At 39.9% G+C, this 144,179-nt stretch overlaps 1 long non-coding RNA gene across 1 annotated transcript; it reads right to left on the reverse strand.

Annotated features, from left to right (window-relative positions):
- Positions 1 to 84,501: 84,501 nt before the first annotated feature.
- LOC129654069 (uncharacterized) lies at positions 84,502 to 86,495 on the reverse strand. The gene is made up of 2 exons (XR_008715373.1): positions 86,368 to 86,495; positions 84,502 to 84,747 (listed from the first exon to the last, which is right to left on the reverse strand). It is a non-coding gene; the product is annotated as an uncharacterized LOC129654069 (long non-coding RNA).
- Between the last annotated feature and the right edge of the window lie 57,684 nt (positions 86,496 to 144,179).

Genomic DNA, 144,179 nt, shown 5'->3' on the forward strand with positions numbered 1-144,179 from the left:
GAGCCACTGAGGAAATATGCTCAAAATACGCTTGGGAGGGCAGGGTGAGGTGGAAGGGGTGAGAAGTGAAGCCGGCAGCAAGGATCACTGATGACTTACTGCTTTGGTTCTTCATGCATTTTGAGATTTTGAGCATCTACATTACGGCACACTCTGTGCTGGGTCTGATGTTCTGCAGAACAGATGTGACCCTGCTCTTGTTGGGCTTACACAGTGCTATGCTGCTGCTGCTGCTGCTAAGTCACTTCAGTCGTGTCCGACTCTGTGCGACCTGAGACGGCAGCCCATCAGGCTCTCCCGTCCCTGGGATTCTCCAGGCAAGAACACTGGAGTGGGTTGCCATTTCCTTCTCCAATGCATGAAAGTGAAAAGTGAAAGTGAAGTTGCTCAGTCGTGTCCAACTCTTAGCGACCCCACAGACAGCAACCTAACCAGGCTCCTCTGTCCATGGGATTTTCCAGGCAAGAGTACCGGAGTGGCGTGCCATTGCCTTCTCCGACACAGTGCTATGGGAGGCAGGTAATTGCACTTTTACAGAAATAGGAAGTAGGAGCACCTAATTTCAACTTAGGGGACAAGAATTTAGGAAAGGCTTCTTAAAGAACAGGGCCCTTAAGAGAATTGCTACAGAATGAATAATATTATTCATGGAAAAGGGAATGAAGAAGAAGAACATTCCAGGCAAGAGGACCAAACTTTGTGCCAAGGCTTGGAAGGAAGAGGAAGCCTGGAAAGGGAGACCGGAAAAAGTTCATTGTGGCTGAAGCGAGGCAAGGTACCAGGCGAAACTTGAGATAGTGAAGGCAGGTCTTGCTGGCCACAAAAGGGAGTTTCATGTCATCCCATGGGCAATGGAAACCATGAAGAACAGGGGTGATATGAGCAGACTTACATTTCAGAAAGGTAATTCTCATTGAGGTGTACAGAGTAGATTGGAAGAGGCCAAGACTGGGTGAAGAAAGACTGGTTAAGAGGATATGGTAATAATGAGGGATGAGGGGTGGTGATGGCCTGGACTAGGGCAAAAGCAGTGAAGTATTATTGGGAGAAATGTTGTTCCATAGAATTAATTTGTCTGTGATTGTCATCAACCAAAAAAAAAAAAAAATTAAGCAAGCATGTATAGAGAAAGCATCACCAATTCAATAGCCATGAGTTTGAGCAAACTCCTGGAGACAGTGAAGGACAGGAAAGCCTGGGATGCTCCAGTCCACTGGGTCACAGAGTTGGACACAACTTACTGACTGAACAACAACATGGAGATACATATGCATATATATGTATATATGTACATACATAACTCTTTACAATATTTACTATTTTAATACCTTATTGTATGTGTATATTTTAACAAGATCTTAAAATAAATACTGTAGTAAATTATATACACAAAAATATTAGGGTGATGATGATAATAGCTACCATTTATTAAAAATCTTCAATGTACTAGACACTAAGCTAGTTACTTTACACTATTTAAAACACTTGGCTTCTCTGGTGGCTCAGAGAGTAAAGAATCCTCCTATAGTACAGGAGACCCGGGTTCGGTCCTTGGGGCAGGAAGGTCCCCTGGAAAAGGGGATGGCAACCCACTCTAGTATTCTTGCCTGGAGAATTCCACAGACAAAAGAGCCTGGTGGGCTACAGTCCATGGGATTGCAGAGTCGGACATGACTGAGCAACTAAAACACACACATTAATAATAATTACAAAACCAGGTAGAGCAAGTAATACCATCTGTCTTTAGTTTAAAGTAGAAGAAACAGATATAGGGAAATTGTGATTAATGCAAGTTTATCAAAGTAGCTGGTGGAACTGGGCTCCAAACAGAGAGCTGTAGGAACCCAAAACCTGTTCTATTTCCACAGATTCCTATTTTAAACACAAAGCCAAAGAGATGCCTATTTTTAAGCTGATAATCTGAAAAAACTTTCTTGCTGAAAGAGAGAAACACAGTGGACATTTTTTAAACATCTTTTTAAAAGCACTGCTGTTGTGGAAAGGAAGTAAAGAATGCTCAGAGGCTAAAAAAATTCGGCGAAAGGGGAACTGAAAAGGCAAGCAGAGCACTGATTCTGGTTTCACTCCAAGGGCAACAGCTGAACCCCAATGAACTTGAGCTCGAGTTTTGATGGCCCTGTGCATGCTAAGTAGCTTCACACATGTCCAACTCTTTGTAACCCTGTGGACTGTGGCCCACTAGGCTCCTCTGTCCATGGGATTCTCCAGGCAAGAATACTGCAGAGGGTTGCCATTGCCCTCTCCAGGGGATCTTCCCGACCCAGGGATGGAACCTGTGTCTCCTGCATTGGCAGGTAGTTTCTTTACCACCAGCGCCCTGTGTATGAGGCAAAAGAGACCAAGCCTGAGGGTAACCCAAGATAGGGAGTCAAATAGGGACCCGCCATAAAAGTGGGATATCAATGAGATTCACCTTCATTGTGAGGCAGAACTAGAAACGAACCCATGGACTGAAGGGTCTTTCAAGGTAACATACTTATCCTTATCAGTGCCCAGTCAAGAGGGAAATCCACCCCCCCCAAGAATTCAGAGACACAAAGACACCATACAAATTCATACTATCTATGAGATTTAAAAGAAAAGAAAAATAATAAAGCTTTGAGCTGAGAATTAACTTTAAAGTAGTCCTGAGTTGATAGCCCTAATGAATAAGCAGAAGCAAACAAAAATCTTATTTGCTTCTAAGGACCTGCAACTCAAACCTTAAAATATTCCTCTAGATCAAGTTTTAGAAAATGTGAGCTCACTGTCAAAGCCAAAACATACAAGGTAACATGGTGCCATGCAGGACACAACAAAATCAATACTAAACAATCAATCAACAAAATCAACATTAAACAAAATAGTCAAGTATTGGAATGATGAGAAGAGAATATCAAATAGCTACCAACATTATGGTTTAAAGAAGTAAAAAGCAGATTGATAATATCACCAAGGGATTGAAACATACCTAAGTAAATTTTCAAAAAGAATTTCTGGAAATAAAAACTTTGATAACTGAAATTAAAACTTAAAATTCAGATTAATAGATCTGAAAAACACATTAACTGGAAAGATAAATCAGAAGAAGATATTCAACACAACAAAAAATGAGAGGAGATTACAAGTGAAAGAAAAGGTAAGAGGCATAGAGAATATAATGGAAAAGTCCAACATTTTTCTAAGGGGAGATGAGTAATTCAGAAGATGCAATTCATAAGGAGACGACTAATGATGTCCTACAAATTCACAGTTCAGATATGAAAGAAATCTGAGAGTCTTCCCAAATACAACATCACTCCCTGCAAGGACAGCACATTGTCCATAACAAGTTAGGGAACAGAAAGCAAATTTTCTAAACTAGCAGTAATAAAAACAACTTTTGGTTGAATGTTCTTAGATAAAAGATTAACTATCTTTCTATTCTCCATGAAAAATTAAATTACATAGCTGTTATAAAAAGAGACTTTCAAAAATATGTAGTTAAAAATGTAGGAAAACATTACTAGACATATGTATCAGATAGTCAATAATAATAAGTAATGTTATTAGTCCAGGTTTTGTGTTAAGTGGAGAAGACTCTTGAGAGTCCCTTGGACTGCAAGGAGATCCAACCAGTCCATTCTGAAGGAGATCAGCCCTGGGATTTCTTTGGAAGGAATGATGCTAAAGCTGAAACTCCAGTACTTTAGGCACCTCATGTGAAGAGTTGACTCATTGGAAAAGACTCTGATGTTGGGAGGGATTGGGGGCAGGAGGAGAAGGGGACGACAGAGGATGAGATGGCTGGATGGCATCACTGACTCGATGGACGTGAGTCTGGGTGAACTCTGGGAGTTGGTGATGGACAGGGAGGCCTGGCGTGCTGCGATTCATGGGGTCACAAAGAGTCAGTCACGACTGAGCGACTGAACTGAACTGAACTGTGTTAAGTATGATTTTTCAGTTGTTATGATTTCTCATTCTAAATAAATATTTGCTTTTATACCTAACTTTATATTAATAATATTAATGCTGTTATTTTTTAAAGTAGGCTTCTCAAAATTAGAAAATTTGGTCTTCACAAAACCTAAATTCATCATGTGCTCAACTAATAGTTATTTTTCACAGAATAATGCATTATAAAGCTAAATATACATTTTGCGTGATACAGCCACAGACATTTGCAATGAATGTGCCAGCAAAAGTGTTACTTATAAATAATTTTAGGCAGCTAATTTGTAATTGGAGATAATTGTGAGATGAAATTGCAAGTGTTAAATCTGCTATTTATTTCTAAATGTTTGGCAGATATAAAAGAGTAAAGAAATATTTTCCTACAGAGAACCCCCTCCCAACAGTATCAGTTCAGTTCAGTTGCTCAGTGGTATCCAGCTCTTTGCAACCCCATGGACTGCAGCACACCAGGCTTCCCTGTCCATCACCAACTCCCAGAGCCTACTCAAACTCATGTACATTAAGTTGGTGATGCCATCCATCCAACTCATCCTGTCATCCCCTTCTCCTCCCACTTTCAATCTTTCCCCAGCATCAGGGTCTTTTCTAATGAGTCAGTTCTTTGCATTAGGTGGCCAAAGTACTGGAGTTTCAGCTTCAGCATCAGTCCTTCCAATGAATATTCAGGACTGAATTCCTTTAGGATGGACTGGTTGGATCTCCTTGTAGTCCAAGGGACTCTCAAGTCTTGTCAAAAAAAAAAAGAGTCTTCTCCAACACCACAGTTCAAAGCATCAATTCTTTGGCACTCAGCTTTCTTTATAGTCCAACTATCACATCCATACATGACTACTGGAAAAATAACAGACATCAAATTAGCTCCATCTTTTTCTACTTGTAAGAAACCAGGGCAATCGGCCAATAAAATAGGCCAATAAAACTGTATATAGACAGATACAGTCTTGGCAAAAGAAGAATTTAGATGAAGAAGACATCAAATGTTCTAAAGATAGGTATGTGACAGAGAAGAGACAAAGCCAAATCTATATTTTGTGGATCCTATAAAGTCCATGTTTAATTTTAGGTTGGTTTCTCCCCTCTATCCCAAATTTTGTGGGTCAGACCTTTCTCCGCTTTCAACTGATATATGTTCAGGGCATACAAACCAATTTCAAGACCTAAGGGGAAAATATTTAAGAACATTAGCAAGAATAATTTATTTAACATAGTTCAGTGCAAAATATAAATTATTCTGAACTCAGTGGAATCATCTACATCTCCAAGGACAGAATAAAGGAGAATGGCAAGTTGTACACGTGTGTGTTTGCATCTCAAAAGTCAAAATATTCCTTAGTATAGCCATAAACTGGATAATCTGAAATTCTAAATACTACACTATAATAAATGCATGCAGATGAAATAGACTCATGTATCATTTACCAAAAAATATATATCTTCTAGTATTAATATTTATCAGCAGAACAAGCACTCTAGCTCCCATTAAAATTTAACACAATATTTATAACAGCAAAATATTAAAATTTATCAAAATATAGCATGACTAAAAGTGTAACACTAGACTTTCTGTGTTTCTCCCTCCTTCTACTAATATTACCTACCACCTACTTTTTACCAGGCCCAGGTTAACTGATCACCACCTCATAGAATGCTCTGAACCATAATTTCAAAAATTAAGAAAGAGAGAATTCTCCCATTTCAATAATATGAGAAAGCAGACACTATCAGTTCAGTTCAGTCGCTCAGTCATGTCCGACTCTTTGCGACCCCATGAATCACAGCACGCCAGGCCTCCCTGTCCATCCCCAACTCCTGGAGTTCACTCAGACTCACGTCCATCGAGTCAGTGATGCCATCCAGCCATCTCATCCTCTGTCGTCCCGTTTTCCTCCTACCCCCAATCCCTCCCAGCATCAGAATCTTTTCCAATGAGTCAGCTCTTCGCATGAGGTGGCCAAAGTACTGGAGTTTCAGCTTTAGCATCATTCCTTCCAAAGAAATCCCAGGACTGATCTCCTTCAGAATGGACTGGTTGGATCTCCTTGCAGTCCAAGGGACTCTCAAGAGTCTTCTCCAACACCACTATAAAATGGGCAAATAAAAACTAACTGGGTATTCTACTAGACCACTGGGAATGGCATAGTGATCAAAGGAGATAAAATCATTATTCTCATGGTTTCTATAGTCTGCTGAAGGAAGCATTTCTGTATCAGTTTGAAATGATCCTTCTATTCACTTCTCAATTCTCCACTGATATGAGAGTAACAAATATCAAGAGTGTGATTTTTGAGAGCCAAATACTAAATAATGTGGGATTTATTTATTTGTCCAGCTGAAATTTACTGAGATTTTGCCCATATCCCCCGGTACACACTGCTTTCATAAGGCTAAAGGTGGCTCAGCAGTAAAGAATCCGCCTGTCAATGCTGGAAAGATAGGAGATGCCGGTTTTATCCCTGGGTCAGGAAGATCCATTAGAGGAGGAAATGATAACCTACTCCAGTATTCTTGCCTGGAGAATCCCACGGACAGAGGGGCCTGGAGGGGTCACAAAGAGTCAGGTACAACCGAGCAACTGAGCATACACACAAAGGTGTCTAACTGCAAGCACCTGTAACTCTTCACCTGAGTGCATCTTTAGGGTCAGCTGGGATGGCCTGAAGTGCTAGGGAGTCCACACCTTTAGAGGTAACCTTCAACCCCACTTGAGAATTAGAAAATGGTCCCTCTGCTCCCTCACTCCTTGAGTGAGACCATTCTGAGTTCCATATGCACACCATCTCCCAGAGATGCCCACAGGGATAAGGTGCCAGTTGCCCAAGGAGTTAACTGCTTATAAATGCACTCTGAATCAGCACTGGGCTTCCCAGGTGATGCAGTGGTAAAGAATCTGCCTGCCAATGCAGGAGACGCAAGAGACACGGGTTCAGTCCCCACAGGAAGATCCCCTGGAGTAGGTAATGGCAACCTGCTCCAGTATTCTTGCCTGGAGGATTCCATGGCCAGAGGAGCCTGGCGGGCTACAGTCCATGGGGTCACGAGAGTCAAACATGGCTGAGCAACAGAGCTTGAATCAGCATCTTTTCTTTTTTCTCCCTATTGTATATGGTTCAAGCACCTCCATCTAACTTTCTCAGGAGGGGGCCTTTAGGATATTCTCTTCACAAAGACAGTTACTGTTGTCATTTGAAAAGGCTAGTAGCATCTTTGAAAAGTTCTGCTCTGGATATCTTCTGTAATTTGGGAGTGACAGTGGGGGTGGGAGGATTTGGATTCTTTATAGAAATGGGGAGGGTAGGATCCTGGGATGCAGAGGCAAAATGGCAGCACTTGACTGACTGAGGCAAGATGGACATAATTACTGCAATGAATAGCAAAGCTGGAATGTCAACCAAAGTGTTTTGACTTACTGAGTTCTAAAGATGACGTGGTTAATGGATAATGATATTCTTTTTTTAATTTATTTTTATTTATTACACTAATTTTAAATATAACTTTCCATTTATAGTTATTACAAAATATTGGCTATATTTGCCAAGTTGTACAATCCATCCTTGAGCCTATCTTACCTCCAATAGTTTGTACTCCCCGATATCAACCGTCCACTGGTAACCATTCATTTGTTCTATATCTGTGACTCTGCTTTTTTGTTGTATTATTCTTTAGATTCTACATATAAGTGATATTATACAGCATTTCTATTTGTCTGGCTAATTTCATTTAGCATAATGTCTTCCAAGTCCATCCATGCTGCTGCAAAGGGAAGATTTTCACTCTTTTTTAATGTTCCAAGTAGTAGTTCATCATATAAATATGCCATATCTTCTTTATCCATTCAGCTACTGATGGACACTTAGGTTGCTTTCATATCTTGACAACTGTAAATAATGCTGCTACGAACACAGGGGTACATGTACCTTTCCAAATTAGTCTTTTTGTTTTCTACATAAATATACCCAGGATCAGAATTTCCGGGTCATGTGGTACTTCTATTTTCAGTTTTGAGAAATCTCCACACTGTTTTTCACAGTGGCCGTACCAATATACATTCCCACCAACAATGTTCAAGGGTTCCCGTTTCTCCTCATCTGCACCAACATTTGTTATTTGTGTTCTTTTGATGACAGTCAATCTGACAGGTGTGAGGTGATATCTCATCATAGTATTAATTTGCATTTCGTGATGATGAGCATTTTTTATGTACCTGTTGGCCATCTGCTTTTCCTCTTTTTTTATAATTTATTTATTTTTGGCCGCACTGGGTCTTTGTTACTGCACACAGGCTTTTTCTAGTTACAGAGAATAGGGGCTGCTCTTTGATGTTGTGGTGGTGTCTCTTGTTGCGGAACACAGGCTCTAGGTGCGTGGGCTTCAGTAGTTGCAGCACAGGGGCTCATTAATTGTGACTTGTGGGCCCGAGAGCATGCACATTTCAGTAGCTGTCACATGAGGGCTCAATAGTTATGGCTCATGGGCTCTAGAGTGCTGGCTCAGTAGTTGTGGTGCGTGGGCCCAGTTGCTCCATGGCATGTGGAATCCTCCTGGACTAGGGATTGAACATGTATCCCCTGCACTGGCAGTTGGACTCCCATCCACTGTACCACCAGGGATGTTCCTGCATTTCCTCTTGGGAAAAATGTCTATTAAGTACTGCCCTATTTTTTAATTGGGTTGTTTGTTTTCTTGGTGTTGAGCTGCATGAGCTATTATTAATCCCTTATTCACCATATCACTGGCAAATGAGCTATTATTGATCCCTTATTCACCATATCACTGGCAAATGAGCTATTATTAATCCCTTATTCACCATATCACTGGCCAATGAGCTATTATTAGTCCCTTATTCACCATATCACTGGCCAATGAGCTATTATTAATCCCTTATTCACCATATCACTGGCCAATGAGCTATTATTAATCCCTTATTCACCATATCACTGGCCAATGAGCTATTATTAATCCCTTATTCACCATATCACTGGCCAATGAGCTATTATTAATCCCTTATTCACCATATCACTGGCCAATGAGCTATTATTAATCCCTTATTCACCATAGCACTGGCCAATGAGCTATTATTAGTCCCTTATTCACCATATCACTGGCCAATGAGGTATTATTAGTCCCTTATTCACCATATCACTGGCAAATACTTTCCCCCATTCAGTAGGCTGTCATTTTGTTTTGTCAATGGTCTCCTTTGCTGTGCAAAGGCTTTTAAGTTTAATTAGGCCCCATTTGCTTATTTTTGCTTTTATTTCCTTTCCTTTAGGAGATGTATCCAAAAAAATATTGTTATGACTGACATCAAAGACTGTTTGTCCACTATTTACAATAGCCAGGACATGGAAGCAACCTGGATGTCCATCAACAGATGAATGGATAAAGAAGATGTGGTAGATACATATAATGGAATATTACTCAACCATAAAAATGAACGAAATTGGGTCATCTGTAGTGATGTGGATGAAGTCAGAGACTGTCATACAGAGTGAAGTAAGTCAGAAAGAGAAAAACAAGTATCATATATTAACACAAAAATATGGAATCTAGAAAAATGGTACTGTTAAGCTTATTTGCAGGGCAGGAATAGAGAGACAGACATAGAGAAGAGACTTGTAGACAAAGAGGTGGAGGGAGGATAGGGTGGGACAAGCTGAGAAAGCAGTCCTGGCATATATAAATGACCATGTGTAGAACAGATAGCTAGTGGGAAGCTGCTGTGTCCTACAGGGAGCTGAGCTCAGTGCTCTGTGATGACCTAGAGGGGTGGGAGTGGGAGGGAGTATGAGAGGGAGGGATATATGTATACTTACAGCTGATTCGTGCAGTTGTACAGCAGAATCTAACACAACACTGTAAAGCAATTATACTCCAACTTAAAAAAATACATTTAAAAAAAGTGTTCTCTGTTTTCCTCCAGGAGTTTTATGATATATGTTCTTACATTTAAGTCTTCAATCCATTTTGAGTTTATTTTTGTATATGGTGTGAGAGAATGTTCTAATTTCATGTTTTGCATGTAGCTATCCAGTTTTTCCAGCACTACTTATTAAAGAGACTGCCTTTTATGCATTGTATGGCCTTGCCTCCTTTGTTGTAGATTAATTGATCATAAGTGTGTGGGCTTATATCTGGGCTATCTATCCTGCTGTACTGACCTGTGTCTGTTTTGCACAATCACTGTACTGTTCTGATTAATGCAGTTTTGTAGTATAGTCCAAAGTCAAACAGCATGATTTCTCCAGCTCTGTTCTTTTTTCTCAAGATTTTTTTGGCTATTCAGGGACTTTTGTGTTTCCATACAAATTTTAAAATTATTTGTTATATTTCTGCAAAAAATTTCATTGCTATTTTGACAGGGATTGTATTGAATCTGTAGATTGTCTTGGGTAGTATGGTCATCGTAACAATACTAATTCCTCCAATCCAAGAATACAGAATATCTTTCCATCTGTTTGTGCTGTCTTCAATTTCTTTCATCAGTGTTTTATAGTTTTCAGAGGGAGTATAGGTGTTTTGACCCTTTAGGTAGATTTTTCCAAGGTTTTTTTTTTTTATGCAATGGTAAGTGGGATTATTTAATATCTCTTCCTGCTGCTTCATTGTCAGTGAATGCAACATATTTCTGTATATTAATTTTGAAATATGCAAATTTAGAATAAATGTACTTAACATTAAATTGATTATGTAGAGCATTCTATCTGAAAGCAATAGAATACACATTCTTTTCAAGTGCACGTGGAACATTCTCCAGGATAGATCACATGCTAGACTACAAAACAAACCTTGGCAAATTTAAGAGAAATAAAACCATATCAAGCATCTTTTCTGACTGCAGTGTTAAGAGATTAGAAAACAACTACAAGGAAAAAAACTGCAAAAAAAAAAAAAACCACAAACACGTAGAGGCTAAATAACATGCTATTGATTGGATCCCTGAAGAAATAAAAGAGGAAATAAAAAAATCCCTACAGACAAATGAAAATGAAAACACAATGATCCAAAATCTACAGTTCACAACAAAAGCACTTCTAAGAAGGAAGCTTACTTCAAAAACCAATAAAAATCTCAAATAAAAAAAAAAACTAATATTACACCTAAAACAACTAGAGAAAGAAGAACACACCCAAAGTTAATAGAAGGAAAGAAATTAAAAAGATCAGATCAGAAATAAATAAAATAAAGACTAAAAAAAGATCAATGAAACTATAAGTTAGTTCCTTGAAAAGGTAAACAAAATTGATAAAACTGTAGCAAGACTCATCAAGAAAAAAAAAAAAAAGGAGAGTGTCCAGATCAATAGAATTAGAAATGAAAAAAAAGTTACAACTAAAACCGCAGAAATACAAAGGATCATAAGAGACTACTAGGAGCAACTATCGGAGAAGGCAATGGCACCCCACTCCAGTACTCTTGCCTGGAAAATCCCATGGACAGAGGAGCCTGGTAGGCTGCAGTCCATGGGGTCGCTAAGACTCAGACACGACTGAGAGACTTCACTTTCACTTTTCACTTTCATGCATTGGAGAAGGAAATGGCAACCCACTCCAGTGTTCTTGCCTGGAGAATCCCAGGGAAGGGGGAGCCTGGTGAGCTGCCGTCTATGGGGTCGCACAGAGTCAGACACGACTGAAGCAACTTAGCAGCAGCAGCAGCAGGAGCAACTATAGACCAGTAAAACGGATAACCTAGAAGAATGGACAAATTCTTAGAAAGGAACAATCTCCCAAGACTGAACAAGGAAGAAATAGAAAATATAAATAGACCAATGACAGTAGTGAAATTGAATCAGTAATTTTAAAACTCCCAACAAACAAAAGTCTAGAACCAGATGGCTTCATAGGTTGATTCTACCAAACATTTCAAGAAGAGTTAATTCCTCGCCTTTTCAAATTATTACAGAACATTGCAGAGGAAGGAGCACTTCCAAAGTCATTCTGAAGACCAGAGTCACCCTGATACCAAAACCAAAGATATCACAAATGAACATAGATGCAAAAATTCTCAGCAAATCAAATACCAGCAAATCAAATCCAACAATATGTTTAAAAGATCATACACCATGATCAAGTGGACTTATCTCAGGGATGCAAGAGTTTTTCAATATACACAAATCAACGTGATGTACCACATCAATAAATTGAAGAATAAAAACCATATGGTTATCTCAATAGATACAGAAAAAGTTTTTGACAAAGTTCAACATAATTTATGATTAAAATCTCTAGAAAGTGGGCACAGAGGGAACATACCTCAACATAATAAAGGCCTTATATGCAAAGCTACAGCTAACATCATAAAAAATGTTGAAAACCTGCCCATACCATCCCTCCCAACTTCCTTGCAACCATTAATATACTTTTTATCTCTATGGATATTCTGGGCATTTCATATAAATGGAATCATAAAACATGTGACCTTTGTGACTGACTGCTTTCTCTTGGCATAATTATTTTAAAGTGTCATCTGTGTTATAGAATAAGCCAGTGCTTGACTTTTTTTTTTTAATCCATTGTATGGCTATTTTGTTTATCCATTTAAACATTTTGTTTACCCACTTATCAGAGGTATCTTCCATAGTGGCTGCACCATTTTAAAGTTCCTGCAGCAATGTAACAGTGTTCCAAACTCTTCACAACCTCGTCAATACTTATTATGCCTTTCTCTTTATTTTGGTTGTCCTAGAAGGAAATGGTAACCCGCTCCAGTATTCTTGCCTAGGAAATCCCACAGACAGAGGAGCCTGGCGGGCTAACAGTCTATGGGGTCGCAAAAGAGTCAGACATGACTTAGTGACTAAACAACAACAATAGGAAGTGTGAAATAGTATATAATTGTGGCTTTAATTTGTATTTCTTAATGGTTAATGATGTAGACCATCTTTCCATGTGCTTGTAAATCATTCATGTATTTTTTTAGAGATATTTCTATTTGAATCTTTTGCCCACTTTGTTGAGTTTTAAGAGTTCTCTATATCAAATATACGATTCACAAACTTCTATGAACTATCTTTTTCACTTTCTTGATGGTGTTACTGTAACACAATCTTTTACTTTGATAAATTGCAATTTATCTATTTTTTTCTTTTGTTGCTTATGCTTTTGGAATCATATCTAAAGAAGTCACTGCCTAATACAAGATCCTGAAGATTTACTCCTATGTTTTCCTTGAAGAGTTTTAGTTTTAACCCTTTCACTTCGGTCTATTATACATTTTGAGTTATTAATTTTTGAATACAATATGAGTTAGAAGTCCAACTACATTCTTCTAAATGAGTACCTATAGATTTTCCAGAATCATTTTCTGAAAATACTATTCTTTCCTTCATTGAATTGTTTTGCTGTTGTTGTTAATCAGCTGCTAAGTCGTGTTCAACTTTCTGAGACCCCATGGACTGCAAATGCCAGGCTTCCCTGTCCTTCACTATCTCTGGAATTTCCTCAAACTCATGTCCATTGAGTCAGTGATGCCATCCAACCATCTCATCCTCTGTCACCCCTTTCTCCTCCTGCCTTCAATCTTTCCCAGCATCAGGGTCTTTTCCAATAAGTCAGCTCTTTGCATAAGGTGACAAAGTACTGAAGCTTTAGCTTTAGAATCAATCCTTCCAATGAATATTCAAGGTTGATTTCTTTTAGGATTGACTGGTTGGATCTCCTTGCAGTCCAAGGGACTCTCAAGAGTTTTCTTCAGTACCACAATTTGAAGGCATCAATTATTCGGTGCTCAGTCTTCATGGTCCAACTCTTACATCTGTACATGACTACCAGAAAAATAATAGCTTTGACTATATGCCAGACCTTTGCTGGCAAGATGATGCCTTTGTTGTTTAATACCCTGTCTAGGTTTGTCATAGCTTTTCATATTTTGCCATAGCTTGTCTTGGGACCCTTGTAAAGGAAAAGCAAACAAGTTTTTATTTACATAACCAAAATATCATGAGCTAGCAAAAAAAGGTCTGAAATCAGCCACCACATTTAGTGCTCACCATCACTCTGCAAGGTTATGCAACTGTTGTTATCCTTAGTTTACATATTAAGAAGGACAAGCTGAAGCTTTTTAAATGATTTGCTGAAAATTGCACAATGATTAATGAAAAAATTAGAATTCAAATCGTTGGACTCTAGACTTGGTTCTCTGACTAAGCTCAGTTAAAGATTTAATGATAAAACCTTTTCTAATCTTCCAACCACACATGATAATGTCCTCAGTTCAGCTCAATTCAGTCACTCAGTCATGTCCGACTCTTTGCCACCCCATGAATCGCAGCGTGCCAGGCCTCCCTGTCCATCACCAACTCCTGGAGTTCACTCAGATTCACGTCCATCGAGGCGGTGATGCCATCCAGCCATCTCATCCTCTGTCGTCCCCTTCTCCTCCTGCCCCTAATCCCTCCCAGCATCAGAGTCTTTTCCAATGAGTGAACTCTTTGCATGAGGTGGCCAAAGTACTGGAGTTTCAGCTTTAGCATCATTCTTTCCAAAGAACACCCAGGACAGATCTCCTTTAGGATGGACTGGCTGGATCTCCTTGCAGTCCAAGAGACTCTCAAGAGTCTTCTCCAACACCACAGTTCAAAAGCATCAATTCTTCAGTGCTCAGCTTTCTTCACAGTCCAACTCTCACATCCATACATGACCACTGGAAAAAGCATAACCTTGATTAGACGGACATTTGTTGGCAAAGTAATGTCTCTGCTTTTGAATATGCTATCTAGGTTGGTCATAACTTTCCTTCCAAGGAGTAAGTGTCTTTTAATTTCATGGCTGCAATCACCATCTGCAGTGATTTTGAAGCCCAGAAAAATAAAGTCTGACACTGTTTCCCCATCTATTTCCCATGAAGTGATGGGACCAGATGCCATGATCTTCATTTTCTGAATGTTGAGCTTTAAGCCAACTTTTTCACTCTCCTCTTTCACTTTCATCAAGAGGCTTTTGAGTTCCTCTTCACTTTCTGCCATAAGGGTGGTATCATCTGCATATCTGAGGTTATTGATATTTCTCCTGGCAATCTTGATTCCAGCTTGTGCTTCTTCCAGTCCAGCGTTTCTCATACTCTGCATATAAGTTAAATAAGCAGGGTGACAATATACAGCCTTGACGTACTCCTTTTCCTATTTGGAACCAGTCTGTTGTTCCATGGCCAGTTCTAACTGTTGTTTCCTGACCTGCATACAGGTTTCTCAAGAGGCAGGTCAGGTGGTCTGGTATTCCCATCTCTTGAAGAATTTTCCACAGTTGATTGTGATCCACACAGTCAAAGGCTTTGGCATAGTCAATAAAGCAGAAATAGATGTTTTTCTGGAACAATCTTGCTTTTTTGATGATCCAGCAGATGTTGGCAATTTGATCTCTGGTTCCTCTGCCTTTTCTAAAACCAGCTTGAACATCTGGAAGTTCATGGTTCATGTATTGCTGAAGCCTGGCTTGGAGAATTTTGAGCATTACTTTGCTAGCGTGTGAGATGAGTGCAATTGTGCAGTAGTTTGAGCATTCTTTGGCATTGCCTTTCTTTGAGATTGGAATGAAAACTGACCTTTTCCAGTCCTGTGGCCACTGCTGAGTTTTCCAAATTTGCTGGCATATTAAGTGCAGCACTTTCACAGCATCATCTTTCAGGATTTGAAATAGCTCAACTGGAATTCCATCACCTCCACTAGCTTTGTTCATAGTGATGCTTTCTAAGGCCGACTTGACTTCACATTCCATGATGTCTGACTCTAGGTGAGTGATCACACCATCATGATTATCTTGGTCGTGAAGATTTCATGTACATTAAAAAAAAAAAATACCAAACATGTTCTTGGCACATGGTATGCATTTATTTGACATTATATCCCCTTACATTTAGTCTCTGAAGTTCCATAGTTTTTCATGTTACATTCTTTTGACAATTACCTTAGGCTATAGTTTTAATACTGTCTTATTTCCTCTGCTATATTTATAAGTACTTGAAAGCAGACTTGAGATCCCCTGATTTCTTCAGCAATTGATATACTTCAGTCTGATGGATCACTGAACCCCTCTCCCTGGAACTTCTCCCCAAAGGTGGTATTTGCCTTACCATTATCTGTGGTCATTATCTGTGATCTTTATTTTCCCAGTCATCTATAAGTCATGGCTAGTGGAATCCTGAGATTACTATTTCTTACCTACTTATTATCTCTTGAGTGACTTTCAGCCACCAAACAATTATCTTTTCAGATCTAGGAACAGCACTATCCTCCTTCTCAGACCAGACCCAGACTCCACCACTATCGTAACCTTCACTCATACATTTGTCCTCTATTATCACCATCCTAATGTCTAACAATATCCTTCATGCCCCTAGCAGAAAAGGGCACTCCTTGCCAAAGTACACATGAACTTATTTATAAACTGGTGTGGTCTTGTGATCCTGTTTCTCAAAGTTCCAACAGACCAGCTGCTCCTGTATACCAACCAATCGAACATTAAGGATCTGTGAAACACCAACTATTTGGATCACATATGCCAGTCACTATGAGAAACACTTAGTATCTATATGCCAACTAACGCTGCAACTTATTGTTTTGTTCCTTTCTAATTCCATTAAAGTCATGATTCCTTATTCTGAAGTTATACACTGCAGATTTATGACAGGATTACTCAAAAGTTTGATAGCAATATTGCACCATCTGGTTAAAAGCCTTATTATTTTTCTGTGGGTTGTTACTGCTATTCAACACAACAGAAGGGTATCAAGGATATCATACTATTCGGGCTACACATCATATATTTTGAACCAGCAAGATGAATGCAACTGATATAATTGGTTAATCCAGAGTATGAGCTCCCCTATTAAGTAGCGAACTCCTGAAAGTCAATTACCAAGTCTTATTTATTTGCGCCTCCTGTATATAAATAGTTTGCTGAATCAATTAGGGAACAATATAAGATTAAAGTGCTAAAATGAGTAGTATAGAGCAAACTCTTATGAAACTTGGGGAGGGAATATATTCTAATTTCCAGAACTGATCATGTGAAATGCACTATTTTCACCTTGCCATCAACATATGGTAATATGGAGAAAGGACTCCAAAATAAATAAGAATAACTTCAAAAACAACACATGAAACTTCTATTGAAAATTTTATAGTTACTCTATGTCCCTTAGAGTCATTAACATTGATTTAGCTTCAGTATTTCTCATTGCTCCCCAAACTAATATTTTGCCCATTTTGAAAAATATTTCATAAAGGTATACTCTTCAGAAATTACTTGTCTTTCTTTCATTTATTAACATGGACTTTGTCCAGATGGCTCTATTCTGAGTAATTTAGCAGTATTATTTGAAATACATGAATGTTTTATTCTCTTTTCCACCTGACATTCCAGTTATTCAGCTTACCCCAGATTCCATTGCCTTTCAAAAAAATTATGATCAGTGTGTTTTGAAAAATAATGAATATTTCTTTAATGGGTAGGAATCTAGACCTTCACTGCCTCTTACATCTTCTTCAGTTCAGTTCCTTTAATACTTTCTGAATGACTAAGTGGAAAATTAATTTTAAAAAATTAGATTTCTATTAAAAAGAGTATTATGCAAGTATATTCATAATATCTTTTCCTTCCAAAAGGGATTAAAAATGCTTTACAAAAAAATAAGAAAGAAGCATAAAATAAATTAATATAATAGAAATGGAAGTGGAAAACTATCACTGAGGAGAGTAGGGAAGTAGAGAGTCAATAGAGTAAGTGAACTTAGTTGTAATTTTCCTGACACCCCAAACTAAAAGGGATATCTAATATGTTATACAATGTGCAACATCAGTGAGGAGGAAAGAAATTCTCCAAAGCATAAAAAGAGTGATTAGTCCAAAAAGTGTAATAATTTTCCAAAATACCTTAAGGTAGAAGTAATACCTTGCCATTCCTTTATTATATTAAGAAGAAATATTAAGCATGTAATTCAAGGACTCACACTAAGCATTGTACTGAATATCAAGATGCAAAAAACACTAGCCCTTATGTATAGAATATGCATAATCCAGCTGGGCAAACAAGAGGTGTGTTTATAAAAGCAAATGACAGGAAGGCCTATGTATTTTAAAAGTGAAATGAGTTCTGCAGCCATTAAGAGTTGGAGAAACTGAGAGGAAAGAGAGACCGCTGTTTCAGGCTTAATAAGATAACCACATGACAAGCAATGTTAAGAAAATTAGTCCTAGGATTTGGGCATGCAGAGCAGAATGTTATTGGGCATCCTGTGGGCAGAGATGAGGGTCAGAATCCAGGGTATGAGGGCAAGCCTAAAGATGCGAACAAATTTTAGTATCTAAGAAAAGTGACTAAGTTTGACTTTCTGAGATCCAAGCCCAGCAGAAAGACACAGCAGAAGTAAAATCCAAAAATACATCCACACTCAGGTTTCAGTCCTCAAGCCAGCTATCTGGTAACAAGTGAAGAATGAGGTTTCATCCAAAAGACTTGAAGCCCTGTCTGTTTTCAGACTCCTTGGAGGGAGTGGGTAAGAAAGAGACAGAGTAGGTGCTTCTCGAGTGAGGCAATGGTCTCCAGAGGCTGCTGCCTGCTCAGAAAAACAACTCTGGGAGCCACCTTTTGGGACCCAACAACCCTCAAATCAGTTCCAGGTTTGCTCAGTTCAGTTCAGTTCAGTCACTCAGTCATGTCCAACTCTTTGTGACCCCATGAATCACAGCACACCAGGCCTCCCTGTCCATCACCAACTCCTGGAGTTCACTCAGACTCACATCCATCGAGTCAGTGATGCCATCCAGCCATCTCATCCTCTGTCGGCCCCTTCTCCTCCTGCCCACAATCCCTCCCAGCATCAGAGTCTTTTCTAATGAGTCAACTCTTCGCATGAGGTGGCCAAAGTACTGGAGTTTCAGCTTTAGCATCATTCCTTCCAAAGAACACCCAGGGCTGATCTCCTTCAGAATGGACTGGTTGGCTCTCCTTGCAGTCCAAGGGACTCTCAAGAGTCTTCTCCAACACCACAGTTCAAAAGCATCAGTTCTTTGGCACTCAGCCTTCTTCACAGTCCAACTCTCATATCCATAGCAAATGAGATAACAAAGGGTCTGGAAGTGACTGCAAGTGAGGACTTTTTAAAGAATTGATCATGTTTGTGTTAAAGGTAAGGAGATTAAGAGGAGTATAATAGTTATCTTCAGATATTTTAAAGGGTTGCCATGTTTATCTGTGCGTGCATGCATGCTTAGTGGGTCTGACTCTTGGCGACCCCATGGACTGTAACCTGCCAGGCTCCTCTGTCCATGGGATTCTCCAGGCAAGAATTCTGGAGTGGGTTGCCATTTCCTACTCCAGGGGATCTTCCTGACCCAGGGATCGAACCTGCATCTCCTGCATTGGCAGGCGGATTCTTTACCACTGCACCACCTGAGAAGCCCTACATATATCTATAAATGCAAATCATTATATTCTCCATCTGTGCATTATTTCTTAGTTTTAAAGCATTAAATATATAATCTCAGTTCAAATTTTTCTTAATGGAATGAATTGTCTTTTTAAAAAACAAATGAGTTTTCCATCCGAAGAGCTGGAAGTTAGATGACCCTGTTAGAAATGCTATAGATGATATTCTGCCACTGAATCACTTTCAGGTATCTGTGCTCTATCTTCTGGTAAGCTTCATAGTTTCAACACTACCTTACTTTCAACCAAGGAATATCTTTATCCCTCTTAAACATACCAGCTTTTCATAATAGATCTGACAATAGTTTACACTTGGTCAGGGAAAGAATGTTTCATAGCACATTCCTGATCCTCCTGACTTGAAGCCCTCCTAATCATTGAAAACAAAGGCTAAAAGAGGTCTGATAACTCATGTGAAGTCTCAAGGTTAGTTAATGGAGGAGCTGCAATATCAACACTCCAAAGTCTTAGTGATTCTCTTTCCACTCAACCACTCTTCCTCTCTTGCAGGAGGAGGAACCCATGAGAGAGGCGCATTGCAAGGCAAGTGCAAGGGGCAGAAAGCATATCCATGTTGAATGAGAATCCAGGCAGGGCACAAACCAGTCACCTTTTCAAAGTGGTATTTCCTTACAGAATGCTGAGCTATCTCATTTCCTATTTGCTTTGTCCACACACAGACAAGTAGTCATCTTCAAAACTGGAAGCATATACCCTAAGTGAAAGTGTTAGTCACTCAGTTGTGTCCAACTCCTTGAGGCTCCATGGACTGTAGCCCACTAGGCTTCTCTATCCATGAGATTCTCCAAGCAAGAATACTGGAGTGGGTAGCCATTCCTTTCTCTAGGGGACCTTCCCAACCCAGGGATTGAACTCAGGTTTCCCTCACTGCAGGCAGATTCTTTACCATTTATTCCACCAGGGAAGTCCCAAGAATACTGGAGTAGACGCTAAGCAACACACAAAACAACAATGGGAAAAGAATACAGCAAAAATTCTATTTATATTAATTTTAATATAACCCATCTGTACTATCTGCACTCATCTCACATGCTAGTAAAGTAATGCTCAAAATTCTCCAAGCCAGGCTTCAGCAATATGTGAACCGTGAACTTCCTGATGTTCAAGCTGGTTTTAGAAAAGGCAGAGGAACCAGAGATCAAATGGCCAACATCCGCTGGATCATGGAAAAAGCAAGAGAGTTCCAGAAAAACATCTATTTCTGCTTTATTGACTATGCCAAAGCCTTTGACTGTGTGGATCACAATAAACTGTGGAAAATTCTGAAAGAGATAGGAATACCAGACCACCTGACCTGCCTCTTGAGAAATCTGTATGCAGGTCAGGAAGCAGCAGTTAGAACTGGACATGGAACAACAGACTGGTTCCAAATAGGAAAAGGAGTACATCAAGGCTGTATATTGTAAACCCTGTTTATTTGACTTAGATGCAGAGTACATCATGAGAAATGCTGGACTGGAAGAAACACAAGCTGGAATCAAGATTGCCAGGAGAAATATCAATAACCTCAGATATGCAGATGACACCACCCTTATGGCAGAAAGTGAAGAGGAACTCAAAAGCCTCTTGATGAAAGTGAAAGTGGAGAGTGAAAAAGTTGGCTCAAAGCTCAACATTCAGAAAACGAAGATCATGGCATCCGGTCCCACCACTTCATGGGAAATAGATGGGGAAACAGTGGAAACAGTGTCAGACTTTATTTTTCTGGGCTCCAAAATCACTACAGATGGTGACTGCAGCCATGAATTTAAAAGACGCTTACTCCTTGGAAGGAAAGTTATGACCAACCTAGATAGCATATTCAAAAGCAGAGACATTACTTTGCCAACAAATGTCCATCTAGTCAAGGCTATGGTTTTTCCTGTGGTCATGTATGGATGTGAGAGTTGGACTGTGAAGAAGGCTGAGCGCCAAAGAATTGATGCTTTTGAACTGTGGTGTTGGAGAAGACTCTTGAGAGTCCCTTGGACTGCAAGGAGATCCAACCAGTCCATTCTGAAGGAAATCAGCCCTGGGATTTCTTTGGAAGGAATGATGCTAAAGCTGAAACTCCAGTACTTTGGCCACCTCATGCGAAGAGTTGACTCATTGGAAAAGACCCTGATGCTGGGAGGGATTGTGGGCAGGAGGAGAAGGGGACGACAGAGGATGAGATGGCTGGATAGCATCACTGACTCGATGGACGTGAGTCTGAGTGAACTCCAGGAGTTGGTGATGGACAGGGAGGCCTGGCGTGCTGCGATTCATGGGGTCGCAAAGAGTCGGACATGACTGAGTGACTGATCTGATCTGATCTGATCTGTACTATTGTTATATATTTATATGTATACATATAATGCATTGTTAGAGATGCATGTGTATATAGTTTATACATTAATATACACATATTGAAGATATGCTGAAGAAGCAATCAGAAAAGTTTAGAGACCACTGTTGTTTTTTTTTAAAGATATTTTGATGCAGCCTGTGTTTTTAAATCTTTATTGAATTTGTTACAACATTGCTTCTGCTTTATGTTTTGGTTTTTGGACCCCAAGGCACGTAGGATCTTAGCTCCCCGACCAGGGATCAAACCCATACCCCTCCACTGGAGAGCAAAGTCTTAACCACTGGACCTTCAGAGAAGTCCCTAGAGGCCACTGGTTTTAAAATAAACTATGCATGAGATGCATCTGTAATGTTCACTGCATTCCTGAATTGCTGCCTTCAAATACTTTTTCCCTTGGTTACACAGAACAAAAGAAAATATATACCCTTTATAATTAGCTCTAACTGGTTACCTCCAAAAAGTCCCAAGGTGCAAAATACATCAGAGATTTACCTCAAGGCTCAGAATTGCACAGCAAAAGTGGACATCACCAGCAATGGCTTGATTTCTACAGCAGAGACAAAGTCCTGATGTCAAGGTTGAGCAATGGATAAAACAAAATAATCAGGCTGTTTGTTTCTCCTCAGGGCACAAGCAACAGACTGGATTTACATCTGTTTTGAGATCAAAGGGCCATATTCACCTCTTGAACTGCATCTACGAAAGGAGCAAGAACCTGTTGGTAAGTCAGTATTTTATCACTCCTCACAAAGTATACAGAATGTGTCTGAGAAAAAAAAAATGAGATGAAATACATGTAGAAAAAAATTTTCTCATAAAAATTCATGGAAAAGGATAACCTTACTCAGCCACGGCATCCACTGCATTTTGCTGGAAGAATTCTAATATGAGGAATTGCTGAGGGTCACTAGTTCTTCGAAGTGATGTTGCCCCCAAGTGGGGAGGACACAAGTCACTTGGAACCCTCCAGGTCTGACACCAAACCCAGTCTGATCCACACTTCATGTGCCCTGCTTAGGACTACTAAAATGCTTTCTCAGAAGGCAGCTTTTAGCTTCTTGCATCAAAACTCCAAAATCAACTAAAAGAACCTTTTCCTCATGTGAAGTAAAGCCAGTCACAAGCCAGTAAGGCAACAGTGATCAACAAAATCAAAGTTCAAACTAGATGTCAGAAATAATGGGAACAACATGGATGAGAAGAGATGTTATGCTTGCTCTCTAATGAATGAATTAATAAGGTCTGCTGGAGACTTCCCTGGTGGTCCAGTGGTTGAAAGTCTACCTGCCAATGCAGGGGACACGGGTTCGATACCTGGTCCAGGAAGATCCTGGACATGTTGCAGGGCAACTAAGCCCGTGAACCACAACTACTGAAGCCCACGTGCCCAAGAGCCCGTGCTCCTCAACAAGAGAAGCCACTGCAATGAGAAGCCCACTCACCACAACAAAGAACAATGCCTGCTGGCCAAAACTAGAGAGAGCTTGTGTGCAGCAACAAGGACTCAGTGCAGTCAAAAATAAAAATAAATAAATACATAATAAACACAACCTTCTTTAAAAAGGAAAAAAAAAAGAAGATCTGCAAACAGAACCAACTCTGACTCCTTTACAAAAACACAACTCCTAAATGAGAGTGGCAGGGAGTCTCAGAAAGCCAGGCTTAGAGGCTATGCTACTGGCACAATGCCCCAATTATACCATAGATTTTCCCTGGTGAAGATGCCACTGTTTTCCACACCTGGGCAAGGGACCCCACAGTTTCCCCCTCTGATGCCGTCACTGGACTTCCATCCTGCTGTCTCTTCTTCCGCCCTCACCAGGTTGGATGCTCCACAACACCTGCTGCTTAAGGCCATTAGTTTCTGAGCTGAAGCCTCTCATGAGTGAGTCTGATTGCGAGGGGCTTACGTCACACACCTGAGATACAACTGCAAGGGAAAGGCCAATAACTGACTTCTACCTTGAGGACGGAGTTATCATAAGCGGGGAAGTTTCCAAACATCAAAAGGTGTTCACAGTTGCCAGGGGCCACTATTTTAAACAGGTATTACATTGCAAACAAGCTATACCACCCTACTACCAGGCACTGCCTGACGTCTGGGGTGGGATCCAGCGAGACAGCCTCCCATTTGGCCAGATCAAGCTCTTCTCAGTGGGGTCGAAGGATATGCCTGCACCTTTTAATACAACTGGCATGAGGCAACAGTGTGCAAACAGAGAAGTTCTTGTGCAGTATCAAATTATTAGCCTTTAGCTGTGGAAAACACTAGGTCAAGAGTTTAAGCCAAAGCATAGGATCAGCGCACAGTTAATATAATTTTGAAGAAATGGATAGATTCAGATAAGCAGCTATTTTGATTTAATAAAGTTGCAGTTTAAACCCTCAAGTTGAGGCAAGTTTCAGTTCAGTTCAGTTCAGTTCAGTCGCTCAGTCGTGTCTGTCTCTTTGCGACCCCCATGAATCGCAGCACGCCAGGCCTCCCTGTCCATCACCAACTCCAGGAGTTCACTCAGACTCACGTCCATCGAGTCAGTGATGCCATCCAGCCATCTTATCCTCTGTCATCCCCTTCTCCTCCTGCCCCCAATCCCTCCCAGCATCAGTCTTTTCCAATGAGTCAACTCTTCGCATGAGGTGGCCAAAGTACTGGAGTTTCAGCTTTAGCATCAGTCCTTCCAAAGAAATCCCAGGGCTGATCTCCTTCAGAATGGACTGGTTGGATCTCCTTGCAGTCCAAGGGACTCGCAAGAGTCTTCTCCAACACCACAGTTCAAAAGCATCAATTCTTTGGCGCTCAGCCTTCTTCACAGTCCAACTCTCACATCCATACATGACCACAGGAAAAACCATAGCCTTGACTAGATGGACATTTGTTGGCAAAGTAATGTCTCTGCTTTTGAATATGCTATCTAGGTTGGTCATAACTTTCCTTCCAAGGAGTAAGCGTCTTTTAAATTCATGGCTGCAGTCACCATCTGCAGTGATTTTGAAGCCCCAAAAAATAAAGTCTGACACTGTTTCCACTGTTTCCCCATCTATTTCCCATAAAGTGATGGGACCAGATGCCATGATTTTCGTTTTCTTAATGTTGAGCTTTAAGCCAACTACGGTGCTACAATTTTTCCTCATTGTGTAAATAAATATCAGGCTACACATATGTGATTATGAAGAGAAAGTCACAAGTATAGAGTCATGGGCTATGGGCTCAGTCTGATATTTATTGGGTGAAGAACTGTATTATGGCTTTAAGATATATTCCAAGAATTTCTTTCATGGCAAAATAGATATTTCTGTCCATTTCTATACTCATAAATTATCCAAAAATGGCAGAAAGTGTTAAGAATCAAAACTACAAACTTCATCCTTGGTAAAAAGAGAAGACAGCTAAACCACAATAAATGAAAACTGAAAGCAAGTGAGAGAAGTGGCAAAAACAAAGCAGAGCACAACATGTTGGTGCCCAGAGATTTGCAACATGAATGATGAATAATGCTCTTTACTCCCAGAAAGCCTCACAAGAAAGGCTTGAGACTCACAGCATGAAGCTTATAACACAAAGGGATGTGAAGAGTTGTGGTAAAAAAACTCAGAAAATGGATGAGGATTATATAAGCAACAGTTGAAATGTCTCCTTTCCTTAATCCACCATGCGTAGAAAAAGAACAATCAGAAAATAAGGAAAAAATAAATAATGCACTAAAATAGAAAATACAGCCAAGAAGCACAACAGAATGGAGTGAGAGACTAAATGCTGGACAAAAACAGAAAAACCAGGAAATGAGAAGATGACTTCAAGAGGCCCGGTATTCCACTAACGGAATTTCCAGAGTGAAACAATAAAACAGTTGGGAGGAATTTATCAAAGAAAGACTACTAAAACTTTTCACTTAACTGAACACAGAAGCTTCCAGATTGAAAGCACCCACTAGATACAAAGCTCATTGAATAAAAACAGGCCCATACCAAGGCAAATAATTTTGAAAAGTGAAACAATGAAATCATAAACACTTCCAGAGAGGACAAATTGAACCACATACAAAGGATGAAAAAGAATGACACTTGACAAGTAATCAACAACATTTAAAGTTAGAAACAATGGAACAATTCCTTCAAGGAGGAAGGAAGATCATTTTGAATTCTAAATCCTACTCCAAATCAAATTATAAATTAGATGTGAAGGTGTAATAAACACATTTTCACACACACAATGCCTCAGAAATTTATTTTCCACATACTTTTCTCAAAAACCACCTAAGGGCTACAATGAGATAAGTGGGGGAAAAAATCAAAAAAGAAAAAGACACAGGGTATAGGAAGCAAGGAACAGGAAGACACTCAAAGGTAAATCCCAGTATAAACCCCAGGATGCCAAGAAGGCTAGAGAATACCATTTGGATTAAAACAAGAAGCTGAAAAACTCCTTCAAGGGAAAATAAGAATCTGATTGATGACCTCATTCCATTCAAATATGGAAAACTGTATTGAAAAGCCATGGAAGGAAAAGCCATGGAAGGTAATGAAAATGTAATGGGTACAAATAAAACTCAAACGAAGAAAGGAGGCAATGATTAACTCCAGGAAAAAAAATTTTTTCAAGAAAAGAAATTTTAATATGTTACTGTCTCAGCAGTGAACAGTTTTGTGTATAACAGTCATAAGAATGTAAACTCTAAGTTTTGATTATCCCAAGTTGTCCTATAACTGTATTGGAAAGATGGGTGTAAGGACTCAGAGTGTATGTAGGAAGTGAGATGATTGTCAACAAGTCTACGTATATGAGAGCTAATTCTTAATCATCCTTAGTCAAAAATTGAGACAAAGTCTAAAATTGGTTCACCATGAAATAGTATAAACAACATTTAGAAATAAGATAAATACAGAAGGAAGCTACTAAAATACTGTGAATAATTTACCTCTGGAGAGTAGATCAGATGCTAGGAATTAGGGGGGGAGATGACCATTTTCATAAGCCTTTAGCACTCTCAATATTTGCTTCTTCTTTGTACATTTTTATTAAAATTTAAATTACTTTTAGAAAGATATTCTCAGAGCTAGAGTTACATAGTCTTACAACCCATTGGAAAAGCAGTTTAAAGAGCAACAAGGCATTTTACAAGAGCTGGCAGGGTCAAGTCTGGGCTAAATCCCCCCCAGGGCTCAAAGTTCTTTCCCAGCCTACCTTCTCCCCTACCCTTGGTACTCCTATGGAACCACATGCGGCTCGGCCTCCTGCAGACTTCCTTCACAGACCCTGCGTCCAGCCTGGGCTCTCACCCTGAGCTACGGACTCAACGTGGTTCACTGTCACATGCTTCCTCCACCAGGACACCAGGCCTGTGTCCTGCAGTTTCCAGGTGACTGTGTCAAACCACCAGCTGAATCTGTGTGGCAGAGAAGGATACACAGCCCAGGATTGAAAAGGCGGGAAACAGTCTTCTGAGAAGTCCACCCAAAATGCCCAGCAGCATATTTCTTGCTGAAAGCTTTTTAGTAATCACTGAAATTTTGTGCACTAACTCCTGCTTTCTAATGGTTTAAAGGCTCCTCCTGGGGTCTTCATTAAGTATCTGATCCTGCCTATTAGCTCAATAAATCTCAAATAACATTAAATTACATGCAAGGAAGAATGTTCTGATCTACGTGATGAAAAGCAACTAGCAATATTTGCCTATCTTATGCACATTAAAGTCAGAAGTTTAGGGGATCTGTGTTTATTCATAAACTTAATATCATTGGAAAAGACCCTGAGATGCTGGGAAAGACTGAAGGACGGAGGAGAAGGGGACAACAGAGAACAAGACGGTTGGGTGGCATCACCGACTCAATGGACATGAGTTTGATCAAACTCTGGGAGATGGTGAAGGACAGGGAGGCCTAGCGTGCTGCAGTCTACACGGTCATAGAAAGTCAGACACGACTGAGCGAATGAACAAGAAGAAGAAGGAATAAATAGCCTAGCAATATTCTTCCTGGCTTCCCTGATAGCTCAGTTGGTAAAGAATCCACCTGCAATGCAGGAGACCCTGGGTTGATTCCTGGGTCAGGAAGATCCACTGGACAAGGGATAGGCTACCCACTCCAGTATTCTTGGTCTTCCCTGATGGCTCAGCTGGTAAAGATTCCACCTGTAATGCAGGAGATCTGAGTTTGATCCCTGGGTTGGGAAGATCCCCAGGAGAAGGGAAAGGCTTCCCACTCAGTACTCTGGCCTAGAGAATTTCATGGACTGTACAGTCCATGCGGTCGCAAAGAGTCAGACACGACTGGGGGACTTTCACTTTCATTCTTCCAAGATTTGCTAGGGACAGGAGTGGTAGCAGACATGAGGGTGGCCCTGTGATCTGCTGCCTTCTCTCAGAGTGGAAGACATCAAGAAGGGCACAAAAGAGCCTGAGAAAGAAGCCCCCGCTATTGGTTAGTGAGGCCCTGACACTACAGAAGTAGAGAAGCACCCGCTCTTTTCTGATAAGATGAAGGCTGGTATAAAATGATAATATAATGTGGCAGTGTGTACAATACAATATTGGCTCTAGTCTCATATACTGTATCAGCGTTTGTTTGTGGAGTGAGCATAAATCTCACTCCTGATATGAGCAGAGGTCCAGAGCCCAGATCTCAAGGTTACACTCACACGATGCACTGAGCCATGGCAGAATTCATAACTATCAAGAAAGTACCCTTCTCCTTTGTTTCCCTGGTCCCAGATCTCACATAGAGATCTAAGTCTTGCAGTTGACTCAGACTGATCACTTTAAGCTCTGGCCCGTAGCTGATATCCACAGAGCTTTGCTGCCGCACAACTCTTCTCTGAGAAGCCTTTGCAGAGGCATCAGCATTAGATTTGTTTACCCTTCTCATTTAGTAGTTTAATGTATTCATTCCACAAATGTTTGAGTACTTTAAATGTGAGTACACAGATGAAAATAAGGTTAACTGCCTTCGATGGGTTCTCAGACTAGTAAAGGAGACAGACTTCAAACAACAGCATATGTAAGTGTGCTAATACAACTACGCTTGGGATCATCAGGGTCAGAGGAGGGGCAAGAACCTCAAGAAGAGGGGTGAGGGGAAAATTGCTGAACTACTGAAGGGTTCAATACTAAGAAATTCTAAAGCATTCTAGAGAGAAGAAATAGAATACAAAAAGGGCAAAAAAGAAAGGGAGGTTATGGCCAGTTTGAAGACCTGAGAGTAAATTGGGTTGTCTAGAGCACAAGGCACCATGCTGAGAGATAAAAGATTTAGAGCACTGAACAGTCTGTATACCATGCTAAGAATTCGGGCTTTTTAGCCTATTACAGATGGGAAGTCAGGAGCTAAAGAAATTCAGAATTATATTTTAGAATGATTCCTGTAGCATTAAAGTGAAAGATAAACTTTAGGGAGGGACAGAAGAGATTGAAAGTGCAAGTGGGGAGCTGAATTAGAAGGTAAAATGGAAAACCAAACAAACAAAAAACAAACTCTAAGATGATGACTATGTGGGTAGAGATGACAGACTTCAGATTTATCCACAGCAGGGCTGCTTCTCACTCCTCCACCGCTGCAGCAGCACATGAAACTGACCTGCTTGAACTGGTTTTGCCTCCTTACACAGACTGTTCATTGTAATCCAACTGAAACAGCACACAACTTCCTTAAAAGGTTGACTGATTAATCAAACCCTGAGTTATTTTACAGACAGCAATGCACACGTGCAAGATGGGAAATCAGATCTCCAAGATGATCCTAGAACCAAGAATCTGGGGAGCTCAAAGAATAACAACATTGCTACCCATCCCTTTACAAAGCAAGATCCCCATCAATAGGGACTGTGAGATTTCCAGCAGCAAGAGTACCGTCTATGGACTGAACAGAAACTAGCCAATCAGCTTCCAGTTTGTATTCCCCTAACCCTTAAATTTTGCCCCAACCCTGGATGGAATAGACAGATTTGACTCCTCCCTCCTCTCCTTGCTGGTTGACCTCACAATAAAGCCCTTTCCCCCCCCCCCCCCCCAAAAGCCATAGTATTAGATTCTGTGCATGTTGGGCCCTTGCTGGTAACACTGCCACACTGGGGCAGGCCATTATCTCTTGACTGGATTTTCACAAAAGCCTCCCAGCTGGTCTCCCCATTTTCCTCCTCATTTTGCCTTCACCCATTCTCACTCAGCAACCAAAATGATTCTGCTGAAACTTAGATCTGATTATGTAACTCCCCTGATTAAAATCCTCCAATGGCCTGGCATCATACTGCGAATACAAACCAAAGCTCTTTAAATGAGCCTCAAAGTCATACAGCTTTGTCCCCTCTCATCTCACCGACCTCTTCTCCCATTATGCATCCCCAAACACACCAGGTACACTACTGACTTAGAGATTTTTCCCTTTTACTGGAATGACTTCCCCTAAATATTTCTTCCCTCTCCTCCTTCAAATCTGCCCAAATGCCACCTTCTCCATGAGAGTTTCCTCATGGAAGAGGGAATTTTCTAGAAGATTACCATCCTTAACTTTCCCTATTCCCTTTCCCCTGTTTAATTTTGTCTATGGCTCTTTTATCTCCCAATATACTGTATAATATTTTACTTTATTTTTCATTTATGCTCTTCATTTCATCCTGGACTATAAGTTCCATGTGGGTAGTTTTGGTCATGGCTATGTATCTGCAGTGCCTAGAAAGATGCCTGGTACATAGCAGGTACTCAAGAGATATTTATTAAATGAATAAACATCTAGGAAGTGAAATCAGTCAGACTTGTTGACTGATAAAATGGAAGGGTTAGGAGAAGGAAAGAGTTTCAGTTGCTTTACAGGCTTTCCATTTGTCTGACTGGGAAGATAAGTGATACCATTTAGTAAAACAAGAATCAGCAGATACTGTAATTAGCTCTACTTTTGACAGATTGCCTTGGAGGTAACAAGGGAACCATTTGTGCCAGGTATCAATTATTGTCTCTGAGCCCCTAAATCCACCCTTCCTTGCTTTGTGTACTAAAGCAACCCCTGTAGACAAATTTCCTTTACGAGCTGACTCGGTGTTAGGGTTTATCAGCAGACAGCACTGGAGGGACCCTTTGAGACCAAAGCAGCAGAAGTGAATCAGCATGTAGAAGGCCCAGGGCACTCACCTCAGAACCCCTCTCAGATCAGCTCCCATACCCTCTGGCAAGTTTTTCTCTTTCCTCTGACAGCCAAGATCTCCAAAGGGGCCTGAGTCAGCCCTGGGAGGGAGGAAGGTAGATTTTTAAATTCTGAATTTCTTACATGTTTGCTCTTCCACAGCCCTAGAGGTAGTAGTTGCTTTCTGCATTTAATAATCTTCTACTTTTAGAGACTTACGTTTCCTTTTGCTTCCCTAGTGGCCCAGATGGTAGAGAATCTGCCTGTAATGCAGAAGACCCAGGTTTGATCCCTGGGTCGGGAAGTTCCCTTGGAAAGAAGGGCATGGCAACCTACTCCAGTATTCTTGCCTGGAGAATTCCATGGACAGAGGAGCCTGGTAGGCTACAGTCAGTTTTTTCTATTAAATAACCTCTTATTTAAATTGCTGGTATATTTTCTATCTCCTAACTGGACCCTAACCAACACAACATCCAAGTGGAGATGCCTCTTAATGAGCTGTAGATGAAGCTTTAAAGAGACATTTAGATAGGAGATTTGTATGTGGAAGTCTCCAGAATACTGCTGGAATTTAAACCAAAGAGTAGATGATTAATCTGGAGAGGATAAACAGCAAAGATATCATGGGCTAAAGAGGGAGCCCCGGGTCACCATCGCTGGGGCTTAGGGGAGAGGGAGAGTTAGGAAAAGTGTAAAACTGGACAGTCAGGGAAAGGGGGAATTGGGAAAGTCAAGTGGAGAATAAGAAAAAGCCGAGAAACTGTTTGTCTCAGAAAATCAAGAGAAGCCAGAGGCAGAGAGGGTTTCAAACAGAGCTTGATCAATAATGCAAATACTACAGGAAACTCAATTAAGTTAACTGGAAACATAAAATGAAGTTAGGACTAATCTTTTCAAGAACAATTTTAGTACAGTGGTTTGAGAAGTCAATAAAAAGAGAGGAAGCAGGCATGACAGATGTAAACCACTCTTTTACTAAACTTGAAAGATTAGGCTGCTAGAAGGGTTCAGTTCAGTTCAGTCGCTCAGTCGTGTCTGACTCTTTGCGACCCCATGAATCGCAGCACACCGGGCCTCCCTGTCCATCACCAACTCCCGGAGTCCATTCAAACTCATGTCCATCGAGTCGGTGACGCCATCCAGCCATCTCATCCTCTGTCATCCCCTTCTCCTCCTGCCCCCAATCCCTCCCAGCATCAGGGTCTTATCCAACGAGTCAACTCTTCGCATGAGGTGGCCAAAGTACTGAAGTTTTAGCTTTAGCATCAGTCCTTCCAATGAACACCCAGGACTAATCTCCTTTAGAATGGACTGGTTGGATTTCCTTGCAGTCCAAGGGATTCTCAAGAGTCTTCTCCAGCACCACAGTTCAAAAGCATAGATTCTTCAGCACTCTGCTTTTTTCACAGTCCAACTCTCACATCCGTAAACGACCACTGGAAAAACCGTAGCCTTGACTAGATGGACCTTTGTTGGCAAAGCAATGTCTCTGCTTTTGAATATGCTATCTAGGTTGGTCATAACTTTCCTTCCAAAGAGTAAGCGTCTTTTAATTTCATGGCTACAATCACCATCTGCAGTGATTTTGGAGCCCAAAAAAATAAAGTCGGACACTGTTTCCACTGTTTCCACATCTATTTCCCGTGAAGTGATGTGACCAGATGCCATGATCTTCGTTTTCTGAATGTTGAGCTTTAAGTCAACTTTTTCACTCTCCTCTTTCACTTTCATCAAAAGGCTTTTTAGTTCCTCTTCCCTTTCTGCCATAAGGGTGGTGTTATCTGCATATCTGAGGTTATTGACATTTCTCCCAGCAATCCTGATTCCAGCTTGTGCTTCTTCCAGCCTAGCGCTTCTCATGATGTACTCTGCATATAAGTTAAATAACCAGGGTGACAGAAGGGTAGCTGCTGCAAAAGCACCAGGGTCTCATAGCCCTCCTGGCTTTCTGCTTCCCTCCTCTGTCATCACCCAGAGTTGCCTGACCTTTAACATCTTAACTCTCCATTTGCTTTCTGTCCACAGCCTCTTACACTTCCAGGTTTTTCTCTCCCTTACTGTGTTTACAAGTGCACACTCGCTCTCTCCCAGCACCAAAGCCCTTGCACTAGAAGGGAGTGGTCCTGTAGCAAGTGAGACTTGAAGCAGCCATTCTGTAAGGGTCTGAGTGCGGGCTTTGGCTGCCAAGGCCTCATGTAGAGTTCTGCACCCCCTCTGATGTGCTGCCTCCATGCAAGCTCTCCATCCCAGAAACCCTCACCCTATTCAGATGCATTCCAGGTCCAAGTCCAGCTCATACCCTTCATAACTAACCACTCCCCTCAGCTGCTGCAGACCCTGGCAGAGGATGGAGCTGGGCCATGCAGCAAGCAGGGCTGCAGCGGGCACCTGGCTCAGGCTGGGGCATACGCCAGGGTGGTTGTGGGAAACTGGTCCGAGTTCACTGCATGTTCAATCTGCTTTCTCCACTTTGTTTCAATATGGTCTATAAAGGAAAAGAATCTTTAAAAAGAGGTGGATATATGTATATGTACAACTGATTCACTTTTCTGTATTCCTGAAATTAACACAACATTGTAAATCAACTACATTCCAATGAAATTTTTTAGAAAATAGTAAACAAGTGGGTGCATACTTTTTACAAGTAGGGTCTAGATTTCTCATAGCCCTCCAGTTAGTTCTACTGGTTTTCTAACTAGCTAAGGGGACTCATCTTCCCAATGATGGAACCCAGGACTGGCATGCCAAATATGTGGCTTGAACCTCTCACTCCCAGGGCAGGTCTCCACCTGAGTCACCTGCCTCCTCTTTTGTACCGTCCCAGGGGCACAGGTTTCAACCTGATCGCTCCTCTTCTCTTCCCCTCCCACCCAATTCCATGTGGATCTTTCTTAGCCTTGGCTGTACAAGAGCCTTTCTGCTAGTCTCCAGTTACTATCCCAAAAGAATTGCTCCACATGTAGATTTACATTCAATGTACTTGTGGGTGGAGGTTGAGTTCCATGTCCTCCCACTTGGGCATCTTGATCTGAATCCTTTGCACTGGTCATTTAAATCATCATTAGAGAGTAAACAGTAAAAAAAGAAAAGTATGCAAAGTTAAGGACAAATTTTTATTTTATTAGCTTCTCTAGGAGATAACACTAGCTAAACTTAATTGTTTTACATCAAACCACCTCCAAAACTTTTGGGTTTAATATAAAACATAGTCAGGTGCATCGAAATCAAGTTCAAAATTCAGACTTACCCTGGAGGCACCAGTATGTCATTTAAGGATTTTAATCAAAGAAATGGGAATGGACTTGACTGACCTGTGACAACAGTTCACAGAGTCAGCAAGCTTATTCTGTGAAGGACCAGATGGGAAATATTTTAGGCTTTGCGGATCATAAGTTCTCTGCACAACTATTCAACTGTGCCATCATGGAATGAAAGCAGCTGTGAACAATACGGAAGTGACTGAGCGTGAATGTGCTCCCAAAAACCTATTCATAAAAACAGGTAGAGGGCCGGACTTAGTCCTTGGGCCATAGTTTGCTAACCCCTGATACAGACGTAATAAAACCAAAAGGGGGAAAAATTAAGGATAAACTTCTAAATGCGCTTGCTGCAACTCAGTTAACTTTGAAGACAGAAGGCTTCTTAAATTTTTTACTGATATGAAAAGACTAGCATCAGAAAGGTTGGGACTGTGTTTGTAATTCTTCTCTATTTCTTATGCTGATAGATTTCAAACTGGGGAAATCCTGCATTCTGTATCTTAGCCTCATGATCTCCTGTTACCTGAGTTAACACCTCTATTCTCTGCTGCCAAAATGGCTGTTCTTGTTACTGTGTCAGACCCATTCTTTCCTGAGGGTTTGTATTCACCTACACTTCAAATATACAGCTTTGAGGGAGAAGAGATAACAATGCCTGGCACTCATGGTACTCCAAACACCCACTACACAAGCAACACATCAGTCTGCTCAATTAAAGAGCCCAGGACTACAAAGCAACTGTGTATCATGGGTATTACCACTCTGCCACAGACACTATTCAAATATCTGATTTTGAGAGCCCTTGGCTGCTTAGCCAGGTATTTTATCCTATCTCTGTAATTAAAAAAGCATCAACAATAGTCTTAAAATTTTTCCCATGCTCACTTATAACACTAATTTATAGCAAAAAAAATTTGAAATAACTTCTTTTTCTCTCTCACTCTCAAGTTGCATTTCCAAATTACCAAGGAGACCTTTGAGTGTTAGAATGACAGTCAGATCTGGAGGAAACTGGCAAAGTTAGTTGTAGAGACTGCCTCTTAAAACTCTCTAGGCTCTCCTAATTCTTTTAGAAAGAATCAAAATGACTATACAAATGCTAATAATAGTAGCAATAATAGTTAACATTTATTGAAGGCTTCCTCAGAACTTTTCTTAAAATTCTGTATTTAATTCTCACAAGCCTATCAGGGGGTTACTATTAAAATCTCTGTTTTATATGGAAGGAAAACGAGGAGTTGGAGAGCCAGGCTTCGGTCCTCAGGTCACCAACTCCGAAACACACTGTGCGCTCTTGACAGCGTCACCTCACTTCCCGACACCCCAGGCTCTCCTCGCTGTCATGGCTCACCTACCAGGGAGCCTTTATTGTTGATGGGGTAATCAGACAATAATCACAGAAGTGAAACTTGGTTCCTTTATCAGACTTTCCAGAGTCAGGCACGTTGGCGCATTCAACCAGATGTGGCAGGTTAAAGTAGAAGTAAAAAGATACTGAAAAGAAAACCATTATTTTCAAAGATGAGAAAAACAAGTGTTCATGGCCCCACAGACTGAAACCAGCAGAGCTGGGGCCTGAATCCAGGCTTTCTAATGCCAAGTCCTTTCCAGGGACCGCTGCTCCTAACACGGACTTCCTCGGGAGTTCTCTTTCTCCAGGTTATTTAATGCCCTCCCATGATTAAATAAATGATTTCAGAGAGCCCTTGAGAGTGAGTCTAAAGATAGGCCTGTGACACATCCCTGGAGTAGGTATTTTAGATGATGGAAACCTTCTGCTCTCCAGGTCACAGGGTCTCTTAAATGAAGAGCTGACTCTAGTTGGGAACTAAATTTAATATACTATCTAAATAATCTAAAAGAAAGATCTGGAAGTATTTTTATATACTGACTTTATCTATTAAATATATATTTATTTATGTCAAGTCTGCCTAAGATTTCTTTCTGGAACTCTTAGAAAATTATGCCACGACTCTAAGAGAAATAGACAAATCAAAACCATCTAAATTATATATATAGTTATTATCATATTAGGTGGGGCTGTGATATTTATGTAGCAAGCCTGTTGGGGTTATCTCACAGAAAGGATGGCCCTACCACCCCAAATATGGTTTGCATGTTGAGACTGATCATGCCACACATGAGAGGGTATGAAAAGGCTTATCACTCACACTGTTCTGGGAGACCAGTGTATCCTCCTGACCAAGTCCTAAGAAAGCAGAGAGGGGCAACTGGCATAGGATTATATGATGCTTAGGAGGAACAGGACTGGATGAAGGCTTCCTCTCAGAGATGGGCCTGGCATTGTTTGAACTCCCTGCCAGCACTAACTGAGGGAGCACCCAACTTTATTATTAGAAAGTTTACTGCTCAGATGTGGGACAAGGGAAGAAGGAAGAGTTGTGGGGTGTGAATACTGTCCATGGTCAAACATTAAAAGCGGAGTCAGACTCCTTAATAGAAAGCCCCCTCTAGATCCTGCTTGTTGCCTTTATATGATAGTCAGAATTTGCCACTATGCACTGCTTCATTGCTTGTTATATCTCTCTCCTGTCAACTGTGAACTCCAAGGACCATTACTTCCTCAGTTTCCTTCATTAGTAGATACCCAGAGCTTATCATAACTTCTGGCACAAAAGAGATGATCAAATATAGTCACTGGAAGCCAACAGGTACATGAATGATGCTCAACATCACTAATCATCAGGAAATGCAAATTAAAACCACAATGACATATCAATTCACAACTGTTAAGATGGCTACTGTTACAAAAACAAGAGACAAGTACTGAGCAAGGATATGGAGAAAGGCGAACCTCTGTGCACTGTTGGTGGGCATGTAAATTGGTGCAGACACTATGGAAAACAATATGGAGGTTTCTCAAAAGATTAAAAACAGAACTACAGTATGATCCAATAAATCCACTTCTGGGTATATAGCCAAAGGAAATGAAAACAGGATATCAAAGAGACATATACACCCCTATGTTCATTGCAGCACCATCCACAACAGCCAAGATATAGAAATGACCTAAATGTATATCAACCGATGAAGGGGTAAAGAAGATGTACATATACACAATGGAATATTATTCAATCATGAAAAAGAGAGGAATCCTGACATTTATAACAAGATGGATGTATTTTTAGCGTAAACTGCTAAGTGAAATAAACCAGACAAAGACAAGAACTACATGATCTCAATTATATGTGGAATCTTCAAAAAAAAAGAAAAAGGTCAAACTCAAAAGAATAGAAAGGTAGGTACCATGGCCTGGGAGGTAAGGGAGATAAGAAGAAGCTGGAAAGGGTACAAACTTTTAGCTACAAGATGAATAGGGTCTGAGGATCAAATATAAAACATGGTGATTGTTATTAACACTTACACAAGTGTTATTAATAACACTTATACAAGATATTTGTATAACTGAAATTTACTAAGGAGTAAAACTTAAATGCTCTCACTGAAAAGAAAAAGTTAAATATGTGACATAATGAATGTGTTAATTGACTAGAAGGAATCCTTTCACAATGTACACATACATCAAATCACCACAAAGTAAACTTTAAATATCTTATAAGTTTATATCTCCACTACACCTCATGTCTGAAATAGAAAGCAAAAAATTAAAAATATTTTTAAGCAATAATAAAACAAAGATGCATCTGTAGGCTTCATTTAGCTATTCTATGTGTATCTATTAACAACATCCTTAATAACTCACCATTTACTTCATGCATCACTCCCCTACACTTAGTGCAGGAGTGCTGCAGTGTATACTGAATAAATCCTGGGGACTGGTGAGACTTTGTTATAACTGCTGCTTAAATTGGTAAAACATTCTTTTTAGTATGAGTTTGATGGTGAAGTATACAGAATGGTTTCAATTATAATCCATGTTCACATGTTCATAACTTGATGAAAAAAAATGTCTTTGAGGCTGAAACTTTCCATTTCATGTTCAAGCTCCACCCAAATATAGTTATTTTTTTCCTCTCTGGAAAATTTGAGAAAATGTATGATCACTTATGAATGTGGAAAAAATGCAATCTTTCAAATGTTTAATTATATAAAAGGATCAACAATGAGAAAATCTTTAATATAAACCTACCATGCACATTTGTAAAAACCAAAATATAAATATAGCAGGCTTCAGAAAAGAGGTCACTTTTTTTTATCCATTTAGAGAAAAACCTTAATTTTGAATGACTGCTGACTTGAAGCTTAGAAAAAGCTGTATTATGCAAGCACAATAGAAACTTTCATGTTAAGTGTGATCATTTAATATGCCTTTATTATATATTTACTTTATTAATTTTTGCTAAATGATAAACCATGGGCCAAGGAATAGAACTGAGGATAAAGACTGTTTTCTGGTTTTCAATGCTCTGTATATAGTGTGTACTCAGAAATATTTACTTATCAAACAAAATATATACAATATGGCAAGTAAATTTTTTAGTGCTTAAAGCTAATTTAACTTTCAGAAGTGATTTTTTACCAAATCTTCATAACAACTTACTTTGAAAATGTTTGAAAATTCCATTGTTTTTAATTCAGAATATTGCCTAGTTAATGCTTGGTTTGGGTGAAAGTCATCAGTCAGAGCTCCATAATCATTATTCAAAAGTTTAATTTCTTTAATAGCTTGGACCCAAGTACACACCCTACCCAAAGACAAAATGACCTGGAGACTGATTTAAAATAATAGAATGCTTTTCATGTCTTTTTAATATTCAGTACAAATATAGTATTACAATGGTGCTCAGTCATGCAGTTGTTTCTGACTCTTTGCAACCCAGCAGACCACAGCTTGCCAAGGCTCCTCTGTCCACGGGATTCTTCAGGCAAGAATACTGGAATGGGTTGCCATTTCCTTCTCCAGGGGATCCTCCTGACCCAAAGATCAAACCAGCAGCTCTTAGCTCTCCTGCTTTGGCTGGCAGATTCTTTACCACTAGCGCCACCTGAGAAACCCCAACAGTATTATAATCACTTCAGTCACTCAGTCATGTCCAACTCTTTGCAACCCCATGAACCACAGCACGCCAGGCCTCCCTGTCCATCACCAACTCCCGGAGTTTACCCAAACTCATGTCCATTGTGTCAGTGATGCCATCCAACCATCTCATCCTCTGTCGTCCCTTTCTCCTCCTGCCCTCAATCTTCCCAGCATTAGGGTGTTTTCAAATGAGTCAGCTCTTCACATCAGGTGGCCAAAGTATTGGCGTTTCAGCTTCAACATCAGTCCTTCCAATGAACACGCAGGACTGATCTCCTTTAGGATGGACTGGTTACTGCTTTTTAACATCTTACAGTGGAACAGGCATTATGCCTAGCACTTTGCACAAATTATCTTCACAACAATTCATGAAGTATGTATCATTTCCATTTTACAAATGGGGAAAATGAGGTTTACATTGTTACACACCTATTAAGAATCACAGATAAAACTGCTCTGCCTCCAGAGTACTATGGCCCTCTTACCCACAGTATACAGCTCTAGAATCTCTGATATGAAATGCTAAAACCCCAATGGTACTGAACAATGGACTTTTAGGTTTCTTCCATGTCTTGGCTATTGTAAATACTGCTGTGGTGAACATCTTTCCAAGTTTGATTTAGCAACTTCTGAAATAATTAAAAGACGCTTACTCCTTGGAAGGAAAGTTATGACCAACCCAGATAGCATATTCAAAAGCAGAGACATTACTTTGCCAACAAAGGTCTGTCTAGTCAAGGCTATGGTTTTTCCAGTGGTCATGTATGGATGCAAGAGTTGGACTGTGAAGAAGGCTGAGCACCGAAGAATTGATGTTTTTGAACTGTGGTGTTGGAGAAGACTCTTGAGAGTCCTTTGGACTGCAAGGAGATCCAACCAGTCCATTCTAGAGGAGATCAGTCCTGAGTGTTCAATAGAAGGACTGATGCTAAAGCTGAAACTCCAGTACTTTGGCCACCTGATGCGAAGAGTTGACTCATTGGAAAAGATCCTGATGCTGGGAGGGGTTGGGGGCAGAAGGAGAAGGGGACAACAGAGGATGAGATGGCTGGATGGCATCACCGACTCGATGGACATGAGTTTGAGTGAACTCCGGGAGTTGGTGATGGACAGGGAGGCCTGGCGTGCTGCAGTTCATGGGATCGCAAAGAGCTGGACATGACTGAGCAACTGAACTGAATTGAACTGAAATAATTTTAAAAGATTAACATTTGCATATACAGGTCCATAATCTCTCCTCTGAAGTCTTTGCAGTCAAGTGTGTTTCAAATTCTATGTGTTTCTGATTTTAGGGAAGTATTACTTGGTATACAGTATATACCACATAGTGTCTCCAATGGCATCTGAAAGCCCAACTTGTAGTCAAATGCATTCTTATATCTGCAACAAACACTAATAAAGATTCTAAGGAGCATCAGTTTAGGTCGGATTGGTTATTGGATTAAAAAAAAGTGATGCATATATAAATGGAATACTAATTAGCCATGAAAAATGATACAGATGAACTTATATGCAAAGCAGAGGCACAGACATAGAGAACAAATACATTGATACCAAGGGGAAAGGAGGGATGAATTGGGAGATTGAGACAGATATGCTGCTAAGTTGCTTCAGTCGTGTCCGACTCTGTGCGACCCCATAGACGGCAGCCCACCAGGCTCCCCCGTCCCTGGGATTCTCCAGGCAAGAACACTGGAGTGGGTTGCCATTTCCTTCTCCAATGCATGAAAGTGAAAAGTGAAAGTGAAGTCACTCAGTCGTGTCCGACTCTTAGGGACCCCATGGACTGCAGCCTACCAGGCTCTTCCGTCCATGGGATTTTCCAGGCACGAGTACTGGAGTGGGGTGCCATTGCCTTCTCCATGAGACAGATATACTATTATGTATATTCATAAAACAGACAACTAATAAGAACCTACTGTATAGCACAGGGAACTCTATGCAATGCTCTCTGGTGACCTAAATGGGAAGGAAATCCAAAAAAGAGGAGACAGATGTAAACACACAGCTGATTCACTTTGCCATACAGCAAAAACTAACATAACATTGTAAACAACTATACTCCAATAAAAACTTAAACATGAAATAATGCCATTTGCAGCACCATGGATGAACCTAGAGATTATTTTACTAGTGATAGTGAAGTAAGTCAAAGAAACATATCATATGATAACATTTACATGTGAAATCTTAAAAAAAATGATACAAATGACCTTATTATTTATAAAACGAGAATATACTCACAGACTTCAAAAACAAACTTCTGGTTACCAAAGGGGAAAGGTGAGGGAAGGAATAAATTAGGAGACAGGCGCAGAGCGCGGGCGGCTGAGACAGCGCACAGAGCGCAGCCGAGAGGAGCTACCCCACGTCCGTGGTCAGGGGCAGAAGCCAGGAGGACCCCCTGCCTGAGGGGCGGTGGCTGGGAGGAGCAACCCCACATCCAAGGAGCGGTGGCTGCGTGGGCGCCGGAGGGCCTAGAGGACCTATTCCACATTCAAGGTCGGGAGGGGTGGCTGTTAGGCGATACCCCTCGTCCAAGGTAAGGAGCAGCAGCTGCGCTTTGCTGGAGCAGCCGTGAAGAGATACCCCACGTCCAAGGTAATAGAAACCCAAGTTAAGACGGTACGTGTTGCAGGAGGGCATCAGAGGGCAGATACACTGAAACCATAATCACAGAAAACTAGTCAATCTAATCACACTGGGACCACAGCCTTGTCTAACCCAATGAAACTAAGCCATGCCATGTGGGGCCACCCAAGACAGGCGGGCATGGTGGAGAGGTCTGACACAATGTGGTCCACTGGAGAAGGGAATGACAAACCACTTCAGTATTCTTGCCTTGAGAACCCCATGAACAATATGAAAAGGCAAAATGATAGGATACTGAAAGAGGAACTCCCCAGGTCCGTAGGGGCCCAATATGCTACTGGAGATCAGTGTAGAAATAACTCCAGAAAGAATGAAGGGATGGAGCCAAAGCAAAAACAATACCCAGTTGTGGACATGACTGGTGATAGAAGCAAGGTCCGATGCTGTAAAGAGCAATACTGCATAGGAACCTGGAATGTCAGGTCCATGAATCAAGGCAAATTCGAAGTGGTCAAACAGGAGATGGCAAGAGTGAACATCGACATTCTAGGAATCAGTGAACAAAAATGGACTGGAATGGGTGAATTTAACTCAGATGACCATTATATCTACTACTGCAGGCAGGAATCCCTTAGAAGAAATGGAGTAGCCATCATCGTCAACAAGAGTCTGAAATGCAGCACTTGGATGCAATCTCAAAAACGACAGAATGATCTCTATTCATTTCCAAGGCAAACCATTCAATATCACAGTAATCCAAGTCTATGCCCCAACCAGTAATGCTGAAGAAGCTGAAGTTGAATGGTTCTATGAAGACCTACAAGGCCTTTTAGAACTAACACCCAAAAAAGATATCCTTTTCATTATAGGGGACTGAAATGCAAAAGTAGGAAGTCAAGAAACACCTGGAGTAACAGGCAAATTTGGCCTTGGAATACGGAATGAAGCAGGGCAAAGGCTAATAGAGTTTTGCCAAGAAAATGCACTGGTCATAGCAAACACCCTCTTCCAACAACACAAGAGAATACTCTACACATGGACATCACCAGATGGTCAACACCGAAATCAGATTGATTACATTCTTTGCAGCCAAAGATGGAGAAGCTCTATACAGTCAACAAAAACAAGACCAGGAGCTGACTGTGGCTCAGATCATGAACTCCTTATTGTCAAATTCAGACTGAAATTGAAGCAAGTAGGGAAAACAACTAGAGCATTCAGGTATGACCTAAATCAAATCCCTTACGATTATACAGTGGAAGTGAGAAATAGATTTAAGGGACTAGATCTGATAGATAGAGTGCCTGATGAACTATGGACGGAGGTTCGTGACATTGTACAGGAGACAGGGATCAAGACCATCCCCATGGAAAAGAAATGCAATATACACATTACTACATACGAAATAGGGGCTTTGCAGGTGGCTCCGGCTGCAAGACAGGAGATGCATGTTCCATCCCTGGGTCAGGAAGATATCCCTGGAGGAGGAAATGGCAACCCACTCCAGTATTCTTGCCTGGAGATCCCATGGACAGAGGAGGCTGGCAGGCTACAGTCCCTGGGGTCACAAAGAGTCAGACACGACTGAGTGACTGAGCATGCATGCATGCATATATAAAATAAATAATCAACAAAGACCTACTGCACAGGGATTTCCACTCAATATTATAAAATAACCTTATGAGAAAAAAATCTGAAAAAGAATTGTGCGTGTTGTACGCTCAGTTGTGTCTGATGCTTTGCAGCCCCGGGGACTGTAGCCTGAAAGCCTCTTCTACCCATGACATTTTCAGGCAAGAATACTGGAGCAAGTTGCCATTTCCTACTCCAGGGGATCTTCCCAATCCAGGGATCAAACTCTCTTTGCACCTCCTGCATGGGTAGGTGAATTCTTTACCACTAGCACCACCTGGGAACCCTGAAAAAGAATGGATATATGTATATTTAATAACTGAATCGCTTTATATTTAATAACTGAAACTAATAACAGTATTGTAAATCAACTATACCCCGATATAAAATAAAAATTAAATAAAAAAAAAGTTTGGAAGACAAATATGTATAAAGAAAATAAGAAAGACTGGGCAAAATCTATAGTGACCTAAGTAATATAGCTAGGAATATACCTTTTAAAGTGGAAAGAACTTTTATCAAATGTTAGGTTTTCAATTATCTGTATTATAGGAAGCTAGAATTGTGAATGTGCAAAAAAAAAAAAAAAAGATTTCTTTTAAAAATGTGCTTGTTATTTGAGCTGTGTTGGTGGGAATGCAAACTAGTACAGCCACTATGGAGAACAGTGTGGAGATTCCTTAAAAAACTGGAAATAGAACTGCCTTATGATCCAGCAATCCCACTGCTGGGCATACACACTGAGGAAACCAGAAGGGAAAGAGACATGTGTACCCCAATGTTCATCGCAGCACTGTTTATAATAGCCAGGACATGGAAGCAACCTAGATGTCCCTCAGCAGATGAATGGATAAGAAAGCTGTGGTACATATACACAATGGAGTATTACTCAGCCACTAAAAAGAATACATTTGAATCAGTTCTAATGAGGTGGATGAAACTGGAGCCTATTATACAGAGTGAAGTAAGCCAGAAAGAAAAACACCAATACAGTATACTAATGCATATATATGGAATTTTGAAAGATGGTAACAATAACCCTGTGTACGAGACAGCAAAAGAGACACTGATGTATAGAACAGTCTTATGGACTCTGTGGGAGAGGGAGAGGGTGGGAAGATTTGGGAGAATGGCATTGAAACATGTAAAATATCATGTATGAAACGAGTTGCCAGACCAGGTTCGATGCACAATACTGGATGCTTGGGGCTGGTGCACTGGGACGACCCAGAGGGATGGAATGGGGAGGGAGGAGGGAGGAGGGTTCAGGATGGGGAACACATGTATACCTGTGGCAAATTCATTTTGATATTTGGCAAAACTAATACAATTTTGTAAAGTTTAAAAATAAAATTAAATTAAAAAAATAAAAATAAAAAATAAACGGGGAAAATCTTTGCAAATATATTTACCTCCTACTTGTGAACTTTTAAAAAGTGAAAATTTGTCTTTTCACAAAGTTCAAATGAGACAGAACAAGCGATTATGACCTTCTTCTGGTGTGGATGTGACATGCTGATTTTGCTTAAGCCAGGAAGTGTTTGTGTTTTTAATTAACCAATAAAACAAAGAAAGCTAAAAATAAATGTGGAGCTACAGCACATTAAATCAATTATACAAGTGTTTTTCCTAGTAAACAGACTTAGATATTATTGCCCTTCCTACATTTTTTTTTTTTTACAAAAAGTACTAACACATGAAAAGCAAACAGTGTAATTCTGTGGCATAAAATGACACTTTCATGTAAATTGCTTGGTGGTATTAAGCTGGCCCTGTGTATTTCCCACATTCATTTGTCATATACTGATGCTGGCATTACCACTGGGCTCCTGTGAACTCAAGTGAACTTTTTTTAAAAAATTTTATTATAAAAGAGTTTAAATAGATACCAGGTAGAGAGAACAGCACAATAAACCACAGTTCATCCAGCACCTAGATTCAATGACTGCCAGTATTTTCCCATATTTTATCTCTCTCCCTCTCTCATGTTTTCTCACTCTTTCTTGCTTTTTCACCTACTCAGTTATTGAAAAGCAAATCCAAGATACCATGACATTTAACTCCAAAGTACTTCAGGGTGAATTTTTTAAAATAAGAACATTTCTTTGCATAACAACAATACATTAAAAAACTTAACACAGCTATGATCCTTTAATTTCATCTAGTACCCAGTCATATTCTAATTTCATTCATACCTATATAGTCAAGTCAAGTGAAAATTGCATCCTCCCTGGGCTTCTCTGGTGATAAAGAAGCCACCTGCCAATGCAGGAGACATAAGAGACACAGGTGCAATCCCTGAGTCGGGAAGATCCCTTGGAGAAGGAATTGGCAACCCACTCCAATATTCTTGCTTGGGAAATCCCAAGGACAGAGAAGTCTGGTAGGCTACAGTCCATGGGGTCTCAAAGAGCTGGATTTCGTGACTAAGCAATAATAACAATAGGCTAGTACAGTGTTGGGACACAAAGGGGATGCGAAGTAAATTCAAGTACCTTTAGGCAACACATGCCTGTGCCTGAGTTCTTACTTATTTTCTTTTCTTTTCTGGTAGATTTCCATATTCCACTTTCTGATCTTGGCTTCTAATATTTACTAGTTGTGTGATGACTTAAGAGAATGTTGCATAATCACTCTAGTCATCAGTTTTCACATCTGCAAAATGGATCTGATAAAACTTGCATCAGGGGATAGTTGTGAAGATTCAGTGAAACAACACCTTTAAGCACTCAATGATGGTGCAAGTGCTCCTTAAATGTCCACCTCTTGTCCACTTTGATTAAATTAAGATTGCTCCATTTATTATGAAAGTAACATCCTACATCACTTCATGGGAAATAGATGGGGAAACAGTGGAAACAGTGTCAGACTTTATTTTTGGGGGCTCCAAAATCACTGCAGATGGTGACTGCAGCCATGAAATTAAAAGATGCTTACTCCTTGGAAGAAAAGTTATGACCAACCTAGATAGCATATTCAAAAGCAGAGACATTACTTTGCCAACAAAGGATCATCTAGTCAAGGCTATGGTTTTTCCAGTGGTCATGTATGGATGTGAGAGTTGGACTATGAAGAAAGCTGAGCACCAAAGAATTGATTCTTTTGAACAGTGGTGTTGGAGAAGACTCTTGAGTCCCTTGGATTGCAAGGAGATCCAACCACTCCATTCTAAAGGAGATCAGCCCTGGGATTTCTTTGGAAGGAATGATGCTAAAGCTGAAACTCCAGTACTTTGGCCACCTCATGCAAAGAGTTGACTCATTGGAAAAGACTCTGATGCTGGGAGGGATTGGGGGCAGGAGGAAAAGGGGATGACAGAGGATGAGATGGCTGGATGGCATCACCAACTCGATGGATGTGAGTTTGTGTGGACTCCGGGAGATGGTGATGGACAGGGAGGCCTGGAGTGCTGTGATTCATGGGGTTGCAGAGTCTGACACGACTGAGCAACTGAACTGAACATCCTACAACCTTGCAAGTTGTTCTTGATCTCCCACTCTGTCCCAGACACATTCTTTCCTCTCCTACCATCTTTCTCCCTGCTTTTTACTTTTCTCTCCACTGACATTGCCTGTACCTTGGGCTGCGGAAGATAAGGTATTAATATGACTTCCATTCTTACAACATCTAAAACTATAATCACCGTTACCAAAAACAATAACAGCAACAATAACTGCTTATATTTAATATTTCAAATAGTTTTCACATGCCATATTTGATGCTGTTCACAACCCTATCAACAGGATATTACTATCTCCCTCTTTATAGTTAAGGTAGCCAAAGAGCGAAGATTTGTTTGTGGGTTCAGGGAAAAAAAAATGTTGTTACCAGTATTCTTACCAATTATCAGCCACTCTTCAACTAACAAAATAGACTGATGAATTTTCATTTGTTCTTTCTACTTTGAAGCTGATTTTGAGGATTGGGGAGGCACCAGTTGGAAAGACTGTGGCTCCAGGTTAGAGTTTCTTTTTAAGTGTTGGTTAAAATAACTTAACTTTGAAGAATGTTGTATCCTTTAGGAAACTGGTTCTGATTTAAATAAATTCTGCCACTCCATATTCTGTCTCGGAAGCAGATTTTATAAGAAACTGTAGCTGAAGGAACTGGAGCATTTCTACTTTAGTTTATACAAGCCCTGCTAAGGCAATAGAAAGTTAAGGGCCAAAGCAAAAATAATCAAAGTTTGTATGTGATAATCTCTCTGTTTCTGTAACAGAAAGGTCAGAGAAAGAACAGGAACTGTGGAAAGCAAATGAAATTCCTAGCCTTGATATTAATGCTTAGTGTTGTGGTCTATGCACAGGCTGGAAAAGAATTTCCAGACATGAGACAGAATGAGAGGAGAATAAAGTGTACTAGCGTGGGAGAAGCTGTTAGAACAGCAGACCAGATTAAGGGAGAGTCGACCCCTTTCATGGGCTAGTAGCCCATTTTTTATAGCATTAAGACAGAGAAAATTCCTATTGAAAGGGTGGCATTAGGTGACTGGTTAGGATGCTATGGGGTGGGCAATAGCGTGGGTATTTTGCCCAATATGGGGTCAGGGAATTGGCAGGTTTAGATCTGGAGGCTCATAGCAACAGCTGCTATGGGGATTGGTCAGTTCCAGAGATTTTTGTCCTGTGACCTTGGTACGGGGCTACACACCTGTGACCTTGCTATTGGGCTCCACAGTAAGGAGCCATCCAAGGATTCACCATAACTGCAGGGGGATTCAGTTGAGAAAAGCTGCCCACAGGGGGTTCACTATGGCAACTCTGAATCTACAGCACTCCTCTAGAGTGGACTTCTTGACTGTTAAGTAATAAAAGTAAGGTAAACTCCCCCCCCAAATAACAATAGTAAAATTATACTTGTAAAAATTTCAATAACTCATTAGAGACTAATGTAAAATACACTAGTATAAGATGATGAGAAAGATAGTTAATTAGGATAATTGGCTTTATATACTACACTCTTTAATTGCCACACCATAATTATCCTTAGAAGAATCCTGTTAAATTGTATGAAAGTGAAAGTCTCTCAGTCATGTCTGACTCTTTGCAAGCCCATGGAATAGTCCATGGAATTCTCCAGGTCAGAATACTGGAGACGGTATCCGTTTCCTCCTCCAGGGGATCTTCCCAACCCAGGGATCGAACCCAGGTCTTCCCACATTGCAGGCAGATTCTTTACCAGCTGAGCCAGCAGAGAAGGTTTAAATTGTATAAATCCCTAAAATAATACCTACTCTAGTTGCCCCTTTATTAAAAAAAAAAAAATCCCCAGTGGAAATTGTGAATAAAAGTTGTTGTAGAAACTGGCCAAATATTTGTGAGGTTAATATATATTGAATATCAAACTCAGAACTTTTTTTCCATTCTTTTCCCAAGGATAAGGTAGTTCAGGGCACTGTAAATGATCCTGGAGGATAATAACATTTGTAATGGCAAAAACTCAGATGGTGCCATATTTAAAAAAAGAAAAAACAGACTGAGGAAAATATCCAGAGGAAAAGGATATGAGAAAGGAAACAATCAAAACCCCAGCCAGAAAGAGCAGCTGTGGGATAAGCATGGAAGTGGGAGCAAGATTTCAGAAGAAAGCAAATACCATTTTCATTACTCTTTCATAAGTATTCATTTGTTAGAAATATCAGAGTGTTCTAGAATTCATAGAACCAGACAAAATTATTGCCCAGGAGAAAAAAATCAAAGACCTACCAGTGTCAATGTGTAGACCCCATGGACTGTAGCCTACCAGGCTCCTCCATCCATGGGATTCTCCAGGCAAGAATAGTGGAGTGGGTTGCCATTTCCTACTCCAGGGGATCTTCCTGACCCAGGGATCGAACCTCGGTCTCCTGCATTGTAGGCAAATTGTTTACCAGCTGAGCCACCAGGGAAGCCCTAGAAACTCATTACCTGGACTCTATTCTTTTATCAAATAGGAGTAACTGGGGCACTGTGGTTTGTTTTTATCCTACATATTATAACCACTGCTGTGATTTAATGGTGATTTGTATCTTAGCTAATCTTGCTGCTACAGTTTGAATGTCTGCGTGACTCCCAAGACGTGTGTTGAAGTTCTAATGCCCCATGCTTGCTCGGTTCCCCGTTTTCTCTCTGAACTAACAGAGTCACAGTCCAGTGGCTCTCGATGTAAAAATATGGTGGGCATCTTGATTTTTCCCTTTCCTTGCATGTATATCATACTGCTCAACAACAACAAAAATCAATTAACTTTACTTTCCAAATGTCTCTCAAGTCTACTTTCCTTCTTGATCCTCCCACAAGACCCAGATTTTTATTTCTTTTTATTTCTCACTTGTGTTTTAACAGTCTCAAACTGGCTTCTAAGACACACATTTTCCCTGTGTGTCTCTCAGTAGAAAGGTAAACTTGAAAAATTCAGACAATATTGCTAAATAAATAATAAAAATCAGAGGTTTCTGATCAACTGGGAGTAAACACAGCCTTTTCTGCAGGACACCCAGATAACCCATGGGCAGGTTCTAGTGTCTCCCCTCAAATTCATTTTTCATCCACACTCCTACACTCCTCTCAGCTGAAGTTCCTTCTGTCCCTAAAATACATGAAACTTGCATTCCTTACATATGCTGCTCTTTCTTCCTAGAGTGCATCCCTCTTTTATTCAAGGCAAAGCTCTGTTCACTGATGTAGTATCATCTCTCCTGAAAAAAATTTTCCAACACCATATTCTCATAACATAGCGGTCATATTTGAGCGTTAATCATATGCTGACCCCTCCATGGGTTCTGGCTTCCTGAGAGCCAAGACTGCTATACCACTGGCCTTCAATACAAGTTCTTTTTTTAATTTAATGTAAATTTATTTATTTCAATTGGAGGCTAATTACTTTACAATATTGTATTGGGTTTGCCATACATTGACATGAATCCACCATGGGTGTACACGTGTTCCCCATCCTGAACCCTCCACCCTCCTCCCTCCCCATACCATCCCTCTGGGTCATCCCAGTGCACCAGCTCCAAGCATCCTGTATCATGCATCGAACCTGGACTGGTGATTCGTTTCACATATGATATTATACATGTTTCAATGCCATTCTCCCAAATCATCCCACCCTCACCCTCTCCCACAGAGTCCTATACATCTGTGTCTATACATCTATATATCTGTGTCTCTTTTGCTGTCTTGCACACAGGGTTATCATTCTATACATCTGTGTCTCTTTTGCTGTCTTGCATACAGGGTTGTCATTACCATCTTTCTAAATTCCATATATATGCATTAGTATACTGTATTGGTGTTTTTCTTTCTGGCTTACTTCACTCTGTATAATAGGCTCCAGTTTCATCCACCTCATTAGAACTGATTCAAATGTATTCTTTTTATTGGTTGAGTAATACTCCATTGTGTATATGTACCACAGCTTTCTTATCCATTTGTCTGCTGATGGACATTTAGGTTGCTTCCATGCCCTGGCTATTATAAACAGTGCTGCAATGCCTAAATAAAAGAATAAATTCATCAACAGAAAAATAAATACAGTGTTAGAACTTCTAAATACCTTGAGGGATAAAATTTCTCAAGCAATCTTAAGCACTGTTTACAGGAATACTAACTATAAACTTTCAGTCAATAAATCTTAAGTAGATCACTCCAATAACTTAAGAGTGTTGGGGTTATGGTATTCGTGTAGTGTTAGTCACTTAGTCGTGTCCTAGTCTTGGCAACTGCATGGACTGCAGGGCTCCAGGCTCCTCTGTCCATGCTGTTCTCCAAGCAAGAATACTGGGGTGGGTTGCCATTCCCTTCTCCATGGGATCTTCCTGATCCAGGGGTCGAACACAAGTCTCCTGCATTGTAGGCGGATGGATACCTTACCATGAAGGAAGTCTGATGGCTTTTAATTACTTGGCTTTTGATCACTTTAAAGTTATTTTAAGTAATTAAAAATTATGTTATTTAACTTTTAATTACTTAAAAGTTATTATTCCCCAAATTCATGCTAAGTTAGACTGCCCTTCCTCTTGCGTTCTATAACTTTATTTATTCACTTAAGAAATATCTTCCTTGTGAGACTTTAAAGTCCATCAGAAAGTATACCATGGTTGTTTTGTACAACACTCAATTTGCAATACCTACTCACAATATCTGGCCCAAAGTAGGCTGTCAAACAATATGTAGAGAATGAATGAACAGATGGATCGATGCTTGTCAACTGCTAAAGACCCTGACAGATGAAGACTTAAATATGGTTTAAAACAAGTGGACTGGGCCTTAAATTGTATCGTTAATTCTCTGAAGAAAACAAACCAGTGTAGCGGCTCCCTGACAGAAAAGAGTCTATCTTTTCAAGAGCAATTAAGACATAAGAAGCTAAACTAAAAAGAGGCAAGGAGCTCATTACCACTCTGGTTGATTATAAAATTTTACACTGATTATTTTTCATAGAGTCACTGAAGTTTCTAGTTCTTCCTGAGAAAAAGATGTGTTGGTCTTTTAGAAACCTGCCAATCAATGTTCTCATCCTAAACCACTCCCTAATCACAAAAAATAAATATGAGTGTTGCCATTTTAAAAGACTAAATTAGAAGGACTGTCTTTACATGTTTAGATGATTGATGAAAAGACTCCCCATAAGATTCCTTTGAGTAAGAACCTCCTTTAGCTCTTTTCAAATAATTCTTGATTTATAACAGTTTAAAACATATAAGTCATTAGACAAGTGGTATTACATTACAGAACATTGAAGTCAAACAGGCCTAGTTTGAATCTACCAAGTTAGTGAAACTTACTAAACTTCAGTTTCCTTATCTGCAACATGCAAACAATAATTCATACATCTTAAAACATGTAAGGCTCTTATCTCAGTGACATGCAAGTACAAAGTGCTCAACAAATAGTTGCTTTAAGAAAAAAAAGTATTTAGACTCTTCAGCCAAACATCTGACCCCAAGTTATAGGAAAATTTTACAAACTAGGTTGTATGATTTCTATTAATGTTGAAAAACATATACATCTTTCTTTCACAAACAAAGCCTCTGATGGAAATTCATTCCTGGAACACATATTTGGCTGACACCCATGAGTCAATTTAGCCTATACCGGAATGAGGCTGCAAGTTTCTGGAACTGACGGTTCACCTGTTTTCACTAACAAAGAGGAAAAAATACGTTTGATGTAGACATATTTTAATATTGTATTTATAAAATCTTATATTTATGTGGCTTAGAATCAATGTTATCCTTCTCTTATTTTATCAAAAAGAATTATTAAATGAGATTAACTATTATCAAGTGAAAAACAGTTATTAAACAGAAGGGGTTAATCTGTGTTAGGATAGAAAGTTCACAATAAGCAATATTACCCCCAAAATTCTCCATGGATCTTCTATGAGACAGTGATGGGTTTTGTGCTTTTTACTGGTGATTATACTTATAAATCAAAGATGTAAATCAAAAAATTAAGTTGTTCATTGGGTAGATCAATACTTACTATCCAAAACAAACTTCCTTTATCTTCAGAAATGGTGTTTCCCATCTGAATCGCTTAACTCACAGATTTAACTTGCATTTTGCACAAGAAATTCCACTTATAACACAGAGTTAGAAATCACTGACCTGCAGAACCTCACATGCATGTGTGTGCCGTGCTGTGTTTGTGTCCGACATAAGCTGTGTACATGCTAAGTCATGTCCAACTCTTTGTAACCCATGGATTTTAACCTTCCAAGCTCCTCTGTACACAGGATCTTCTAGGCAAGAAAACTGAAGTGGGCTGCCATTCCTCCTCCAGGGGATCTTCCCAAACCAGGAATCAAACCTGTGTCTCCTGCAGCTCTTGCATTGGCAGCTGGATTCTTTATCCTGAGCCGCCTGGGAAGTCTCCCATACGCATGACCGTGGCTAATATCAAAGTGAACTACACAAATATCCTCACCTGAATTGACAGGTGAGGACAGTCAATCTATCCAATCCAGAAAAGTTCCCTCCCTCTGAGAAAGAAAAATAAAGTATAATAAAAAGAAGTGTATAGACAACTCTATGGTGATAATCATTTTGCAAATATAAATGTATCAAATGAAATCTTAAGCTTATACAATGTTACATGTGGTTTGTTTAGTCACTAAGTCATGTCTGACTCCTTGTGACCCCATAGACTGTAGCCTGCCAGGCTCCTATGCTCATGGGATCTCCCAAGCAAGCATACTTGAATGGGTTACCATGTTCTTCTCTAGCTATATATGGTCGTATCTCAATAAAGCTAGAGAAAAAAGTGTGTGCAGCAAATGAAGAGCAGGGGCAGCCTCTGGAGTAAGGGTCTGGGAAGCTGACAGACAGGGTGGACAGAATAAGCATTCCTTAAATGGTATATCATTGGGTACTTAGATTTTATGCAACTACACAAATAACCTATTCAAAAACAAATGGATAATTGTTTTATTAGGTTAGTGCAAAAGTAATTGTGGTTTCAGACCATGAATTTTAAATCATTATAACTAGGCTCAAACACATCTTTATTAATCAAAATAGGAACCATTACAATCTACACATTTTTGCCAATGAGAAATAAGTTTGTTCATTCCTGTGACATAAAAATCCATGCTTTGGGATTCAACAAACTCTTGGAAAGCGTTTTCTGCTTCCTGCTGGCTGTGGGAGCATTTTCCCTGGAAAAAGGTGCTGAGGTGCTTGAAGAAGTGGTAGTCAGTTGGCTAGAGGTCAGGTAGATGAGGCAGAATTTCATAGCCCAATTTGTTCAACTTTTGAAGCATTGGTCGTGTGGTGTACGACTGGGTGTTGTTAAGAACTGGGCCGATTCTGTTGACCAATGGCAGCTGCAAGCATTGCAGTTTTGGGTGCATCTCATCGATTTACTGAGCATACTTCTCAGATGTAATGGTTTTGTCAGGATTCAGAAAGCTGTAGTGGATCAGACGGGCAGCAGATCACCAAATAGTGAACAGAACCTTTTCTTGGTGCAAGTTTGGCTTTGGGAAGTGTTTGGAGCTTCTTCTTGGTCCAACCACTGAGCTGGTCATCGCCAGTTGTCATATAAAATCCACTTTTCATTGCATGTCACGATCTGATTGAGAAATGGTTCCCTGTTGTTGTGTTCAATAAGTGAAGATAACACTTCAAAAAGATTTTTAGATTTGTGGTCAGCTCACAAGGCACCCACTTACTGAGCTTTTTCACCTTTCCAATTTGCTTCAAATGCTAAATGGCCACAGAATGGTCGACACTGAGTTCTTTGACAACCTCTCATGTAGTTGTAAGAGGATGAGCTTCGATGATGGCTCTCAACTGGCTGTTGTCAACTTGCGATGACTGGCCACTGTGATCATCATCTTCAAGGCTCTCGTCTTTGACCTCTCAACCTCAAAATAGGTGCCTGAGTTAAAACTCTGTCTCTGCACTTATCAGTTGTGCATCTTTCAGCAAGTTAGTTACCTTCCTCGTGTCTTGATTACCTATTCCAAACTAAGGTGAGCACAACTGTTGCTGCCTCAATAAGGTATGAAGATGAAATGAATTACTACAAGCAAAGATAACAGATCATGACACACAAAATGTGTGCCGGGTGAGCTATCACTATTAAGGCAATCGCTACTGTTTCCTGTTGTTATCATCACTACTTTATGTCACACAGGAGGCCTTATGTTTTACAACAGGATCAACAAACTTTTTCTTAAAGGGCCAGATAATAAATATGTTAGACTCTGGGCCCAGAAGCAAAATCAAGGCTATTATATAGGTATATACAAAAACATTTAAAATGCAACCATGAAAATAATCAGAATGAAACTGGAAAAAAATGTAAAAAAAAAAAACAATTTTTGTTGTTGTTAATAGACATCAAAAAACAGGTGGCTGGTCAGATTTGACCTACATGCCTGAGTTTGTCAACTCCTGTTCTAGAATCACACTGTTCAAGAGAAATATAAGGTGAGCCACAAATGTGAATCACACAAGTAATTTAAAATTTTTCAGTAGTCATATATTTAAAAAAGCAAAAACAAATAGGCAAAATTAAATTTTAATCTATTTTATTTAGTCTTATCATTATAAAAACATAATCATATAAAATTACTAATGAGAGAGGACTAAGCCTTTGAAATCCAGTGTATATTTTATACTTGCAAAACATCTGAGTACAAAAGAGCCACATTTCAAGTGTTTAAAGGACAACTTGATCAGTGCAATCTAGAAGTATAGAAAGAGTTGGACTAAGTAGCATATAAAACTATATATAAAATATATGATATAAATAATATATAAATTCAAAATAATACATAAAAGTTTCCTTTTGCTCTAAAAACATCAATTCTGAAGTTAATCATTTTCTAAAATCCCACCAATATGTATTTATTTATCTCTGAAACTGAGTGTCCTGTATGTAACAGGCACTGTACTGAGCCTGAACAAAAGACAGACGACTTAAGAATGGTATTCCTATTCTACAGAAGCTCAGTATCTAACATGGGAAGAACAATTTCTAAGACTATCAAAAATGTAACATGGTAAGAAAGTCACACAAAAATGATATTGAAGGAGGGTGTAGCACAAGGAGGACATGGCCATTCCCCCTGAGTACCGAGAAGAGGGCCAGAGTAGCATCACAGAAGTGGTGATGTTTGACTGGAGTTTGCAGAGTGGTAAAGGGTTTCGAGTCCAGGACAGGAGGCAACATGATGAAAGGGAGGCAGGGAGGTATGAAATAGCCAGGCTCCATTAGAGACCTGAAGGTCTCCTTCTGACTGACTAGACTTAAAGATGCCAGAAGGAAGAGTCCTAGCCAGAGATCACAATGAAGAGCCACATGCTGGCTCTTATTATTTAGAGGTGAAGGCTCAGAAGTTTGGACTGTACCCTGCAGGGATTGAGGAGAAATCAAATAATTGGGAGGCCGGAGTTGGTGATGATCAGGTCTGCATTTTGAAAACACCATTTGCCTGAAGTTTGGAGCCTGGATTAGAGGGGGATGGGGAGACAGGTTGGGAGATCACGCTAGTAATCTAGACTCGTGATGGTGAAAGGCTGAACCAAGAAAGAAATAGAGGAGGACACAGACACGGGAAACAGTAAAGGTAGGTGTTAGAGGAGGGAAAGGAAATGGGGAAAAGATGCAGAGGCTCAGATTTCTGGCCTAGATAACTGGAAATGCAACTGGGCTTCTCTTCACCACCACAGGAAAAACAGAGGGAGGCTCTCCAGAGACAGAAATTCCTTTATAGAAGCTTCCAGAGAGACCCATCTTACATGTAATTCTTCTCTGTAGCAAGTCTGTCTTGGTCAAGTTCAGTATCAGGGACTTGATTTGTTTGCCCTTTCATAAAAAGCTCAGTGGAAGAAACAGATTTCTTTGAAATGCTGTGTGTGCGTTTCCAGCCCCACACTGGAACAATGATGCCAGTGTATTGTCCGATGCTTGTTTTCTGACAGAACGTCTTAAGTTCATGATCTAATGTTCCTGAATCAACCGCAAACTCCCTGCAGGAAACTAAATTTGCCTGAACTGCAAGTACAATGCTTTTTCTTCACTATTCCGGAACAGAAATATATCAAGCTTCTCTTCACCTCAAGCAGTCAGTAGTTGCTATTGGTCAGTCTTTCTGACCACACTTTTCAGTCTCTTATTACCACAGATTTCCCCACCATGATTGTCAAGTCTTTCAGTGCAGCTTCAACCATTAAAACCACCCTTAACTTTGGTCAGGGCAGGCGGGAAGGGGCAAGATTTCTCATCTCAAAGGCTCTTATATAAAGGAGCAAAATTCTTCCCAGGAAGTCTCTTTACCATCAGTCTTCCCTTTATGCCTCACTGAATGGAACTGGGACACAGTTTCATTTCTAAACCACTGCCAACAAAGGCCAATAGGCTTACCACGCCTTGGCTTAGATCAAATACGTTCCATTTTATAGCACTGAGGGGCAGGAGTCGTCTTTCCTTTCCATGTGCTATCAAAATATTAACAGTCATCAGTGTATCCATTTCCTATGGCTGCTGAAATAACTACCACAATGGCATCCCACTCCAGTACTCTTGCCTGGAAAAATCCCATGGACGGAGGAGCCTGGTAGGCTGCAGACCATGGGGTCACTAAGAGTCGGACACGACTGAGTGACTTCACTTTCACTTTTCACTTCCATGCATTGGAGAAGGAAATGGCAACCCACTCCAGTGTTCTTGCCTGGAGAATCCCAGGGACAGGGGAGCCTGGTGGGCTGCCGTCTATGGGGTCGCACAGAGTTAGACACGACTGAAGTGACTTAGCTTAGCTTAGCTTAGCTTAGCTTAGGGGCTTAAAGCAACACAAATCTATTATCATACTGTTTGGGAATCAGAAGCTCAAAATGGGTGTCACTGGGCTGAAATCAGGAGAAGGCAATGGCACCCCACTCCAGTATTCTTGCCTGGAGAATCCCAGGGACAGGGAAGCCTGGTGGGCTGCCGTCTATGGGGTCACACAGAGTCGGACATGACTGAAGTGACTTAGCAGCAGCAGGGCTTAAATCAAAATATAGGCAGGGCTGTGCACCCTCGGGAGGTTCTAGGAAAAAAATTTGTTTCCTTATTTCTTTTTTCCCCGCTTCTAGAGGTCACCAGCATTCCTTGCCTGACAGCCCCATTTTTCCATCTTCAAAGACAGCAGTATAACACCTTTCTATCTCAGTTAAAAAAAAAAAAAAAAAAAAGGAGTCTATCATTTTGGAGTATCATTCTTACTATGTTGGAATTATATTGAATTACATTAGTATTTCACCTAATCTGTATTTCATCACAGGTGCATACAGGACTAATACATTTCAGTACATAGCTCAGGGACTGGAAGAATTTAAATAGAAGGCCAGATTTAGCATGTGTGCTGGAGATTTTCCACTATAACATGAATGTGTTTTAATTCATGTTTTAATTCACTTTCTAGTATCAGTCAATACAGTGTTATTCCATTGTCCTTCTCAATATAGATACTTTCCTTAAAAGTTAATAACAATTTAATTTCAATTTATTTCTGAGGACTTAGTCCTATAGGAATAATCAACCCCTACCCACTATTTCCATTTCCTGTCTATGCCTTTCAAGGTCACAAAAGTAAAGGTTTTTTAGAAAAATAATTGTTTTAAAATAATGTTAGCAATAATATCTACTGGGTTTATTGTTTTATTTCCTTTTTGTTTTAAAATCCCAAGGCAATTACAGTTGCATTTAGATAACTCTAACAAGCAGTCTGGAGAAGGCAATGGCACCCCACTCCAGTACTCTTGCCTGGAAAATCCCATGGACGGAGGAGCCTGGTAGGCTGCAGTCCATGGGGTCGCGACTGAGCGACTTCCCTTTCACTTTTCACTTTCATGCATTGGAGAAGGAAATGGCAACCCACTCCAGTGTTCTTGCCTGGAGAATCCCAGGGATGGGGGAGCCTGGTGGGCTGCCATCTATGGGGTTGCACAAGGTTGGACACGACTGAAGTGACTTAGCAACAAGTAGTCTCCCCGGGAAGATTGCCCTTATCTATTCAAAAGTAGACATACAATAAAATATAAAAATAGCATTTGTGGTAAACAAAGTGTTAAAAATGAGTTTATAGCTTTGAAAACTGGCAACACTGACACCTGGATTTTAACACATATAATGATAAATAGCTATGCTAGCGTATTAGTAGACAAAGACATTTTCTTAAACTGCTGCTGCTGCTGCTGCTGCTAAGTCGCTTCAGTCGTGTCCGACTCTGTGCGACCCCATAGACAGCAGCCCACCAGGCTCCCCTGTCCCTGGGATTCTCAAGGCAAGAACACTGGAGTGGGTTGCCATTTCCTTCTCCAATGCATAAGTGTGAAAAGTGAAAGTGAAGTCGCTCAGTCATGTCCGACTCTCAGCGACCCCATGGACTGTAGCCCACCAGGCTCCTCCATCCATGGGATTTTCCAGGCAAGAGTACTGGAGTGGGGTGCCATTGCCTTCTCCATTTCTTAAACTAATAACACCCATTTGCAGAAAGGCAAAAAGGTGATGAGATAGCGAGATAATTCTTAACTTTTACACATTATGAATTCCTAAGAAGACACATGAACACCAAATATAGAAAAGTTGAACAATGGCCTTACATATTACAAGGGGAAGATCTATTCCAAAAAAAAAAAAGCTAAAAGACGAAGGAAAATCCCTAATTACACCATGCCATTTAGACCATCTTCAACAACATATTCCCAACATGTCCTTTATTTTTTCCCCTTCCTTTACAATTGAACATCACTGGCAACTCAGGTCTGATAAGCCTCGATTGAAGCTATAAATTAAACACTCCGGGGGTTGGGGGGTGGGGAACAATCTTCACCTCAATAGTTTCATCACTAATGTCAACAATTCGGTTTCCCTGTTTTCCACACGTTTAAATATTAAGGATTATATGCAATAAAAAATTTATTTAAATAATTACAGAAACAAACACTGCTATACAGACAACACTGAACTACTGGTTGGCGAGCAACAGTGACAGCCAGTTAGACATCATGCCAAACTCAGCATAATAAGAAAGGCATTTTGAGTGTACTATTGCATAGTTTATGAAAAAGAATAAAGATATCAGACAGAAGAGAAGGAAGACCTGTAGTCCTATTCGCAAGTGTGACTCTCGTAACCTCTCACCTGGGACACACGACGGTTTCCTGTGTGGAACAGGGCAGGGTGTCTGGAAGGCAGAGGTTCTATCTTTCTTCTCTTTTTGGCTTTTTGTCTGGATCTCAGACAATTTCTTTCCATTCAAATGCTTCCAGAACAACGCAGGCCCAACAATCTAGGACCCTCTTCAATGTCCCAGGAAGTCCTTGTCTCTCCTTTCTCCCTCCAGAGTCAGAACTCGGGACCCAGCCAACTTCAGGTGCCTGGGACATGTGGTAGCTAGGATACACCTCACCGGCAGCTGTCAACACTCCTGTTTCCGCACCCATTCACTGCGGGCCAGTGTTGCTGCTGCAAATTTGGAAGTTTACAAGTGAGTCATGAAGTAAAAATGACTAGGAAGCTCTGGCCTAAGCCATTGCCTCAAAGCTGAAATCTGAACCATTGACTTATTTCTCCCTTCAAAGTATTGATGAAGAGGACAGCCTTACCACCAAAGCCACATTCAGTATTGGGCAGAGACTCATGGAGAGTTTTCTCAGGCCCTTGGGAATGTCAGAAGGTTCTTATTAAAATGAACACTGAGTAGTAAACGTTAATAGTCTCCAGAGGTACATAACGGCAGAGAATGATACATTTTTAAAAATGCTGATTTAATAAGAATACTTATAAACTCCTCATAAATCACTTATTGGAAAGGATAATTTTGGATTACCTAAAAGACACTAAAACTATGATCAATTGTAACTCGCGCTGAACTAAGCCTTATGTCTCCAAGTCAAACAAATACATAAATTAATGTCCTTAATTAGCAGCTGATGAGGAAAAATCATGCATAGCTTTAAAAGAACTCTATAACGTCTGTGAAATTTCCAAGTCTGATGCTAAAATAAGCTTTTCCCTTTCACGAGTTTTTTTTTCCTGGATCTCCCTGCAAGATGTCAACTCAATACATTATGCACACTTCTGAGGCTGCCCATCTCAGGAAATTGCTGTCTGACAAAGCTATTTCCAATCTGTAATGATTACTGTATCTGTCAAGCAGGTAGTTAAAGTAATATAATAAAAGCAAGAAAATCCGACGCTTCCCCAAACGTCTGGGCAACCAGTCTTCTCTCACACATGCACTTCACAGATGCACTGTGTTTGTCAGCAGAATACAAAATAAAACGTAACAAAGCCCATTTTCTCCAATTTGCATAAGCAGCATCAGTGGAAGGGGGAGCGGGAATGAAAGAGTCTGGATTTCTTTCACTTGTATCTTCCAGTTGTCAAAATCTGAAAAGGTATAATCACCCTGACAAGAAAGGAGTCAGTGGTTTCCATGGCAATGCTGAGAAGGGAATGCCAAAGAATGGCCAGAGGAGGTAAGAAAGGGGTCAAGTTTATTACTACAGTCTCCTTCTGAATCTTATTTTTGACATTCTGACTGAAAAAAAAATCCAATTTTAAGTGACTTTTCTTGATGTTTCATGGGTAAGTGTCAAACTCCAAGATACAGAAAAGAACGTCTGAGTGGGAGTGAAGGGGAGGGAGATTCTCATAATGAGATCGAACTGCTGAGACCTAGGTTGACAGACGAGTTCCAGGAGTTTTACTAACCACTCCAAAGGCAGGCTGACCTCACACCTTAAATCAGGGCTTTCCAGAGAAAGTGAGTGGGAGGGGCGATGGAGCTCATTAAGTATCCTTTATCATGCATTTTTTCAAGGGTGGGCAAGATAGAGTGGCAAGTCCCTGAATGTCATCCCAGAGAATTTCATTTCCTTCTATTTAGCTTGTTATGGAGTTACAGAATTTGGAACAGTTTTTAACACATGGACAACCTGTGACCTAAGACTTCTTTATTATAAGAATGGCTACCTGAGGCAAGTACTTCATTTTGGGGCTCCAGTTTCCTTCTATTCAACAATGGGCATTAAAAATGCTTATTTCCTCTCTGATTGCTGCCAAATCTAACAAAAGAATTGAGCAAAGGTGAGTGGGACAGAGTATGCTGAGAAGAGCCGCCTCTAAACTGAACTTGGCTTTTGAGGAACCAGAGTCTGGGTACACTGGGGGTGGAGGGGTACCCAGGTGCCAAGGCAATATGCAGGGTACAGACAGAGTGAAGTCAAGAGTAAGTATCAATGGGCTTCCCTGGTGGCTCCGTGGTAAAGAATCTGCCTGCCATTCCAGGAGACATGGGTTCAATCCCCGGTCTGGGAAGATCCCACATGCCCTGTAACAACTAAGCCTGTGCTCCATAACTATTGAGCTTGTGGTCTAAAGCCCGGGGAACTGCAACTATTGTGCCCACACACTGCAACCACTGAAGCCCATGCACCCAGAGCCTATGCTTTGCAGCAAGAGAAGCTGCCACAATGAGAAGCCCACACACTGCCACTCAAGTGTAGGCCCCACTTGCTAAAGTCCACGCAAAGCAACAAAGACCCAGGAGAGCCATAAATAAATAAAATTATTTTTAAAAAGAAAAAAGTGAGAATCAAAGTAGAACAGCACAGAGAAATAAGATCTCCCAACAACTACCACTGACTGTATTAGAGAAGAATCCAGGGATATGCCTGGTGTCAACCCATTTTTGCAGGCTAATTCAGTTCAGTCATGACAGACTCTTTGCAACCCCATGGACTATAGCTCGCCAGGCTCCTCTATCCATGGGATTCACCAGGCAAGAACTCTGAAGTGGACTGCCATTTCCTCCTCTTGGGAAACTTCCTGACCCAGGGATTGATCCCACATCTCTTATGTCTTCTGCATTGGCAGGAGAGTTCTTTACCACTAGCACCATTTTTATTAAGCACTTATTATGTGCCAGGCACTGCCAGGTGCCAGAAATGGTGAACCAACTAGAAAATGACTCTTCCCTGAGGAACTCTTGTGTCCAGAAGGGACAAAAGTTGTGAGAGAGAAAGTCATATCTGCCTCAGGAGGATCTAGCAAGAATGCCTCATCTGGGCAGAGAGGACAGGAGAGAAATCCTGGGAGCAGTACCCCTTTGGGCAGCCTGAAGCATGAACAGGAGGTGGCCAGATGAAGTGGGGGAGAAACAGTATCCCAAACCCAGAGGCATCCTATGGTTTTAAGGGAAAGAAGAGTCCATGGGGCCTGAAGGACTGAAAGATCACAGCCAGAATTTAGAATATGCCAACTGGGGGAGAAGGGGAAGCAATACAAAAGGAGTGAAAGATAAGGGCAACTTCCTAAGGTTTTGTGAGTCAGTGAAGACTTACCTAAGTGTCAGGACAAGTTACTAAGGAATGTAAGCAGAGGAGAAAGGCGATCTGATCTACATTTTTTCACATCACTGGCTTTGGTGTCAAAGATGTATTTGATTAAACCTTAACGCAAGACTTCAAGACTTTGGGATGCTACTAAAGTAGTCCAGGCAGGGAAACTGGTGATATGTAGACTAGGGTGACAGTGGAGGTAGACAGAAGTAGAAGAATCAAGCTCCATATTAGGAAGTAGGTGTAAGGCATCACAGTGGCTGATTAACTGGGTGTGGAGGAAAGGAAAGAAAGAGCTAAGGATGAAGTCTGGGTTTGTACTTCAGTTGCAAGGTGGGGAGAGTGGGTGTTTGAAGAGCCAAACAGTCATCACACGTTCACCCTGTCTGCAAGTAAGAGGACCCAGAAAGTCAGAAAAAGAAATCCAGATATAGAAAAATCCAGGTGCTGGCCAGGCTCCTCTGTCCATGGGATTCCCCAGGCAAGAATACTGTAATGGGTTGCCACGCCCTCCTCCAGGGGATCATACCAACCCAGGGATTGAACCTGTGTCTCATTATGTCTTCTGCATTGGCAGACAGGTTCCATACCACTAGTGCCACAGATAGCTAAGTCATCATCAAAAACTTTCTGAGATGAGCCAACAAAAGATCGGGAAACCAGATGTTCCTTCTGGTCACTCATTCACTCATTTGTTCCTTCTCTTAATATTCACTGAGTCATTCAACCAGTATTTTAAAAGCTCCTTTCAATGTTCTCCACTTCGCTAGGCACTGGGGAAAGAGCTGTGAACAAGACAAGCTGTCCACCCTCACAGTGTATACATCCTTGTAGGGCAGACACTAAATAAGCAAAGAAGTATTTGTTTGGGAAAATGTTCTAAAGAAAATAAATGGGGTAATGATCACAGAGTCCCTGGGGGTGGCTATCTTATCAGGAGTGGTCAGGGAAGGCTTGAATTTCTGAGAATGAAACCAGTCATGCAAAGAGCTGGAGAAAGAGTGTTCTAGGCAGATGGAACAACATGGATAAAGGCTGGGAGTAGGAAGGGCTTTGAATGTTGAGGAAGAGGAGGGCTGTCCAGGAATGTCATGAATAAGTAGGCAAGTGTTTTAGACTGAAGGTAGAGAGGTGGGTATAATGCCTGTGAGTTCAAGGCCTCATAAGCCATGATCTAAAAAATGTTGGGGTTTACTCTAAGTGGAAAGAAAATCATTGGATGTCACAAGCAGATATAAAAGCTGGTGTATTAGTTATAAGATCACTCTGGACATAATGTGGAAACAAACTGGAACAGAAGCAAGAGATTATTGTCAAGAGGTTGCTGCAGGAGTCCTGATCAGAAATGGAAAAGTGAAAAAGTGCTCAACAGTCAACAACACTAGTCATTGTGGAAACGCAAATCCACGATGAGACCGCAGCTTAGACCTGTTGGAATGGCTGTCATCAGAAAGAGAAGAGATATGCGGAGAAAAGGGGTTCTTTGTGCACTGCTAGCAAGGATGTAAACTGACACAGCCACTATGGAGAACAGTATGGAGAGTCCTCAAAACATTAAAAATAGAACTACCATGTAATTCAGCAATCCCACTTCTCGGTACATATCTGAAGGAAACAAAACCTCTATCTCCAAGAGGTACCTGAACAACCATGTTCACTGCAGCATTATTTACAACAGTCAACACATGGAAACAACCTAAAGTGTCCATTAGAGATGAACGGACAGAGAAGACGGCATCATGGAATATTTTTCAGCCATAAAAAGGAATGAAAGCCTGCCATTCGCAACAACACAGACAGACCTTGACAGCATTATGCTAAGTGAAGTAAATCAGAGAAAGACAAATACTAAAAAAACAGACATGTAAACAGAGAACATATTGGTGGTTGCCAGTGTCAGGGTGGGAGGTGAGGGAAAGGAGTGAAGGTGGTTAAAAGGTACAAGATTCCAGTTATAAGATGAATAAGTTCTACAGGACTAATGTAGAGCAATGGTGACCACAGTTAACAAATATTCTTATATTTAAAAGTTTCTAAGAGAGTAGAAATTAAAATTACAAATAAAATAGAAATTAGAAGTAATGTTGACATTACTTTGCCAACAAAAGTCTGTCTAGTCAAGGCTATGGTTTTTCCAGTGGTCATGTATGGATGTGAGAGTTGGACTATAAAGAAAGGTGAGCGCCAAAGAATCGATGCTTTTGAACTCTGGTGTTGGAGAAGACTCTTGAGAGTCCCCTGGACTGCAAGGAGATCCAACCAGTCCATCCTAAAGGAGATCAGCCCTGGGTGTTCATTGGGAGGACTGATGCTGAAGCTGAAACTCCAGTACTTTGCCCACCTGATGCAAAGGGCTGACTCCTTTGAAAAGACCCTGATGCTGGGAAAGATTGAGGGCAGGAGGAGAAGGGGATGACAGAGGATGAGATGGTTGGATGGCATCACCAACTCAATGGACATGAGTTTGGGTAAACTCTGGGAGTTGGTGATGGACAGGGAGGCCCGGTGTGCTGCGGTTCACAGGGTCGCAAAGAGTCGGATATGACTGAGTGACTGAACTGAACTGAAGAGAGTAGATCTTAAAAGTTCATAATGCAAGAAAAAAATTGTTACTGTGTGAGATGATGGACATTAACTAAACTCAAGGGTAATCGTTTCACAATATTTACATATATCAAATTATTATATTGCTCATCTTAAACTAAAACAATGTTATATGTCAATTATATCCTAATAAAACTGGGATTTGATGGGGCAAAAGGAACAAATGGGGAGTCAGGTCAGGATACAATGCAGATGGAAAAAAGTGCAACAGCTTCAGAGAAGGTTGGGGCAAGAGGATGGAGATTGGGGACCAAGGACCATGTCTCCTCTGTGCAAGGCCCACACTTTTCAGTACCAACTTCCCATTTTAACTCTACTAATGGCTTGTGGAAACTATTCCCAGGTGGAATCACAATTTAGCCAATATCATTGGATTCAGCTCTGCTTAAGTCTTCTTTTCATGTCCTGGCCTATGTGTCAGGTGTATTTCAGGTCACAAAGGAAGGATTCTGTACCCAGCATAAACACGGGTGGGTAGGTTTTTCAGCACTTGGCCCATCATCCCTTCTTTTCCCTCAACCCCACCCTCCTGGAAAGCACTACACTTGCACAGCTGGAAAAGGTGACTGTTGGGGGCCAGGACACCACTCCCGCCCAGCGGGCCAAGGAACTGCTTTAAAAATAGAATATTGAGCCATTTTGTAGCCCAGTAAAAAGTCCAGATGCCGCTGGACTTGGGAATGATCAAGAGAGGCTTTGGGGCCCTTCTAGACATTTACGTCCCCTGTTCCTTCTTAATCCCTAGCTCAGGATTCACTAAGAAAGACAGCCAGTTCAGCCCTGCCTCTGTAGGCTGTCTTAGAATAGCATGGAGTCATTCGTACGCGAGGGCATCATCACACATGGTGTGGGCTCATCTAAGGAGATAAAACACAGTGTCTGTCTCTGTCTCTGACTCAGAAATCTCCTTCAGTAAAAACACAGTGACTGAGCTCCACTTCATCTGCCTCTCCAAATAAATCTTCGGTTTTTGTTTTTTTTTTTTATCTTTTGCACCATGTGCAGGCACAGAGTCGAATGAATGTCGTTCACCTGTTTGGCGTTCCCTGCTAGTTAAACCCAAGCTGGTCTCACTTCTCCCGGAGAGTGATCCGGAGTAGCTTAGGGACAAGGCAGGGAATTACTTGAGGATTTTCTTTGTGGGTATTCAAGTGCAGAACTTTCTTAGCCTGTCCCTGGAAAGAAAATTGATGGGGGTTAATTGGTGACAGGATAAGAGCCTTGCAGGGCTCTCCATCTGGTGGGCTGAGCAGACTGCAGCTTTATTTACTGGGATTCTGCATTTCAGCTGTCTCATTCGATTGCTACCCAGAGCTAAATACGCCTTCCAAAACATTTTCATCCCTAATAACAAAAATAACTAAATCATTTATATATAAAGACTTTGAAAATTACATATCTCAACTGAGAGAGATTTCTGAGAGAGGGGAAATTGGTTTTTTTATCCCTATGTTATCCCTACAGCAACTGTTATAGAGCAATTTATCTGGCATATTAACATTTATGTACCAGAAAGAAAAGAAGCTAAAAGCATGACTTATCTTTCTGTCGGTTCTGACCCTCTCCAAATGTTTCCAGGAGTAGATATTAAGATGGAAAAAAATACACCAAACTCAATTGTTCAGACTCTTCTGTTCCCTGTGTTGCCTTTCTAACACAAGTACTTGTTTAAAAAATGGGAACTGGACTATGTATCCATGAAGGGGAATTATCTTTTATTGAACCACAAAACTGAGTTTCAGGAATCAAGATAATTTTATTTTCCTACTTTCTAATAGAAAATACAGATTTAGACTGACAATTTTCCCAACCTTTTTTCCCAATTTAAAAAAATTCTTTCTTAATTTGTATACTATAAAATTTTCACCCTGTGATACACAGTTCTATGGGCGCTGACAAACGCACAGAGATGTATGCCCACCAGAATTATGATGTAGAACAGTTCCGTTGACTCCCCCAAATTTTCTCATACTGCCCTCTATAATCAATCCATTCTGCAGCCTATATACCCTATCTCTACAGTTTTCCCTTTTTTGTAATGACATATAAGTGAAATCAGACAGTATTAAATCTTTTGGATCTGGCTTTTTCACTTAGCAAAATTCATTAAAAATTCATGCACGCTGTCACATGTATCAATAATTCATTCTTTTCTGTTGTTGAGTAGTACTGCATTACATGGACATACCACAGTTTCTTTACCTATGCATCCTCTAAAGGACATTTCAGTTGTTTTCAGTGCTTAGAGATTATATATAAGGTTTCTATAGACATTTATACACATATTTTTACACAAACTTAAGTTTAAACTTCTACTGGGCAAACACATAGATGAGATAGATCGCACAGTAAGGGTAGATTAAAATTTCTAAGAAAACTTGAGTTGTACAATTTACATTTCCATTTTCAATGTATGAGAGTTCCAATTGCACCACATTCTCTTAGTACTCTCTTCAGTGCAGTTCAGTTCATTTGCTCAGTCCTGTCTGACTCTTTGTGAACCCATGGACTGCAGCACGCCAGGCTTCCCTGTCCATCACCAACTTCCAGAGCTTGCTCAAACTCATATCCATCAAGTCAGTGATGCCATCTAACCATCTTGTCCTCTGTCACCCCCTTCTCCTGCCTTCAATCTTTCCCAGCATCAGGGTCTTTTCCAATGAGTCAGTTCTTCTCATCAGGTGGCCAAAATATTGGAGTTTCAGCTTCAGCATGAGTCCTTCCGATGAATATTCAGGACTGATTTCCTTTAGGATGGACTGGTTTGATCTCCTTGCAATCCAAGGGACTCCCAAGAGTCATCTCCAACATCACAAGTCAAAAGTATCAATCCTTTGGCACTTAGCTTTCTTTATGGTCCAACTCTCCCATTCATACATGACTACTGGAAAAACCATAGCTTTTGACTAGACGGACCTTTGTCGGCAAACCAATGTCTCTGCTCATCAATATGCTATCTAGGTTGGTCATAGCTTTTCTTCCAAGGAGCAACCATCTTTTAATTTCATGGCTGCAGTCACCATCTGCAGTGATTTTGGAGCCCACGAAAATAAAGTCTCTCACTGTTTCCATTGTTTCCCCATCAATTTGCCATGAAGTGATGGGACTGGATGCCATGATCTTAGTTTTTCGAATGTTGCGTTTTAAGCCACCTTTTTCACTCTCCTCTTTCACCTTCATCAAGAGGCTCTTTAGTTATTTGCTTTCTGCCATAAGGGTGGTATCATCTGTATATCTGAAGTTATTGATATTTCTCCCAGCAATCTTGATTCCAGCTTGTGCTTCATCCAGCCTGACATTTCACATGATGTACTCTGAATATCAGTTAAATAAGCAGGATGACAATAAACAGCCCTGACGTACTCCTTTCCCAATTTGGAACCAGTCCATTGTTCCATGTCTGGTTCTGACTGCTGCTTCTTGACCTGCATGCAGATTTCTTAGGAGGCAGGTCAGGTGGTCTGGTATTCCCATCTCTTGAGGAATTTTCCAAGATTGTTGTGATCCACACAGTAGAAGGCTTTCGCATAGTAACTGAAGCAGAAGTAGATGCTTTTCTGGAACTCTTGCTTTTTTGATGATCCAACGAATGCTGGCAATTTAATCTCTGGTTACTCTGCTTTTTCTAAATCCAGCTTGAACATCTGGAAGCTCTCAGTTCATGTACTATTGAAGCCTGGCTTGGAGAATTTTGAGCATTACTTTGCTAGCGTGTGAGATAAGTGTAATTCTGCAGTAGTTTGAACATTCTTTGGTATTGCCTTTCTTTGGGATTGGAATGAAAACTGACCTTTTCCAATCCTGTGGCCACTGCTGAGTTTTCCGAATTTGCTGGCATATTGAGTGCAGCAGTTTCACAGCATCATCTTTTAGGACTTGAATAGGTCAGCTGGAATTCTATCACCTCCACTAGCTTTGTTCATAATGATGTTTCCTAAGACCCACTTGACTTTGGACTCCAGGATGTCTGACTTTAGGTGAGTGATCACACCATCATGGTTATCTGGATCATTAAAATCTTTTTTGTATAGTTCTTCTGTGTATTCTTGCCACCTCTTCTCACTATCTTCTGCTTTTATTATGTCCATACCATTTCTGTTCTTTATTGTTCCCATCTTTGCATGAAATGCTCCCTTGGTATCTCTAATTTTCTTGAAAAGATCATTAGTCTTTCCCATTCTATTGTTTTCCTCTATTTCTTTGCATTGATCACTAGGGAAGGCTTTCTTATCTCTCCTTGCTATTCTTTGGAACTCTCCATTCAAATGGGTATATCTTTCCTCTTCTCCTTTGCCTTCAGCTTCTCTTCTTTTCTCAGTTTGTAAGGCCTCCTCAGACAACCATTTTGCCTTTTGGTATTTCTTTTTCTTAGGGATGGTCTTGATCACTGCTTCCCGTACAGGGTCACAAACCTCCGTTCATAGTTCTTCAGGCACTCTATCAGATCTAATCCCTTCAATCTATTTGTCACTTTCACTGTATTTGATTTAGGTCATACCTGTAAGGGACTTGATTTAGGTCATACCTGAATGGTCTAGGGTTTTCCATACTTAGTTTAAGTCTGAATTTTGCAATAATGTGTTCATGATCTGAGCCACCGTTAGCACCTGATCTTGTTTTTGCTGACTGTAAAGAACTTCTCCATCTTCGGCTGCAAGGAATATAATCAATCTGATTTCAGTACTGACCATCTGGTGATATCCATGTGTAGAGTCATCTCTTGTGTTGTTGGAAGAGGGTGTTTGCTATGACCACTGTGTTTTCTTGGCAAAATTCTGTTTGCCTTTGCTCGGCTTCATTTTGTACTCCAAGGTCAAACTTGCCTGCTACTCCAGGTATCTCTTGACTTCCTACTTTTACATTCCAGTCCCCTAATAAAAAAGGACATCTTTTTTTGGTATTAGTTCTAGAAGGTCTTATAGGTCCTCACAGAACCAGTTAACTTCAGCTTCTTCGGCATTAGTGGTTGGAGCATAGACTTGGATTACTGTGATACTGAATGGTTTGCCTTGGAAATGGACAGAGATCATTGTGTCATTTTTGAGACTGCACTCAAGTACTCCATTTCAGATTCATTTATTGACTATGAGGGCTGCTCCATTTCTTCTAAGGGATTCTTGCCCACAGTAGTAGATATAATGGTCATCTGAATTAAGTTCACCCATTCCAGTCCATTTTAGTTCACTGATTCCTAAATGTCAATGTTCACTCTTGCCATCTCCTGTTTGACCACTTCCAATTTACCTTCATTCATGGACCTAATATTCCAGGTTCTTATGCAATATTGCTCTTTGTAGCATCAGACTTTACTGCCATCACCAGTCACATTTACAACTAAGTGCTGTTTTTGCTTTGACTATGTCTCTTCATTCTTTCTGGAGTTATTTCTCCACTCTTCCAGTTGCTGAACTTCCCTGGTGCTCAGACGGTAAAGCGTCAGCCTACAATGCGGGAGACCCGGGTTCAATCCCTGGGTCAGGAAGATCTCCTGGAGAAAGAAATGGCAACCCACTCCAGTATTCTTGTCTGGAAAATCCCATGGACGGAGGAGCCTGGTAGGCTACAGTTCATGGGATCCCAAAGAGTCGGACACGACTGAGCAACTTCACTTCATTCTTTCTGGAGTTATTTCTCCACTCTTTTCCAGTAGCATATTGGGCACCTACCAACCTGGGGAGTTCCTTTTTCAGTGTCCCATCTTTTTGCCTTTTCATACTGTTCATAGGGTTCTCAAGGCAAGAATACTGAAGTGGTTTTCCATTCCCTTCTCCAGTGGACCACATTTTGTCAGAACTCTCCACCATGACCCATCTGTCTTGGGTGGCCCTCCACGGCATGGCTCATAATTTCATTGAGTTAGACAGGGTTATGGTCCATGTGATCAATTTGGTTAGTTTTCTGTGACTGTGGTTTTCATTCTGTCTGCTCTCTGATGGCTAAGGATAAGAGGCTTATGGAAGCTTCCTGATGGGAAAGACTGACTGTGGGGGAAACTGGGTCTTGTTCTAATGGGTGGGGCCATGCTTTAACTGAATTTTCTGTTGATGGGTGGGGCTGTGTTCCCCCCCTGTTGTTTGACCTGAGGCCAAACTATGGAGGGCTAATGAGGACAGTAATGGGGAACTCCTTCAAAAGGACTTGTATTCAGTGCCCCTGGCCCCGCAGCAGACCACTGTCAACCCACACCTCCCTGGAGACTCCCGGACACTCATAGGCAAGTCTGGCTCAGTCTCTTGTGGGGACACTGCTCCTTTCTCCTGGCTCCTGGTGTGCACAGGGTTTTATTTGTGCACAGCATTTGTTTGTGTGCAGTATGCTCTTAGTACTATCGTTTTTCTTACATTTTAGCCATTCTGATAGGCACGAGTAGTTATACCCCTATTTTTTCGTTATTAATATACAGTTGATTTGCAATGTTGTGTTAGTTTCTGCTGTATGGCAAAGTGATTCAGTTATGCATAAGTATACATTCTTCTTTACATTCTTTTCCATTACGGTTTATCACATGATATTGAATATAGTTCCCTGTGCTATAGTAGGACCTTGTGTTTACCCATCCTATGTATAATAGGTTGCATCTGCTAACACCAAGTTCCTAATCCATCCTTCCCCCCATATCCCCCCTTAGCAACCACAGTCTGTTCTCTACATCTGTGAGGCTGTCTCTGTTTTTTATACAGGTTCACTTGTGTCATATTTTAGATTCCACATGTAAGTGATATCATGTGGTATTTGTCTTTCTGACTCAGTTCACTTAGTATGATAATACACGTCTAAAATCCATACCCATCTTTGCAAATGTCATTATTTCATTCCTTTTTATTGTGAGTAGGATGCCACTGTACCGAAGCACCACATCTTCCTTATCCATTCATCTGCCAATGGACATTTAGGTTGTTTTCATGCCTTGGCTACTGTGAATAGTGCTTCTATGAACACTGGGGTGCATGTATCATTTTGGATTAGTTTTCTTCTAGATGTATGCCCAGGAGTGGGACTGCTGGACCATTTGGTAATTCTATGTTTAGTTTTTTAAGGAACCTCCATACTGTTCTCCATAGTGGCTGTACTAATTTATATCCCCACCAACAGTGTGGGGGGGGGTCCCCTTTTTTCTATATCCTCTCCAGCATTTGTTATTTGTAGATTTTTTGATGACAAGTCATTTGACTAGCATGAGGTGGTACCTCATTGTACTTTTCATGTGCGGTTCTGTAATAATCAGTGACATTTAGCATCTTTCCATGTGCCTCTTGGCCATCTGCATGCCTTCTTTGGAGAAATGTCTATTTAGGTCTTCAGTCCATTTTTCAATTGGGTTGTTTGTTTTCTTGTGATTGAGTTGTATGAACCATTTTATACCATTATGTTTTTACACTGTATTTCCCCAATGATAGTTCCTTTGGTTCCAACCTTCATATTCATACTTCACACGGGAAGAAGTGAAAGACGACAGGCAAAAGCACACGCTAGCAGAGGCAGCACCCTTTCTAAGTGGGATTCTAGAAGCCCCTCCCAACTTCTGATGACATTTCATTGGCTAGAAATAGCCACAAGACCTCCGCTATGTGCATGGAAGACTGGTTAATGTAGTCTGGGGGATTTTTTAACCCGAGTTCATTATCACTTCTGTTAATCAGGAATTTCTAAATACAAAAGAAGAGAGAGAATGGATCCTAGTCGGCAGCTCACAGACTCAGCACATTGACCTCTCTTCTCCTCTCTGTGCAGACTATTCTTCACCTGTAGCCAGAGAGATCCTCATTAAAATTCATTAGATCATGTCACTCCTGTGCTTGAAATAATTCAATGCTTCCAATTTCTCTGAGAGTAAAATCAAAAGTCCTTTCAATGGCTCATAAGCCCTTTCCGGGTCTGCAAACACCCCACCTTCCGGAACTCACCTCCTACCAATTTTCTCCTTGATCACTGTGCTGCAGCCATACTGCTGTGCTTCCTCTTCTGTGAACAAACCACCTGCACGCCTCCCTGTTCTCCTCTTGATTCCCACAAGTTTACACACAAATGATCTGATATCAGAGAGGTTTTTCCTCTTCTATAAAAATCAACCCTTCCCATATTGTTTTATTGTTCTTAGCTCCTAATATCATCTGACATATTATATATTTTATTTACTTGTTAATAGTTTCTGTCTTCATCTCTAGAATACAAGGGAGCAGGAACCTTGTTTTGTTAATGCCTTGGGCCTGACACTCAACAATATTTGCCAACAGAATGAAGGTAAAGAGGAGGATGCGTGAATGCAAGGAGGCGGATGCATGAATGCCAATGAATGGCAGGGACTTGTTATTAGAGAACATTTCCTTTACTGTAGGTTCCTCAGTCTTCACTTCTCAGTTGAGTGAAGAGGACTCCAAGTGAGTCTGGGGTTTTTGCAAAAGGGGAACGTGGCATCACTCTCTGGCTGCATATTTGTTGAAATAGAAAATTCTGAGGAGAGGAGTTACCTGGAGTCTCCCAATACTACAGAACATGGAAACAGAGGGAAGGACTGGAAGTTTGGAAGGAGAAGATGGCATGTGACTTCCTGTCTGCCAAGCCAAGTGGAGACCATGAAGGCAGCCAGGCTAAGGCCATACTGAAAGAGTTCCACCAAAGTGCCTTCCAGGGTATATCAGTTTTCTAGGGCTGCCATATCATAGTACCATGGACTGGGTGACTTAACCTACATAGATTTGTTATCTTAGAGTCCTGGAGGCTAGAAGTCCTAAATCAACCAGCAGGGCTGTTTCCTTCAAAGGACTGTGAAGAAGCATCTATTCCATGAATTTCCACTGATTTGCTGGCAATCTTTGGTGTTTATTGGCTTACAGAAGCATCAGCCAAATCTCTACCTTCATCTTCACACAGAGTTCTCTCTGTGCCCATGTCTCTGCATCCAACCCTCTCCCCCTCCTTTATAGGGACATTTGTCATATTGGATTTAGGCCTCACCCTAACTGACTCATCTTCACTAACTACATCACAAAGACATTATTTCCAAATAAGCTCACATTCTAAAGTACAGAGGGTTAGAACTTCAACATATGAATTGGGAGGAGGGTAGAAGATGGATACAGATCAATCCATTAACAGTCTCTCTCCAAAGGAAAAACATTTCGTTTCTTCAGGGCACCCTACTGGCAGGACACCATCTCACTTCAAATATGGTTACAATAAAAACTAAAAAGTCTTGTGAAAGCCTGGCAAGAAATCTCACTCAAGTGAATGACCCACAACTTTAGCAAATAAATAATCAACTCATACAGCAAGACTGACACCAGTACCAAAATGCTCTTTTTTCTAAGTCTGCTAATAGCAAGAAATAAAATTGAGAACACTTTTTAAGTAAAAGACAGTCATTTCATTTTTAAAAATCAGTGGCAGCAACTTTTGCTAATCAAATGTAATTTCCATTAGTTGAGAGAAAAATGCATGCGTTGAAGTTTCCTTCTTTGAATGGGATGGGAAGGCTCATATTGGGATATGAGGCTTCATATTTTATTTGTTAACTTAGCTGCTGTTGTTTCATCTGTACCCAAGAGTTTACACACTAGGACTAAATGTGAGAAGAGCTTTGCTTTGACGTCAAAAGTACGTTGGGGGTTTTATTTGCTTTGTTTGGAAATATTGTTCTTGGACTGTCTTATTTGATTTCCTATTATCCAGGGAATTTAGAAAAGTCAGAAACACATCAAAAGTTTATTTAGTGCCCTCTAACATCAAGTGACATTAGCACTGTCTTTAAGGAATGGTCCTTGCATGGTTATGGTACATTTATTCAAGACCTCAGAGTCTTTTACAACCGATATTATTTTCTAAGTTATGGCTTCAGAGGTGACTAGAGGCTAGTCCAAGGTCTGTGAATAGATCTTGGAGGAAAAATCAAGGAGTAAAGTATTATGATTGAATTACTAGCCTGTAGGCTTCACTTAGAAAAATGGACTCTCTTTAACACAGTAATCATCAGCTGCAATATATCTGGGTATATGCCATCTAATTAAAACCCAGTCTGACCAACCAAGAGTATTATTTATTTAATAAACATCACTAAGCCCTACCACGTGTCTCAGACTATTCTATGAACAGGGATGTAGTGATGAACAAAGTTCTCCCAAATGTATCTTTCAGTGAGAGAAACAGACAGTAAACAAGATAAATGTATCAGTGTACTGAATTTAATAGTGTCACTTTCCCTTAACATTCACATCCATCTGGAATCTATGACTATGACCTTATTTAGAAACACAGTCTTTACAGATGTAATCAAGGTAAGATGAGATCACACTGGATCAAAAGGAGAAAGGGTGGCTTTGATGACTAGATGTACACGCTAAGTCCCATCAATAGTGTTCGACTTCTGTACCCTGTAGACCATAGCCCACCAGGTTCCTCTGTCCATGGGATTCTCCAAGCAAGAATACTGGAGTGGCTAGCCATTCCCTTTTCCAGGAGATCTTCCCAACCCAGAGACTGAATTCATGTCTCTTATGTTTCCTGCATTAGCAGTTGGGTTGGCTCAGACTGTAAAGCATCTGCCTACAATGCGGGAGACCTGGGTTCAATCCCTGGGTTGTGAAGATCTCCTGGAGAAGGAAATGGCAATCCACTCCAGTATTCTTGCCTAGAAAATCCCATGGATGGAGGAGCCTGGTAGGCTACAGTCCATGGGGTCACAAAGAGTCAGACATGACTGAGCGACTTCACTTTCACTTTCACGTTCTTTACCGCTAGTGCCACCTGGGAAGCCATACTCAATTAAAAGGTGAAGGTGAAAGCCGCTCAGTCGTGTCTGACTCTCTGAGACCTCATGGACTGTAGCCCACCAGGCTCCTCTGTCCATTGAATTCTCCAGGCGAGAATACTGGAGTGGGTTGTCATGCCCTCCTCCAGGAGGTCTTCCTGACCCAGGGATCAAACCCAGGTCTCCCGTATTGCAGGCGGATTCTTTACCATCTGAGCCACCAGGGAAGCCCATACTGACTTAAGGTGGGCCCTAAATCCAACATGACTCATGTCCTTCGAAGAAGGGAGAAAAGAAACACGGCAAGAACACCATGTGATGATAAAGGCTGAGACTGTGGTGATGCAGCTTCACACCAAAGAATGCTAAGGATGACCAGCAACCACCAAAATTCAGGAGAGAGGCATGAACAGATTCTCCATCAGAACCTCCGGAGGGAACCAACCCTGGTACACCATCATTCTGGACTCCTATCCTCCATAACTGTGGGAGAATAAATACCTGCTGTTTTGAGACAGCTGGTTGCGTTTCTTTGTTACAGCAGCCCAAGGAAACTAGCACAGTTGGTGAGTGATAATAAAAGATAAGGAGAAAAAAAGCAGTGAAATGGAACAGAGAGTACCCAGGAGAGAGTGCAATATTACATTGGCCAGGAAAATCCTCAATGAGAAAATAACAGTGATTAAAGTCTAAAAGTGATGAGAAAGTAACACATGATGATACCTGGAGAAAGTGGTCCAGACAGGACGCCCTGAGAAAACAGTGTGGCTGGAGCAGAATGTCAGGCAGGAGAGGAGGAGGAAGAAATGAACTCAGAGAGGTGATCCACGGCCAGATCATGGACATGCTATGGACTACTGCAAAGTCTCTCTCTAGCTTTCACTCTGTGTCAGAGGGAAAAGGAAGCTCTTGGAGAATCTAGAACAGGGAAGTGGCACAGAAAAGTTACAAGATCTGACCTAGATTTTAACAAGATCTTTGCATTACTGAAATTATTCTGAAAAGAATAAGCTGGAAGTAGGTTAGAAAAGTATTGCAATAATCCAGGTGGGAAATGACTTAGACCATGGCAGTGACAGTGAAAGTGATCATTACTACAGGTTCATTTTCAGAGTGTATTTTGTAGATGCAATGATAAAATTTACTGTGCATCAGATGTGGGATCTGAGTAAAACAGAAGAGTCAAAGATGGCTTCGAGGTGCTTTGCCAGAGGAACTGGAAGTATAGACTCACCATTTATTGAAAGAAGATGGGCATGGGAGGATGAAGCATGGTGAGGAAGATCAAGAATCAGTTTAGGACAATGTTAACCATAAGATGCCATTTCGATATATGTGAGAACATTCTGGGAATACAAGATGGAGTTAGGGAGAAGTCTGGGCAGGAGATGCAAATGTAGAAGTTGTTGGAACAGAGGCAGCATCATATGTCTATGTATTCATCACTCTCCTGCATAATACTTCTTGTTTTCCTGCAGAAACAGTATTTAATTTGACCATGTGGAGAGGATGACCCTGCCTTCAACTTGTGGTGGCTGTACACTCTTCTTGGGGGAAGAACTATAAAAATGACTTACCACAACCTGCTCAATGTTTTAGATTGTTACGTATTTTTATAACCCTTTATTTAATTAAAAAAAAAAGGTTAGGCAGCTCACAATTTTAGGAGACATAAAATAAGAAAATTACAATTAAAAAAGGAAAAATGGCAATTAGAGTAGTTAGGTAAGCCAAGCACCTATGAGTAGATTTCTTTGAGTTTTTTTGTGATCATCACACTTTGCAAGAAAAAGAAAAGATATCAAATATAGCCTCCATAGGAAATTTTGTATCTTTTTATTTTTTTATCTCTTTGGGAAAAAAATTAATGTATTATTTTGAATCAATGAATAAAATGTTTATACCAATCAATGAGATCTAACCACAAAATTGTTTTGATTCCTAGTATTAATTAAGAACATTGTCTCCAATGACCCAAATACATCGATATTTAAGAAATGACTTAAGAGCACTGAAGAAGGTGGACCAGTGACAAAGCCAGGTGGATCTATGATGACCCAACTGGAAGCAAGAAAGAGGTTTGGAAGACAAAGTGAATTCAGTGAGGGCTATACTTAGTGGATTATGGAGCAGATTTTCCATATTCTTACTCAGATGCTGCTCTGAGATCTGATATGTCATCTATGGTTTCTGCTTTTAATCAAAAACTGAGTTAAGTCATGATCTAAGAGGAGTTTCTTCCCACCCATCCATTACTAAACACAAAAAAAGAATCCTGGGCTAAGAATGTTCCACTTTGGAACCAGTGGTGTGGAGCAGGTAAATCATACCACTGCCTTGAGTTTAAGAATCTGATGTTGTGTGTTCAGTTAAATGGAGCTTTCCGTGGGCAACAGTGAAAATGTTTTCATTAATTCCTTTCTTCCCAATCTCTCTAGCCAATTCAGAAGTGAAAGTTGTTCAGTCCTGTCCGACTCTTTGCAACCCTATGGGCTATACAGTCCATGGAATTCTCCAGGCCAGAATACTGGAGTGGGTAGCCTTTCCCTTCTCCAGGGGATCTTCCCAACCCAAGGATCAAACCCAGGTCTCCCGCATGGCAAGTGGATTCTTTACCAGCTGAGCCACAAGGGAAGCCCAAGAATACTGGAGTGGGTAGCCTATCCCTTCTCCAGTGGATCTTCCCAACCAGGGATTGAACCAGGGTCTCCTGCATTGCAGGCAGATTCTTTACCAACTGAGCTACCAAAGCTATCTAAAGCAACTGGTGTAAGTTAGATATTACAACTGAATGTTAAATTTAACTTTGAACTTCATAGTAACTAAGTTTTAAAAAGTTCAAATTCTTGAAAGACCTATATATTTGCTTGAAAAAATGTATTTTTTTTCTGGGGAAATCTATGAAATATTTATTGTGCAGATTTTAATGTCAAGGACATTGGATAAGAGTAGGAAACGCTTACTATCATGATATTGCAAATAACACAAACTATAAATGATCACTTTAGTATCATCCTTATACACAGTGGGTGGTATTACACAAAAATCAAAATGTATCTTCAAAGAATTAGAACCACACAAACTGACTTCTGATTATGTAACTGAGAAATGGAGAGGTTTAGGAAAAGTAGAGAAATTCATAATTAAAAGTCTATTAGACATCTCCTTTAAAATATCAGATGACTTTAAAATTTTGGAAAATGCTGAACCATCAACTCATCAGTCATTCTGTAATGTTGATTAAGAGACAATCCTATGATTTATACAAACCTCACAGAAAAATCAAGAAGGAAATAGTTCTCAACTCCTTTTAATGCCAGCATAACCGTAATACAAAAACCTAACAGAAATAAGAAAATTACAGGCCAATATACTTTATGAATATATATACAATAGACACAATAGTAATAAATCGAATTCAACAATATACAACAAGCATAAACATGGAACGCAAGGTTGGTATAAAAATTAACTGATGTTAATTGACATATGAACAGAATTAGAAGAAAAATTATTGCTAAAAATAACAAAAAAGCAAAAGTTCAGCAAACAAAATTCAGCACTTATTCATGATTTTAAAAAGAATACTCAGCAAATAAGGAAGAGAAGAAAATCTAATAAAGGGAATAGAAGGAAATAGGAATAGAAAGAACAGAAATATTCTAAATGAGGAAAAGGAAATCTAATAAAGGGACTATTACTAATAATAATAATAAAAAGTTAACAGCTAATACAATAATATAAAAGTGAAGCACTGAAATCTTTCTCCCTAATACTGGGAACAAGGAAAGATACTAATTCTCACCATTTCTACTCATTTTTCTATTTTGGTACCTTAAAAATATTGTAATATTATTGTACTAGAATTAATAGGCAAATACAGCAAAAAAATCAAAACAAGGCATACAGTTTTGATAGGAAATAAAACTATCATTATTTGCAGTTATGACTGGGTACCCAGAAATTCCTATAGAAGCTGCAAAAACAAATTATATTAGAACTGACAAGTGAATCTAGCAAGTTTGAAGAATAGTGGGGCAAAACATGTACGTCAATTGTACTTCTACATACAAACAACAAGCAATAATAAGGTGCAATCTTAAAACAATACCATTTACTATAGCAACACAAAACATCAAGTACATAGGAATAATTTTAGCAAAAAACTCACAAGCTGTATAGGTTAAAATCTATAAAAATTTCTGAAAGAAATTAAAGAAGACCTAATAAATGGAAAGATACTATGTTCATAGCTTGAAAGACTCAACACTGTCAATATACATTTTACCCAAATTAATGTTTTAGTACAATCCCAAAATTCCAGCAGAAAAGCTGATTCTAAAATGTTTACAGAAATGCAAAGAATCGGAAGTAGTTTTTTACAAAAAGAACAAAGTTGAAGATGTATGCTGTCTGGTTTCAAAACTCACAATGTAGTAACAGTAATTAACATCGTGTGCTACTGCTACAAAGATAAATAGATTAATAGAACAAAATAGAGATTACAGAAATGGATCCACACACATATATTGCTTGGTTTTCAAAAAAAATGTCAAGGAATTTCTACGAGGGAAATAAAGTCCTCTGTACATTACTTTAAATACATAAATAAACTTCAACTGCTATTCCACTCTACACATAAATAATTATTTTGGGGTGGATTATAGATATAAACCTGAAAACTAGAGCCATAGGGCTCTAGAGTAGGTGAAGATTTCTTAGGTCACAAGAGCACTAGCTATTGAAGAAAAAATTGATAAACAGACCCATCACAATTTTAAAATTTTGCTCCTTGAAAACCACCAGTTACAAAATTAATAGGCAAACTACACACTATGGAAAAAATATCTGCTAAATATGTTTTTAAAAATCTGTACCCAGTATACACAAAGAACTCTTACAAATCAACACTTAGGAAAAAGAAACTAACAACCTAATTTTTTAAACGGACAAAATACTTCAGCAAACTCTTCACCCAAAAAAAGCTATACAAATAAGTGATCAATAGGATATAAAAAGAAGTTCATTCTTATTCAAGGGAAATTCAAAATAAAATCAAAATGAGATACCATTTCATACCCACTAGAATAGTTAACATCAAAAATCACATACTGGGACTTCCCTGGTGGTCCCGTGGTTAAGAATCCACCCACCAATGCAGAAGAGACAAGTTCGATCCCTGGTCCAGGATGATCTCACATGCCACAGACCAACAAAGCTTGTGGACCACAACTACTGAATCTGTATGCTACAGCTACTGAAGCCCACATGCCTAGAGCTCGGGCTCTGCAACAAGAGAAGCCGCTGCAATGCAGAGTAGCCCTCACTCACCACTAGAGAAAGCCTGTGCACAGCAATGAAGACCCAACATAGCCAAAAATAAATAAATAAATCTTTTTTTAATAAAAAACTGATATTACCAAATGTCGGTGATGATGTAGAGCACCTGGAACTCTCATACACTGCCATGAGAATGTGAAATGGTACAATATTTTGGAGATCTGTTAGGAAGTTTCTTACAAATATACATCTACTTCATGGCTGGCAGTTACATTTCTAGGCATTTACCCAAGAGAACTGAAAACATATATCCACAGAAAGACGTGTACAACAATGTTCGCAAAACTTACCCATCAAAGCAAAGCTCTGGAAACAATTCAAATGTCCAGCCACAGATTGCCTGTTGTAAGAAGAGGAGTGTAAGGACTAAAAAGGGACACAAGGGAACTTCCTTGTGGAAATGGAAATATTCTACACTGTTTTTATGGATGGTGGGTGTAGACAGTTATTAAAACTAATAAAACTAATTTCAAAATCTGTGCACTTTATTATATGTAAATTATACCTCAATTTCAAATTTTGAAAAAATTTTATAACAAACTTTTTTTTTTAATTTTATTTTATTTTTAAACTTTACAATATTGTATTGGTTTTGCCAAATATCGAAATGAATCCACCACAGGTATACATGTGTTCCCCATCCTGAACCCTCCTCCCTCCTCCCTCCCCATACCATCCCTCTGGGTCGTCCCAGTGCACCAGCCCCAAGTATCCAGTATCGTGCATCGAACCTGGACTGGTGACTCGTTCCATATATGATATTATACGTATTTCAATGCCATTCTCCCAAATCATCCCACCCTCTCCCTCTCCCACAGAGTCCCACAGTTCTATACATCTGTGTCTCTTTTGCTGTCTCGCATACAGGGTTATCGTTACCATCTTTCTAAATTCCATATATATGCGTTAGTATATGGTATTGGTGTTTTTCTTTCTGGCTTACTTCGCTCTGTATAATAGGCTCCAGTTTCATCCACCTCATTAGAACTGATTCAAATGTATTCTTTTTAATGGCTGAGTAATACTCCATTGTGTATATGTACCATAGCTTTCTTATCCATTCATCTGCTGATGGACATCTAGATTGCTTCCATGTCCTGGCTATTATAAACAGTGCTGCGATGAACATTGGGGTACACATGTCTCTTTCCCTTCTGGTTTCCTCAGTGTGTATGCCCAGCAGTGGGATTGCTGGATCATAAGGCAGTTCTATTTCCAGTTTTTTAAGGAATCTCCACACTGTTCTCCATAGTGGCTGTACTAGTTTGCATTCCCACCAACAGTGTAAGAGGGTTCCCTTTTCTCCACACCCTCTCCAGCATTTATTGCTTGTAGACTTTTGGATCACAGCCATTCTGACTGGCATGAAATGGTACCTCATAGTGGTTTTGATTTGGATTTCTCTGATAATGAGTGATGTTGAGCATCTTTTCATGTGTTTGTTAGCCATCTGTATGTCTTCTTTGGAGAAATGTCTATTTAGTTCTTTGGCCCATTTTTTGATTGGGTCATTTATTTTTCTGGAACTGAGCTGTACGAGTTGCTTGTATATGTTTGAGATTAGTTGTTTGTCAGTTGCTTCATTTGCTATTATTTTCTCCCATTCTGAAGGCTGTCTTTTCACCTTGCTTATAGTTTCCTTTGTTGTGCAGAAGCTTTTAAGTTTAATTAGGCCCCATTTGTTTATTTTTGCTTTTATTTCCAGTATTCTGGGAGGATCCTGCTGTGATGTATGTCAGAGAGTGTCTTGCCTATGTTCTCCTCTAGGAGTTTTATAGTTTATATAACTTTTTAACTTAAGTTCCTGTGTGTTTTCTTCTGTAAAAGACAGAATGACCAAGATTTTTCTTTTAAAAAAACAGTAGGAAGTATTAAATCTGCTTCAGCACTTGAATACTTGGTAATAACTTCATAAATTTCTGTCATTTAACAGTAATTTTCAAATGGTATTAAGCAACAGACAGTAAAATCATATGTGGGAGCCAAATATTTCTAGGAAAAAATAAAAACTGAAAGTTCTTATTAACTCTTTAGCCCTAAGTCAGGCAGCTCCTGCGCCTTCAGTAAGAAATTCATGTGATCATCAGAAGAGTCTGAGGGTCTCTAGCAAATAGCAAATACAACTTAATGTGTGGTTTTAAAAGAAGCTTTGTTACAACCTCCCAATGCATGAGTTGCACTGCCAGAAGGGCTTTTTCTTTATCTTGCTATATTCTGTTGAAAGATAACTGTAGGGGTGCAGTACACTTATATTCGGAGAAAATTTTAATCAAGACTATAATTCTTGCCTTAGTTAGCTGATGGCAAGCCCACCTTACTGACAACAATGAGCACACAGGCTCAGTTGTTTCTTAAGGTCACCCTTTCTTCCTAAAATAAACCAGGCTGTCAACATGGAAGAGGTTACTTGAGGCACACTGAAGGCATGCACCAAATTAATTGAAGAACCTCTCTCGATTATTTAAATTATGCTAATAATAAGAGAAGAAATGACAAACTCCAGTTCTGCAGCATTTAGAAATGAAATTCCTTTTGTAAGAAGGCAATTCTTACCTGCCCTAATCTAGTAGCATTATCATACTAGAAGTTTTGAAAAAGTGTTATAAATGTTGAAACATGTTCTAAAGAATATTCTTTGTTATTTCATTGAAATCTGTCGAGAAAATGAGAGCAAAAAGCACAGTATCTTTTTACTCTGTATCACTGTTATCCATTAACTTGGGCAATGAAGTACATTATAGCAGTTATCAACAGTGGAAAAGTTGCTTTTCTCACGCACAGCAGGAATAGTTGCTTTTCTCACACACGGCATCAAGTCAAGTGATTGTTCTGCACCATTAGCTTTGTTCTGTTTCTTTCTTCAGAAAAACTTGTCCACAGTTTTGAAGGACTATACAAGGCACGAGTAGCTCTGTAAATTGGGATCAACCAGATTATTTTGTAAGAACTGAGTAACAACACTTCAGATTCACTCTGATGTAGACCTACCGAGGAGGTATTTAAGGCAAAGTTTGCAAACAGCACTGGTGCTCTTCCCGCTTTCAGTTCTAGCAGGGAGGAACAGGAAAAAAGCAACTTCTTTGCTACTACTCCTAGTATTAAATATTCATAGATGTTCTAAGATGCCAGAGAAAACAACTGATAAAGTTAATAACAAAATTAAAAATTCTTCCTGGAAAAACTCATTATTAGAAAAGTCAAACTACAAATGAAAAAATAAAGAAAAAACATAGCTAAAACAAGTGAAAGACAAAGGGATAATTTCCTTTATAATGGCCTCAGAAAATCAAAACACCAACAGAAGAATGGAAAAAAGGACAGGAACAGATAAGCTACAAAAACAATAAAAAGCTCTTAAATATATGATTAAAAAATATCTTATCTCAGAAAACTAGAAATAAACATCTAAACTAAAATTATATGCAATATTTTATCTACAAAATTGTCAAATATCAAAAAGATTGATAGCCCTCAATGTTGGTGAAGCTGCTGAAGTGAATTGTAGGATGAAATTCATACAATGCTGAGGACAGCATAGAAACCATGAGAAACCACACGCATAGTATTTGGATCAATTTGCAAATGTCCATCAAATGGACAGGCTATTCACTGCCATACTGTTTGCAATAGCAAAAGGTATTCATTGATGGGAAACCAGTTAAATAAATTATAGAATATACACAGAGTGGAACATGACACTGGAAAGAATGAGAAAGTGCCATGTGTCTGGGTAGTGGAGGCAATGTGTCTCCATCTTTAAAGAAGGGCTTTTAACCCTACATCTCCAGCCCAGGATCAGGTCTTAGTATAAGGGAAAAGAAAGATGAACAAATGCTCCTCAGATAATCCTGGCATTCAGAGAGCAAAGGCGGACTGAGCGTCTTTCCAAGTGGGGCCTAGAGAGACAAGCCAAGGCATTATTTTAGTCTGCAGAAAAAGGAGAGCCTAGAGAAGGTGTATCTGCTACACATTTCAGGGAATGCAAAAAGTAGGCATGAAAGATAGGGAGAGAAGCAGGGAAGATTTTAAGAGGAGGCATTATTAAGCTTGGCCACGACAAAACATGACTGATTACTGCATTTTTCTGAACCAATCTCTGAGAAGTCATTTGGGAAGGAAAAGTCCCCAAAAGGACCTAATCTGAAATACTTAAAACTAGCATTAACTGGGTAAATTTTCTGCCACCAGGCAGCACTGAGGCTCAAGACAGAAATAAGGGTGAGTGATAGAAAAAAATGAAGTCGTATTTCTAGCATCCCTGAGGACATGGCTTGAAAATATTGATCATGTCACTTGTATATTGGCTGATTCAGTGACAGCAATATTGAGCCTCAAAGCACGTCCATACTGGTCTAAAAAGTCTATCTCAAGAGTAGAATTTGCAAAGAAACTCTGACTATTAATTAATCAATAGGGCTGATCTCTTGAGGTAAGTAAAATTTTCTCTAGAAAAATATATTAGCTTGCTAAGGCTGCAATAACAAATTACCACAACCTGAGTAGCTTAAACCCCAGAAATTGATTTTCTCACAGTTCCAAAGGCTAAGTTTAAGTTGTCAGCAGAGTTGCTTTCTTCTGAGGTCTCTCCTTGGCTTCTAGATGGCTGTCTTGTCCCTGTATCCTCAGATGATCCTCCCTTAGTACAAATCCATGTCCAAATTTCCCTTTTTTATCAGATTGGATTAACGTCACCCTAATGACCTCATTTTAACTTCATCACCTCTATAAGGATCTAATCTCCAAATATGGTTTCATTCTAAGGTTAGGACAATAATACAAATTGTTTTTGTGGGGGGAGATGACACTAATGAGCCCACAACAAGTTACCTTTTCTTCTTTTTCTTTTCTTCCTTTTAAAAATGTGTGTTAAGTGCTATGAGGCAGCCAGACATAGGGAAGGATCTTTAAGGGCATGGCCTGAACACGTGTGCAGAGAGGCTGAGGAAGGGAAACAACCGAGAGGCTGGCGCAAATTAGCAGAGCCATAGCGGACCTCCTGAAAGAAACAAAAGCAGATTTGAAGGGATGGCAAGGCGTTCTCTGCTCTTGGTTAGGTGACCTGGCATTAAACATGACAGTTTCCCTTATATTAATTTATTAACTCAATACCACCCTAATAAAATTACCAAGAAATTATTTAACAGAGTTAGATAAGTTGATAACTAAAATTTAGATAGAAAAACAAATATGCAAGAATAGCTAGGAAAACACCCAAAGAGAAAAATTACAGAGGGAAACTAGCCATAGCACACATTAAAATATACTATAATAAACTATAAAACTTCTGTAATTAAAAGCATGGTATTGGTACATGAATGGACAACTAGATCGATAGAAACAGATAGAAAGTCCAGAAACAGATACAAGTATCAATGAGCACTGAGTATATGCTACAAATGGCATCTTAAATCACCGAGATAAAAACAGACATTTTAATAAATGGTGCTGGGACAACCGATGGATGTTGACAAGTTGATTAGAAGAGTTAAAATTAGATAAATATCTCACACTGTACACAAAAATGTTGTACACTATTTAGCAAATCTATTTCTCATAGAAGAATGGGCTAGCAATTCTATAATCCTTTACATGTATTCTAGGACTGAACAAGTAAGTAAAGGTATTGCACATATTGAGATCCAGCTTTCTCATTGTGGGAAAAAGAAGTTAAAAATAAGAAAGGAGCAGACTTCCTTGGTGGTGCAGTGAATAAGAATCTGTCTGCCAGTGCAGGGGACATGGGTTTAATCCCTGGTCCAGGAAGATTCCACATGCCACGGAGCAACTAAGCCCATGCACCGCAGCTACTGAGCCCCAGCTCCAGGACCCACAATCTGCAACTACTGAAGCCCACGTGCCTAGAGCCTGTGCAATGCAACCGGAAGCCTGCTCACCACAACCAGAGAAAGCCCGTGCACAGCAGTGAAGACCCAGTGTAACCGTAAATACAAATAAATTCATAAAAATGAGGAAGGAAGGAAGGCTACAAAGACCTTGTGTGTTCAACTGGAGTCAGAGATACCAATACAAACTCAGTTTTTAATGTATATGCAGATTTATGAATATAGACATAAATGTAAATAAATATGTGTATAGTTGGGTTAGTATATATGCTGCCCACTGAGAGGGCCTGGGATCAATGATATACAATAACAAGCAGCACACCCAGTACCCAGATCTTCATCTTCTAAATACTGTTCTCCAAAAATGAAAACAGGCTCCTTAGAGGACTAGCTGATATCAGGACTGGAGCAGAGAAAATATAAGGTAAGCCCAGGACATCTCATGATGCTAGAAAAATAAGGAAGTGTACAAAAGGAATGAGATATGTCCGAGGGACACAAGAACCAATGGCAAGGAACTCCAAACAGCCAAAGTTTGAACAATGAAAGAAAAAAAACAAAGAGAAGAGGGGAAGAAAGGAAGGGAGGAAGAAAATAAGACAGGAAAAGAGAAAGTGTTGGATTTATAAGCCATATTAGTAAAATTAATATCCAGGAGTCCCTACAGATTATAAATACTTGAATAAATAAATAAACTGGGGATACAGGATATCTCTTATCAGAAAAATTCCCACTAATAAATGTAAAAATAAAGAAGGAATTAGAAAATTACCATGATCCCAACACAACAGTAATATCTGTTACAGAGAAGCTCCACCAATGGATGCTAATATTGTTGGGCAAAAGTTTGATGAAAAAGATATTACTCCACTCTCAAAATTTCTCCCCCACTATCATTATCAATTTCCAATGCATAAATAATAACTTTACGGTGGAAATGCAGCAGACACTACCTTAACCAAGTGATGAAAATTGTTGCTGGGATGCGCTGAGAAGGATGCAACATCACTGGTGGTATTTTTGTTGAACAAGCACAACCTTATTCTAATCATGACAGGACATCAGACAAACCCCAAATGAGAGAGAGATTCTGCAAAAACCTCAACAATACTCATCCTAATTGTCAAGTTGATGAAAGATACAGAAATAATGTGTCACAGGTTGCAGGAGACTAAGGAGCCGGATGTACTGAGCGCAGGTGAAGTTCCTGTTAGGGTTCTTGGACAAGAAAAGGATATTTTGATGACAGGGAAACTGGTGAAATCTGAACCACAACTCTGTGTTGATCAGAGGGGTATCAGTATTCATTTCTTGATTTTGATCATTGATTTTGATCACTATACCGTGGTTACATAAGTTACTGACATCAAGAAAAGCTTAGTGAAAAGTGTATGTGAACTAGACACAATTTTTGCAACGTTTCTGTAAACCTAAAATGTTTAGGCTTTTTAAGAAGATATTAGGGAGAGAGAACCATTTCTTAACTGCTACATGAGAAGCAGGATTCAGAAGAGAAGAATCCTGGAGATAAAGTAACACAGCAAAGCAACACAGCGAAAGGAACTACAAATGCAAAATGGAACTACACATGGAAAACACAGTCTAACAACTGTTATTCTTTCGAAGAAACTTCCAACCCATAAGCAGTGGCTGATTTGGTTCCTTAACTCTTATCAGAGGAGTACAGAAGTAAGAGTCTTTGGAGATCAAAGCATGTGCCATTGATGTCTACTCAAAAGCTATTGAGGGTTCATGAGGAAATATATTCAGGAAGAGCTCAATTTGGTGACTGATAAATAAGTAAGGCTCAGTAAAGTCTAGTTTCTGAAAGGCCAGAGATGGGTTAGTGCCTATACCCTGCCCTCACATGTACACAGAAGAGACAGAACTCCTGTTCCACCGTCCAGGAAGGAAAAATCGTTGTTGTTGTTTAGTCGCTCGGTCGTGTCTGACTCTTTGCAACCCCAAGGACTGTAGCCCACCAGGCTCCTCTGTCCATGGGATTTCCCAGGCAAGAATACTGGGGTGGGTTGCAATTTCCATCTCCAGGGGGTCTTCCAGACTCAGGAATCGAACCCACATCTCCTGTACTGACAGGCAGATTCTTTGCCACTGAGCCACCTGGGAAGCTCCAAGTGGGTAGAAGGGGGAGAAGAAGAAGAGAGGGAACTCTTGTTCTACTATCCATGAAGGATCAATAGGAATGAATTTCAAGTCTCTTCTCTGAGTGTTGAAGTCACAGAGTGACTAAGGAGACGGGGCCATAAAACCAGCAAGCTGCTCAAAAACAAGACAGGCTCCTTTATTTCTCACTCACTATGTCTATAAAACAGTCTATAAAACAAACAAAATTTTTAAAACCCCTGGCTTCCTCCTCCATGCAGTAAGCAAAGAGATATCTATTTGGCTTCTGGCCCACCTAAAGCTTTCTGTCTGCAGGTAACTGGGTAAACCAGAATAGCACAGGTCCCAAGGTCATTTCTCAATGGCCACTCTCAATTTGGTCCCTTACTAAAAAGCACTGCTCTAAGAAACAGATTAATGAACTGTTGTTTGGTACTTTGATAACATTTATATTTTTATCCCTGGTCTTGTCTTTATGGACATACTCAGTGGAAGTGAACAGAAAAGGAGTGATGAAATCTAGGCATTAAGCCTAACCCTAAACTTCCTAACATTCTGTTATCTTCATAGAGAGTTGGATTTAGGGTAATTATAATGTGATCTTTGTCAACAAAGATTTCCTGAATTCTAACCATGCCTGAATTGTCAACTGGAGCTCTCTTTCATGAAACAAACAATAAAATCCAAGGGCAGAAGCTCTACTCTATTGAAAGAATGATTTAAATTCTAATCAACTCTGGCTGCCAGAGTAAGAGAGGGAACTAGAAAACATATTATAAGAATCTTGTAGTAGCTCCGCTTTGGTGGTAGATACATCAATGAAGTGATCATCAGCCCAGGGACTGGTACTCCATTAGGCTTTCTTTCCCCAAAGCCTGCTACTTATATAATACTTTAAATATTTATTAAACCATCAAGAGTACTATAAGATCATGTGACCAAATGTGGTATAAACAATACAGTGTAAGAAGTCAAAGAAAGAAAAAATCAGCGTTGCCAATCACATGTGAGGACAGCTTCAGGAGGATGTGAAAACTGTGATAGGTTCTGGAGGATTTATATTTGTCATGGTCAAGACAAGTGGAAGTCAAAAAATGGTGTGCTTGGAGAGGGTGTGGAGAAAAGGGAACCCTCTTACACTGTTGGTGGGAATGCAAACTAGTACAGCCACTATGGAGAACAGTGTGGAGATTCCTTAAAAAACTAGAAATAGAACTGCCTTATGACCCAGCAATCCCACTGCTGGGCATACACACCGAGGAAACCAGAATTGAAAGAGACACGTGTACCCCAATGTTCATCGCAGCACTGCTTATAATAGCCAGGACATGGAAGCAACCTAGATGTCCATCAGCAGATGAATGGATAAGAAAGCTGTGGTACATATACATGATGGAGTATTACTCAGCCACTAAAAAGAATACATTTGAATCAGTTCTAATGAGGTGGATGAAACTGGAGCCTATTATACAGAGTGAAGTAAGCCAGAAAGAAAAACGCCAATACCGTATACTAACGCATATATATGGAATTTAGAAAGATGGTAATGATAACCCTGTATACGAGACAGCAAAAGAGACACAAACATATAGAACAGTCTTTTGGACTCTGTGGGAGAGGGAGAGGATGGGATGATTTGGAAGAATGGCATTGAAACATGTATAATATCACATATGAAATGAATCGCCAGTCCAGGTTCGATGCAGGATACAGGATGCTTGGGACTGGTACACTGGGATGACCCAGAGGGATGGTATGGGGAGGGAGGTGGGAAGGGGGTTCAGGATGGGGGACACATACATGTACACCCATGGTGGATTCATGTTGATGTATGGCAAACCCAATACAATATTGTAAAGTAATTAGCCTCCAATTAAAATAAATAAATTTATATTTTTTTTAAAAATGGTGTGCTAGGCCAGATTAACGGCCCCACAAAGATGTCCATGTCCTAATACTGGAACTTGTGAATATGTTACCTTACATGGCAAAGGGATTTTGCAGATGACGTGATTAATATTATAGACTTTGGGACAGTGGGATTATCCTAGATTATTCTAGTAAACCTAATCTAGTCACATGAGTCCTTAAAAGCAGAAGAGGAAAGCAGAAAGATTGGTTCAAGGAGATGAGAAGACAGAAGAAGCAGCAGGAGAGATTTGAAGCTTGAGAGGGACTTGACTTTCTGCTTCTGGCTCTGAAGGAAAGGTGCCACAAGCCAAAGAATGCAGGTGGCTCCTAGGAGCTTCAGTTGACCATCAGCAAGGGAAGAATCCTTAATCCTACTATTGCAAGGAACTGAATTCTGCCAACAACCTAATGATCCTGCAGGTAGAATCTTCTTCGGGACCTCCAGAAAAAAAAATGTAGCCCTGCTGACACCCAGATTTAGTCCAATGATACCCATATAGAACTTTTGACCTACAGAACTATAAAATAATAAATGTGTGCTGCTTTAAGCTGCTAAATTGATCATTTATTACAGCAAAAATAGAAAACTAATTAACATGGGCACAGCTCCCAGAGCTTGCTTGGGGAACCTCTTTCAAAATCATTATTTCTCTTTAGGTCTTATGCCCATTTTTTGATTGGGTTGTTTGTTTTTTATATTGAGCTGCATGAGATGCAGAAAAACAAATATCATATATTAATGCATATATGTGGGATATAAAATAATGGTATAGGTGATCTAATTTGCAAAGCAGAAATAAGAGAAACAGATATAGAGAAGAAATACATGGATACTAAGGAGCAAATGGGAGTGGGGGAAGCAATTGGCAGACTAAGATTGACACATACACATACACTATTGACACTATGTATAGATAACTAATGAGAACATACTGTATAGCATGGGGGACTCTACTTACTGCATTATGGTGGCCTGAGTGGGAAGGAAGTCCAAAAGGAAGGGGATACATTATGTGGACATGTATCTATTTGCAGTCTTTCCAGGTGGCTCAGTGGTAAAGAATCCACCTGCCAATGCAGGAGACTCAGGAGATTCGAGTTAAATCCCTAGGTCAGGAAGATGCCATGGAGTAGGAAATGGTGACCTGCTCCAGTATTCTTGCTTGGAAAATTCCATTGACTGAGGAGCCTGGCAGGCTACACAGTCCTTGGGGTCACAAAGAGTTGGACACGACTAAGACACAGATGCAGATATGTATATGTATGGCTGATTCATTCTGCTGTACAGCAGAAACGAATGCAAGATTGTGAGGCAACTATACTCCAATAAAACTAAAGGCAGAAAAAAAAAATTTAATCTACTTATTTCTTATGGGCTACACAGCCCATTAGGAACACCATGAAACGTGACTTATATTTACACTGCCCCAGCTGAGAATCCTCAAAGTGGCTGCCATGGACTTAGCCCACCTCTAGATTCCTGACATAGAGGTGTCCATGCCCTGAAACATGTAGCCCTAATACCTTGAGTGGAATTCAATGAACAGAGAAAGGATATCTGACCAAAGGCAACCGAAATAGTTTACCAGATGTTTAGCAGGTGACCCAGGAGCATGCTCTATTCCATGATGAATGGGTGATAGAATCAAATCCTCTACTCAACCCCAAAAGAGTCATCAGACAGACAGTTGTTAGACAGAAAAAGGAGACAAAGAAAGCAAAGTGGTAAAAATGAGTTATTCAGAAGATAACAGAAGGCATGACTATCAGCCACAAGTTAGCAGAAACCCTGCAATTCAAGGGGGGGAAGGAAGGGAAGATAGGAGTTTATGTGAGAATAGTAGCAGCGGTAGAAGCACAGTCTGCAGACTTGTTCAGGAGAAAGGAAGCAAACACTCCTGCTGTTGAGGAGGCACAGAAGAAATAAGATGGCATGAACAGTGTTGCGCTTGAACAAACTTCTAGATCCCATGAGCCTTCTGTGAAAGCTTCCCACTGTTCATCTCCTATTCCATGCATTCTTGCAAGAAGACTTTTTTCTCCTTAGGTGACCTGACATCTCTCTTACCTCGCAGCTTGAAAGAGATGAACCAGCTCACAGGTTCACATGACTCACCTTATTACTTCCTGAGGGTGACCTGTCCTGCCAAATGAAAAGACATTTATTTCTCTGTGACAACCTAGAGGGGTGTGAAGGGGTGGGAGGTGACAGGGAGGTTCAAGAGGGAGGGGATATATGTATATCTGTGGCTGATTCATGTTGATGTATGCCAGAAACCAACACAATATTGTAAAGCAATTATCCTCCAATTAAATAAATTAAAAAAAAAAGAGATTTATTGTAAGGGGCTCTTGACATCTGACATCTGTAGATTTCATTTATTGTTGTCCTTCAGGTTATTTATTGAGAAATTGGTTATTATTTCCCAGAAACTACCTGATAACCAGCTATTCAAAATACCAGAAGTGAGCAGAGCCAGATTAGATGAGAGGAAATCAAAAACTTCCCTTAATCCTACACAGAAGTATCATTTAGCAGTTAACTATATGCATAATCATAATCTAATATTTTCAGTCGTTTCATGGTTAATAGTTCTTTTTCCCTTATAACAATATAAATTTTGAGAAAGAATTTCTATGCTATTTCAACCATGTAGAATACTTAGTTATATACCTAGTAAATGTGCATTAGTTCACTACCTTGGGGACTTTTGACAGAATCATGTTGTTTATCAGAAAGATGATGAAAACCTTCACAGCATAATCAAAGGTCATCTGTATTCTCTTTCTACCTCTTACTACTCTCGCTGCCCAACCTTCATGAAAGAATCCTCTGCTGAAGAGTCCAAAAATGCAAGAATAATACCCTACCAATAGTAGACACTGGACTAAGTACCTGAATATGTGTTTCTAATAACAAATGGGTAGGTAGAGAGATGATGGTATGATCATGGTTTCCTTACCATGTTTAGCTATGGGTAAATATAACTACCACTTGCTGAACAGCTGTGTAGCTGGCCCACAGTCACGCATTATGACTAACTTTCACAAGAACTTCTGTGAAAGTTCACTTCACTTGAGAGGCAAAGAGCTGGAGCTGAGAGGGACTTCGTTGCTTGTCCAAAGCATTCAGCAATGAAAGGCAGAGTGGATATTCCCAAGCCATTACATTCTAACATCCTCATGCCTTCCACTCCCTTCTTTGCTGATTTTAAGAATGTAAGTAAACAGATCCTGATTATCTCAGGAAGGGGGCAAGCAGGGTTATGACCTCACTTTAGTCTGTCAAGTTTAACTGAAGGTCAGTGGTCTGTGCCATAGTTTCACGGAGAAAAGGTTTGTACTGGGACGTGGCGCCACCTGTCGGTTAATCCATGAAACTGGTGGTGCAGGTATTCAAGTTTCACCCCCACACCCACACCCCCCTTGTAAGAGTTCTTTAAAAACAGGAGCCATATGAAGAACTTGACTCTCAGTCCCATTCCTTTCCACCTCCAGCCTCCCGAGTCTGTATCCAACCAGCTGGTGCTACACAAAAATTACTGAATTTAGAAATCAGTCCCTGTTCTCCCACTCACTACTAAGAACCCTGAGGAGGTGAGTTAATTTCCTTGAGCTTGAATTTCTCACTCATAAAATTAAATGATACCTTCCTACATTTCAAGTTTATTGTAAGGATCAAATGAGATAATGTAAAATAAAGTATGGTGTAAACAATAACATTCTACAGGCCTTAGGTTATTGCCACATTTTATTGGGACCTACACTATTTTCCATTTAAAGTTTGACTTATTTGAGAGTTCCTCATGTGCAGTGGACGTGTCCCTCCACCACTGGATCACAGATTCCCTGATTTTATTCCTGTCTGCCTGTGTCAGAGTAATCTCTGTATGTAACAGTCTCTTCTCCTGGATTACAAATTCCCAAGGATTGGGCAGACCATATCAATCTTTATATACTCATGGTACATAGCCTGATGTCGCAGGAGTTCAAATATGTATTTAAACTTAAAATTTTTTTTCCTCAATAATCATGTAGTATTGAATGAGAATCATCTGTGAAATGCTTCATTAAAAGAAAAGAGATGACTTTTAAATAAAGGTAATATTGAGAGAGGCAAAGGAGAAAAAGTGGATTCTAAATAGGCACAGGCACAAAATCTTGTGTAAAAGAACAGAGGGTAGAAATGCTGGTTGCTGGGTGCCAATAATCCCCTGAGAATTGTTAAGATTTTTTTTTTTTTTTAATTCTTTCACGAAACAGTCTGCAGGACAGAGATGTTAAATGACTTACCCCTAAGTTACAATGTACAAATCAGGACAGGAACATATTTTTCTTGATTTTCCACCCAATATTCTTTAACTATATCACATCACCTCACCACATGGAAAGAGCTCAGATAATCACGATGCATATGTATATATACATACATATTTTATATTTATAGTTTGTCAAACTCCTGTTCACACTTCAAAACCCACCTCAAATGTCTCTTTTTGAAAAGCCTTTCATGATGCCCTCAAGTAGAGGTCATGGCATCATTCTCTGTAAGCCTATGAGAAAAAGCAACCCATTTTCTATTTACAGGGCTTTCTTCCCTCGCCCCTCCCCCCCACCACTTAAATTGTTTGTATGCTATCCTGCAATTTAACACAATGTTTGGCACATATTGGAGAAGGCGATGGCACCCCACTCCAGTACTCTTGCCTGGAAAATCCCATGGACGGAGGAGCCTGGTGGGCTGCAGTCCATGGGGTCGCTAAGAGTCGGACACGACTGAGCGACTTCACTTTCACTTTTTCACTTTCACACATTGGAGAAGGAAATGGCAACCCACTCCAGTGTTCTTGCCTGGAGAATCCCAGGGGCAGGAGAGCCTGGTGGGCTGCCGTCTATGGGGTCGCACAGAGTCGGACACGACTGAAGCGACTTAGCAGAAGCAGTTGGCACATATCAGATGACCAATAACAATGAATGCGTACTTACTCAATGCTGTCCTGGGCATAGCTGCCTTCTGGGAACTCACTGCTGATATAAGGCATGATGTTCTCTTTTACCCACTTTTATCTAGGGAAGTATAAAAAAAGAAAGTGACGGAAAAATAAATATCGTGATTTAAAAGAGTAACCAAGACTCTGAACAGCACTTAGAAATTGCCCATTTTTAGAATGTTAAACATCAGTCAACAGTGAAGAACTCTACTAGAATCAGACCATAAATGTTATCTAGTGGACAAATGTGGCAGTAGGGGGTTCAGGCTCTGGAGTTTGGGGTTCAAATCCTAATTTATTTTCTATGAACTTACATATGTGACTTCAATTCTCTAGGCCAAAATCTATTACCTTTGGTCTCCTTTTTAAAAATCTTATTAGCAAACCATATTCAGGCTCACTCCTTTTACCTTGTAAGCATATTCTTAACAAAAAGCCTAGCGATCCCTTTAACATGTAAGATATTCTGTGCAAAGCCCCGAGTTGCACTCTTGGGGGTGGGGGCTAGGGGACAGAACTATCTAGACAGTTCCAGGCAAAAGCAGAGCTTTATCATTACTCTGAAATCCCTGATGTGAAAAAGTCTGGATTCGAAGCCTATCCATTTTCACATGAAATTCTACCATTGACTATTTCAACATGATAAAAAGGATTCCTTAGAGTTACTAAATATAGTTCAGTTCAGTTCAGTTCAGTCACTCAGTCGTGTCCGACTCTTTGTGACCCCACAGACTGAGGCACGCCAGGCTTCCCTGTCCATCACCAATGCCCGGAGTTTACTCAAACTCATGTACATCGAGTCGGTGATGCCATCCTACCATCTCATCCTCTGTCACCCCCTTCGAATATAATTGGTTATTAAAATGAATTCAAATGTTTTCACCTGTTTGTAGAAGTTTCTAGTTGATGATCACTGTCAAGAATTTGAAGCAACTGTCCTTAAAAAAAAAAATCTGGTCAGAAATTATGTTTCAAGCCTAAAATCTGATGCCAAAATTATATGGTCATAGAAGTGAGCTCATGTCCCTTATTTAAAACATGCCAAGAGCAGATGCAAACTATTATACTAGGCTGGTGCAAAAGTAATTGCGGTTTTTGCACTGCTGAAATTTGCCATTTGATACTTGAATACATTCTTAAATAAATGTGGTTGTGTTTTATATGTCATTTTAATGTGCATTTCTCACTTTATGCTTTTTTGCTGATGACTTATTATTTGGTTATTTTATATGTATGTGTATTTCCATTTATATGATTGTGGAAATGAAGTTAAATGATGAGCAAATTTGAGCAAATTTCTTATCCGAGTTCAAAATGGGTCATAAAGCAGTGGACACAACTCACAACATTAACAACACATCTGGCCCAGGAACTGTGAATGATTACAGTGCAGTGGTGGTTTAAGAAGTTCTGCAAAGGAGACGAGAGCCTTGAAGGTAAGTAGCATAGTGGCTGGCCATCAGAAGTTGACAAGAACCAACTGAGAGCAATTATCAAAGTTGATCCTCTTGCAACCGCATGAGAAGTTGCCAAAGAACTCAATGTTGACCATTTTATGGTCATTCAGCATTTGAAGCAAACTGCAAGTTGAAAAACTGGGTGGTCCATTGGCAGACCGAAAATCAAAAAAATCATCATTTTGAAGTGTCTTCTCTTATTGTACACAACAAAGAACCATTTCTCAATCAGATTGTGATGTACAACAATAAGTGACAACCAGCTCAGTGGCTGGACTGAAAAGAAGCTCCAAAGCACTTTCCCAAGCCAAACTTGCACCAAAAAAAGGTCATGGTCACTGTTTGATGGTCTGCTGCCTGTCTGATCCACTACAGCTTTCTGAATCCCTGCAAAACTCAGCAAATTGATGAGATGCACCAAAACTCCAATGCCTGAAGCCAATACTGGTCAACAGAAATGGCCCAATTCTTCTTCACAACAACACCTGACCACATGTTGCACAATCAGTTCTACAAAAGTTGAACAAATTGGGCTACAAACTTTTGCCTCATCCACCATATTCACCTGACCTCTTGTCAACTGACTACCACTTTTTTAGGCTTCTCAACAACTTTTTTCCAGGGAAAATGCTTCCACAATCAGCAGGAGGCAGAAATGCTTTCCAAGAGTTCACCAAATTCCAAAGCATGGATTTTTATGCTACAGGAATAAACAAACTTATTTCTCGTTGCCAGAAATGACTGTAATGGTTCCTATTTTTGATTAATAAAGATGTGTTTGAGCCTTGCTGTTTTTTTTGTTGTTGTTGTTCAGTTGCTCAGTCATGTCCGACTCTTTGCAACCCTGTGGACTGCAGCACACCAGGCTTCCCTGTCCTTCACCATCTCCCAGAGCTTGCTCAAACTCATGTCTATTTTGTCCATGATGCCATCCAACCATCTCATCCTCTACCATCCCCTTCTCCTCCTGCCTTCAATCTTTCCCAGCATCAGGGTCTTTTCAGCTCTTTGCATCAGGTGGCCAAAGTATTAAAGCTTCAGCATCAGTCCTTCCAATGAATATTCAGGGTTGATTTTCATTAGGATTGACTGGTTGGATCTCCTTGCTGTCCAAGGGACTCTCAAGAGCCTTCTTCTCCAACACCACAGTTCAAAAGCATCAATTCTTCGGCGCTCAGCTTTCTTTATGGTCCAACTCTCACATCCATACGTGACCACTGGAAAAACCACAGCTTTGACTATCCAGACCTTTGTTGGCAAAGTAATGTCTCTGCTTTTTGAGCCTAGTTATAATGATTTAAAATTCACAGTCTGAAACCACAATTACATTTGTACCAAGCTAATATATGCAGGATGGACAGACAACAAGGTCCTACTGTATAGCACAGGGAACTACATTCAATATCCTGAGATAAACCATAATAGAAAAGAACATGAAAAAGAATATACATATGTATACAGAATCACTTTACTGTACAGCAGAAATTAACATAATATTGCAAGTCAACCATACTTCCCTAAAATTGAAAAAATAAAATGGGACAAGATTTATTGTTTTTATTTTAAAAGTCCTTGTTCTTTTGTTTTTATTTTTCTTCTAATAGTTACATGCTGCTGCTGCTAAGTCGCTTCAGTCATATCCAACTCTGTGCGACCCCATGGACTGCAGCCTATCAGGCTTCTCCGTCCATGGGATTCTCCAGGCAAGAACACTGGAGTGGGTTGCCATTTCCTTCTCCAATGCATGAAAGTGGAAAGTGAAAGTGAAGTCGCTCAGTCATGTCTGACTCTCAGCGACCCCATGGATTGCAGCCTACCAGGCTCCTCCATCCATGGGATTTTCCGGGCAACAGTACTGGAGTGGGGTGCCATTGCCTTCTCCCAATAGTTACACAACACAGGTAAAATATACTAACTTGTTTTCCACCAACATAGATATTCCCAAATCCCCTTCAGTTTTCTCAAGTCTGTATGCAAGTATTGTCAATTTCTATGTGTGCTACTACATGAAACAGTATTGGAAAGTTCTGGAGTAATGGTTAAGAGAGACTGAGACAGCAAGCTGGTTCAGACTCACATTTCAGTACCCATTAACTTGGACGAACCCTTTCTAAACTGTAGTTTCCTTATCTATAAAAATGAGGATAACAATAGCTACTCTATCCGTTTCTTGTGAGGACTACATGAGTGATGTATGTAAATCACTTGGCACAGTGCCCAGTATGTAGTATTTGCTGTGACTGCAACCCCAGGGACTATACAGTCCATGGAATTCTCCAGGCCAGAGTACTGGAGCGGGTAGCCTTCCCCTTCTCCAGGGGATCTTCCCAACCCAGGGATCAAACCCAGGTCTCCCACATTGTATGTGGATTCTTTACCAGCTGAGCCACAAGGGAAGCCCAAGAATACTGGAGTGGGTAACCTACCCCTTCTTCAGTGGATCTTCCCAACCTAGGAGTCGAACCAGGGTCTCCTGCATTGCAGGTGGATTCTTTACCAGCTGAGCTTTGAGGGAAGCCCACTGTAATTGCAGTAAATAACAACTATATCTCCATGAGAGTGGTGAGAAGTTATTGGTTGATGCTGATGAAAAGCCTCGAATTATAAAACTGATTTTATATGTTAGTTCCTTAGACATCTTCAGATAACCAAAACTCTGACTCTCCTCTATCTGGAACTTTATGAAACACAGTTAAAAAAAAAAAAAGCCACACACAGACTACAAGAACACAAGTTGAGAACCTTATTCCCCACATATTGTGCTGAATGTTCTCTTCAATGTATTAAACTGGGCTTGGTACTGAAATGGTCTCAGCAAACTTGCAGACATTTCAGGACACTAAAAAGGATATCTTTAATTCAACCATGAAACCATGAAATGTAGCTTAAAGAACATATTTCATTTTACTCTGTCATTCTGCTCATATAGATAAGAAATAAAAATGGCATCATCACTCTATGAAAGAATCTCATGCATTTTTCATAGATGTGTGACATTAATATACCTTGAGTATCCTGAGTCTGTTACTGGGGGGGTTTTTTAAGTTATATTTATGACATTCTACCATCTGCAAGTGAGATTCCAACTAGAAGGAAATATTTATATACACCAGGGAGTCATACATAATTTAATGCTGAAGCAGGAAAGAAGAAAGAAAGTGTTCCAGCATGTAGTACAACATCCCTTACAAGGATATATATCTGAGTAGGAGTTGAAGATCAAAGAATTTTCTTCTTGAGCAACACCAGATATTGAGAATAAGAATAAATTTAATTTGGATTTTTTCCATTGACTATTCCCTAGAAAATCAGGACTTACTTTACGACGGAATTAAGGGATAACACTGAAACTTTCCTTGAAATATATACAGAGAATTTTTTATATTGCACATATATTTTTCAGCTCCAATAAAGTCTAGTAACAGAACAGATTGATACATGTTATCTGTGTAATAAACTCAAACAAATTTTGGCAATAATCTCGGACTTTCTAAGAGTCAGCATTAAGTACATTTGTTGCAACACTGGACAATATATTTACACTCCTAGTGCCTCATATTCATTGCTTTATTGGAAATTGATGTTATCTGAGATTTTATAGTTTTTTTCTACTTTTGATTTTGCAATTCATAGTACTTGTTAACAGCATGAAAATTATAAATTAAACATTTGAGACTATATGATAATATATAATGCAGCAATTTACTTTATGACACAAGGAACCCAAACCTGGTCCTCTGTGACAGCTTAGAGGGATGCAAGGAGGAGGGAGGCGGGAGGGAGGTACAAGAAGGAGGGGACATATGTATACCTATGGCTGGTTCACGTTAATGTATGGCAAAAACACATCACAAAAAACCATAATTATAAAGTAATTATCCTACAATTAAGAATAAAATATAAATAGTTTTATATATATATATATATATATATATAACACAGCAATTTAGCAATGAAAATATGTCGGTATAAAAAGACAAAGACATTAATTAAATAATGCTAAGTGAAAATGGGATGCAAATTTTTCTATAAACTGGGATTAAAACTAGTAAAATGATGTATGTTTTATATCAATAAAGACACTGATGGTCATTAATGCTGTTTATAAATATTCCAATCTTTTCCTCCTAGATATACAATAAGTGTATTAGAACTGCTGTAATAAAGTATCACAAACTAAGAAGCTTCAAAGAACAGAAATCTATCATGTTCTGGAGGCCGGAAGTCTAAAATCCAGGTGTCACCAGGTTGGTTCCTTCTGAGAGCTGTGCAGGAGACTCTCTCCCAGCTTCTGGTAACCTCAGGCACATCTTGGCTTGTAGTTAATATTCTCCCTGTGTTTTCACATAATCCTTCCTCTACACATACTTTATCTCTGCCCAAATTTCTCCTTTTTAAAAGGACATCAGTCATATTAGATTACAGCCCACTCTAATGACTTCATTGTAATTTGATTATCTGTGTAAAAACCCCATTTCCAAGTAAGGTCACATTCACGGGTTCTGGGGGTTAGGGCCTCAACATCTGTTGAGGAGTGGTAGTCAACCCACAACAGGACAGCATTTCCCCACCCACTCTGAAGTTAGGCCTGATTACATGACTTATAACTACCAATCCAATGTGAGGGTGTCATTCCAGCACACGATCCTATACACCCCTTTCTTGCCTCAGCAACCATCCAAGGATGTGCTCAGATGGCTTCCCCATTAGCCTGACGCCCTAAGACATTATAAGGCTCCAACCCCTTTGGCTGCTATGAACAAGAAATAAATTTTCCCCATGTCAAGTCATTGGAATGTCAGAGCTGTCTGTCACTACATCATAACTGAACCTGTACAGATAGATATAAAAATTGGAACCTAAGTAGAATGTACTGTAGTAGTACTATAATGTAGAACTATAATGAACACCAGGAGAAGGCGATGGCACCCCACTCCAGTACTCTTGCCTGGAAAATCCCATGGACGGAGGAGCCTGGAAGGCTGCAGTCCATGGGGTCGCGAGTCGCGAAGAGTCGGACACGACTAAGTGGCTTCACTTTCACTTTTCACTTTCCTGCTTTGGAGAAGGAAATGGCAACCCACTCCAGTACTCTTGCCTGGAGAATCCCAGGGGCGGGGGAGCCTGGTGGGCTGCTGTCTATGGGGTCGCACAGAGTCAGACACGACTGAAGCGACTTAGCATGCGTGCATGCATAATGAACACCTAAATTATGTGATACTGGCTTCATGGTCAATTGGCAGACAGCAGGAAAACTGCTCATGGAGGCTGGTAAGGCCGCAATCTGTGTTGGGAAAACGTGGGAAGCAGACCTCACACCTGCTGAACTTAGAGCTGCAGAGGAAGCCGTGCGGGAGCAAAGTGCTGATACTGGGAACCGGCGCTGTCATTGCCTTTGGTGAGGTTTGCAAGAGGGAGGTGACGAACTGGCCACAGAAACTAATTGGCCCAGTTTGAAGACAAGAAAGATAGGTAACAGAGTCCATGAATTCAGAGAGCTACAGAATGAAAAGAGGCAACTGCTTTTCAGACCCAAATACTACAATGGAAAATTTAGAAATGCTTTAACTAACAAAAGTAGATTAAAACCCAGCCTTGATCAATCCTAGCTAACAAGTCAAAAGAATCATACTCATTGCTAAAATCTCTGAATGGATTAGCGTCCCCGAGACCAATAGTCAGCTAGAGCATGATATTTAGAAAAGACTTTCAATAGGAGCAGACAGCTTTTTTAAAAAGAGAGAAATGGAAGATTAGGCAGAGCCCACTGCTGACCCTCTTTGGACATGATACACTAAAATAAATAAAGATTTGCCAACTAATAATTTAGTCAAGAGAGAAAAGGGAAGCAGAAAGCCAAATATATATAGAGAGAAGCATAAAAGTACAGAAGTCTAGAAATGACCTGTGATACACTTACTGATACATGAAATTGATTGGCATCAAACACATGGAAAGCTTACTAAGTGCCTGAGAAAGCTAAGCTGCCCAAGAAGCCCCTAAATCTGTCCTCATTCAGAAACAAAAAGAACACAAGAGAGAATGAAAATAGCTGCTGTGGTAGGGAGTTAAGTTACAAGTGAAACTAGAGTTTTATTTCCTTTCCTAATGTTTTATAATTGTTTTAACAATGTCTTTATAAAAACTAAGAAATAATATATAAAAACTTAAACCTTGGGGGCAACTTTGTTCTTTCTTAAGTAAACAATATTCTCCCAAGCACTATCAACCCAAGGTCAGGGGTGTGAGAAGTGACTTGGCATCATGAGAATCTCAGCAGGAATCAAAAGAACTTGGCTGTGCTGCAAATTTCCACAGATCCCCAGGCAAATGAGTACAAATTATACTCAGGCAAAAGAGACTCTACTGGGTAAAATTTTGGATAGAGTAGATTCACCTCTGCATGTTTTGTTTGCTAATATTTGTTACTGAAGGAATATGTCATTTATTATACTCTTTTAGAGTTCAGTTGATCATTTTGTGCAAAAATAACCACTATAATAAATGATGGATTGGGGCTTCTGTTTCTACTTTTAACCAGTTTACTAAAATCCTTCTTTGATTCAAACGTGCAAAATCACATGATTGTAAGCCCAAAAGAGTATGAAAAATTGAGTGCTTGTTTAAGTCTATTATGTTATTATCTATTACAAACAATAGATGATTGTTTATCAAATCCTTGAGAAGACCAGATGATTTGATGCAAGAAAAAAAGAAAGAAAAAGCAAGGTTATAGAGAGCAGAAAGGAATCTTTGATCACAAGGACTATCAGATTCAAGGCAAGGTCTCAGTGGAATTATTTGGTCTTGATTTTGATTTAGAAAGTAAGAGACCAATTCTAACCCAGCCAAATCTAAACCCTTTGATCCAGTGAAATCTTCCTTGGTCTGGAAAAGAGATTTTATGATAATGAATCCCTGGGGAAATCAGACTTCAACAATTTGGCAATATTTTCTGAACAGTCATTATTCTATGTTGCTGCAGTTTACATATCAATCTGCAAATTCAAACTGGATACGCATATGTAGAATACATTTATAGAATATCTTCCTTACCTCAGAGACTTATCTATAAAGATGAAGTTAATTCTTATCATGCTCCACCCCCAACACATATGTGGGAACAGGCAGGCACTCACACACAAAACATCCCTTATTGTCCCCAGTCTTACTACTACCGCCAGATCCAAACAGATCCCAAAGGGCCAATAAAAAATCAAACCCGAGAATAAAGAATTACACACCAAAAACTCTTCAGAATGTGGCTTGTTGATTTTGGCAAAACCCTGGGGAATATGTACAAGGATGCATTGTGAAGCATTTGACCAAGGAAAAAAAAAGGTAGTTTTATATTGGGGCTAAATGTATCAATATAAGCACACTTAACAGAAATTCTGGATTTGATGTCCTTGCTCAATAGTTGGCAGTAGTCCTAAAAGTGTGCTTGGCTGGTTCACAGAAAATTTCTTTTCTGGTTTTATTGAGAAATAATTGATACACATCACTGTAGAAAATGAGGCATACAGCATGATGGTTTCATTTATATATATTGTGAATTGATTACCACAATAGATTCGTCTAACACACATATTCTCACATAGATACAATAAAGAAAAAAAAAAGGCTCCTTGTGATGAGAACTCTTAGGATTTACTCTTCTTCATGTTGTACACTACATTCATAATACCTATTTATCTTATACTGAAAATCTGTATCTTTTTACCACCTTCCTCTAATGCCCTCTCCACTTTCCCTCTGGCAAATATGAGCCTGATCGACTTTTCCAGGAGTTTAGTTTTGTTTTGGTGTAGATGCTTTTTTCTGTCTGACTTAACTTCACTTAGCAAAATGTCTTCAAGGTATTCATTGAAGTAAATGTTATTGAAAATGGTAGGATTTCTTTGGTTTAATGGCTGAATAATATTCCATTATTCCCCACGTCAAAGGAGCAGCAGCTGCGCAGGCGCAGGGGGGCCAAGAGGAGCTACTCCACGCTGAAGGTCAGGAGGGGCAGCAGTGAGGAGATACCCCTCGTCCAAGGTAAGGAGCAGCGGCTGTGCTTTGCTGGAGCAGCCGTGAAGAGATACCCCACGTCCAAGGTAAGAGAAACCCAAGTAAGATGGTAGGTGTTGCAAGAGGGCATCAGAGGGCAGACACACTGAAACCATAGTCACAGAAAACTAGTCAATCTGATCACACAGACCACAGCCTTGTCTAACTCAATGAAATTAAGCCATGCCCTGTGGGGCCACCTAAGACGGGCGGGTCATGGTGGAGAGGTTTGACAGAATGTGGTCCACTGGAGAAGGGAATGGCAAACCACTTCAGTATTCTTGTCTTGAGAACCCCATGAACATTATGAAAAGACAAAATGATAGGATACTGAAAGAGGAACTCCCCAGGTCAGTAGGTGCCCAATATGCTACTGGAGATCAGTGGAGAAATAACTCCAGAAAGAATGAAGGGATGGAGCCAAAGCAAAAACAATACCCAGTTGTGGCTGTGACTGGTGATAGAAGCAAGGTCCGATGCTGTAAAGAGCAATATTGCATACAAACCTGGAATGTCAGGTCCATTAATCAAGGCAAATTGGAAGTGGTCGAACAGGAGATGGAAAGAGTGAACGTCAACATTCTAGGAATCAGTGAAATAAAATGGACTGGAATGGGTGAATTTAACTTAGATTACCATTAGATCTACTACTGTGGGCAGGAATCCCTTAGAAGAAATGGAGTAGCCATCATGGTCAACAAAAGAGTCCGAAATGTAGTACTTGGATGCAATCTCAAAAATGACATAATGACCTCTGTTCGTTTCCAAGGCAAACCATTCCATATTACAGTAATCCAAGTCTATGCCCCAACTAGTAAGGCTGAAGAAGCTGAAGTTGAACAGTTCTATGAAGACCTACAAGACCTTTTAGAAGTAACACCCAAAAAAGATGTCTTTTTCATTATAGGGGATTAGAATGCAAAAGTAGGAAGTCAAGAAACACCTGGAGGCAAATTCCAAGGCAAATTTGGCCTTGGAATATGGAATGAACCAGGGCAAAGGCTAATAGAGTTTTGTCAAGAGAACGCACTGCACATAGCAAACACCCTCTTCCAACAACACAAGAGAAGACTCTACACATGGACATCACCAGACAATCAACACTGAAATCAGGTTGATTATATTCTTTGCAGCCAAAAATGGAGAAGCTCTATACAGTCAGCAAAAACAAGACTGGGAGCTGACTATGGCTCAGATCATGAACTCCTTATTGCCAAATTCAGACTTAAATTGAAGAAAGTAGGGAAAACCACTAGACCATTCAGGTATGTCCTAACTCAAATGCCTTATGATTATACAGTGGAAGTGAAAAATAGATTTAAGGGCCTAGATCTGATAGATAGAGTGCCTGATGAACTATGGACGGAGATTTATGACATTGTACAGGAGACAGGGATCAAGACCATCCCCATGGAAAAGAAATGAAAAAAAGCAAAATGGCTGTCTGAGGAGGTCTTACAAATAGCTGTGAAAAGAAGAGAAGCGAAAAGCAAAGGAGAAAAGGAAAGATATAAGCATCTGAATGCAGAGTTGCAAAGAATAGTAAGGACAGATAAGAAAGTCTTCTTCAGCAATCAAAGCAAAGAAATAGAGGAAAACAACAGAATGGGAAAGACTAGAGATCTCTTCAAGAAAATTAGAGATACCAAGGGAACATTTCATGCAAAGATGGGCTCGATAAAGGACAGAAATGGTATGGACCTAATAGAAGCAGAAGATATTAAGAAGAGGTGGCAAGAAAACACAGAACTATACAAAAAAGATCTTTACAACCAAGATAATCACAATGATGTGATCACTCACCTAGAGTCAGACATCCTGGAATGTGAAGTCAAGTGGGCCTTAGGAAGCATCACTACGTACAAAGCTAGTGGAGGTGATGGTATTCCAGTGGAGCTATTTCAAATCCTGAAAGATGATGCTGTGAAAGTGCTGCACTCAATATGCCAGCAAATCTGGAAAACTCAGCAGTGGCCACAGGACTGGAAAAGGTCAGTTTTCATTCCAATCCCAAAGAAAGGCAATGCCAAAGAATGCTCAATCTACCACACAATTGCACTCATCTCACACGCTAGTAAAGTAATGCTCAGAATTCTCCAAGCCAGGTTTCAGCAATATGTGAACTGAGAACTTGCAGATATTCAAGCTGGTTTTAGAAAAGGCAGAGGAACCAGAAATCAAATTGCCAACATCCGCTGGATCATCGAAAAAGCAAAGAGATTTCCAAAAAAACATTTATTTCTGCTTTATTGACTATGCCAAAGCCTTTGACTGTGTGGATCACAATCAACTGTGGAAAATTCTGAAAGAGATGGGAATACCAGACCACCTGACCTGCCTCTTGAGAAACCTGTATGCAGGTCAGGAAGCAACAGTTAGAATTGGACATGGAACAACAGACTGGTTCCAAATAGGAAAAGGAGTATGTCAAGGCTGTATATTGTCACCATTTATTTAACTTCTATGCAGAGTACATCATGAGAAATGCTGGACTGGGAGAAGCACAAGCTGGAATCAAGATTGCCGGGAGAAATATCAATAACCTCAGATATGCAGATGACACCACCCTTATGGCAGAAAGTGAAAAGGAACTAAAAAGTTTCTTGATGAAAGTGAAAGAGGAGAGTGAAAAAGTTGGCCTAAAGCTCAACATTCAGAAAACAAAGATCATGGCATCTGGTCCCATCACTTCATGGGAAATAGATGGGGAAACAGTGGCTGACTTTATTTTTTTGGGCTCCAAAATCACTGCAGATGGTGACTGCAGCCATGAAATTAAAAGTCGTTTACTCCTTGGAAGGAAAGTTATGACCAACCTAGATAGCATATTCAAAAGCAGAGACATTACTTTGCCAACAAAGGTTCGTCTAGTCAGGGCTATGGTTTTTCCAGTGGTCATGTATGGATGTGAGAGTTGGACTGTGAAGAACGCTGAGCGCCGAAGAACTGATGCTTTTGAAGTGTGGTGTTGGAGAAGACTCTTGAGAGTCCCTTGGACTGCAAGCAGATCCAACCAGTCCATTCTAAAGGAGATCAGTCCTGGGTGTTCACTGGAAGGACTGATGCTAAAGCTGAAACTCCAATACTTTGGCCACCTATGCGAAGAGTTGACTCATTGGAAAAGACCCTGATGCAGGGAGGGATTGGGGGCAGGAGGAGAAGGGGACAACATAGGATGAGATGGCTGGATGGTTCACTCATGTCAGTTGGTGATGGACAGGGAGGCCTGGCGTGCTGCGATTCATGGGGTCACAAAAGAGTCGGACACGACTGAGCGACTGAATTGAACTGAACTGAATATTCCATTGTATAATTTCTGTATTGTATCTATTCATCCACTAATGGACATCTATGTTATTTTTATTTCGTTTCTCACTCTTTTTGACCCCAAGGGCTCCTCTATCAATAGGATTTTCCCAGCAAGAATACTGGAGTGGGTTGCCGTTTCATCCTTCAGGGGATCTTCCCAACCCAGGGATCAAGTCGTGTCTCCTGCACTGTAGGCAGATTCTTTACCTCTGAGCCACTGGGGAAAACCTTTCTATGTCTTAGACTATTGTAAATAATGCTGCTCTAACTATGGGAGTGTAGATATCTTTTCTTTTTTTTTTTTTAATTTTATTTTATTTTTAAACTTTACATAATTGTATTAGTTTTTTCCAAATATCAAAATGAATCCGCCACAGGTATACATGTGTTCCCCATTCTGAACCCTCCTCCCTCCTCCCTCCCCATACCATCCCTCTGGGTCGTCCCAGTGCACTAGCCCCAAGCATCCAGTATCGTGCATCGAACCTGGACTAGCAACTCGTTTCATACATGATATTTTACATGTTTCAATGCCATTCTCCCAAATCTTCCCACCCTCTCCCTCTCCCACAGAGGCCATAAGACTGTTCTATATATCAGTGTCTCTTTTGCTGTCTCGTACACAGGGTTATTGTTACCATCTTTCTAAATTCCATATATATGCGTTAGTATACTGTATTGGTGTTTTTCCTTCTAGCTTACTTCGCTCTGTATAATAGGCTCCAGTTTCATCCACCTCATTAGAACTGATTCAAATGTATTCTTTTTAATGGCTGAGTAATACTCCATTGTGTATATGTACCATAGCTTTCTTATCCATTCATCTGCTGATGGACATCTAGGTTGCTTCCATGTCCTGGCTATTATAAACAGTGCTGCGATGAACATTGGGGTACACGTGTCTCTTTCCCTTCTGGGAGTGTAGATATCTTTTCAAGTTAGTATTTTCATTTCATTTCCTTTGGAACTGCTGAATTGTATGGTGTGTTTCTATTTTAACTTTGGGGAGGATCCTCCATACTATTTTCAATACAGGCTATTGAATTGAAATACCTATTTACAATCCCACCAACAGTGCAAATGCTCCCCCATGCCAACATTTATTATCTCTCATCTTTTTGATGATGACCATTCTAACAGGCCATTCATACAACTCAGTGACAAAATCACCAACCACCAGCACCATTCTAATAGGCATGAGGTGGTAACCCAATGTGGTTTCAATTTGCATTTTTCTAATAACTAGCGATGTTGAGCATCTTTTCATGTATATGTTGACCTTCTGTGTATCTTTGTAGAAATGTTCATCCAGGTTCTTTGCACATTTTTTAAATTGGGTTATTTGGGTTTTTTTACTGAGTTGTACAAGTTCTTTTTATATATTGTGCACATGAAACCCTCATCATATGTATAGTCTGCAAATACTTTTTCTTATTCCATAGGCTCTCTTTTCACTTTACTGATGGCTTTTCTCTGCAGAAATTTTTTAATTGGAGGTAGCCCCACTTCTTTATTTTTATTTTGGCTTATGCTTTAGGTATCATACCCAAAAATTATTACCAAGACCTATGTCAAGGAGCTTTGTGTGCATGTGTGCTAAGTCGCTTCAGTTATGTCTGACTCTTTGTGACCCTATGGACTATAGCCTATCAGGCTCCTCTATCCATGGGATTCTCCAGGCAAGAATATTGGAATGGGCTGCCATTTTCCTCCTTCAGGGGATCTTTCTGAACAGGGATTGAACCTGCATCTCCTAGGTCTTCTGCATTGGCAGACAGATTACCACTGGCGCCACCTCGGAAGCTTGAAGGAGCTTTCCTCTTGTTTTCTTCTAGGAGTTTCATGGTTATAGATCTTATATTTAAATATTTAATCCATTTTTAGTTAATTTTGTGAGTGGTGAAATATATGGGTCCAGTTTCTTTTTACATGTGAAATTCAATTATCCCAGGACGATTTATTGATTTGCTAATATTTTATTGAGAAGTTTTGCATCTATATTCCTTGGGAATATTGGTCTGTACTTTCCTTTCCTAGAAAGTTCCTTTTCTGGTTTTGGTGTCAGAATAATGCTGGCCTTGTAAAAGGAGTGTAGAAGTGTTCTGTTCTCTTTGATTTTTTAGAAGAGTTTAAAAAGAACTGGTTTTATATCTTTATTAAATATTTGGTAAAAAATCAACAGTGAAGCCATATGCTGCTGCTAAGTCACTTCAGTCATGTCCAACTCTGTGAGACCCCATAGACAGCAGCCCACCAGGCTCCCCCGTCCCTGGGATTCTCCAGGCAAGAACACTGGAGTGGGTTGCCATTTCCTTCTCCAACGCATGAAAGCGAAAAGTGAAAGTGAAGTCGCTCAGTCGTGTCCAACTCTTAGCGACCCCATAGACTGCAGCCTACCGGGCTCCCCCGTCCATGGGATTTTCCAGGCAAGAGTACTAGTCCTGGGCTTTTCTTTATTGGGGGACATTTGATTACTGACTCAATCCCTTTTCTAGTATTGGTCTAATCAGTCTATCCTCCACTATCTCCTGGAGTTTGTTCATATTCATGTCCATTGATTCAGTGATGCTGTCTAACCACCTCATCCTCTGCCATTCCCTTCGCCTTAGGCCTTCAATCTTTCCAAGCATCAGGAAGGTCTTTTTCAATGAGTCAGTTCTTTGCACTAGGTGGCCAAAGTATTGGAGCTTCAGCTTCAGCAATAATCCTTCCAATGAATACTCAGGGCTGATTTCCTTTAGGATCTACTGTTCTGATCTCCTTGCAGTCCAAAGGACTCTCAAGAGTTTTCTCCAGCACCACAATTCAAAAGCATCAATTTTTCAGTACTCAGCCTTCTTTGATTATACAGACCTTTGTCAGCAAAGTGATGTGTCTGCTTCTTAATATGTTATCTAGGTTTGTCATAGCTTACCTTCCAAGGAGCAAGCATCTCTTAATTTTGTGACTGAAATCACTGTCCACAGTGATTTTGGTGCCCAACAAAATAAAACCTGTCACTTCTTCTGCCATCTCCCCTTCTATTTGCCTTAATGTATTGACTTCACTTATCATTATATAATGGCCTTTTTGTCTCTTTACAAATTTTAAAGTCTATTGTGTCTGATAAGGATATATACCCTTGCTTTTTGGTTGTTGTTAACATTTGCTTGTTAAGAGTCCCTTGGACTGCAAGGAGATCCAACCAGTTAATCCTAAAGGAAATCAGTCCTGAACATTCATTGGAAGGACTGATGCTGAAGCTGAAACTCCAATACTTTGGGCACCTGATGTGAAGAACTGACTCACTGGAAAAGACCCTGATGCCGGGAAAGACTGAAGGCAGGAGGAGAAGGGGACAACAGAAGATGAGATGGTTGGATGGAATCACCAACTTGATGGACATGAATTTGAGCAAGCTTAGGGAGTTGGTGATGGACAGGGAAGCCCGCCATGCTGCAGTCCATGAGGTTGCAAAGAGTTGGAAACAACTGAGTGGGGAACTGAACTGAATATCTGCTTGAAATGTCTTTTTCCATCCCTTCATGCTCAGTCTTCCTGTATCTTTAAGGCTAAAGTGAATCTTTCATAGGCAGCATATTGTTGGATCTTGTTCTTTTATCCTTTTAGTCATTCCATGGCTTTTAATTGAAGAATTTAATTTGTTCATGTTTGTAGTTAAACTTGGAGAAGGAAATGGCAACCCACTCCAGTGTTCTTGCCTGAAGAATCCCAGGGATGGGGGAGCCTGATGGGCTGCCATCTATGGGGTCGCACAGAGTTGGACACGATTGAAGCAACTTAGCAGCATAGTTAAACTATAAGTAAGGACTTACTATTGCCATTTTGTTAAATGTTCTTTGGTTGTTTATAGATCTGTTGTTCCTTGTTTCTTTAACTACTATCTTTTTTCATTCTTCTAGCCCAACAGCTATTTATTTGCAAACATATGAAAAATCTGACGATATTACATCTAGGGATGAGTATATTTTTATTTTGATGTCTTCTGGTATCAGTATGCTTTAACTTCTTAATTGTGTTCTTTTGTATGATTACTACAATATTTTCTCTTGTGATTACCATGAGGCTTACATAAATATCTTAAACTTATTATACCATATTTTAAACTGATAACAATTTAACATGAACAGCATTTGTAAATTTAACACTTTTATTTCTCTTTTTCTCCTCATATGCTAGGTTACTGAGGTTACAATTTACTTTTTTTTTTGTATTATGTAACATGACATTATTGTAATTATGGTTATTTTTACTATTTTATTATGTCTGTTTTTTTAACTTTTAGAGTTTTTTGTGAATTATGCATCACTATTACCATATTGCAGAACTAACTATGACTACAATTATCAGTGAGATTTACACTACCTTTCTATGTTTTCATGCTGTTAATTAGTATTCTTTTACTTCCACTCAATGAACTCACTTTAGTATTTCTTGTACTGCAGGTCTGGTGATAGTGAATGCCTTCAGCTTTTGTTTGTCTAGGAAAGTCTTCTCAAGAAGACATTCTAAAGGTCAGTTCTGAAGGAGAGTTTTGCCACTATATAATTCTTGGCTGACAGCTATTTTCTTTCAATATTTTGAATATGTCATCCTGATGCATCCTGGCCTGAGAAGTTTCTGTTGAAAATCTGCCAACAGTCTAATGGTGGTTCCCTTGTATAAAACTTCTCTCTTTTCTACTGCTGCTCTTAAAATTCTTTGTCTTTGACCTTTGACAGTTTAATGATAACATGTTTCAATGTAGCCCTATTTCAGTTGAGTTCAGTTCAGTCGCTCAGTCGTATCCAACTCCATGGACCCCATCAACCACAGCATGCCAGGCCTCCCTGTCCATCACTGACTCCCGGAGTTTACTCAAACTCATGTCCATTGAGTCAGTGATACCATCCAACCATCTCATCCTCTGTCATTTCCTTCTCCTCCTGCCTTCAATCTTCCCCAGCATCAGGGGCTTTTCCAGTGAGTCAGTTCTTCACATCAGGTGGCCAAAGTATTGGAGTTTCAGCTTCAACATCAGTCCTCCCAATGAATATTCAGGACTGATTTCCTTTAAGATGGACTGGTTGGATCTTCTTGCAGTCCAAGGGACTCTCAAGAGTCTTCTCCAACACCACACTTCAAAAGTATCGATTCTTCGGTGTTCAGCTTTCTTTATAGTCCAATTCTCACATTCATACATGACTACTGGAAAAACCACAGCCTTGACTAGACAGATTTTTGTTGACCTTTGTAGCCTTATTTAGGTTCAACCTATTTGGCCTCATCCATCTGGGATATTCCTTTCTGGCCTCAGATTCAGAAGCCTTTAGTCATTATTGCTTTAAATATTCTTTTAGTCCCTCCTCTTTTTCTTCTTCTGGAACTTCCACATTTTCATTGTTTCCATGTTTATTTTCATTGTGTCCCATTATTCCCATAGGTTTTCTTCACTCTTTTTCATTTTCTTTTCTTTTGCCCTTTTGACTGGGTATTTCCAATGTCTTATCCTCCAGGCCACTGACTCTTCATGGTCAAGTCTACCTCTGAAACTCTATTGAATTCTTCAGTTCGGTTATGGTATTTTTCAACTCTAGAATTTCTGAGTTTTTTTATGGTTGCCATTCCTTGTCAAATTTCTCATTTTTGTTCATGCATTGTTTACTAATTTTGTTTAGCTATTTCTGTTTTCTTGTAGTTCACTAAACTTCCTTAAGAGAATTATTCTAAATTATTTCTTTGACAGTTCATAGATCTCCATTTCTTTAGGGTTAGTTAATGGAGCTTTATTTTGCTTTTCTTTGCTGATGTCATTTTTACTTTATTTTTCTGACCCTTGATTCCTTACTGCACATTTGCATAATCAAGTCCCTCCTCCAGAATTCACACGTTGCTTTAGCAGAGACTTTTTTCCCAGTAAGTTTAGTTTGCATTATGAGATGTGTCTTCTGATAATATCCTTAGACTAGTAGGGTCTGCTTGCTATCATGGCTTACTTGAGGGCAAGTCTGCTATTCAGATTCTGAGGACAGGGATGGGTGTTGGGCTGAGGCTGAGGATAGTTGGAAAAGACTGCTGGCTTGGTCCCTACCCAAGTAAGGCTGCAGGATGAACTCTGTGGCTGTCTGGACTCTCTGGTCAGGCCTACTAGTTGGTCAGGATGGGATACCATATTCAGCAGTAGTGTGTGCACACATTTGTGCTCAGTCGTGTCCAGATCTTTGCAATCCCATGGACTATAGCCCACCAGGCTCCTCTGTCCATGGGATTCTCCAGGTAAGAATACTGGAGTGGGTTACCATTTCCTCCTCCAGGGGATCTTCCCAATTCAGGGATCCAACCTGCATCTCTTGCGTCTCCTTAACTGGCAGGCATATTCTTTACCATTGTGACACCTGGGAATCCCCATTCGGTAGTAGATGGGGCTATAAATTAACTGTGCTGTACTGGACCCAGGGCCTGTGCAGCTCAGCATCTGGGGACCGAATCAGTCCACAGGAGGCACCGAATTCCCTGGCCAGGTGAGACCACAAGTTTTGCTCTGCAGATGGTGAACTCATAGACTGTCACTCTGTTCAAGTGCCACTGTAGCAAAGCAAGCAATGACAATGGTCCAATTCTTTGGCAATGACCAGGGGCCCGTAAGAAGAAAATATATGGGCAGCTAAGATCCTATTTGATTTTTTTTAATGAAAAATGTTCCAAACCTAATAAACAGAAGTTTGGTGTGACAATAATAAATGGAGTTCAGACAAAGCAATCTCAGTAAATCACCCCACACATTTTGCAGTTATTTCCCCAGTTTCCAACCCAATAGCTGAAATAGAACTGGAAAGCTCTCTAGACTGGTTCACTAGCCCAAGGCATGTACTCTTGATACCTCAGAAACAGATGCATGTGCTAGACAGCAGAGGCTAGATCCTAGAGAAATAAAGAGGCTTGACAACTCAGTAATGAAGACAAGTCAGCATACAGTGGTTTCAAGTGACTGAATATCTCCTCTCAAGAAAAAAATTCTTCACCCCACCAACAGGAAGGAGAGGCACAATATCCTGTATGCCTCTTTCCATGTGAAAGGCAAACGAAGTCACACTTGGAGAAGATGCTCTGATACATTTACTAAGTGACCTATCAACCACTGGCCTTGAGTGAGGTCAATAACTAGATAATGTTTTCTGGCTGGTTCGATAGTAGAACCAGCCAGTAGAGTCGGAACTTTTGCCGTCAATGTTATGACCCAAAGATGTCAGGGAACTCAAAGGGTCTTAGGTAGATCAAGTTGTTGTATGGAGACTGTAACAAACTCCTCTAGGACAATCAGAGAGGAGGCCCCTTGAGTTCCAAAGGAAAGTCCTCTTTATCTTTTTTTAATTTGGCTAAGATCCATATTTATTATTTTCAAAATAGATACAAAATTAGGAAGAGGCAGAACTAGAACTTGAAATTAGGTCTGACTGGTACCAAAGTCTGTATTCTCATTACTAAATTATATTGCTCCTCTTGGGACTATAGAAAGGCCTATATAACTCATCATTGAAACGACTGATTGGCCATATCACCTAGAAAAAAGTTCTCTTATTATACAGGGATTTTCAACTATATATAAAAGGTCTACATTTTACACAGAATGTTAAATGTAGAATAGTTCAAATCAGTGATCACAAGGTGCCTATTAATCAGATGACAATGGGATTTTGTTTTCAATGATAACTACATAATAATCAATCTTTATCAGTACTAAAAACAGTGAAATCTATCCTCTTCCCCTCTTTGGGGACATGCAGAATAGGAAAAGGGAAGCCAATAACGGGCAAGCTGCACGTGAATCCAGCTACACTCACAAAGCAAGGCAAGTGGATTTTCCTTCTCAACATACAAATATGTCCTTGTAAGTCCAATATTAAACAAACAAACAAAAAGGTTTTCCTCGACCCACTGATAGAAGGCCCTTTTTAGAAGCTACTGCCTTGCTATTAGGTTGGCATAAAAATAATTGCGGTTCCATATTGTTGAACTCTGCCTTTTGATATTAAAATACACTCTTAAATAAAAGTGGTTAAGTTACACATCATTTTAATGTTCATTTCTTGCTTTATATTTCCTTGTGAATGACATTACTTATTCTGTATTTTATAATAGTTTTAAGCTACGGAAATGATATCAGACAAAAAGCAAATGAGCAAATCAATTTGTTCTTGTTGTTCAGTCGTTCAGTCATGTCCTACTCTCTGCGACCCCATGGACTGCAGCATGCCAGGCCTCCCTGTCCATCACCATCTCCTGGAGTTTGCTCAAACCCATGTCCATTGAGTCGGTGATGCCATCCAGCCATCTCATCCTCTGTCGTCCCCTTCTCCTCCTGCCCTCAATCTTTCCCAGCATCAGGGTCTTTTCCAATGAGTCAGCTCTTTGCAACAGGTGGCCAAAGTATTGGAGCTTCAGCTTCAACATCAGTCCTTCCAATGAACACCCAGGACTGATCTCCTTTAGGATCTCCTTGCAGTCCAAGGGACTCTCAAGAGTCTTCTCCAACACCACACCTCAAAAGCATCAATTCTTTGGGACTCAGCCTTCTTTATGGTCCAACTCTCTCATCCATATATTACTACTGGAAAAAACATAGCTTTGACTAGATGGACTTTTGTTGGCAAAGAGATGTCTCTGTTTTTTAATATGCTGTCTAGGTTTGTCATAGCTTTTCTTCCAAGGAGCAACCATTTTTTTTAGTTTCATAGCTGCAGTCACCATCTGCAGTGATTTTAGAGCCCAAGAAAATAAAGTTTGTCACTATTTCCATTGTTTCCCCATCTATTTGCCATGAAGTGATGGGAGACTGGATGCCATGATCTTCGTTTTTTGAATGTTGAGTTTTAAGGCAGCTTTTTCACTCTCCTCTTTCATCTTCATCAAGAGGCTCTTTAGTTCCTCTTTGCTTTTTGCCATAAGAGTATTGTCATCTGCATACCTTATCTGAGATTTTCTTATTCAAGTTCAAAATGGGTCATAAAGCAGTGGAGACAACTTGCAACATCAACAACATATTTGGCCCAGGAACTGCTAACAAACATACAGGGCACTGGTGGTTCAAGAATTTTTGCAAAGGAAACGAGAGCCTTGAAGATGAGGAGTGTAGTGGCCAGCCTCTGGAAGTTGACAACAACCAACTGAGAGCAATCATCAAGAAGCCGATCCTCTTACAACTACATGAGAAGCTGTTGAAGAGCTCAACATTGACCATTCTATGGTCATTCGGCATTTGAAGCAAATTGGAAAGGTGAAAAAGCTTGGTAAGTGGGTGCCTTGTGATTTGACCCCAAATCGAAATTATCATTTTGAAGTGTCGTCTTCTCTTATTCTATGCAGCAACAGTGAACCGTTTCTTGACTGGATTGTGTCGTGCAATGAAAAGTAGATTTTATATGACAACCAGAGACAACCAGCTAACTAAATGGACCAAGAAGAAGCTCCAAAGCGCTTCCCAAAGTCAAACTCGCACCAAAAAATGGTCACAGTCACTGTCTGGCAGTCTGCTGCCCGTATGACCCACTACACCTTTCTGAATCCCAGTGAAATCATGTCATTGAAGAAGTGTGCTCAGCAAATCAATGAGATGCACTGAAAACTGTGATACCCATAGTTGACACTGGTCAACAGAAAGAGCCCACTTTTTCTCCACAACAATGCCTGACCATACTTCGCATAATCAACACTTCAAAAGCTGAACCATTTGGGCTATGAAGTTTTGCCTCTTCCACCATATTCACCTGACCTCTTGCCAACCAACCACCACTTCTTCAAGCATCTCGACAACTTTATGCGGAGAAAATGCTTCCACGACCAGCAGGAGGCAGAAAATGCTTCCCAAGAGTTCGCTGAATGCTGAAGCACAGATTTTTATGCCCCAAGAATAAACAAACTTATTTCTTGTTGGTAAAAATATGCTGATTGTAATGGTTCCTATTTTAATTAATAAAGGTGTATTTGAGTCTAGTTATATTGATTTAAAATTCACTGTCCAAAACTACAATTACATTTGTACCAACCTAACATTATACCCAGTTTCAGAATGTATAATTTATAGCAAGATATGAATGACCATGGCATCTGAGCTGTATGTGAGCTGGATGGTATAAATTCTGGCATATCCATCTTCAAGAAAAAAAAAATAATAATACACAGGTCGCTGTGTATTTTGTATAGTTGGGCTCCAGCAAGTCCTGAAGACACAGGGAAGTTGCCCAAGCACGTTGCTTATGCCTCCTACTCCAGTTGGCCTAGTCCTGCTGCTCTGCCAGCTCTTTTCAACTCTCATGGTAAGAGTATACCAAACAACATTCCTTCTGAACGGTCAAATCACTTTATAGTAAAGGAAAAAGCTAGGGCCCATGGGATTCACTGGTATGATCATATTCCACAACATTTACATGCACAGATATTAGAAATCAGTCATTAGAGACTTGTTCACAGTGCCCAAAAGGATCCAAAAGTTGAAAAGTTGGAGTGCTACCATGCAAGATACAGTAAATGGTCTGAAATAGAAGCAAATCTATGGAACCTAACAATGGTTTCATTAGTTGAAAGCTGACAGTTTCAGACATCTTCTAATAATGGGTAAAAATGAGGGAAATTATGGTATGGCACTGCTGATTATTTCTGATGAGCCAAAAGACTGGCAGCTACTGCCTGGAGGACAAGAAAAAGAGTATGGCCAGAGGCCAGATTATCTTTTGTAGAATCCCCCTGGTATAGTCAAGTTTAGGGGAAGAGTGAATTAATTAACCTACTCTGTGCCAGGCACTGGAGTAGGCATTTGGAATACTGAAGTAAAAAAAATGGGCAAGACTAGAATCATCCTGACCCCCAAAAAAAGACAGAGGCAAGGGATTATCTAAAGAGTTATGCAGAAGTATAGCATCAGCATCCCTCTGTTCTAAGCAATCCAAGATATTTAAACCAGAATATTCTAAGTCTGGACTCTGATCATTTCACTGTTCAAAATCTTAGTAGCCATCTACCAACACACCTCACCTCTGTCAGCTACTGAATTAAGTGATACCCTCTCACCATGGACGAGCTTTCTGGCATTATGCTCACTACCTCTCTGCCTCTACAGAATGCTCTGCCTTTCTCTTCTCCAAAGCGCACACCATGTTTTCATGGTCTGTACCTTTGCTTACCCTGTGCTCTCCATCTACACTGTTACATCTCTACCCACTAAAATTCCATCCCTCAGTTATGGCACATCTCCAATGGCACCTCTTACATAATACCTTGCAAACCTACTGCCCAAAACATATAATCTCTTCTTCTTTTGAATTTTTTAGAGTATTTCTCATTTCTTCTCTTACATCAGTCATAGTATTCCATATTATAATTATTCATGGACTTCTCTTCCCATTTTAGAATGGAAATAATTTAAATATTTTTCTTTGTGGATCCTAAAGCACCTGGTAGGTATCCCCTCCCAAAATATGACTGAATAAGATTATTGGATGAATTCAGCACATTATGCATCAACTGCTAACACATGAAATGACACATGTTCTGTGTGAAGAAAAGTTAAATCACCTATGTCCAATGTGACAAATGTGCTCATTGGAAAGCAACTAGCCTTCTAACATGACTTTTTGTACTAGAGAGGCTGGAAAACTGGGACATGGGGACACATGTCAGCCAGAGTTTTTGTACTTCCAGATTCTATTATATATATATACATATATATGTACTGACTTGGGCTCCTCACATGACTTGGACACCAAGAAAGCAAACACAATCACATTATAGCTGGAAGTGGGTATGAGTAATGGAGACAGTGCCTCACTGAAGGAAACTGGCCAGAGACTCGTGTGCCTGCCTGCAGCAGTGTCCTGTGCAGGCCCACAGGCAGCAAGTGTCATGTCCCATTTATTCAAATGGCACTTCTCTTTCTTCCAGTTCAATTTTATAACTACATTTGGCTGGGATACTATGTCTGTAGTTTTTCACTGTGCAGTTCCTAGAAAAGACACATCAGCCAGTTGTTAGAAGGAATCATTACTTGTTTTCATGGAATCTGAAATGGATTTTTTGATTAAATTTCTTTGACTTATTTATAACATGTCACACTGAAGTATTTTCCCCAGACAGTAAGGCTTTAATGAATTTTAAATTCTGGGCTTCATAAGAGATTTTAAATATCCAAAGCAATTAAATGCTTTATAAATTAAATCCTTCCTGTGTAATGTGTCTAGGTTCTATCCATTATTTGAAGATAATTGTTTTATTTGTTTAGCAATACGTTACAGAGCTTTTGTTCTTTGTTGTTCCTGGCTTTCGCTAATAATAGTGGAACAACAATACAGTATTCTATCATTTTTATTATGCTATATGCCCCCACCTCCTCTTATTTTATATTAAATACAACAGGTAGAAAATAATCACGCCATCAAATCTACTGACAGAAAACCATAGTAATGCATTCATGCCTGACTAGGAAACACCAGTTGTTACCATCCTTCAAAATCAAAAGACATTAATACTGTACTGCAAACACTCAATTTGAAGGAGTCTTAAATTCCTACTGCACCAAATTCTCTCAGCTTCCCAAAGATAACCAAACCTTCAAGATTCCATCTTAGATTTCTTTCAGTATCAGATCATACATCATACTACTAAGTAATAAAACTCAAAGACAGAACACAGGCTTTTATGTCAGTAAAAAGCTTTTGCAAAGTTGTTCATGCAGACTGCTGCTCTGTGGCCTTATTCTGACAAATGTGTCAGGCACACATGCCTGGTATATTTCTCTCTAAAAGCAGTTCCTTAATGGCTCTCTCTGGGGCGCTGAGTTAATTATTAGTTTTAATTTATAGTGTTCTCCATTCAAGAATTACAAAGTCTTCTCCACTCATAAACTTACTGGTAGGATATACTGTTACAGTATTTCCACAGAATAGCTTGACAATGTATCAAGCCTTAATGCACATTTGAAAGCCTTAAAAAAAAAAAAAAAAAAAAAAAACCTGCATACTTTTGTCCCAAACCTGCGACTTCTAGAAATTTATCCTAAGAAAAAAATTACTCTGAAAGATGGCATCATATATGTGCATAATAATGTTAGATGCAACAATGTTAATCATATTAAAAATTAGGAAAAACCTAAATATCTAGCAATAAAAGACTGGCTAAGAAAATGACAGTACATTCCATTATATGGTGGCTACCAAGCATATATTAAATATGTTCTAGAAAAAATATTTGTTAGCATGCAAAAAAGTCAAAATAGATTGCTAAAATTGCTAAATGAAAAAAAAAATCACATCACTCAAATACTATTTTGTTCAAATATGTATCAAGAAAAGGGGTGGACTGCTTACAAAGCCAGCACACTTCAGTTCCAACCCCCACTTTGCACCTGCCCTTCTGAAGTCAGGCATATCTTTGTTCAAGAAGAAAGGAACAGCTTCAGTCACTACGCTAGACTGGAGGTCACAGTCTATATCCCAGTGATCATCTGGGAGTTCATGAGCCTGCAGACTACAGACACACCTCCATATCCGCCAGGTCTGCAAACACGCACCTTAGACAATCTTCTACAGCATTTACAGCCTATTTTTGTCCCCTACAAGAAGGGTCTGAATGAGTCACTGCCTAGTCACTGCCTAGACAGAAACACCTTCCTAGATTTTATACAGAATGTCGTTGTTGTTGTTTAATCACTAAGTCATGTCTGATTCTGTGCAACTTCATGGACTGCAGCCCGCCAGGCTCCTCTGTCCACACAATTCTCCAGGCAAGAATAACGGAGTGGGTTACCATTTCCTTCCCCAGGGGATCTTTCTGACCCAGGGATCAAACCCTTGTCTCCTGCTTGGCAGGAGGATTCTTTACCACTGAGCCACCTGGAAAGCCCATTTCTATAGAATATGTTGTTTCAAAATTGTTGTCTTATGAAGAAGCAATAAATGAGTGCTCAACCCAAAATGTGGCAGAGGGGAGGATAATCAAACAAAATATTAAACAATAATTTGTTATTTTTCTGGATTGTATGACATTGTGGTCGTTTTCAAGTTTATAAAATTCGTGATTTCTATGATTTCCTTTGCCTTTCTATATAAATATTCACTTTTTAACTCAATTTTGTTTCTATACTTTTGTATTCCTTTTTTTAAAGGTCCTCCAAAATGTAAAAGTTTGGATCTCATAAAAGTTCTAGATTCATTCCTGATCTGGAAAAAGTACTGAAAAGACCAAAATACACCGTGGCATTAACAATGAAGAAACCAATCATGTTACGGGGGATTCTTATCTTGCTCTGCTTTTCCATGTTTCCTACACTATGTAATTATACTTTTTTAAAAAACATACAATAGGAAATGTTTAGAGAATTGCAATATTTTTTGTATCCTATCATATATCCTATATCTTAACTAACCCCCTAGGCTGAATTTAAAATATGATTAAAAAAATAAGCACTACATCCTGTATCTTAACTAACCCCCTAGGCTGAATTTAAAATATGATTAAAAAAATAAGCACTACACACACTTTCTCCACCTGGACACATAAGAAGGATGCCTTACATTCAGTTAGCACTTAATGACTGAGTACAAAACATTGGGGAAAAAAACTCCTTAAAAATATAGTCTTTATATTTAGTTGAGAGAAATATCTTGCTAATGACATTTTTAACATTGGAAGCTTATTAAATTACCTAAATTAGCCTATGAATTAACCTGCCCATAGATTAATTAAAAGCTATTCTGGGAAAACATAAAATTGCAACCAACCCAAGAAATTATTAAACACCTCTCAAGATACGAGCCCTTCTTTAGGTATGAAGGAACACAAAATAATTAAACTGAGAGAGTTTTCTCTGTGGAGGTTTATAATTGGAGAAATAAGGATGTACAGTGAGATAAGTCATGAACAAAACTAATATCCATTACCACTGTGTAAAAGTACATGGCAGAAACATCTGAAGAACAAGGGAGTATATATTAAGATTCTAATTAGGTAGCACGAATTTGGAAGGACTTAAAGAAGGAAATAAATCAATGTGTGTAGATACCCTGAATGAGGTCTTACAGAATATGGTAAAACAGGACTGGAAAAGGCCTTCCAGATTATATAAATGTATTTTTTAAAAACTCAGGGTAAAGGTGAGCATAGCAGGGCTAAGAAACAGGAGGGAGACCAACTTGAAGGAAGCAAATAGTATTTGTAGAGAAGAGTTGGACTGTGAAGAAGGCTGAGAGCTGAAGAATTGATGCTTTTGAACTGTGGTGCTGGAGAAGACTCTTGAGAGTCCCTTGTACTGCAAGGAGATCCAACCAGTCCATCTTAAAGGAAATCAGTCCTGGTGTTCATTGGAAGGACTGATGCTGAGGCTGAAACTCCAATACTTTGGCCACCTCATGCGAAGAGTTTACTCATTGGAAAAGACCCTGATGCTGGGAGGGATTGGGAACAGGAGGAAAAGGGGAAGACAGAGGATGAGATGGCTGGATGGCAACACCGACTCGATGCACATGAGTTTGGGTGAACTCTGGGAGTTGGTGATGGACAGGGAGGCCTGGCGATTCATGGGGTTGCAAAGAGTTGGACACGACTGAGCAACTGAACTGAACTGAACTGAACTGAAAGATTCATATGGACTTTTTAAAAGATGACTAGAGAGTGACATTTGAAAAAACTCATCTCTGCTCAGTGACCTAAATAAGTTTTAATTGAGGAGATGCTCTTGATTAGAAAAACAAAAATGCAAATTATTGTAATTATTCATCCAAGTCCAGTTTTGTTAACCTAGATTTATTTGCATAACTAACTCTCTCCTGTTGAAACCTGAATACATGGACATATGTTAAAATATACACATATATCCTTTATTTATTTATTTATTTATTAGCAAATGTCAATAACTGAACCAGAATAATTTGCATGTTTTCTATAGATATGGATAGATTAAGAAATCAAGTTTATAGGAATCCATTTCATGGTAACTTGGTGTACTCTGGCCACGCATAATTCTCCTCAGTAGTGAAAGGGAATTATTTTTCACATGTCCACCAGGTACTCTATTAAATCTTTTTTAAAAAAATTATGACGGTTAATTCATTTCCTGGTAAAGAGAGAATATTTTCTCCTCTAGTTTAGGGTTTCAGGAGATAATATGGTATACTAGAGAATTTCAGCCAAAAAAAAAAAAAAGAAATTTCTGGTTCAGAAATGATGCAGATTTTGAGCCACTTAACTATATGTTCAAATCAAATATTATGGCTCTTTCATAGGAAAGTTTAAAACTATCAAAGTGGAATATAAAACATAAGAAAATGAAAATATGACATATACTGGAAACAGAAATAAGAATATGGAAATAAACAGAATCTTGTTCTTTCATTCCTAAATAAAGGAAGACTTATTAGATCAAAGAGCCCCTAAGTACAACACAAGCATATTGAAAGTATGAATTTTTTACTATCTTAAATTTCTCTCAGATTCATGAACATCAGTCTTTGTGACCCAAATCTCCCCAAAATAAAGTGATCAGAGAGTACAAAAAGATCAACATTAGAGTTAACAAGAGCCACTTCTCAGTTCACTGATACCTAGTATCAGGCCCAGGTCAAAGGCCACCCGGGGCCTCTCTCACAGGCATACAAATGGCATGAATGCCACCACCTTCCCTCACTACTCCTATTCTCAAGAGGTTCCCAGGCTGCCAAAATAATGGCCCCAGCCATAATCCTCCCACTGCTCATGACTGGGGTCACGTAGAGGAAATTCACTTGCACTGCAACCTATCGCCAACTCTGGATATTCACTCAATCTCTTAAAGAAATGTTTAATGGTGCAAATTTTACTTTACTGATTTGATTTAGTTTTTACTTCTTATTCAGCCCCTCCTCCTAGGTCACTGGCAAAGCTCCCCTGGGAGGCAGGGCCATTTGCTACTCTGGGTTTACACCATTAACCAGGTATTTACGGCTGGCTGAGCTGGTAAGGAATACAGACAGGCATCACTTTTCTGCCCCATCCTCAATTTCACATTTTACCTCTATTCACTACTTAGGTATTTATTTGCAATACTAACAGAGGTATGGGCTTCCCTGGTGGCTCAGATGGTAAAGAATTCGCCTGCAATACGGGAGACCTGGGTTCGATCCCTATTGGGAAGATCACCTGGAGGAGGGCATGGCAACCCACTCCAGTATTCTTGCCTGGAGAATCCCCATGGACAGAGGAGCCTGGTGGGCTGCAGTCCATAGGGTCACAGAAAGTCGGACACAACTGAGTAACTAAGCACAGCAATAGAGGTATACTCCCACTTTATAGGCAGGAGTTGAGGGTCAAGAAAAGGGGTAATGAGAGAGCAGGTTGGTGGGGCATGGAGTGGGAGGCATAGCTTCTCTTCCCCAATAATCCTCCTGGACTCTGTTGGAACACCTGGCTTGGTCAATTAGAAGGAGGTGAAAAGGAGCCAGGCTTCAAGAGCTGTGGCCTCGGTGACATCCTGGCTCTTCTGCTTTTCCATCTATAAAATTGCTGTGATGATTAGATCATTATTTTATAGTCTGATAAATAGTAAGCCCTCTGGATAGAAAAATCAGGTCTTGAGAACAAAATTTTTCCTTTGAATTGCCTACTTGGTAAGTTAATGTGAAAACTGAAAAAATATCTTGTAGATCTTCCTATGATATAGAATATTGCCTTTCTAAAGTACATACATAATTGAAAACTGTGTGAACAGTGTCAGAAAATCCTCAGTTCTTGCTCTCCCAAGGCCTAGTTCATAAAAGAGAAAACTTAATGGCTGGTTTCTGCCTAAGGAGAGAAAAGTCCATTGCAAAGTTGAGAAATTTTTGCTTAAAAAGAAAGTGAAAGAAAAAATATAAGGGGAAAAAAAGGGTATTAGAGAGAAGGCAATGGCAACCCACTTCAGTACTTTTGCCTGGAAAATCCCATGGACGGAGGAGCCTGGTCCAGGCTGCAGTCCATGGGGTCGCTAAGAGTTGGAGACGACTGAATGACTTCACTTTCACTTTTCACTTTCATGCATTGGAGAAGGAAATGGCAACCCACTCCAGTGTTCTTGCCTGGAGAATCCCAGGGATGGCGGAGCCTGGTGGGCTGCCGTCTATGGGGTCGCACAGAGTCGGACACAACTGAAGCGACTTAGCAGCAGCAGCAGCAGCAGAACACTGTTCCCACTATCTCAGATTATCACATGAAGAATCCAAGAAGCCATTTTGGGGACAGCTCAACTTTTCAACATCAGCTCTTGGAGGTCATTAAAAAGCAAACTTCAATAATAAATGATGTTTATTTAGGACAGTATCTACAAAAAAAAAAGAACCTTAAAAATGCTTCCAATAGAAGATAATCACAGCCATAACACAATGTAAAAATAGAAGCAATTTCTCAGATTCAGAAAAGAATCTCAAAACTTTAAAAATGGCAACCAGGCCTCAACTTGCAACATATGATCTCTAATGAATAGGAGTTTTGTCATTTTCTGACCTCTGTAAAGAGTGAAAAATAAAATCTCTCAGCTACACAATGAAGGATGATATAGTCTGATTTATTTATATCTAGTTCCACCTAAAGGATCCTGTTATGCTTAAATTTTTCTTCCAAGAGGCATGCATTTAGAATGAAAACAAGTTGTCAGTTTCTCTCCAGCATACCAATTAAAACTTCCACACTTGGTGGGAGAAACAGGGGTTTGAGGCTTAAGGTTGCAGGGAAAATAGGAAAATTTTTAAATCTGACTTTATCCGCTTCATTATCCAAGCATCACACTGGTTAGTCAATTATTATTTTAGTAACTGTCATTATCACAAAGCACTGATTTCTAATAACACCTATCTCACTTATTCATAAATGTATTCTAATCCCTGTTTTCAAGAACATTCTGTTCATTGGAATAGGTTACAGCACTTTGACACAAGACTAGAACCTAATCAACCTAAATTTTTGTCAAGGATAGTCTTAGAAACACACTTAGTAATCAATCCTACAGGATGTAAGCAAATAATAACAGTAAGAGTAGAAAATGCTACAAGTTACACCATATTCAAGGCATATCAAAAGGTACGAGAAGACCTGCAGTAGAGAACACTTAAGTATTTTTAATCTAGTGCTTTTTTTGCTACAAAAGTGTTTTTGCTACAAAACTTTTTTTGCACAGAACATCTATAAACATCTTAAACATCGATCATATTTGGCCAGCCCATTGGGAAATGCTGGATTAGAGAGCAGTAAAGGCAGAAAGCTGTATAGATGATATTTTAGAGCCCTAGGATGTGACCCATAATTCTCTGATTTATGGCGTTCTAGGACTTTTCAAGAAGGAATGCACTTTTATGTTATTCTGTAATGAACTTTCTGGATCACGACATAAATCTCAGTAACAGTTCCTTTGTTTTCTACTTTCATTTCAACCAAGCCATTTATTATGCTCACCCTAAGAGCAAAGCATTTACAACAACCCTGTGTAGGTAGCAATTATTATTTCATTTTACAAATGAGGAAGCTGAGTTCAGAAAGGTTAATTAATTTGTGTAAGATCATGTTGTTATTAAGGGGCAAAAGCAAAGTCTGTTTCAAAAGTCAGTACATTTTTCTAGTACCTTAGAATGCAAAATGAATATGAATATTACTTTTCTGAGCACTTGTTATAGAGTCTTCCTGCATTCAGCCCTAAGGATTCAATATTTAGCAAAAATAGACAAGACTCCTGCCATCATGGAGCTGGAGGCCAGAGGGTAAAACCAGCACTAGTCAAGTAATCATGAATATGACCAAGGCACTATGTTAGTGATTCAAGGAAATATAGATTATACATTTCATTGAAGATGTTACCAACTAATCGAGTGCTTTATAAAATGAGAAACTGACTAACAATACATAGTAGTAAATAACAATATAAACTTAAAATACAACTAATCTTCAGTTCAGTTCAGTTGCTCTGTCGTGTCCAACTCTTTGCAACACCATGGACTGCAGCACGCCAGGCCTCCCTGTCCATCACCAACTCCCGGAGCTGACTCAAACTCATGTCCATCAAGTCAGTGATGCCATCCAACCATCTCATCCTCTGTCATCCCCTTCTCCTCCTGCCTTCAATCTTTCCCTTTTCCAAAGAGTCAGCTCTTCGCATCAGGTGGCCAATTAATATTCAGGACTGATTTCCTTTAGGATTGACTGGTTTGATCTCCTTGCAGTCCAAGGGACTCTCAAGAGTCTTCTCCAACACCACAGTTCAAAAGCATCAATTCTTTGGCACTCAGCTCTCCTCATGGTTCAACTCTCACATCCATACATGACTACTAGAAAAAACCATAGCATTGACTATACAGACCTTTGTCAGCAAAGTAATGTCTCTGTCTTTTAATATGCTCTCTAGGTTGTTCATAGCTTTTCTTTCAAGGAGTAAGCGTCTTTTAATTTCATGGCTGCAATCACCATCTGCAGTGATTTTGGAGTCCAAGAAAATAAAGTCTCTCAGTTTCCATTGTTTCTCCATCTATTTGCCATGAAGTGATTGGACCAGAGGCCATGATCTTCGTTTTTTGAATGTTGAGTTTTAAGCCAGCTTTTAAGCCAGTTTTAAGCCTCCTCTTTCAAGAGGCTCTTTTTTCTTAAGAGGGGAATATATGACTCCCGGAATCAAAACTGACTGTATGAATAAGAACCTCCAGATATTTATAAGAGCTTTGGGGAGAACACTGGACTTTCCAAAGGACATGAGATGGAGGGTGTGACATACTTACCTAAGCCATAAGGGTTACTCAGCTAGAGGACACAACAGGTCGGCAGAACAATGAGCCGACCTTTGTTGCTACAGTATGGAGATAAAGATATAAAGACACTCATTTATTCATCATCAAATATTTACTGAGTCACAATTACGTGTCAGGCACTATGTTGCATTTGGAGCAGATTGTAAAGGGCTTTTTTAAACCAGGACAAAATGTTTAGCCAGCCAGGCAAATTCTCATTCCCGGCTCCACTATTCAGAAGTTGCATGAGGGTGGACAAAGGACACTGTAAGTTTCATTTTCATCATCTATGGACAAGATGCGGCAGGAAAACAGACTTCACTGGAGCTTTTGTGATATTTAAGCCAGAAAGTGTATGGGAACAGCTTTCCACAGTGACTGGAGTATAGTGCAAGCTCAGTAAATAGCAGTGATCAGTAGTCAACAGACATGAAGAGTCACGGGAGTTTCCTGAGGACAGACAGGACACGACCAATGAATGAATGGAGAAGATTGATTGGCAGTGAGGTTAGAAGTGGCTGCAGTAGGGAAGGATGAAGCCATGTGCTCTACTGTACCAGACAGAAGGGCAGGCTGGGTATGGGATGAAAAGAAAGAGAGGGGGTCAGGGGTCATGATCTTCAGAACTACGGGTGAGAAATGTATCAGGGGAGAATGGATATGACAGTACTGAACCTCAGACAATACTGAATGCTTCTTGGTCAAGGACGTTTTCATTGACTGTCAAGTTGTTAAATATTTGAACATGGTGATTTCGCAGCATACCCTGCCCCTCCAATAGCATGGCCCCAGCCCACTGCTTGGTTCAAAATGATTCAAGGTTCAACAGTGACCTATGAAAAAATGAAAAGCATCACTTTTAAAAATCATATAGGCACTATTACATACGAGCCTTTCTGTGTATTTTCTATTTAACAAATGAGACAGCAGAGAAATTCAAAACTGAACTCAGCATTTAAAATCCTACAAAAGAAATGCTTTAGCATTTCTCCTCATCCCTACTTAACTCCAGAAATGTTTCCCAGGAGCCCCACAAAATGAGCAAGAGTGTTCAGGCAGTTTTAGAATAATGAGTCCTGATTATATTCAGATCCAATGCAAGGCAGGCTGACCAATAATGCCATCAAAGGGACATTTAGGGTGACAGCCAGGCCACGGGGTAGTGTGTTGGAGCATTTGTGTCAGAACTAGGAGGGACTGGAAAGATCATCCATTACAATTCCTCACCCACTGTTCCTGTGGGCCCTTGACCCAACATGTTCAAGAATGCAAAGATCTACCTGAAAAATGCCATGAGGGAGACCATAGATATGTTACGGTTTGAGAAAGTACTGGTTGTTAAGAGTTTCATTTAAATGCTGGGCATCTTAGAACCTGGTGTTCTCATTGCCAATGTCTTCTGAATTCTTTCAAAAGACAACTTCAATTCATTTACAATAGGTAGCAAATGAAGCATTGTACTTTCTGTGGTTCTCTAATTATGTTTCAATTCCAGTATATTTAGCAAACAAATTGTATTTGCAAAACAAAATCCACCACTTATGAAATGGAAATAATAACAAAAATGAAGAAGAATGAAAGAAATATAGTAAGACACAAAGGGGTAAGAGTAGCTGAAGAAAAACTCTTCCTAAAAACAAATACTGGTAACTTTTAAAAACACATAGGATTTCCATTAACAGCATATAGGAGATTGAAAGCCATGGGCCATGAAACATCTGGAAATGCTAGATAAGAGAGTTTAAACACTTTTTAAATGCATTGCTGAGCTTGTAAGAAAGTAACAAATCTCCAGATGCCATAAATAAAGTCATGAATATAAAAGCCAGCCCAGCAGCTGCCTATTTCCAGTAAACTTTCAGTTTTAGGAGGTGGCTTTTTGCATATAAATAGTAAATTAATAAAGATAAGAGAAAGAAATCACAAAAATAGCAACACAAATCAAAGCAGACTTCTCATTTATGTGCAAACAAATAAGAAAACATAGATGAAATGAATTGCTTTCTAGAAGAGTCAAAAGCAGTAAGATAATTTTTATTCTCTGATACGAACAGTCAACTCATTTGGAAAAGACCCTGATGCTGGGAAAGACTGAGGGCAGGAGAAGAGGGCGACAGAGGATGAGATGGTTGAATGGCATCATCAAAACAATGGACATGAGTTTGAACAAACTCCAGGAGATGGTGAACGACTGGGAAGCCTGGTGAGTTGTAGTCCACAGGGTCACAGAGTTGCACATGACTTAGCCACTGAACACCAACAACAATTTTCATTAGATCAAGGATAAGTCTTGGCTTGTTAACTATCGCCACAACTGACTAGCAGAGTTCTCAACCTACTAACCAAGGCAATTAACCAAAAGAAAGAAATAAGTCAGGCTCCCTGACTGCACATGCACAGAAGGGCTCCTTGGAGGTCAAAAGGAAAAGGGCGTCCCCTCATAGTAAGTGAGGTGGACTACCCATAGGCCTCATCACTAGAATCCACCTTGGCTAAGAGATACGTGTGCACTTATGGGAGGACCCTGAGATAAACCAAATACGGACTCAGAATCAGGCAAAGCAAGATGACTGGCCAAAGGAAACCCAGAAGAAAAGCCCCATAAATGTGATTCAAACTGTCATAAGGGCATGACTCTCTCTGAGCCTACCCATGTGTCTATGCATACATACTCTTTTCCTCCTAATAAACACTTTCTTGTTTCACTACTTTCCATCTCTCTGTGGAAATCCATTTCTATACAGCTGACAGGCCGTGGTCTTGCCACTGACCATGGTCCCTGGTGGTCTAGTGGCTCACTGCTCTCCCTGCCTCTGCCCGACCTTGACCTCTGGCCAAGAACTTTGCTTCAAGCCGATTCAGACCAAAGTCACCAGAGATCAGTAACATGTACATTTTTTTCAAGATGAGATCATTATAAACCTGGAAAATCCAAGAGAATTCACTAGAAAACTATTATACTGCAAAAATATAAGAATATAAGTTCAAAATTAATTCAAACAATAGGCAAAACCACTAGGCATGCACTAGAGGAGAAGACACTCAAAATAGTATCAAAAATATCAAGTATCTAAAAATAAACTTAGTCCAAGTATGCAAACTTTCTATGCAGAAATATTTTAAATATGACTGAGAGATACATTAGACCATGGTAAGTGGGAAAACATACAATGCTGTTATTAGATAGGAAAATTCATTGTTATCAAGATGCCAGTTTTCCTTAAATAAATGTTTATTAGCATTGCAACTATTTATAAAACAAAACAGGAGTTACTTTTTATATAAGCAAGCTGATTCCAAAGTTCCCATGGGGGGGAAAAAAACAAAAAAAAAAAATTCTGAAAAAATTGAAAGAGAAATGATGACTAGGTGACAGTAGGCTCACCAGATAGTGAAGTCTGTTTTAAAGGTACAATAATCAGTGGATCAGAACAGAGAATCCAGAAATACGGGCAAATAGATTGCGGTCTTTCTGTCATTCTATTCCCAAAAACAATGATTGATTACTGGGTAAATTTATTATTCAATAAATACTGCTGTATCAACAGGGTAGCCATATAGGAAAAACTACTTCATTCCTCTTCCATTCTTTGCTCATGCTCAATCATGTCTGATTCTGTGACCCCATGGACTGTAGCCTGCCAGGCTCCTCTGTCCAGAGGATTTTTCAGACACAAATACTGGAGTGGTTTGCCATTTCCTCCTCCAAGGAATATTCCTGACCCAGGGATGGAACCCACTTCTCCTACAGCTCCTAAATCAGCAGGCAGATTCTTCACCACTGAGCTACCTGCAAAGCCATTTTATTCTTTATATCCAAGTAAATATTGGATGGAGCAAGGATTTAAAACATTTTTTAAATAAGTAGAAAAGAAAACCATAAACCATTAGCAAATACCAAGGGAAAAAAAATATTTTTTCTTTCATCTTAGGGTATAAAAGGCCTTTCTAAGTTTGGCCAACAGATGTGAAGAACTAATTCATTGCAAAAGACCCTGATGCTGAGAAAGACTGAAGGCAGGAGGAGAAGGGGATGATAGAGGATGAGATGATTGGATGGCATCACCAACTCAATGGACATGAGTTTGAGCAAGCTCCGGGAGTTGGTGATGGACAGGGAGGCCTGGCGTGCTACAGTCTATGGGGTCGCAAACAGTCAGACACAACTGAGCCACTGAACCGAACTGAACTGAAGTATGACCCAAAATCCAAAAGACAAAGAGAAAAGACTAACAATTTCAAACACATAGAGAAAATAAATTTCTTCATTGCAAAAAAACAGAAGCAAATATTTACAGCAATATGTCATTAACCATTAATATATAATGAATTCCTATTAAGACCAACAGATCAACAGAAAAAAATGATCAGAAGATATAAACAGATGATTCACAGTATAACAGAAATGGCTGTCAACATTTTAAAAGATATTCAACTTCACGCATAATAAAAGAAATTCTAAATAAAACTATAAGATACCTGGCATTTTCTTATGTATCACCTTATTAAACAGAATTCCAAAAATCAAAAAGTCTGATACTTTTTGGTAAGGGCAGGGATAAACAGCCCCTTATCTCTTCACTGGTGTGAAACTAGTGCTACTTTGTATTGTTAGCTTGTCAACGTTTACCAAATGTTAAAAAGCATGGTTCCTTTGTCCTAAGAACTCGACATGTACAAATAAGTCCCCCAGAAGTGCTCCAACATGTACTCAACGTTGCAAGTGCAAAGCTATTCGCTGAGCAAGAACAAGAGACTGTTTAAGGCTGCAGACAACCCATTGATGCAGACTAGGTAAATACATCTTGGTACATATGTGTGTTTATGTGTGTGTACGTGTGTGCGTGCTCAGTCGTGTCCAACTTATTTGTGACCCCATGGACTGTAGTCCACCAGGCTCAAGACATATATATATATATATATATATATATATATATATATATAAAACATTAAAAGATAGCCACCACAACGAGGTTCTGAAACTGTACAATCTCCAATATAAATTCTTTGTTTAAAAAAAGAAAAACTGTATTGTATACTATGAAAAGAAGAATATGTATATAATTATATATCTGTAAATATAGACTTTCTCTCTAGAAGGACATATAATAAAACTAACTGCAGATGACTCAGATATAAAATTGGGTTACTGGATAGTAAGATAAGTACAAGGATAAGTACAAAGAAGGATAAGTACAAAATTTGTTTTATATTGTATCTCTCGTTGAGCCATCTAAATTATGAACCACGCCCATGCATTAATTATTCATAATTTAATTAACTTTTCTAAGTAATATACATGGATCACTTTCTCAAAAAAATAACTAAATATTTTTTTTGGTTGATTTACTGTGTTATCTCAGCCTGATAAGTTATACAATTTGAAGAAGCATGTGAAAGGGTTGGGATTTTTCCCAAGAAAATACAAGCAGTACAATCTTTTTGAACAGAAGAGGTTTATTTTTGCTTGAGTCATTTATAAAAACATACTAATATAGATGGGCTTCTCAGGTGGCTCTAGTGGTAAAGAACCTGCCTGTCAATGCAAAAGACATAAGAGACACAGGTTTGAACCCTGGGTTTGGAAGGGCCCCTGGAGGAGGGCATGGCAACCCACTCCAGCACTGTTGCCTAGAGAATCCCATGGATAGAGGAGCCTGGTGGGCTACAGTCCATGGGGTCACAAAGAGTTAGACATTAACTGAGGTGAGGCAATGGCACCCCACTCCGGTACTCTTGCCTGGAAAATCCCATTGATGGAGGAGCCTGGTCCAGGGCTGCAGTCCATGAGGTCACTAAGAGTCAGAGACTACTGAGCGACTTCACTTTCACTTTTCACTTTCCTGCATTGGAAAAGGAAATGGCAACCCACTCCAGTGTTCTTGCTTGGAGAATCCCAGGGACAGGGGGGGCTGGTGGACTGCCGTCTATGGGGTCACACGGAGTCGGACACGACTAAAGTGACTTAGCAGCAGCAGCAGCAGCAGCAGCACCCAGCACGCTGGCATACACCAATATAGACAAAATTTGGAGAGTAAAATGCTACATGAAAAAAAAAATGCATCCATTTGCTTTGTCATTAAAACTACATTAATAATTTGGGCATAATTTTCAATATTTATTCTAATAAGTTTCTTAAGAGTTTAGCAAATTATTATTTAGCAAATTATTTTAATTTAGCTGCTTTTCAGTTCAGTTCAGTTGCTCAGTCGTGTCCGACTCTTTGCAACCCCATGAATCGCAGCACGCCAGGCCTCCCTGTCCATCACCAACTGCCGGAGTTCACTGAGACTCAGGTCCATCGAGTTGGTGATGTCATCCAGCCATCTCATGCTCTGTCGTCCCCTTCTCCTCCTGCCCCCAATCCCTCCCAGCATCAGAGTCTTTTCCAATGAGTCAACTTTTCACATGAGGTGGCTACAAAAACAAAAAATGTGGTTGTCTGAGGATAAATAGCTGAGAAAAGAGGAGTGAAAGGCAAAGGAGAAAAGGAAAGATACCCATCTGAATGCAGAGTTCCGAAGAATAGCAAGGAGAGACAAGAAAACCTTCCTCAGTGATCAGTGCAAAGAAATAGAGGAAAACAATAGAATGAGAAAGACTAGAGATCTCTTCAAGAAAATTAGAGATACCAAGGGAACATTTAATGCAAAGATGGGCACAATAAAGGACAGAAATTGTATGGACCTAATAAAAGCAGAAGATATTGAGAAGAGGTGGCAAGAATACACAGAAGAACTATACAAAAAAAGATCTTAATGATCCAAATAACTATGATGGTGTGATCACTCGCCTAAATTCAGACATCCTAGAGTCCAAAGTCAAGTGGGCCTTAGGAAGCATCATTATGAACAAAGATAGTGGAGGTGATGAAATTCCAGTTGAGCTATTCAAGTCCTCAAAGATGATGCTCTGAAAGTGCTGCACTCAATATGCCAGCAAATTTGGAAAACTCAGCAGTGGCCATAGGGCTGGAAAAGATCAGTTTTCATTCCAATCCCAAAGAAAGGCAATGCCAAAGAATGTTTAAACTACCGCACAATTGCATTCATCTCACATGCTAGGAAAGTAATGCTCAAAATTCTCCAAGCCAGGCTTCAACAGTACTTGAGCCAAGAACATCCAGATGCTCAAGCTGGATTTAGAAAACACAGAGGAACCAGAGATCAAATTGCCAACATCCGCTGGATCACAGAAAAAAACAAGAGAATTCCAGAAAACATCTACTTCTGCTTTATTGACTATGCCAAAGCCTTTGACTGTGTGGATCACAACCAACTGTGGAAAATCCTTCAAGAAATGGAAATACGAGACCACCTTACCTGCCTCCTGAGAAATCTGTATGCGGGTCAAGAAGCAACAGTTAGAACTGGACATGAAACAATAGACTGGTTCCAAATTGGAAAAGGAGTACGTAAAGGCTATATATTGTCACCCTGCTTATTTAACTTTTATACAGAGTACATCATGAGAAATGCCAGACTGAATGAAGCACAAGCTGGAATCAAGATTGCTGGGAGAAATATTAATAACCTCAGATACGCAGATGACACCACCCTTATGGCAGAAAGTGAAGAAAAACTAAACAGCCTCTTGATGAAAGTGAAAGAGGAGAGTAAAATAGTTGGTTAAAACTAAGACCATAGCATCTGGTCCCATTATGCTATGCTATGCTAAGTCACTTCAGTCGTGTCATGGCAAATATATGGGGAAACAATGGAAACAGTGACAGACTTTATTTTTGGGGGCTCCAAAATCACTGCAGATGGTAAGTGCTGCCACGAAATTAAAAGACACTTGCTCCTTGGAAGAAAAGTTATGACCGACCTAGACAGCATATTAAAAAGCAGAGACATTACTTTGCCAACAAAGGTTAATCTAGTCAAAGCTATGGTTTTTCCAGTAGTCATGTATGGATGTGAGAATTGGACCATAAAGAAAGCTGAGCGCTGAAGAATTGATGCTTTTGAACTGTGGTATTGGTGAACACTCTTGAGAGTCCCTTGGATTGCAAGGAGATCAAACCAGTCAATCCTCAAGGAAGTCAGTCCTGAATATTCATTGGAAGGACTGACGCTGAAGCTGAAGCTCCAATATTTTGGCCACCTGATATGAAGAGCTGACTCTTTGGAAAAGACTCTGATGCTGTGTGAGATTGAAGGCAGGAGAAGAAGGGGATGACATTGGATGAGATGGTTGGATGGCATCACCAATTAGATGGACATGAGTTGAGCAAGCTCTGGGAGTTGGTGATGGACAGGGAAGTCTGGGGTGCTGCAGTCCATGGAATTGTAAAGTGTCCAAAACAACTGCGCGACTGAACTGACTGATCAAAAAATATTGTAGATCTTTAAAAAATATACATTAAAAGAGGAATATATATTATTCCACTCAACTTCCATAAAGATGTTTTATATCTCAATTCTAAGATGATCATAATCATCTACATAATGATAGTTTTAGTAGCAAAAGCTTGATTTTTTTAATATATTGATAAATGCCTAAGAATAGGCATTTATATAGATAATACAATTTTAGGAAATGTGATAGCAATTACTATGTGACAATTCTTAGAGTTCACTATATAAAGAGTCAACATTAATATATAATTAAAATGTTGATAGTGTTCGAGGGTTCTACTAATGAAAGGAAAGTTTTAGGAAGAAAAACACAGCTTTGTAACTATTTCCCAAACAATCCTTAAGAATGTCAAAGTAAGTAACCAAGAATTCAGAATATTAACCTATTAACTGACACATGCACAACGAGCATCTCTTTTGAGTTCAGTATTATGTCAAAGTCATAGCTATAAAAACCATGTAACCAAGTGTGAGACACACAAACACACACACACACCTATATCACATAATAGAAAGAAAGAAGAAAGAAAGTTAGTCGCACAATCGTGTCCAACTCTTTGTGATCCCATGGACTGTAGCCCACTAGGCTCCTCTGTCCATGGAATTCTCCAGGCAAGAGTACTGGGATGGGTTGCCATTTCCTTCTCCAGGGTACTTTCCAACCCAGGGATCAAACCCAGGTCTCCTGCATTGCAGGCAGATTCTTTTATCAACTGAGCCACTAGGGAAGTACATATATAATATGAGAGACTTTATGAGTAGGGATTGAATGGGGTATGCTATAGATTCAAAACAAGAGTCCAGAAAAGAGGGAGCTCATATAACCTGCAAAGGCCTCCAGGATTCATCAACATGGGATAAATAGGGAGGATTCTTTTTTTAATTAAAAAGTTTAACCTAGATAAAAGACATAAAGAATGAAGTTTATGGGCCAAAGCAGAAATCAACTTTTCCTATTTGTATGTTGGAAAACAGGAAGCACAGCAGGATAAGCAGACAGAGGGCAGGCTACAGGGATTTCCGAAGCTCAACAAATCAAGGAATCTTCCCAAGATCACAGAGCCAGTGAGGGCCTAAGCCAGGATGCAGAACTGCTGCATTACTTTTTCTTACCCCCTCAAGCCTCAGATATATTTTACAAAATTTGCAGTTAGGAAAAAATTGTTTCCAACACAAACAACTATTTTGGTGGGTTAATGGTTCCATCACCATGAAAACCTTTTCTTCAATTCTCTGCCCATATTATGGATCTTCTCTATCACACTTTCATCCAGCCAATTCCTACTGGGCAAGAAATCCTTGGTCACCTCCTCATCTTTGCTGGGTGCTGCTCCATCTAGACAATATGCCCTCCCTCTTCTTGGTTTCTGAACGAATTCTAACTTCCCTTCAATGATAAACTCTCTGAACGTTCTGTCGCCTATCTCACTTCCTCTAAATCCACACCAATGTCGGCTTTCTCTGAATCTTTCTAGTGTTTACAACTTACACCACATGACTGAGCTCTTAATTATATATTCTTTTGTATTGTTCTCTAATGTTTGTATCTCTCTGATTTATAGTATCTTACTGAAAATATCATATATAGAGGAATCACATTATATTTTTTTCCTGTGTTTGCCATAACTCTAGATAGGTATTATTTACCTTTATTACTCTTTCCCCTTTCCTTCAGTACCATTTTACTTGAATGGTTCCACAGGTCAGATATACTGATGGCTAACATAGGCAGTGGCTTCCAGATCCTCTCCTGGGAGAACTGAGTAGGACATGAAACTAAGAACGTCTTGTAAATTTCCAAGTCAGTTAACCTTTTCAAAATGATCTCACTGGACATGTTAGATAATACAGAGAGCTAAAATAACAAAGACTTTTTTCCCCCAGCTCATTTTTCTGTTTGAACCACAGAGAAATGAATTATGGGTTCTAAAATCTGAAATGTTCAATTCAGCCACTTCAGAAAAATAAGCAAATTAAAATGCAATGTTTATTTTAAAATTTGTTCCTAGTAGCATCCAAAATTTAAAATCAAGATGAGTCACAAGTTTTATCTTTATGTTTAATTCAAGGACCAGAAAGAGTCAAAGGTCAATAAGAATTGAGCTGCTACAAACTGATATGCAAAATTGCATCTCCCTGGCAGTTCATAACACTCCTTCAAGCAAAAGAGTCTCAGGGTTACTCAATTAGCAATGGCTTAATCCGCTGGAGAAGGGATGGGCTACCCACTCCAGTATTCTGGCCTAGAGAACTTCATGGACAGTCCATGGGGTCGCAAAGAGTCAGACATGACTGAGCAACTTTCACTTTCACTTCAGTCTGATAGTTAAAGTGTTAGAATATAAGAGATTTCATTAGGAAAAACATTGGCTAAAGTGACAAGATCAAATTGCCAGCATCCGCTGGATCATGGAAAAAGCAAGAGAGTTCCAGAAAAACATCTATTTCTGTTTTATTGACTATGCCAAAGTCTTTGACTGTGTGGATCACAATAAACTGTGGAAAATACCAGACCACCTGACCTGCCTCTTGAGAAACCTGTATGCAGGTCAGGAAGCAACAGTTAGAACTGGACATGGAACAACAGACTGGTTCCCAATAGGAAAAGGAGTACGTCAAGGCTGTATATTGTCACCCTGCTTATTTAACTTCTGTGCAGAGTACATCATGAGAAACGCTGGACTGGAAGAAGCACAAGCAGGAATCAAGATTGCCAGGAGAAATATCAATAACCTCAGATATGCAGATGACACCACCCTTATGGCAGAAAATGAAGAGGAACTAAAAAGCCTCTTGATGAAAGTGAAAGTGGAGAGTGAAAAAGTTGGCTTAAAGCTCAACATTCACAAAACAAAGATCATGGCATCTGGTCCCATCACTTCATGGGAAATAGATGGGAAAACAATGGAAACAGTGTCAGACTTTATTGTTTTGGGCTCCAAAATCACTGCAGATGGTGACTGCAGCCACAAAATTAAAAGACGCTTACTCCTTGGAAGGAAAGTTACGACCAACCTAGATAGCATACTCAAAAGCAGAGACATTACTTTGCCAACAAAAGTACGTCTAGTCAAGGCTATGGTTTTTCCAGTGGTCATGTATGGATGGATGTGAGAGTCGGACTGTGAAGAAGGCTGAGCGCTGAAGAATTGATGCTTTTGAACTGTAGTGTTGGAGAAGACTGTTGAGAGTCCCTTGGACTGCAAGGAGATCCAACCAGTCCATTCTAAAGGAGATCAGCCCTGGGATTTCTTTGGAAGGAATGATGCTAAAGCTGAAACTCCAGTACTTTGGCCACCTCATGCGAAGAGTTGACTCATTGGAAAAGACCCTGATGCTGGGAGGGATTGGGGGCAGGAGGACAAGGGAATGACTGAGGATGAGATGGCTGGATGGCATCACTGACTCGATGGACGTGAGTCTGAGTGAACTCCAGGAGTTGGTGATGGACAAGGAGGCCTGGCGTGCTGCAATTCATGGGGTCACAAAGGGTCAGACACGACTGAGCGACTGAACTGAACTGAAAGTGATAACTATTGCCATTCTTGCAAAATGATTGGTGAAGTACCTTTCTATTTTACCTTGTAAAAATCCTTGGACATACACAAGAATGGGGTAAGACAATTTAAAAGAAGGTTTTATAATGCTAACAAGTGCTTCCTTAAGTCCTCCACTTAAGATTGACAGTTAATATACTCCTAAGAGGACATATCAGGGGCTTCCCTGATAGCTCAGTTGGTAAAGAATCCACCTGCAATGAGGGAGACCTGGGTTTGATCCCTGGCTTGGGAAGATCCCCTAGAGAAGGGAAAGGCTACCCACTCCAGTATTCTGGCATGGAGAATTCCATGGACTGTGTAGTCCATGGGGTCTCAAAGAGTCAGACACAACTGAGCCATTTTCACAAGAGGACATAAATTCTACATTTTATTCTCAGATGATAATTTGACATGTCAGGAGATACAGGTATCTCCTATATGCTATATAAGAGCATTTACCTCATCACCTCCCATGGTATCTATGAGCCATACAGATGGACCAGACTCGGGCACTTTTCAGGCTGCAAGGAAAGGGGAGGTATGCTAAACAGAACCCAAAGGTGAGGAGAAGAGACTGAGTTGGGGGAGGCCTAGATGGTTAGAATTTGCAGGGTCAAGACCAGGAGAGGAAGCACTATGTGGAGACCCTGAACCCCACAGACCCTGCAGGCTGAGCACTGGCTGGCACACGTGTGTAAGGCCAAGCAAAGAACTAACAGAAAGGAGCAGAACAATTTCCAAAGATCACACAAAGCTGTGAGTAGTTCCTATTCCTGCCAACTTTTAGGGAGCAAAGAAACTCAGCACCAAAGTGGTGGGAGGACTGTTCAGGGAACTGCTACTTTTCATAAGAGGCCTCATGCCACTATCTGACTTTAAAACTATGTGCTTATACAGCTTTGATTTAAAAAAAAAAAAGTTTAAAAACACTTATTAGAGCTTCACTATTCACAATAGCCAAAAGGTGGAATCAGCCCAAATGTTCACCAACAAATGTGTAAATAAACAAACCTTGGTAGAAGCACACAATGAAATATTATTAAGCCATAAAAAAGAATGAAGGGATAATTGTGGTGTCATATCACCAAGGTGGAGACATAGCCTGATCCTGAATTTCCCTCCTTCCACAGACAAATGTATAGCTATGCACAGAGCAGTTCTCTCTGAGCGAAATCCAGAAACTAGTTGAGTGACCCCTCCATTTCAGATGACAAAAAAATTATCCACATTGAAGCAGGTGAAAAAGGCTAAAAACCATCTCACCATAAACCCCACCTCCAGCCCCACCTCTGCAATCAGGAGTGAAACTCCAAAGCCCAGCTTCTCCCTAAGGAGTGAAGGGCTTGGACTACAAATACGGCACTTCAACTTTTACGGTTGCCACCCAAAGGTTCCCAAATCACTACCTCTGAGAGCCAGTGGAGCTTGCACCAGTCTCACAGGCCTATACAAACAGAGCAGTTTTTAAATGAGTGTGCAAGTATTTCTCAAAGCTATCCCCCAGGCTCAGCCCAGGGGAAGCAGACAAAAACCCCCATCTCCCAGATTTTTCTAGAAGGAATCTGAGTGCATATGTCACTAGCAGACACGGAAAAATGTAAAGTCTCTATTCCGCCCCCCCCCCCAAAAATCTGTTTGAAACTAATAAATGCAGTGAAGTTGTAGGATAGAAAATCAATATATAAAAATCAGTCACATTTTTAAAACATTAACAACAAACTATGGGAAAGAAACTCAGTAAACAATCTCATTTACAAACAGCATCAAAAAGAAAATACTTGGGAATAAATTCAACTAAGGAAGTGAAAGATCTATACACTGAAAACTATAAAGCACTGACAAAAGAAATGGAAGAAGACACAAACAAAAGAAAAGATATTTAGTGCTCATGGATGGGGAGAATTAATGCTGCTAAAATGTCCATAGTACTGAAAGTGATCTACAGATTCAATTCAATCCTTAGCAAAGTTCCAGTAGAATTTTTCGCAAAAACAGAGCAAACAATCCTACTACTAG

This window comes from Bubalus kerabau, chromosome 5, assembly GCF_029407905.1.
Source record: "Bubalus kerabau isolate K-KA32 ecotype Philippines breed swamp buffalo chromosome 5, PCC_UOA_SB_1v2, whole genome shotgun sequence".
NCBI lineage: Eukaryota > Metazoa > Chordata > Mammalia > Artiodactyla > Bovidae > Bubalus > Bubalus kerabau.